Source organism: Castor canadensis, chromosome 19 (assembly GCF_047511655.1).
Source record: "Castor canadensis chromosome 19, mCasCan1.hap1v2, whole genome shotgun sequence".
NCBI lineage: Eukaryota > Metazoa > Chordata > Mammalia > Rodentia > Castoridae > Castor > Castor canadensis.
The window spans coordinates 8212396-8351605 of record NC_133404.1 but is presented as its reverse complement, the minus strand read 5'-3'; the positions used below and the strand labels follow the sequence as shown (position 1 = coordinate 8351605).

The 139210-nt window shown below is 48.8% G+C and overlaps 4 protein-coding genes across 11 annotated transcripts; 2 read left to right on the top strand and 2 right to left on the bottom strand.

Moving 5' to 3' along the window:
* The first annotated feature begins 323 nt into the window (after nucleotides 1-323).
* Nucleotides 324-12082, top strand: Sh2d7 (SH2 domain containing 7). Its single transcript, XM_020157565.2, has 6 exons — nucleotides 324-535; nucleotides 1858-1947; nucleotides 4966-5131; nucleotides 5395-5607; nucleotides 8993-9673; nucleotides 11015-12082. The coding sequence occupies exons 1-6, from the start codon at nucleotides 360-362 to the stop codon at nucleotides 11063-11065; spliced, it is 1377 nt and encodes a 458-aa protein (XP_020013154.2). The 5' UTR covers nucleotides 324-359; the 3' UTR covers nucleotides 11066-12082.
* A 617-nt stretch (nucleotides 12083-12699) lies between these two features.
* Cib2 (calcium and integrin binding family member 2) lies at nucleotides 12700-34550 on the bottom strand. 2 transcript variants are annotated; one of them, XM_020157567.2, is made up of 6 exons: nucleotides 34373-34532; nucleotides 28096-28130; nucleotides 17523-17634; nucleotides 15994-16141; nucleotides 13555-13750; nucleotides 12700-13327 (listed from the first exon to the last, which is right to left on the bottom strand). In XM_020157567.2, the coding sequence occupies exons 1-6, from the start codon at nucleotides 34421-34423 to the stop codon at nucleotides 13306-13308; spliced, it is 564 nt and encodes a 187-aa protein (XP_020013156.1). In that variant the 5' UTR covers nucleotides 34424-34532; the 3' UTR covers nucleotides 12700-13305. The 2 variants fall into 2 exon arrangements, with proteins under 2 accessions (XP_020013156.1, XP_020013155.2); XM_020157566.2 differs by lacking the exon at nucleotides 28096-28130 and having other exon boundaries at nucleotides 34373-34550.
* Nucleotides 34551-52389: 17839 nt separating this feature from the next.
* On the top strand, nucleotides 52390-69635 carry Idh3a (isocitrate dehydrogenase (NAD(+)) 3 catalytic subunit alpha). 2 transcript variants are annotated; one of them, XM_020157571.2, is made up of 11 exons: nucleotides 52390-52516; nucleotides 56272-56310; nucleotides 58732-58815; nucleotides 61184-61298; nucleotides 62635-62822; nucleotides 63295-63428; nucleotides 64208-64310; nucleotides 64415-64479; nucleotides 65717-65801; nucleotides 66494-66646; nucleotides 68204-69635. In XM_020157571.2, exons 1-11 carry the CDS (start codon nucleotides 52490-52492, stop codon nucleotides 68285-68287), a joined length of 1077 nt encoding a protein of 358 aa, XP_020013160.1. In that variant the 5' UTR covers nucleotides 52390-52489; the 3' UTR covers nucleotides 68288-69635. The 2 variants fall into 2 exon arrangements, with proteins under 2 accessions (XP_020013160.1, XP_020013159.1); XM_020157570.2 differs by having other exon boundaries at nucleotides 56272-56334.
* A 247-nt stretch (nucleotides 69636-69882) lies between these two features.
* Nucleotides 69883-120524, bottom strand: Acsbg1 (acyl-CoA synthetase bubblegum family member 1). 6 transcript variants are annotated; one of them, XM_074061881.1, is made up of 16 exons: nucleotides 109165-109287; nucleotides 108396-108513; nucleotides 105073-105171; nucleotides 104096-104196; nucleotides 89582-89802; nucleotides 89079-89167; nucleotides 88826-88946; nucleotides 81640-81720; nucleotides 81402-81551; nucleotides 80895-81071; nucleotides 79976-80157; nucleotides 78822-79052; nucleotides 77750-77967; nucleotides 74097-74236; nucleotides 73383-73629; nucleotides 69883-70504 (listed from the first exon to the last, which is right to left on the bottom strand). In XM_074061881.1, exons 2-16 carry the CDS (start codon nucleotides 108443-108445, stop codon nucleotides 70419-70421), a joined length of 2193 nt encoding a protein of 730 aa, XP_073917982.1. In that variant the 5' UTR covers nucleotides 108446-108513; nucleotides 109165-109287; the 3' UTR covers nucleotides 69883-70418. The 6 variants fall into 6 exon arrangements, with proteins under 6 accessions (XP_073917982.1, XP_073917984.1, XP_073917980.1 ...); XM_074061883.1 differs by having other exon boundaries at nucleotides 105073-105159; XM_074061879.1 differs by lacking the exons at nucleotides 108396-108513; nucleotides 109165-109287 and adding an exon at nucleotides 120283-120524.
* Between the last annotated feature and the right edge of the window lie 18686 nt (nucleotides 120525-139210).

Sequence of the window (139210 nt, the reverse complement as noted above, 5' to 3'; positions counted from 1 at the left end):
GCAGAATTTAAATCCACTGCTTTGCTAAGGGGGACAGTGCTATGGACTTTAGCCAGGGTCTGGACTGTAGCTGTGACAAAGACCAGAAATTTTGGGGAAAGAGACCAAACCTAGTGAGACAACTCATCTCTGGCAAGCGAACCAGGGTCCAGACCCCTCTCAGCTTGGTGCTGTGCCCTTGCCTATCAGCCAGCCCAGCATCACAGAGGAGAAACATCCAGCTGGCCCAGAGGTGACAATAGGGTTCCTGTGTGCTGCAGGCATCAGGAGGGTGTGGCACAAGCAAATGAGCTTGGGTACACACAGATATAGAGGCCCGTGGACGGCTGGGCTCTGCGTCCACATCAGTCCTCACCAGGATGGAAGGTAGCCTGGAGCAGCTTGGCCTGGGAAGTGAGCCAGGGTGGGCAGGAGATAGCCAGGCCTTGGCTGAGCTCCAGGAGCTGGCCCTGAAGTGGTTCATGGAGACACAGGCCCCCTCCATCCTGCAGAATGGTGCTCTGCCCCCCTGGTTTCATGGATTCATCACCCGCAAGTAAGACTGCCCCTGTCCATGTGGCTAGCCCAGCCCATAGCCCCCCTGGGGCTGAGAATGTGGCCTGAGGATGCTGGTATGACTAGCTCTGCCCTAGAAGACCCTGGGGAGGGGGAGAGGAGGGCAGGTTGAGGAGTGCTGCACCTCTTGGGGTGGCTTCTCTGGGTGGGTGGGGAGGGTACTAGCCACTGGGGTCTAGGGTGGCTGGGGCCGCCAGACTGTAGAAAGGACAGAAAGACATGTTCAGATCAGCTCTGAAGTTCTTGGTGGATAACTAGTGGTTCCCATCATTTACCACCCCAATTATAATGCTAACTAACTAAGCCAGGAGAACTGTCACTACCTAGACTGTGCCAGGCAACCTTAGATGAACAGTTACCCTTAGAATAAAGACCAACACTTGCAATTTGGCTTTCTGGTTGGGCTGGATTGCCAAACTGCCAAAACTCTAGCTGAAAGAATGAAAAATCCAGCTAGACACCAGGCCCCCAGCCCAGTACCTAGCACAGAGCCAGGGTCAGCCTTACGGACATTGACCTGTGCAACTCTCCAGAGTCCTGTGCTCAGGAGGGACCCACACCTAGCTTAATGCTGTGCTGTCACTGTCTTGAAATTGCTAATGATTTTTGAACAAGAGGACCATGTATTCATTTGACACCAGACAGCAAATTACATAGCTTATCCTGAATGCAGCGGGCAATTAAGTATTTGGTGAGTAAGTGGGTGAGGGAATATCTTGGTCTATGTACTGCCAAGTCAGAAGACAGCTGGAATTTTCCACCACATCATGTCTCCAAAATATTTGGCACCACATAGAAATATCTATAGCTGCCCAGGGGTAATGGAATCATAAAGTGTGTCTGGGTGTGGGGGTGGGTGGGGTCCCTGTAAGTTGCCTTGAGGTAGCAGCATTGCCTCCCTGAAGATTCTCTTGTGTAGTGTACATTCTACACACCTGTACATGGTGGTCCTGAGGGAGGGGGCCCCCATCCTAAAAGTTGCCGGTTGCACAGTGTCATTCTTGCTCCATAGTCATCTGGGTGGAGAGTCCATGGCTAGTACACATGCTGATGAGGCTTTGGTGAGGAACAGAGAGGCGTTTGTGGCCTCAGGACCCCAACCGACTCCCAGACTGAGTCCAAACAGACCACAGACACCCTTGAGATGCCATGGACCCCAAATTCTGAGCGAGTCCTCTGTCAAGGGTTGAAAGTCTGTCTGGGTTGAATGTCAGGTCATGCATGGCCTGAGGGATTCTAAGGCAGGCCTAGCTCAGTGCTATTAAAGCACAGACCACAGCTAATGGCATGTGTTCTGCCCAGGCAGACGGAGCAGCTACTCAGGGACAGAGCTCTTGGTTCCTTCCTCATCCGCCTCAGTGACCGGGCCGCTGGCTACATCTTATCCTACAGGTAAGAGGGAAAGTTCTTTGCAAGGATAGGCAGCCTAAGGTTCCCCTGACCCAAGCACCAAGGTCCAGCAGTTGCACTGCCTGGCTTTCTCTGGGCCATGACACCCTCAGTCACATCCTTCTCCCCAACCCCCTGGTGCTCAGCACATCTTTCCAGAGCAGTACTGGCCACATTCCAGGGATGGTGAGTGGGCCAGGGGACAACGTTCTGTCTATGACAACTGGGGCAGGCTTCCCAAGGTGAACTTTGAGCCCAGCGTAGAAGGAAGAGCACTTTGCTATGGGGAAATGAGGGTGTGGCTGGGGTGTAAGAGGGCATTTCCAGGAGGTAGACCTCATGCAGAAGTACAGGTGTTGGGGGAGGCACAGTTCATTGGGCACTGCAAGATGAAGGCTCCTCTGGAGTTGTGCCTGGAGAAAAGGGAAGGGCAGGTGGGGACAGTTCAGATACTAAAACTGCAGACCATGAAGGGTGATCTGTGCAGACATCCATTTTGCCAAGGTCCTGCAGGTGCATGCGGAGTGGGAGCTGGAAGACAGTCTAGTGGTGTGTGGATGGTGGGGACTGTTTGAGGTGGGGACCGTGTGAGGTGGGGACAGCAGAACTGACGTGAGGTGCTGAGGTCTGCCTAGGGTAGGGCAGTGGGAACAGACAGGAGGAGACAAGGGGCCGGGATGAAGTCAGGTGATGATGTTGGATCCTGGCTGGACAGTGGGCTGAATTGAGGGAGGCAGAGGGAGGGAGAAGTCTCCCCTCTGCAGGGAGGGAGGCCAGGGATCCAGGGTAAACTCTGAAGGTTTCAGATTCTGAATCAAAATTGTCACATGCACAGACTTGACCACTTCCAATCCTAACCTTTGTTTCTCTGTGCCTCCACTGACTCATTTGTAAAATGGGTGCATTTTGTACCTACTTTCTCAGATTGTTGAAAGTGTTCAATGAGATGATACATCTAAAGGTGCTTGGCACAGTGCGTGGAGCAGGATAAGCACTAAATAAATGTTAGTCAATTTTTTGTGGTGTAGGGTTTAAACTCAGGGTCTTGCACTTGGGAGACAGGTGCTGTACCACTCAAGCCACACCCCCAACCCTTTTTAGTTTGTTTTCAGATAGTCTCCTACTCTTTTCCAGGCTAGCCTCAGACCTTGCTCCTCCTACTTCTGCCTCCTGAGTAGCTGGGATTCTAAGTGTTTGCCACCACACTCAGACATGGTTAGTTATTTTTAAAGTAGTTGTTTTTGTTCTGTGTAACAAAGCCACATGTTAGGCACTTTAAAATATGTCTGCATTTTTCAGGTGTCTTTTTTGCATCAGTTTTTTTTATACCCCATGAAATTATAAAAGATATTGAAATGGGGCTGCTCAAATAGGCAAATGGAACAAAGTCCAGAAACACTCCAACATGTTTGACTGCTTGATTTACAACAGAAGGACTATGGCAAATCCTGTCTTTTCCATAATTGGTGCAGGAAGCAGTGGGGAAGAAAAATTCATGTATAAAAATTAATTAATTCTAAATGAATAAAGAGCCAAAAGAGAAAAGCAAAATAATGAAAGAAAATGCATTGGCAAAGATTTCTTAAACAGAACGCCAAAAACACTTACCAGAAAAGACCAGTAAGTGAGAAAAGAAAGAAGTGAATTCTACATGGACATGAAATAATCTGAAAACTATAATGTTGAGTGAAAGGAGCTAGAGACAAAAGAGAAATTTTGCAAAATTTCATTGATACGAAGTTCCATAAAGGGTGAGGCTAATTTATGGTGGGGGGTTGGAAGGGTGGCTGCCTGTGGGGTATTGTCTAGGAGGGGGCATGAGGCAGCCTTCTGGGCTGGATAGGCTTTTATCTTGGTCTGCGTGGCATTAATGGACATGATCCTATGTGGAGATAGACTGGCTGCACACTTACGGTGTGTGCACTTCACTGGGTGTAAGTCGTTCTTCCCTAAGAAAGGAAAATGAAGAGGGAAGGACTTTATAGGCTGAAGGGGGATGGGAACTGGAAGGTGAGGATTAGGGTGAGGCTGTCCTAAAGGTGCAGAGTTAGATCTTGGCTTTATTTAAAACTTTGATATTTTCTTCTTTGTGGATTTTTTGCATTCATTTCAATCGTCTAACATACTGCATTATGGACTGGAGGTGTGGCTGGCTCAGGTAGCAGAGTGCCTGCTTTGCAAGAGCAAAGTCCTGAGTTCAAACCCTAGTCCCACCAAAAAACAAACAAACAAAACAGGATAAAACACTGCATTATGGCTGGACACTGGTGGCTCAGACCTGTAATCCTGGCTACTCAAGAGGCAGAGATCAGGAGGATCACAGTTCAAAGGCAGCCTGGGCAAATAATTCATGAGACCCTATCTTGGGGAAAAAAAAAAAAAAAAAAAAGCCATCACACAAAAAAAGGGCTGCTGGAATGGTTCAAGGTGTAGGCCCTGAGTTCAAATCCCAGCACAGCCAAAAAAAACAAAAAACCTAGCCAGGCACTTGGCTCACACCTGTAATCCTAGCTACTAAGGAGGCAGAAATCAGGAGGATAGCAGTTCAAAGCCATCCGGGGCAAAAAGTTCTCGAGACCCTATCTCAAAAAAACCCATCACACAAAAAAACACTGGTCGAGTGGCTTGAGTGGTAGAGCACCTGTCTAGCAAGTATGAGGCCCAGAGTTCAAATCCCAGTACCATAAAAAAAAAACTTCAATAAAATAATGCATTATTAATTCTCTTTATGATGGAGGTTTTTGACACCCCTTTAAATTTTGCATTTAAGGTGAGTGCCTCACTTGCCTTATGCTAGTTTGCACTGTTCCCTTCCCCCTGCAACTCTACCATAGAAGATTTAGGTCTTTCCCAGGCCCCCACGGCCCATGGTTTGAAAATATCTCCCCAGCTCCCTGAGGAACATGTGGCTCCAGGTTGGGCAGTGTGAATCAAATAGACCTGGACCCCTGCCTGCATCTGGGCACAGAACATGGCTCCCAGGCCACTGTGGGGTCCAGACCACTGGTATTTGTGTTTCAGGGGCAGTGATCGCTGCCGCCATTTTGTCATCAACCAGCTCCGAAACAAGCGCTACCTGGTGTCAGGAGACACCCTCAGCCACAGCACCCTGGATGAGCTTGTGCGCCATTACCAGGAGGTGCAGTTCGAACCCTTTGGGGAGACCCTCGCTGCTGCTTGCCCCCGGGTAGGCACCCATCTTCTCAGAGTCAGGGTGGCGGGGCAGGGTGCCCAGGCCTGGGACAGTCATCAGATGGACAACACTCCTTTCCTCACCTTCTCTGTTTACTGCCATCCAGGGACACTCAGTGTGGGGTCATAAGACAGCATCTTACCAGGTCAGGAATCTGGTGAGAGTGTTTCTGTCCCTCACCAGTGGTCCCTGGAAGGCAGCTGGAAGTGGGTAGCAAGTGCGTGACCACATGCCTGCTCTGTCCCCACTATCCCCAGCTAGAGGACAATGATCTGTATGATGCCATCACTCTGGGTCTCCAACCGACCAACCAGGTCCTGGATGATCCACCCACCATGACATGCCCTGCAGGGGTCCTTGACAAGGCTGCCAACCCCCGCTCCCCTGGTAAGCCCCAGGTCTCCTTCCTGCACACCAAGAAGAGCCTGGATTCGAGTCCTCGGACCCTCTCCCAGGAGGAAAGCATGGAGGTGAGGATTCTGGGCTGTGTAGTTTGAGGACTGTTAGACCAGGGATGTAGGTGCCATGCCACAGCTGGGTCCCTTCAGCTGCAGAGGGTGAGCACCAGGTCCAGAGAGATGCAGTGTGGAGTGGATTATGAGAAACCTATGAGAACTGGACATAAGCACAGCTGTGCCCAATGTTCTGTAGGCTGAGATCAGCACAGAATAAGGTGAAAATAAGACGCAGAGCAGCTGCTTTTCCTAAAATGTTTCTGCAGGCTGAAATTGACACAGTCCCACTGCAGAAGAGGAAAATGCAGAACAGCTGCTTCTCCTAAGTTGTGTATGTTCAAAGAAGCAGGAACATGGGTTCCTCCTGTTACAGTGTCACGCCACACGCAGCTCCCTGAGAACTGCTGCTCCACCTTGTTTACCCCTGGGCATAAAAGACTCCCTGAAGGAGGACACCAGGCTTTTGCTTTTGGTTTTTGGCTTTTTGGATGTGGGAGGCTTTTGGAAGGGAGGATTGCTGGAGGGAGATTGCTGAAGGAGGAAAATGAATGGCTGAAGGGAAAAGAATTGCTGAAGGAGAATTGCTAAAGGGGAATTGCTAAAGCCAAAGAGAGAACATGGGACAGTGCAAGTCTGCACCAAGAGCTTTATACATAGGCTTTAGAAAAGCTAAGCTAGAGAAAAGCTAAGAGAACATGGGACAGTGCAAGTTGGGGGCAGTCTTTAAGAGACATTATGCTAAAGAACAGCTAAAAGAAAACATGGGACAGAGCGAGTCTAAGGAAAAAGACTTTACAGAACAGAAAAGAAGACTTCATTTATTTTATTTATTTTAAATTTTTAAAAATTTTTTAAAAATTTTTATTGTTTTATTATTCATATGTGCATAAAATGCTTGGGTCATTTCTCTCCCCTGACCCACCCCCGTACCAGCCACTCCGTCCCCTCCCCCTCCCCCCACCCCCTCCATACCCGGCAGAAACTATTTTGCCCTTATTTCTAATTTTGTTGTAGAGAGAGTATAAGCAGTAATAGGAAGGAACAAGGGTTTTTGCTGGTTGAGATAAGGATAGCTATACAGGGCATTGACTCACATTGATTTCCTATGCGTGTGTGTTACCTTCTAGGTTAATTCTTTTTGATCTCACCTTTTCTCTAGTTCCTGTTCCCCTTTTCCTATTGGCCTCAGTTGCTTTAAGGTATCTGCTTTAGTTTCTCTGCATTGAGGGCAACAAATGCTATCTAGTTTTTTGGGTGTCTTACCTATCCTCACCCCTCCCTTGTGTGCTCTCGCTTTTATCATGTGCTCATAGTCCAATCCCCTTGTTGTGTTTGCCCTTGATCTAATGTCCACATATGAGGGAGAACATATGATTTTTGGTTTTTTGGGCCAGGCTAACCTCACTCAGAATGATGTTCTCCAATTCCATCCATTTACCAGCGAATGATAACATTTCGTTCTTCTTCATGGCTGCATAAAATTCCATTGTGCATAAATACCACATTTTCTTGATCCATTCGTCAGTGGTGGGGCATCTTGGCTGTTTCCGTAACTGGGCTAATGTGAATAGTGCCGCAATAAACATGGGTGTGCAGGTGCCTCTGGAGTAACAGTCCTTTGGGTATATCCCCAAGAGTGGTATTGCTGGATCAAATGGCAGATCTATGTCTAGATTTTTAAGTAGCCTCCAAATTTTTTTCCAGAGTGGTTGCACTAGTTTACATTCCCACCAGCAGTGTAAGAGGGCTCCTTTTTCCCCCCCGCATCCTCGCCAACACCTCTTGTTGGTGGTGTTGCTGATGATGGCTATTCTAACAGGGGTGAGGTGGAATCTTAGCGTGGTTTTAATTTGCATTTCCTTTATTGCTAGAGATGGTGAGCATTTAGAAAAGAAGACTTTAGAAGTGAGGTTTTAAGGAAAGACTTTAGAAGCAAGGTTTTAAAGAACTGTAAAGGAGTAAGGCCTTAAAGAATAAAAATAGAGAAAAGCAGCAGAATAAATGAAGGGAATAACAGGGAAAAGAAGCAGTGAGGGTTGTGAGTCTCCACCCGAGTGCCCAACACACCTGGCCCCAACTTTCTATCTTGTGTCCTTTCTGCATCTCCCTTCACCGCCCAGTTAGCCCCAGTTAGGTTCAGTAGTAACGAGGGAGTGAGAAAAGCTCGCTTCAGTGCAGGCCCACGTGGAATCACCCAGTGGTTCACACATGCCCTTGATCAGCTGGATTTGTTTCTAAGCCCGGACTTAGCCATTTTCTTACTGTGTGACACTGGGCAAGTCACATAATCTCTCTGGGCCTGGTTACCAACCCAAAGGTTCTTGAGAGAACACTTATGGGATACCTGAAACTTCCTAAGCAAACTGTAGAGTGAGGTGCCTGTGAATCGCTCCTTCATTCTTCTCCATAGCACTCCAGGGAAGGGACTGAGATTTTCCTTAGTATGTGTATCAAACCAAATCTAAACTCTTCCCCAAGATCTACAAGAGCCTTACCAGACGCCCTGTCACTGTTTCCCCATCCTCACAGGAGACTCATTGGCTTTCTAGATCTTCCTTAAACCCACCAAATTTGTTTCTACCTCTGGGCCTTTGCACTTGTTGAATCCTCTGCCTTGAATGTCCTTCCTCCCAGATAGCCTAACGGCTCACACTCACTGTGTTCCATCCTCTCCTTAAAGGTCCCCTCCTAAATTATAGAAAATATAGGGGATATAAAAAAAAATCCCCTTTCCCACCTGTCATTTTCTCTACACCACTGCCTGCTCTGCTCTTCGCAGCACTGATCGTGACCCAACACGACATCCACCTGAGATAAACTTGGGTATCAGAGTAATATCTCAAATGTCACCACACTACCTAACAGAGCCCTCCCTGCCATTTTGCCCATCTCCAGATTAGAATGGAAACTCCCAAGGGTTGGTCTGGCTCACCACTGAGTCCTCGGCACTCATGACTGTCTGGCACGTGGTTGCTTACTAGATCTTCATTGAAAGAATCCATGAGTGATGGATGTGGGGGTGGGCCACTCTGAAGGGGGACGAAGCAGTGAGTGGGTGGGTTCAGAGAGCTCTGAGGGGGCCAATGGACCACACTTCAGGTAGGAGAAGCTTAGCATGGCTCTGCTCTTGGGTGGGGCCTGAGCTGGTAGCTCAAGGGCCTAAATGTCAAGGTGAAGACTGCACTCAGGAGAGGGAGGGGGCAGGGGGCAAGGGGCAGAGATGGCCCGAACAATGTATGAGTAAGTAAGAGCTGGTGGGGACCCTGAATGTCATGTGCCAACCCTTGCATGGACCAGTCAGGTAAACTGAGGCCTTAGCCTATCATGGAGAGTTCATTTGACCTGAGTACATCTGAGCCATGGGGTGTCCTTTAAGAAGTCCTTTGTCCCTCTCTTCCAGGACCCCACCAAGGTGCCCCCACTCCCTGAGAGGAGTCCCTCTCTCCTGGACGAGCCTCTTGCGGGACCCAATGACATTATCTATGCAGACCTGAGGAAGGTGAACCGAGGATGGCTAGGTCTGGGTCCTGAAGTGACCGGCAGGCATGGACCAGTTCCAGTTGGCAGCCAGGCCTGCTCCCCAGGCAGGGAGGTCCCGAAGAAACTCTCAGATGGAGACCAGAGCAGGTCCGATGGCCTAAATCCTGTCCTCTCTGGGGTAAACTCAGACCAGGGCCATACAGCACCTTCTACTTCCCCAGGGATCTTTGTGCCCTCTAGTTCTGAGGCCCCGGGATCCCGGGCTGCTACCTGGAGGCAGGAGTTTCTGAAGAGCTACGAGGCTCAGTCCTGCCCTGAGGGCAACTCTGCAGATATCTATGAGCTGGTCAAGACAGCAGGCTTCTTGCAGACCAGGGATGCACCAGGCCAAAGAGGCAGTACCTACGAGCAGATCCCAGCCTTCTGGGGTGGCCCAGCCAGGTCCCCAAACCCTGGAACAGGTGCCATGTATAGCAAGTTGTCAGGGCCCACAGACTGTGGCTATGAGAGGATCTTTGGGACCCCAGGGCATCTGGAGCCTGGGAACACCTATGAGCAAATCCCAGCAGCCAAGAGCAAAGAGACTGGACGGACACACAAGGTGAGTGCTATGTGAAGGTGGGTGGCTGCCAGTCCTTAGGGAGCAACTGGTGAGAGAAGGGGATTGTTGGCCCCCATGCATGGGCAGAGTAGGTTACCATGACTATCTAGAAGTATCCAGAACTTTCTATCCTTGACATCTGCCTGGTGGTGGTGGTGGGAGAAGTAGGTGCTAGACTGGGGTATAAAATGGGAGTCTCCATCTTTCTTAAGAGCTTTCTCTGCAGCACACAGGGCGCCTGCCCCTGTCTCAGCCACAGGGGTCTTGGAGCCTCTGAGAGGTAGGGAACACCCCTCAACCCTAATCATGGCTGAGCTACTCCCTAGCCTATGTCTTCGGGTAAGACAACTCCCCTGGCAACTAGGGAAGATAAAATATGGGAAATCCAGTTAAGTTTGAATTTCCAATAAACAATTTTTTTTTTCAGTCTGTCTCAAATACTACAGTGATTCCTTATTTCTCTGGAATTCAAATTTGCCTGGGCATCCCGTATTCTTAGCTGGCAATCCTACCCTGGTCCTCCATTTCCATTTCACATTTGTAAAATGGACTGGTCCTCTGGCTATGTCCCACAGCAGCTGCTGGGAAGACAGTGACATCCCCTTATGATTAGGACACAGCCTGGAGAAGGCTCCCCGTGAACAAGGCTGTGATTTCTGATAAGGAAGCAGCAGCAGGGATTAGGAAAGATGGGTGTGAGGCTGGTCTAGAATTCCCACAGAACCCCTCAAGTCCTTACTGCACTCTGCCTATATCTGAGACAAGGGGAGGAATTCCCTCTCTGTGGGCACAGTCTCAGGTCTCGGATAAATGAAGCCCCCTTCTGCCTACAATGACACCCACAGCTGAGAGCTGCGAGCCCCCAAAAACCCCTCCAGCTCCCCACTCAGGTCAGAGTTGTGCCTACCCACTCCCACAGCAGCCTCTGAGGTGCTGCCACTCCCAGGACCACAGACCTGGGCAGACAGTCCTTTAAGGCCCTCAGAAGCCACATCCCATGTTTGTTCTTTCCCTGGATCTGTTCCCGCACATCCTCTCCAAGCCTGGTAGCCCTGGGTACAACTCCTCACCATATTGGAGAACCCTGGACGTAAGGGAAGACCAGGACACTGGGAGGTTAGCATTATTTCCTACCTTCTCCCCCTCCCCCCCTCCCAGCCAGAAGAGGGCAAATCCTTCATCTTAAACTGGAGGGCCGAAGGTGGTTTCAGGCATTCGGGGAGACTAGCAGGAGGGACGTCAATATTCCAGTTTGGCCTCATTTTGTGGGCTTGGGCCCCATTTTGGGCCTATCCTTCCCTGTTGGGATCCCAGGCCCCAGCGTCTTCTCACTCCTTGCAGCCTGACAAGCTCCGGAGGCTCTTCTTCACGGACAAGAAGAATAAATCCTGAGGAAGCCTGGCTTCTGGAGGTTTCCTGGTATCCAGGCTACGCCAGGATTATTGTGATGCCCTCGGTTCGCCTGAAGGTGCTCCTCAGATTCCCAGACCCAACCAGTCGCTATGGAACCAGGCTCCAGAGTTACAAGCCTAGGTGCCTGCCTCTGGAGGAGGAGGGACCTTCCAGCCACCTGTGCTCCTGGCTGTGTCCTGCTTTCTCAGTGCCTCCTTTCCATGCAGAAGAGAAAATAAGCTGCAGAGAGTGGGGACTGCCCAGAAGCAGGGGTCAGATGAGCATGCAGAGGCCTTGGTTGGCTGACTGACCCTGCCTCCCACCATGGAATACTTGCTAAGCATATAGCAGCCCTAGGCCAGGACATTTTCCTGGCTGAGTGACATCACATAATTACTCTTGAGAACAAAATCTGGTTTTGTCCTGTGGTCCTACCAGCAGAAAGGAGGGGAGGGCCAGGAGCCACAGTCTGGTCCTGTCCCATGGAATTGTTGGCAAAATCCTGGCAGCAGAGACCATGGCTCTGACCGTACAGCAGACCATGCTTCCAGGAACTTCCCCTCAGCTCTTCTCTGAGCCCTGCCCTCATCCCAGCCTCGCGGGGCAAGCTGGGCAGATCCTAAGGGATGCCTAGCTGAACCCTTTTGTGCTCCAGGTGAAGAAACTGTGGCCAACCTATCTGGGGCCCCACAGCTGGACAGGCCTGGGCAGAGCCCCTCAGTAAGGCAGGCTCCAACTGGGATGTACTGCTGGGCAGCATCTGGAGTCAGCTAGTGGGCAAGTCATCCTCTCCTCTCCTCTGCCTCCAGCCAGTCCTGACCCTTAAGAGTGGCTCTCAAACCCTGTCCCCAAGGAGTTCCCAGGGCCTTGCCCAGACACCAGCTCTAGATGAACAGCACTCAGGCCTCTTGCTTCAGCCACCTCTCAGGTTGGGCTGGCTCAACCAGAGATCTTTCTTGTCTTATCCCATGTCATCCCCCCCTCCCAGATAGCCCCCCCTCCATAAGGGTAAGCAAATGACCTACAGTCCCCTCTCTGCACTGTCACCAGACACAGGCTGCAGGGACAGAACTTGTCATCTCTAGACAGAAGACCACAGCAACCCCTGCTCTGCCCACCCCAGGCCCTGAGCAGACTTGGTTCAGGGCACATTGGTGGGGAAAATCTACCTTTCAGAACCACTTTGCTATGTTGCTTCTCCCTCTGAAAAATGAAGTTCTAGGAATCCCTACCTCCTGAGGGGGTGAAGGGAAGGAGGGTAAAGGAACCAGCCTAGGGCCTGATGCACGGTTAGCACTCCATGAGTATTAACCAGAAAAAAAGGAGGGTGTGGTGGCACATGCGTGTAATCCCAGTACCCAGGAGGTGGAGGTGGGAGGATCCCAAGTTCAAGGCCACATAGTGAGTTCAAAGATAGCCTGAGCTACATAGTGAGTCACTATCTCAAAAAAAAAAAAAAAAAGAATTACTACGAGAGAAATGGAAACACCTCTCACCCAAAGTCCTTTGAAGACCAAATTAGTGCCTGATGTGGAAAGGAGTACTTTACCTGTGAGGTGACATACCCAGTGTGGGGTTTCAAGGATGAAGAGTAAAAGCATCACTAAATGTCTCCTAGGCTGGCAGACACAGAGTGTGGGACACAGGAGTGTTTTACTACGAGGAGTTCACAAATCTGTGGTCAGAACACACCAGTGAGGGTTCCACGTCACTGGGGAGGGTGGGTGGGGTGGTGCTCATGACTCAGGGACAGAGATAGAGACAGAGCCCTTTGGACACACTGCCCACACAGCTTCACATTGGGAAGGGTGGCAGGAGAGGAACAGGCAGGGATGGGGTGCAGCCCAGCCTTGGGTTTTGGAAAAAGATTGCATAGCTCGTTAAAACCCCAACCTCTCTTTTTGTTCGTTGCCCTGGGAGAGTGGGGTGTCAGTCAGCACGGGACAAGTCAGACCCATCAGCTCCTGTTAGGTTTCCTGCCTTCCCTCCCAGGGGACACTTCTGGATGGGGAGAGGACTGGGCATGAGGTGGCCAGATCATAGGGTGCCCTGGGAAGGGTCCTGCTCCTCACATCGCCTCCCCTGGCTAAGGGTTATTTTTTTGCTGAAAGGGCAACAGGGAGTGTCTGTGAGTATAAACGCAGACTCTGAAGCTCCTTCCTGGGGCACTTGGAGTCACACCTGCATAGACAGCAGGCTGGAAGGTGGGCTTTCGGGCCCCTGAAGCCTCGGTGGCATCCTCAGATCCGGATGTGGAAAGTGCTGGAAAGAGAAAGGCAAGAGAGGGTGAGAAGTCATGGGCTGAGCAGAGGCCTCTCAGGGCAGCTTCACGGTGGGGGAGCCTGGGCCTTGAAGATGGATCTCCTGCTTCCTGGCCTGCACACATCACTGCCCACGGAGGTCCCACGAGCCCAGGCTGCCCTAGGATGGCCCCATGCTCCCACCTGCCCTGCCCTGCCCTCTCAAGCCTAGCCCTTGAGTGGTGGTACCTGAGGAAGTCAGGGGCCTTGGCGATCATGTCCTCAAAGTCAGCAAAACCCAGCTTGCCATCACCATCCAGGTCAGCTTCCTCAATGACTTTGTCACACACCAGCACCACCTCGTCCTCATCCAGCTCTGACTTGGTGAGGCGGGCCAATGTCAGCTCTAGATCCTCCTTGCAGATGAAGTTATCAGTGTTGAAGTCTGCGGGGTGGGGAGAAGGGGTTTGGGAAAGTTCCAGCCAGGGCCCCCAGGAGCCCTGAGGAACCCTGCCCCTGTTTTACCCTTCTTCCCAGCTGGCCACGCTGATCTCTCTACAGCCTCTGGAGTCCCCAGAGCATCTCTGTCTACACTCTAGGGAGACTGGATCCCTGTCCCCAGCGGATGGGGACTCAGGGACCTCACCCACAAGGCACATCTTAAATACCCATAGTCAATAAGCATTCAGAGTACCCACAAAACCTCCACAGTGACTGTATGTACCACAGCCTGAGTGGATCCCAAATCTAAGGATCCCTGGGAACTTTGGTCTCCAGCCAAATGGCCTTTTTGGCTTCACCCTACAGTGGACTGCTAGAGCTAAGAAAACCAAAGCCCCAAAAGGCCAAGGGATTACATCAAATCAGACCTCCCTGCAGAGATGGAGCGGGGATTCTCACTGGGCTTATTATGGCTCTAAGACCTGCATTTTCTAAGTGGCACCATGCTGCCTTAAGTCAAACACAAGCATGTTGTATATGATAAACACATACACCTTCATCTGCAATTAAAAAACAAAAAGTCAAGCCAGGAGTTGTAGAAACCCCTTAGAGAGATGCCATGTGCACACAGAGCAGGGAACATGGCTTGATTCTGGGCAAAAGGCACTGGCTGCACAGTACAGTGGTTTGGAGGACAGAGCCATGAGCAGGCTGTCATGAACTCTACTACCCTTCTCACCATTTCAGTCCAACTGCAGGATCTTTGCACATTGTTTACACCTGTTCACCTCTCAAGTTTCCGCAGAATTATCACCTCCCCACCCCACAGAAGGGGACTTCTTAGATACCGCCCACTAGGATAACTGACACACTCTTTCTTACTTATTTTTTAAACCATGCCCGCTAAGTAGGTACAATGAGAATTCTACTCTACAGACAGAGAAGCAGAGTTGGAAAGGACAAGGACCTAGGGCCCAAGCCCTTGAGGGTACCCTGCACCATCCACCTCTGTGCTGGCCTGTGAAGGCCTCCAGGGTAGGCATGAGGTGGGATTCAGCTTTGCCTTGATGGGCATGCAGGAGGTTCTCTGGAAAGACTCCCCCTGGCTGACTAGCTGGCTGGCTGGATTCCTTTGCCCATTCAAAATGAGGAAACCAGGCCTCCATGTGTTCTGCACTTCCCCATCTGGGGCAGACAACAGCCCTTCCCAACACTGTGGAGTCAGAGACCAAGGGATGATGGGTGGAATTCCAGAAGCTGTTGACATGCACAGCTTGTGGTGGGTGGGCAGGCAGGTCTTTCTGATAGTCAAACACATTGTGGTGCAGGGATGTATCTAAACCAAAGTTCTTTGAAATAAATGTGACAATAACAAAATGAAGATATCCCTTGGTGGGTCCCATTGTCTTGGGATCCCCTTGTCTTGAGGACAAGGTTTGTCATTGACTCTTCTGGTCCAGGACAGGTCCCAGCCCCTTCTTGGGTCTTGAGGTCCCCATCTGAGGACCACCTGAGGATTTGACACCAGGTCCCCAAGGACTGTCAAGGTCACTGCTGGCAGGCAGGCAGGCAGGCACTGTGGATGAGCTGTGTAGCTTCCTCCCTTTGGGTGTAGGAGACTCGTGAGTGCTCAGTGCCCTCTGGTGGTCAGTGGGATGGGAACCTCAAGGGCTGGGCAGAGGATATAAGGAGCCCTACCTCTGGCACACGGGGGAGACCTTTGGGGGCCTCCCTTGCTATCAGTCCTCTTCTCTGACCCCCAGATTCAGTCTGGCTACTCATGTTCTTTCTAGAATACAGCTTTTCACCCTCCATGGCAGGATCTGGTATTGAGTACTAGGCCCAAACTTCTCCACCGGGTCTTCAAAGCCTGGTCCCAACTTACCCCTCCAGAGTCACACCATGTTCCTAAACCCTCCCACCTCATAGAGTCCTGCATCTTCTGCTTCCCAGAGTCCTCACCGGCTGTCTCCTCTGCCAGCATGCCCACCCCCACATCTTCAGGTGACAGACCTCCTCTGGTCCCCCCACCCAAGGTAAATGAGTCTGTCTCACCTTTGCTTTCAGGACCCCTGGGGCTCTCTTAAGTATGATTTGTCCCCCATGGGCGGCCTGCCCACCAATCAGGCACTTTTCAGAGAGCAGGTCAGTCCTCAGCATCCCCAGTAACGGGATGGCCCCAAATGGGCCGCCCTCATGGTCTGTCCTCTGCACCATGGTTCTGCCCGGCTTCCAGACCCTCCCTACCGTAGATCTTGAAGGCATAGCTCGCCTTGAGCTCTCGGGGAGCTGACTCGCAGAGCACGGAGAACATGTCCACAAAGTCGTTGAAGGTGAGGTTGCCCTCACCGTCCTCAGAGAAGGCCTCCACGATCCTCTCCTTGAAGGGGTTCTCCTGGAGAAGACAGACATGGCCATCACCCATCACTGGAGCAGGAAGCAGGAGGACCCAGAACCAGTCTGCTGCCAGCCTCTGCACATAGCCTTAGCTGAGTGACCAGACTTCTCTGAGCCTCTCTTTCCCCACCTGCAAAGTGGGGATAACAGGTTTAACCGGTTAGAGGATTCAACATGCTAAAGCATGCAAGGTGTTGGTCACAACAAGCAGTCCTCCTATCATCCCCAGAGTCACAGCACAGCCTTAGTGAGTATAGCAAGCTCTGTAGGAGCTCCTGTTGCCCAGAGGAGGGCACAGAGGCTCCTGCCTCCATGGGCAGGACTCTGCCCCTGGCAAGAAAAGATGACAGCCCTGGGCAGTCCTCAGCTCAGGCTGTGTCAGGCTAGTCAGAAGTAGGGCCTCAAAGGGTCAATAACTGAGGACGAGCAGCAAGGGTCAGAGCTGGTCCAATGCCAGGCCTGCAGTCACTCAGCTCTTCTGAGTTCTCTCAGACCACCGCAGAGACTACCTGCCCCAGGGGAATGCACACTGACTCCTTCCTGTGAAGGATGCCCCTTGGGACACCACACTCCTGGGCTCCTTCCATCCCACCTGGATAGCCCAGGCCAGCCCCAGAAGCTGGGGGCCAAAACCCATGGGTCCTGCCTCACCTTCCATGACCCTCTAAGCCTGATATCCTGTCCCCCTAGGGGAGGCTAGGTACATGCCCAGAGGCAAGTTTGGGTCATTCTCTTAGGACTGAGGTAACCAGGGCTCAGGCCAAAGGGATGCAGTGTAGCATCCTTTAAACCGCACATCCCAAGCCTGGTGAAGGGCCATTTGCAATGTCGTATGGCTATGTGAAGTTGTGCTCAAATACCTCCTTAATGTCAAAGTGCATTTCCCACATCCTGGGTGAGGAACTCACGAAATATCCAAAAGTTCAGGTGGTCAGAGGACCTGCACAGCAGCCTCAGCAAAGAGAGGGCTGAGCCTACCCCAGATGAACACAACCAGAATGGACATTCAGGCTCATGTACGTTCAAGTCTGAGAAGTGTCACTGTGGATGACCATGCTGATCTCAGCGAGAAGCCAAAGCCAGACAAGGGGCAGAAAGCAGCAGACACAGGTCTGTCACATGCAACAGGCTGTGCTATGTCACACAGCACAGGGCAGGCAGATGGGCAGCCACCAATCCACAGTACCCCTACTGAGCCCTGCCACGTTGCTCATTTATTTGTAGAGTGCCGATGCAGAAACAGGCACAGAGAGGTCCAGTGGTCTGCTCAGAGCCACACAGCCATAGCTGAACCCAGGGTTCAGGCCAGACCTGGTGCCTCTGCTGCCCATCCTAAGGTGCAGATTCCCCAGCCCCTCTGCAGAGGGCACCTCACATACCCGGAGTTCTGGCATTTGGATGATGAGACTCATAGGCACGTGGACAGTGGGGCTCTTCCTGTAGTCCATGGGGACGAGGTTGGGGGCCAGCTCGTAGAATCGTGCGTGGAGTCTTGGAGGGAAGTAGAGGAAACACACTGGAGGGTGACCACCCCTGAGCCCCCAGTGGCCCAATGCACGGACCTCAGTAAACCAACCTCAGCCAGGACCAAGTGAGGGACCAAAAGGCCATCTGCTCTGTCCGCTGGCGGAGGGGCTTGGAGGACCCTCGTGCTATAGATTGGATTGTGTCCAGGCTGTACCACTTCCCACCACACATGCACACACACCACCACCACCACCACCACCACCACCACCCTCCCCCAGCCCTGGGGCCTGCAACCAGGTGCTCTCCCACCTTTGACTCTCTCAAGCATCTTCTATGTCCCAAGCATCTGACACTTGTCACCCTATTTAACCTCTTCCCTATTACTGCATAGACACAGGCATCATGACCCCAGTTTACAGCTCAGCAAACTGAGGGCTGAATGTTTTCTCTATGGCCACATGACTAGAACAAATGTATCAAGGGCCATGGTTGGAACCCAGGACTGGAAGTCCAGAGCACACCCACTTCTCTGCTCTATGCTGCCACTCCTGGAGGTCCATCAAAGCCCTGGCCCAGTTTCTCCCTGAGGAGTGAGCGAGCGAAGAGCTCTCAGCAGCCCTGACATCTTCAGGGAGCCCCTGTAAATGGACCACCCTCTAGCTGGGGGCCCTGGTCCGGCCCTCCTGGTTGTTGGTTCAGGTCCCCAGCTCTTGCATCCCCCTCCTGCTCTGTACTCAGGAGGCCATGTCCCCCTGGAGCACAAGCCCACTCAACATGCCATACAGACATCAATGTGTGAGGCACCTCAATACCGTCTCACTTAGAAGCCCCCTCCCCCATCCTCCAGTCCTCCCTGCCCTGTGTCCAGGTCCTTAACATTCAGGAGAATAGCCCTCCATTCCATCCCCAGACAGGCACAGACTGCATTCTGACAAAAGTGTGTCCATGAAGTAAGGGCTGGTGGGGGAGAGGGGACATGCAGATAAGAGGCACTGACTAGGGGCTGAAGTAGGTGACCTGCTCCCAGGCTGCTGGGGTTTGGCTCAAGTATGACTCCCTGGATCTCCTGGGCCTCAGCCTCCCTGCAACCTCAAAGCCAGATCAACCCAGGTCTTCTGTAAATGGCCAGCCCCCCACACCCCTAGGCTCTCCTTCAGCCAGCACTTCAGCACAGCCACCCACCCCTCACTAGGTTCCTGCCCAACTTTTTTTCTTTTTTAGCAGTACTGAGGTTTGAACTCAGGGCCTACACCTTGAGCCACTCCACCAGCCCTTTTTTTTTTTTTTGCAGTGTGGTTTCTCAAGATAGGGTCTCATGAACCATTTGTCCAGGCTGGCTTTGAACCATAATCCTCATGATCTCTGGCTCCTGAGTAGCTAGGATTACAAGCTTGAGCAACTGATGCCCAGCCCACCCAACTTTTGATGTCTACAGAACACTGAACCACTTGCTCAGCTCACACGTAATGACACCAGCCATTTATGGAGTGCTCACTCTGTGCCAGGCCCTGGGCTAATGCTCTATGTGCACTACTGCTCAAACTTTAATCCCCAAAGCACCCTGAGGTAGACACCAGCCTCCACTTTTCAGGTGGAGAAATTGAGGCTCAAGGGTTAATGCCTGTTCCCCATTTACATAGCCAATGAGCAGCAAGGATAAAACTTGAACCTATGACGTCCACTACTTCCCGCAAGTCAAGGTGCCAAGGAGGGCACTTTACTTCCTGCCTCAGAGCCTGGCCTGGGCAAACAAAAAGTAAAACGCCAGAAGCTCACTTTCCAGGCCCTGTAAAGGGGCCTGAAGTCACAAGGAAGCTCCATGCCTTGGAGACAGAGCTGGAGGCAGGAAAATACCAAATCCTACCCTTTGGGTGGAAGGGGGGTCATTACATACCAGGGTGGGCTGGCACCAGTGGCTCATGTCTGTAATCCTAGCTGCTGGGAGTCTGAGATTGGGAAGATCGCAGTTTGAGGCCAGCCCGGGCAAATAGTTACAGAGAGCTCATCTCCAAAATAACCAGAGCAAATGGACTGTTGGTGTGGCTCAAGCAGCAGTTGCAAGCACAAAGCCCTGAGTTCAAAACCCATTCCCACCAAAAACAAAACAAAACAAAACAAAAAGCAAGGAGGCGGGATCCAGCCCGGACTCTCCACAGGAGGGCGCTAGAGGACTTCCCGTGCTGTTTCCTGGATTGAGGAACGTCTTGCCTCTTTCTGTCCCCAAACCCGTGACCAAATTTATTTTGCAATTCATCCACTCAACAGATCCTTTCTCTCGAAAATGATACTGGCAAAAGTGATTCTAGAAGTTTTTTTTCTTTTTTTTGCTGTACTGGGCCTTGAATTCAGGGCCTTCATCTTGAGCCACTCCACCATCCCTTTTTTGTCAAGGGTTGTTTTGTTTTTTGGGTTTTTTTTCTGAGATAGGGTCTTGAGAACTATTTTCCCAGGCTGGCTTTGAACTGTGATCCTCCCGATCTCTGCCTGAGTAGCTGGGATTACAGGCGTGAGTCACAGGCACATGGCTGGATTTTTTTTTTTTTTTAAGGGGCAATCAGAGGAGAACTTGAAACCCCACATCACTAGGGGAGGAAAACTGCCAAAACACTGTATCTCTGTCACCTCTCCCCACCCCCAATAAATGGCACTGAATCAAGAAGATTCAGATATGTGTTCTAGCATAACACCTAGGACCAGAAATAACACGGTGCTACTTGAACGGCTCCAGGGCATGGGGCCGAAGGTGGAAGCCTCCCAGGTTAGTTTAGAAAGTGAGTAGGAACCCTTCCCAGCACTCAGGTGGCAGAGTAGGAAAGGCACAAGTTTGAGGCCAGCCTGGGCTACATAGTGAGGCCCTATCTCAAAAAACAAAACAAGCAAGAAAAGTTAATCTTCATACTAACCCAACACCCAACATAGATTAATCCAACAGGATGAAGCAGCACTTGCACACACAGGTGCAAAAGTCTTATAAAATAACATTCTGGGAAATCAAGTCCAACAGGACTTAGAAGAATAATACATAAAGATCAAGAAAGAATTTATTTCAGAGTGCAAGAATAAGTTCAATGTCTGGAAATCTGTAAGTCATATTAATACATGACTGTATGCACACAGGAACCTTAACAACAATGGTTCCTTTGAGGTGGGAAAGAAGGGTGTAAGAGGAGGGCTGACTTTCACTTATTACTTTATCTTCTTTAGAATTTTTTTTCTATGTTGGCAGTACTGGAGTTCGAACTCAAGGCCTCATGCTTGCTAAGCAGGCTGTCTAATACATGAGCCACTCTGCCAGTCCTTTATTACCTTGGGTATTTTCGAGATAGGGTCTCTCAAACTATTTGCCAGGGGCTGGCCTCAAACCATGACCCTCCTGATCTCTGGCTCCCAAGTAGCTGGGATTACAGGTGTGAGCCACCAGTGCCTAGCTTCTTTTGAATTTTTTGGAAAAAAAAAATTGGTGCTGGGATGCACACTGGGTCAGCTCTCCTTACTTAGGGTAGAAACTGGGCCAGGTCCCCTTGCTCATGCCAGCCCATGGGGCCGCTGAATTTTCAGACTCTTGGCTTATTCACTAAATGATTTGGGTCAGAAGAAACATAATAGCAATGTGGGAAAATTTTTTAAAAAAAAGTCTTAAAAATGTCCCTAGCTTTGATCATTAGATGCTTTAGAAATTTACTGAAGAAACAGCTCCAGGCATGTGCAGTCACGCCACGGAACTGCAGAGATTTTACCAAGGTACTAATTCAACTGTGAAAACTTGAAACATTAGCATCCAGCTGAATCAATTAAGGGACACCCAGTAAATGCCACTAATTAAAATATTACAGAAGCGTATCTAATGATACTGAAAGCTGGCTGGGAGTAGCTCAGGGGTACAGAGCATGCTTTAGCTCTCAAAGGGGCCCTAGGTTTGCCAGCACTGGGGCTCACGCCTATAATCCCAGCTACTCAGGAGGCAGAGATTAGGAGGATCGTGCTTCAAGGCCAGCCCAGAGACCTATCTTGAAAAAACCATCAGTAAAAAGGGCTGGTGGAGTGGCTCAAGGTATAGACTCTGAGTTCAAACCCAGTTCCACAAAAAAAAAAAAAAAAAAAAAAATGGCCCTGGGTTTAATCCCTAGTACAAAACAAAATCATTTACACAAGATAAAGTGAACAAAGAGAATATACAGTATGGTCCTTTTAATAATTTTTAAGAGCACCATATACATTATATACCTAAAAAATAAAGGTGGGAGGGCTATTTACTAAAATGCTAGTAGTGATGACCTTCGGTGGTGGGAGTAGGGTTAAGACTTTTTTTCTCACATACTGTTTTAATTTTTAATAACTGTGATAAGATAACAAAATTTGCCATCTTACCCACTAAAAATTATTTTTAGCTGGGTGTGGTGGTGCATGCCAGTAATCCCAGCACGACTGCCAGTTTGAGGCCAGCCTGGACTACATAGTGAGACCCAGCCTCAAAAAAAAACTGTTTCTGCGGTATTGGAAATTGAACTCAGGACCATGTGCTTACTAGGCAGGTTCTCTACTGCTTGAGCACACCCCCAAGCCCTCCCCAAATCATTTTTAAGTGTAATCAAATGCACTTACCGTGAAATTTGCCATTTCACCCATTTTTAAATACACTTTGGTGACATTAAGCACATTTGTACCGTCATGCAGCTGTCACCACCTCCAGAGCTGTCTTCAGCTGGCAAAACTCTACTCACAGAGCAGTAAATCCCCTGCCCATTTCCCTCTCTTCCCAGCCCCTGAAACTACCATGTAAATACCTGTCCTGTGAATCTGACCACTCTAGGGTCTCACAAACTCGGAGTCATACGGCACATGTCCTGTGCCTGGCATACTTCACTCAGCACAATGTCATCACAGCCCCCTCTGCTTCAGCATGCATCAGTATTGCCTGCTTTTTTAAGGCTGCATAATATTCCACTCTATGTATATTTGCACGCTGCTTATCCAGTCATCTGCTGGTGGACACATGGGTTCCTCAGCCTTTTGGATATTGAGAATAATGCTCTATGAGAATGAGTGTACAACTATTTCTTCAAGACACTACGGAGTGCTGGACAAGTGCCCCACCAACCAGCCCAGATTATGATTTTTTGGCACAATTAAAAAAAATTTTTTTGGCAGTACTGGGGCTTGAACTCAGGGCTTACACCTTGAGCGACTCTACCAGCCCTTTTTGCTGATAGGTTTTTTCGAGATAGGATTTCTCAAACTATTTCCTTAGGGTTAACTTCAAACGCGATCCTCCTGATCTCTGTCTCCTGAGTGGCTTGGATTACAGGCGTGAGCCACCAGCCCTAGCTTCTGACACAATTTTTTGCGTAAGTTATTACTAAAGAAGGCTGAGGATGTGGTCAGTTGGCCTAGCACGTGTGAAGCCCTGGATTCCATTCCCAGCACTGGAAAAAAAAATTGCTGATTCTTTTGTCTTGTTTTGCACATGTAAGAAAGTTTTCTTTTTCTTTGAGGCTATCTATAGCTTACAGCAATCCAGTAAAGAATACCTTTAAGAAAAATTAAAACATTTAATTTTCTCCCTGTGCAATCAAAGATGTAAAACTATGGGCACATGTGCCTTGCTTATGAAAATGTACTTAATTCCTTAGGTTCAATATGAATGTGTTCTTCTCGGGCTGGGGGTACAGCTCGGTGGGAGAGAGCATGCTTAGCTGTCAGGGGGGCCATGGGCTCCAGCCCTGGAACCACATAAAAAGAATTTGTTCTTCTAGGCTGGGCACCAGTGGCTCACACTTGTAATCCTAGCTACTCAGGAGGCAGAGATGGGGAGGATCAAGGTTTGAAGTCAACCCCGGGCGAACAGTTCACAAGACCACATCTTCAAAATAACCAGAGCAAAATGGACTGGAGGTGTGGCTCAAGTGGTAGAGAACCTGCTTTGCAAGCATGAAGCCCTGAGTTCAAAATCCAATGCCATCAAAAAAAAAAAAAGAATCTAACAAGATCTGAGTGAAACGAGTGCTTATATTACCAAGGCTTTGACTGGAATGTCATGTTTTCAAATACAACCTAACACTAGGGAGGTAAGAAGTCCTCCTTAGAAAAGGTAGCCTGGCACCTTGTCTATCTGATTTCCTTTTGGGTTTCTAAGCCTTGTAGTTAGTAAAGAAGTCGTTTTTTGGCAGATCCACAAACCCTGGGATACTTTGGGACCCTCAGGAAGAGGTTCACCTGGGCACTCCTGGTGAAGCTGAATGGTAAGTCCTTGGCTTGGCTGCCTAGCCTCAAGAGTTTTTAAAGGTTTCATCTGAACTTTCTTGTAAAAATTTCAGCAAATTCAAACTCCAGTCCAACCAAGAAAAAGACAATTTTCAGCAAAAAACAAAAAACAAAAAAAGCCTATGGGGCTTAAGTAGTAGAGTGCTTGCTTAGCAAGCTGGAGGTGGGAGTTCAGTCCCCACTGGGGAAGGAGCCTAAGGACGGACTAGGGTGTGACTCAGTGAAGAGTGCTGGTCTGGCACGCAGGAGTCCCTAGCTTTGATTTCTAGTATTGCCACCCCACCCCCAAAAAAAAGTATATACCAAGAAATAGATGGTAATTCTATTTTTAATTCTGTGAAGATTCACCATTCACTATACTGTTTTCCATAGCTTTCTGGTGGTTTCTTTTTCCTTTTCTCTTTTTTTTTTTTGAAATAGGGTCTTGTCATGTAGCCTAGTCTCACCTCTAACTCATGATCCTTCTGCCTCAGCCTTCTGAGTGCTGGGATTACAGGCGAGCACCACCATGCCTGGCTTCATAGCTTTCTCACCTGTTTTTACAATTTGCCTAAGGTGAAACAATTTTAAGCATATTATAAAACAACACAATCTGACTTTTTGATAACCAGATACAAAAGAAAAATACTGGTATAATATGTACCAAATGACTAATAGTCATTATTTCCGGGGTTAGAAGTATAAGGTAAATTCTTTTTGTTTTCTGTTGACTGGTTTTACTTTCTCAACTTTTCAGTAATATGTATGATATGTGTATTAAAAAGTTAAAAATAATTTGCAGAGCGCCAGTGGCTCATGCCTGTAATCCTAGCTACTCAGGAGGCAGAAATCAGGATCATGGTTTGAAGCTAGCCTGGGCAAACAGTCCCTGAGACCCTATTTCAAAAATACCCAACACCAAACAGGGCTGGTAGAGTGGCTCAAGTGGTAGAGCACCTGCCTAGCAAATGTGAGGCCCTGAGTTCAAACCCCAGTATCACCAAAAAAAAAAAAAAAAAAAAGTAATTAAACTAGGTTACAAAGACTGAGAAAATAAATAACAAAGTAACAATTAGAAAAACACCCTGGGCTATTAACTGAGTGAGCCTGTCTCTGTATCCAGGAGGACAAGGGCTGCTGTTCCACTTATTTCCGAGCACAGTGAGATGGGGGTGGAGGGAGTGCTAAGCTCTTACCTACAAAAAGAAGGGGTAGGGTGGGTGGCCAGATGCGGTGGACTGTCTACTCAGGCTCGGTGTGGGGGTTGGAAAAGCTGTGCCCAGGGAGCAATTGGATCTCCGGGGGAGGGGCAAAGTGGGGGAGGAAAGAACTGGCTTATGGTTTTCTGTGACTCAGATCACTGACACCCTGCGGGCCCGGTGCCTACCCCTCCCCCGCAAGCCGCTCAAGTTTCCGCCTTGCCATCTGGTCAGTACTCAGGGTGCAGCTTACCACGGAACACAGCGGGTGGGCAGGGAAGGGGGGTGCACAACAAGGCCTTGCGAGGAGGGAAGGCCTGTGGAGGCAGGGCCTGGCCACCATGGCCCTGCTACTGACCTGCTATGCATTGCTGTGCAGGTGTTTGCTCCTTGCCTTTTCTGGGCTCTGGCCCCCCCAGTTCTATCCTGGACCTGAGATGGGAACAGTGGAGAGGGCTTGCCTGGAGGGGGCTGGAGGTCAGGCACCCTGGCCTCTGCTGGAGCCCAGAGAGAGGCAGCTAGAGAAAAGTGAAGAGGCACTAGGCGCTGGTGGCTCACACCTGTAATCCTAGCTACTCAGGAGGCAGAGATCAGGAGGATCGCGGTTCAAAGCCAGCCTGGGCAAATAGTTCTTGAGCCCCTATCTTAAAAAAAAATCACAAAAAAAAGGCTGGTGGAGTGGCTCAAGGTGTAGGCCCTGAGTTCAAGCCTGAGTCCTGAGAAGAGAAGAGAAGAGAAGAGAAGAGTGAAGTGAAGGGGCTGAAACTGGAAAGGAGCTGTGTGGCCATGCCTGCCTTCTTTGTCTCACAGCCTTTCCTTGAGGGCTGACAGATAGGAAACAAAACCCCATGCAGCCCTTCACTGTGTGTGAATGCACTGTCACCCTGGTCCTCCAGTCACAGGAGCCTGTGTGGAAACAGCCACAGCAAACACTACCATCTTCATGATGTACAGGTGGCACTTGGGACATGGAAGGTGCCAGCCAGTGGGGACCAGACCCCAGGGCTCCTGCTCTCAGAAGGCTTCATCCCCCCATCACCACTTTGTAGAAAATGCTCCAATTCTAGTCCCTTGGGTCCCCAGTGAGCACTAACCAAGAGGCAGTTTCTGAATACCAATGAGAAAACAGGCAGGGGGCTCAGGAAAGGACATCCAGATGCCTGGAGGGGTCCTTCACCCATTTTGGCACCTGAGGCTTGGCTTTCACGCCAGTGTTAAGCTACAAAGGCTGGGGTGCTGAAGGATGCAGAGCTGGGCATACCAGAAAGGCAGGACCTCTCCCCAAGTGCTCTCACTTGCCCGGAGTCCCTGTCAACAGGCTAGGAACATACGCAAAGGCCTGTCATATTGGCTTCAACTCCTGGCTGGCCTTGAACCACTTCTCCCCCCTTTTCCCCCAAGGGCAACCTTGCTGCTCTCAGTAAGACCAGTGGAGACGAGATCAAGGGATGCAGGCTTATGTCCTTGTCGCCACTGCTCCCCATCCTTCACCCGCACTCCTAAAGCATTCACCACTGCTAACAGGTGCCATGCCAGGTGCTAGGCACAGGCAGGGAGGCCTAAATTCTGCCTGAAAGTCCCACAGGAGCTGGTACCTGAGTTCATGAACCCAGAGAGCCCCAGTTAGCTGTAAGAAAACTGGGTAGCAGAGAATTGGGGGCTCCCAAATGAGGTGCCGGGAGTTCGTGCTGGAAAGAGGGGTGGCAATGCCAAGGGTACGGGAGGTGAGAAAGGGCACCACAAGCAGTGGGACAGCCAGCTCAAAGACTTGGGAGTAAGGGGCTCTGGAGGTCAGAATGGAAATGGTGGTAGGCCTCTAAGGACAATCAGCCTGGCTTGCCATCAAAGCAGGGTTTAGAGTGACAGAGCTCCCTGCAACAGAAGATGAGTGTGTCGAGGCTGAAAAGGGGAGTTATACCAAGAACCCTGAAAAGTCAGAAGTGCCACCAGGATGCCAGGGGTGATGGCCGTGTGGTTTTATTTTGAAAGCCATCCCCTCCCAGTGGGGAACCTCACCCCCACCTCACTCAGGCCAATCCTAGTGGTCAGCCACCATGCCTGGAGTCACTGCCCCTCCACGGAAGTACCGTGAAGAGTCTACATTTGCTGAGGCCAGCCCTGGGGGCTCTGCCCCTTGCCCTGCCTCTCTGAAGGGTAGAATTGGGCTGCCCCCTGCTGAGCCAGGGGACAGGTTGGAATGGCAGGAAGGACAGAGAGGAACATGGCCAGCCTGAGCAAAGCGGTGAGGGCAGTGACAGACTGCAACACAGCTCTCTCGGGAGGCTGCGCCAGGCTCCAGCCCCAGCCTGACCATCTATCTCCAGGGAAAGTGATCCTCAGACTTAGCTGGCTTTTAGTGCCACCTGATACCCAGGACAGAGGGGCCCAGCCAGAGCTGTGGGACAGGTTTCCTGGCATTCTGTGATCCCTGTGAACTGCCTGATCCTGGGGTTCTGAGATTGCTAACTCTTTTTATCTCTCCTGTCCTCCCTCAAGGACAAGGGCTGCCCAGGGAAAGAAGGAGACTTCTAACAGACAACTCAGGAGTGGTGGGCATGTACCTTCCTGACTTTTGAAGAACCCAGGAGCAGGAGGGCATCAGAACCAAAGCCAGAGGGCCATTAGGGTCTCCTAGCCTGACAGGGGCTCCCTGTGGTTCCAGAGGTCCCAAGACACAAGGCAACAGCAAGGGACCTAGAGTCACAGGCTGAGTCTCCAGACCCTGGCTGTGTGACCTGGGCCAAGTTGCTGAATGCTATCTGTAAAGGAAGATGTCAAGATCCTCTTGTGACAAGATCACAGTGAGGAATAAATGAAAACGGTCTCAAACACACCACCTCAGAGTCCAGCCCATAGTAAATTGGTGCTCCAGTCCTTCTAGGAACAGCTGGGCACAAGGGGCAGGGGAAAGTTTTCAAGTCTATATAGTAGCCCCGGGGTGCAGCTGAGGCCTGAACTTGGCTCCCACAGCCAGCCTACACAGGGTCCCGAGCCCCATCCCTATCACAGCCCAACCCCAAAGAGGTGTACAAGGAGCCACACTTACTTGAGAATGTCCTTCTTATTGAAGAAGGTGCAGTCCTGTGAAGGGAAGACATACACAAGATGGGCCAAGCAGCCCCGGGTTCCTTCCCTCCACACAGGCCCCACAACCACGGGCCCACCCGACAGTACTGGTTTCTCTGGGAGCAGGAGAGTCCTGCTACACCTCCCCTCCCTGCTGACAGGAGATGGCCAATTCCAGTGGGTCCAGAAAATGCCTCCAGAGCTGGGGTAGGGGATCAAGGGCTGTGTGGCACACTTCAGTGGGTGGGGTGGGGTCCAGTAAGCAGGAAGGAGAAAAACAGGTAAACATGGTAATTTAAGGGCCAGTGGGATACGCCGCAGGGAAGCAGGGTGATTGGGAGGGGATAATTCCAGAGATCATTCGGAGTCATCCAGTTACACCACGAGGATGGGGCCTCATGTGGGTGTGCAGTGTACGGTGTGTGTCCTTTGTGACAATGGGTGCAACCCTGAGAGGTCCAGGCTTACAAGCAGAAGAGGTACCATCTTCAAGTCATAGGAATAGGTGAGGTCACACAACAAGCCCATACATGGGCAGTGGAGGGATAGAGGGACCATGGTGTGGGGAGGAGATAGGGAGGACAAGGTTGGATAGGGAGTGACAGATTGGTAGCATCTAGGAGCGGAGAGTGGGAGGCTGCTGAGGACCCCCCAGGTGGGCTTACTCAGGATGGGGGGGTGGCCCTCAGCTCCCATAGCCATCCAGACTATAAACTCTTCTCAGGAGGCCTGTCTAGATGAGCCACCTGTGTTCATGGTGTGACCTAAGCAGGATGACTGGAATCTTCTATAATGGTCACTTCGTCAGGCCTGGGTAAGAAGCAAGGAAGTGAAAAGGAGCTAGCACTTTCTAAAATGCCCAGCTGTGAGGGGATTTTCTGTTAATGCCTGCTGTTGGGCTCCTCCGCCTTTGCCCACTGCTGCAGTACGAGGAAGGTCTAAGTTCTCTGCAGAGCCCAGAGCCTGTGGATGGGCCTCCTGGGGCCATAAGACAAACAGAGCTGCTCTGCACGGAGAATAGTGAAGACCAGGCCTGCAGACAGCCAAGCGGGCCCTGGAAGACCTGAAGCAGCTAGACACCAGGGCAACTGGATTGTGCGTTGAGGTGGGCCAAAGAGGATGCCCACAGGGTACACACGACAGCCAGGGATTCCCGGGGTGCCTATCAAGGCTGAGGAGTTGGTGAAAATTTCGATTCTGTGTAGCCCATCAAGTCTGTCCACCTGCCACTTCTTGGGAGCTAGAATAAGGAACTCTGTGCTGCCTTGGCTTTCTTGGAGACTTCTAGGGGCTTCTCCTGGGGGGCTCAGCTTTGCTTTTGGCAATGGCTCCTCTGTAGGAGCCAGAAAAGACTCAGGCTCAGCAGCCCCGCCCCTCACCCAGCACAAACAGAAAACTGTCTGTCTAGCAGGCCTACGATTCAGGCAGGCTGGGGACCGCGTGGGCTGAATTCTCAGCCAACACCAGATCAGGACAGCAAAGGCAGCCTGGTTGAGTCTTCTAGGTAGTGTCTTCTTTCCACTGCAGGACTGGGTCTGGAGTCTGAAAGTGTCCAGGGAGCAGGGTCAGATCTCTGCCAACAAGCCTGGAGAAGGCTGTTAGCAGAACTGGAATGGGGAGAGGTCCTGAATCCTCCACTCTGGGCTAGAAAATAAGAATCCAGCAAGGGTCCTGCTGGCAAAAGATCCAAAAGCGTCCCATGCAACCCTGGTCCCTTATCACAATTACATACATAAATGTCCTTGAGGTGTCATATCTGGAGCAGCAGCACTGGGAACTTGGTTGAAATGCAGACTCTCAGGCCCTGCTCCAGGCACCTGAATCAGAAACTGTGAGTGGGGCCCAGGAACTGGCATTTTAAAAGTCTTCCCAGTGATGCTGATAAATGCTGGTGTGAGGACTTCTGCTCTAGAGCAGAATTGGGAGCTGTTTAACACACCCGTGTCTCCTGCCACCCCTTAGCAGACCCCAGGAAATCACACAGGAATTCCTGATGGTTCATCCAGGTGTAGGTGATCCTCAAATCCCCTCAAGTGATTTTTGAAGTGCAGTGCAGGCTGAGAGTCACCTGACAGCAAGCACGTGGTAATCCATGTACCTGCCATGGGGGCTCTGAATGACTGACTGCATCTTCATTCGTCACTAGCCTTTTTCTTTTTTTTTTTTTTTTTAGGGGGGGGGAGAAAGGGTTGGTGGCACTGGGATTTGAACTCAGGGCCTTACGATTGCTAGGCAGGCACTCTTATTGCTTGAGCCACTCCACCAGCCCTATCTTCCTATTTTATAGATTAAAAAACTGATGCTGGAGGGTTAACTCAGGAGAGGTGAGGCCTCAGGACTTTGGAAGCAGGAAACAGGATAAGCTGGGTCAAAAAAGAAGCCCAGAGGTCATTCCAGTTAAGACTTGGTTCTGGCTCAGCGCTGGTGGCTCACGCCTATAATCCGAGCTACTCAAGAGGCAGAGATCAGGAGGATCAAGGTTGGAAGCCGGCCTAGGCAAATAGATCGTGAGACACTATCTTGGAAAAACTCATCACAAAAACAGAGTCGGTGGAGTGGTTTGAGGTGAAGCCCCGAGTTCAAACCCCAGTACTGCAGAAAAAAAAAGAAAAAAAAAAGACTTGGTTCTGTCTTCAAGGTTGTCCAATCCTTTCCCTCTCCAAAGCTCAACTCAAGGGCTCTGTGTGGTGGGCAGACTTCCTGCCTCTCACCTCCTACATGCCTGGCCTGTCTGTGGCAGTTGTCAGGGGCCGAGCCACAGCGGAGAGACAGGAGGCTCTCCCTCCAATTCCAGCTCTGCCAGCCCCAGCCAGGGCATAACCTTGCCAACCACCGTAGGGCCCAAGGTCAGGTTCAGGAGAAATCTCAGTTGATCCCCAGGACAGCCCATGATGTAAACACAGCTGGGTTAGTAGGAATTCCTGTTTTAGAAGTGGGAACCCTGAGGCCCAGAAGAGGACAGTGACTTGCAAGCGGCCCACAGCATCAAATGCCCAGAATCTTATAACTTGAGAATGTTTGTGTAGAAAGGCTGGCAAAGTGGCTTAAGTGGGAAAGCACCTGCACAGCAAGCATGAGGCCCTGAGTTCAAACCTCAGTACTGCCAAGAAAAAAAAAAACAACCTAGCCAGGCACCAGTGGCTCATACCTGTAATCCTAGCTACTCAGGAGGCAGAGGTCAGGAGGATCATGGTTCAAAGTCAGTCTAGGCAAATAGTTCGAAAGCCCCTTCTCAAAAAACCCATCAGGAATAAAGGGCTGGTGGAGTGGCTCAAGGTGTAATAGACCCTGAGTTCAAACCCCAGTACCCCAGAAAAACAAAACGAAACAAAAAAACTATAAAGAGAATCTTTGTGTGGAATTCTTTGCTTCCAGAACTTGCATTGTGTGTTGTTCATTCATTCAGTGGAACGTCCTCAAGGGCCTCTTCTGTGCCTGGGCAGGGGTCTCACAGGAAACAAGAGGGAGGATAAACAGTGATAAGGATCCATAGAAACCATTCTGTGCCACAAAAAGGGCCACAGGTGTGTTTGTGTCATAGCACCCTAAGTACTCCCAGATGAATGGCCTGAGGGAGACCAGACAATCCTCCCCAGAGATGAGGCCTGACCTGGACAGACAAGTGGCCAGATGGGCTAGTGAAGAGGTGAGGGAGGGTGCCAGGAGAACAAGAGGTGAGGGATGCTTGGCTGGAAGCCTTCAGAGTGCCTGGAACTCAGAGTAAGAAGTGAGGCTGGAGGCCCAATGAGCCCAGACCAGCCAGGATGACCTCTGCTCTGTACTTTGCTAGGACATGGTAGAATTACTGGGAGAGAAGAGGGCTGTGTTTTAGAAAGATTCTCCTGTCCGTTGTCCCCACATTGCTGCTTTAGGCATCCAAGTCCATGTCCTCAGCGTTTCCCACAGCAATAGGGAACTGGCTGGTACACTGCAACTCTTTGTATGTGAATTATTTTCATAGAAAAAAATTGTTTACAATGGTGGTGTACATTGTGTTTGCTGAAAGGAAGAGGAAGGAAGGAGAGACAAGAGCGAGAAGGGGAGGGAGAGGGAGAATGGAAGGGGTAAAAAGAAGGAAAAGAGAGAGAGAGAGAGAGAGAGAACCGGGAGAGCATAAGCTTGTGAGGGCCAGAGGGGGCAGAAAGGAAGGTAAGGAAGGGGCAGTTTGACCTCTGTTCCCAGGGGACTGAGGAGGCCTGGCCAAAGCCCTGGCCTTGGGGATGAAGGAGGCTGAGTCACTGAAAAGGTGTGCTGAGCACAGCAGAGTTGGATTGGCTGGAGGAGGTGGTGGGTTCTTGGGGAGGCAGGGAGGCCTGTTTAGGGTTCGAGGGGTCTGAGAAAGGGGTGTACAATGTAGAGGAGTGATCTGGACAGAAGGTACATTTGGGGATCAGTGGCACCTGGGAACCAGGGAGGGGGCACCCTGCCTTGGAATGGGAACAACATCAGGCTGGAAACCCCAGGAAATCCAGGAGCACTTGGGAAAGAGGTAGCTATAACTCAGGTCACCCCATCGAGCCCTGGCTGGCCATGCTAGAGAACCAGAGGGAAAATGTGAGGTTCTCAGGTTTCATGGTTCTCATTTCTCCCACTCTGCCTAGCAGGGTCTAGCCAGGCCCTGGCAAAGCATCAGAGGCCAACATGGGCACTGGCTCCAACCAGTAACCCAATGCCAGGCTGGTCTGAGTGGAAACCTAGGTTCCCCACCCCTACCAGGCCACTCTTCCCTTCTGGGTATGGGCCACTATCCAAGCTGTCTTCTCTACCTGAATGCCTCCTTCTAGGCAGTGCTAAGCAAAATCCCATCCATCCTCCAACGGCCTGCTTCATCGTTTTTGAAACCTCCCATCAAAGCAAAAGTCCCCTTCCTGCTGGCCTCTCTCTGAGCCTTAGTGCCCTTCCCTAGAACAAGCTCCCTCACAGGCCTCATCACCCAGGCCACACTGGAGGTGAGAGTCTGTCTCCCCAAACTTTGAGTCCCTTCAGGATAAAAAGCACACGTGGCTCAACCCACCTCATTTCAGAGCAAGGGAACAAAGCTTGGAGCAGGATTCAAATTCCTGGCTAAGCCCAAATGTCCAAGGAACTGAATGCTCCTGGTCTCTGTTCATTCTCCTAAAAAATGGGGCTAGCAATCCACCTCATTGAGATGGTCAAGTGGAATAACTGACACAGAGAGGGCCCTGACTACAATGTCTGGTACACAGGAGATGCTCCTTAAATGTGGTTCCCCTCTTCCTTCCCAGAGCCTCATAGGAGCTGGGAAATCTGTGTGATTGACAACTTGGGCTTCCAGGAGGAGGAGGGTCCTTTTTAATCCCGTGCCCACAGCAGAGGACCCACACTTCAAGCCCCCTTTCCTTCATACCAACACAAGTATTCATGAAGGTGACAGGTGTCTAGTGTGTTCCTTTCTCCTAGGAACGCAGATTTGACAACACAATCCTGTTCCCTCTGCCTGGGGGAGGGGTGGTGGCATTAGAGTTGGGTCTTGAAGGATGGGGAGAGATCACCTGGGTGGGGGAGCATCCCAGGGAGGGAGAGAGAGAGGAAAGAGCTGGCCATTGGGGGATAGGATGGGGGTAGGTGGCTGTAGGACAAGGGGCAGACAAGGGACCTAGGGAGACTGGGGGCTGCAGAGGTGACCTGTGCAGTTGGAAAGAGCTCTGGGTCAGCCAGGCAGTTGGATTTCTGTCCTGCAACCACAGAAAAGTTTTTACATGGGTGGGAGGGCACTGGGACCCACGAACTGGCTTTGCAACCTAAAAGGGACTGAGGGGTGGCTGCTGGGGGCACGGAGGGAGTTGGGAGAAGGGGCCGTGTAAGAATGGCACCGGGCTTACCTTCTTGCTCCAGTTACTTCATGTTGGGGCTAGAGGGAGAGACCCCAACAGATAAGCAGACACCCAAACTTAAGACAGTATTTGGAGGCTGATGCATCCCCACTCCCAGCCCTTCCTGGGATGGGGGCTGAGGTTTGTTCCAGGTGGGCTGGAGGGTGGGGAGGGGCGGGCAGCAAGAAGGCTGGATGGGGGAAGAGAGGAAGATGGGGCAGGGAGGTGCGCCGGGCAGAATCTTTCACTGGAAGGCTCTCATTCCCCAGATGTGGAAACTGAGGCTGGGCGAGGGAAAAAGTAAGTCACCGGCCCAAGGTCACGATGCGCGCCAAAGGCAGGGGCAGGGTTTGAACCCGGGCAAGCTAGCTTTCACGAGGCCTCGGAAAAGGACGAAGGGCGGCCGTGGCGCGCCGGGCTCACCTGGTAGTTGTCCAGCTGCTCCTCGGTGAAGATGGTCTGCTTGTTCCCCATGGTGACCGCAGCGCGGTGGCTCGCCCGCCGGGGCGCCGCCTCCCATCAGCGGCACGGGAGCCCGGAGCCCCGCGCCCCGCGCCCGCGGCCCTCGCCAGCCCCGCGGCGGGCAGCGTCCCCGGAGGCCGCCCCGCCCCGCCCCACCTCGCCGCTGGCACGGAGGGGGCGGAGCCAGGACGGGACCCGCGCGGCTGCGGCTCCGCCCCCAGTTGGAGAAGCGGGGTTCGGGCGGGGGGCGCCGGCTCCGCCATCTGCGCGCGACCAGCCAGAGGGCAGAGCGGCCGCGAGAGCCAGCACTTCCGGCCCGATGGGTCCGGGTTGCGCAGGGTGAGGGTGCAGCGGAGCCAAGTGGCACGATCTTGCCACCCGTGACGCGGGGCGGGGACCTGGCTGGGCCTTGCACTTGACCTTTGGCGAGCCGCTCCTTCCCCTGGGCCGCGGCCCTCGGCAGCGGAGGGGATCTTCGGTGGAGCTGACCTCTAAAGCCCTCTCCAGCCAGGCCCCGGGAAGCCCATCCTGCCTTTGACCATAGTTTGGGTAGGGCATCTCAGGTCCTCTGGTTCCTCAGGGAGGGAGACAGGATTTGCTTGGCCTTCTCTGACACTTGAGAGGATTTCAAGAATTTATTGTGTCCAGAGAAGTGTGACAAAGGCCAGGACGTTTTCTCGGGGGAGGGGGGAGGTGTTAAACAAATACTATTGTGAGGGATACAAAGTTTTTAATTCTGCTCTCTTAGGGCCTCAGGCTGGGCCTGAGAATTTATTTGACATACAACAGATTGGTGGCAGAAAAACATACAGATTTGTTTAATGTAAGATTTCCAGGACACAGCTGGACGCCCACAGCACCTGCTGTAATCCTAGCTAGGCTGAGATAGGGAGGATGGTGGTTCAAGGATAGCCCGGGTGAAATAGTTTGTGAGACCCCCATCTCCAAACTAACCAAAGCAAAATGGACTGGAGGTGTGGCTTAAGCAGTACAGTGCCTGCTTTGCAAGTGTGAACCCCTGAGTTCAAACCCCAGTGGTGCCTCCAAAAAAAAAAAAAAAAAGGATTGCTTTAAAAGATGTGGTTTGTGGTTGATAAAATTGAAGGTAGATAGGTTTGATAGAAGCAAGGTACCTGGTAAGCGCTTTCTTTTATACAATATGCATTACATCAAGACCTTTAACACATAGTGGTCAATAAAAACCTTTGACAGTTCTGTTCATATTTGGTACCATTCAGAAAAAAGATCAAAATATAATTTGGGGGTAGTCCTGTTATTTCAAATCTGGTCTGCATCTATTTGTTTTGACTAAATAAGCATTAGTATACTGCCTAGCAAGTGTGAAGCCTTGAGTTAAAACCCTAGGACTACCCCCAAAAAATCCAAACAAGCATTATTATATATATGTGTATATGAGATGCACTTTGCACATCAGGTAAGCAGTCTTCTTGTGGTTGTTAACACTTTTTCCTAAACTTGTGAGTTACTCTTGGCTTAGGAGAACACTTAACCAACCTGGTGTCCTCCAAAGTAAAACTCTTAGTAATGATAGCCTTTTTCAGGCTGATATTTGTGTGTGCCTGATTGTATCATGACCATCATATTTGAATGAACATAATTAGACATGCCTAAATGCAACACACCCAGGCAGTACCACTCTGATAATTGGAAGGATTGGATATTAGTCACCTGGGGAATACATCTGTAAACTAGTACAAATTTAAATAGGGGCTTACTTATATCATTTAATATTTTATAAATGGACAAAGGTAACCTATTATCAATAAATTATGGGATGGAAATTTGAATGAATTTTAAAGACACAATGAAAACTTGATTGATCTTCATGGCACTGTTGAAACAAAAATTTTGCAGGGCTGTCTTAATGTTTTTGTTTAATTCATGTTTTGAAAGAGTCAAAATTGTGAACTGGAGGCATGGCTCAAGTGGTAGAGTACCTGCTTTGCAAGCATGAATCCCTGAGTTCAAACTCCAGTCCCACAAAAAAAAAAAGTTAAAATTGGAACCCACTACTCCTACTTCTGTGGCAGGAAGGCAAGGAGGGGGAAGAGAGTTTAATGAGTGCTACAAGAAAACCAGACTTGGGGAATGTTCCTTGGAGACCAGACTAAAACAGCCAATGAAATAACATGTGATTATGTTGGGACAAGCTGTTCCACCCTCCACCCCCACTTCTGTAACCTGCTCTAAATGGTATATAAGGAAAGCCCCCTTTGTTCTCGGTGCTCAGCCTTTGGACATGAGTCCGCTGAGTTGGTGCCAGCTTGCTTAATAACCTCGTTTCCTGAAAGCTTTGGTGTCCCAACACTGCAAGACTCATGAAACTTTCCTTCTGTATGTTCAACAACCAAGATTTGGAGACCAAAGTCAAGAAAGAAGAGGACTAAGAAGATAGCCAAGCTGGGCTCCAGTGGCTCACACCTGTAATCCTAGCTACTCAGGAGGCAGAAATCAGGAGGATCACGTTTGAAGCCAGCCCGGGTAAATAGTTTGTGAGGTCATACCTTGAAAAAAAAGTCATCACAAAAAAGGACTGGTAGAGTGGCTCAAGGTGTAGGCACTGAGTTCAAGCCCCAGTACCCAAAAAAAGAAGATAGCCAATATTTTGGCCATTGCCCTCCAAGGTCAGCAAGAACCCAGGAGGTAATAGGACTCCTCTAAAAGGGCCCTGCAGCTTGATCAGAGACTTCAAGGACTCCAGTGGTCAGACGCTAACCAGTCCATTCTGCAGAGAGCAGGGCCATTAAAAGACAGGAAGAATACCCCAGTGTTTCCAAGGGAAACCACATGGTCAGTGAGACTTTGACCCATCCAAGCAGATGGCACAATTAGTAGAGGGGAAAAGGACCAAAGAACCTCAACTGACCTTAAGAGTAGATGGGAAAGAGGTTAAACTATGGCCATCTACTCTGTCTTGAGCACCCAGCAGGAATATACAGCAAAAAGTAATCATTAATAATACTAAGGATTTTTTGTTGCTGTTTTTTATTTATTTATTGGTGGGGCTTGAACTCAGGGCCTTATACTTGCTAGGCAGGCACTACCACTTGAGCCACTTGCCAGTCCTGTTTTGTGTTGGGTATTTTCAAGATAGGGTCTCATGAACGATTTGCCCAGACTGGCTTCCGTGATCCTCCTGATCTCTGCCTCCTGAGTATCTAAGATTACAGGAGAAAGCCACTGGTGCCTGGCAATAATACTGAGTGCTTATATTCTCCTCTACTTCTGGGAACAAGCATCTGACTCCTTTTACTTACATACTTCAGGTGCCCTTGATGGAATATATGCATGAACCCAGAAATAGCCAGCCAGATGACATAGCACCCCAAATCCCTCAAGAATGAGGACTGGACAAAAGCAAGAGGGCAGGTGTAGCAGGGATTTATTTGAAACTGTTCCTTGCTCCTCCTCCTTTTCATTTGCCTCTGCCCCTTGCCCCCTAATCCTTTTTTTGCTGAAGAGAGGTCCTTCTTTAGGTTTCAGTTACCTCCAGAGGAACACACTCTGTGCTCCTTTTCAGATCCTGCCTGGACTTACACATACCTCTTCATGTCAAGACTTTCTATTCCCAGAATCCTCAGCTCTGCCCTACTCAGCAGGGAGCAATCAGAACAGGGGCTCTGTCAGCCCCACATGCCACAGAAATGGAATGAAGGATTGATGGTGGGGAAGGAAGCAGTGCAAGTGGAAACCATATCTATACTGTAAATGTGAAAGTACAGAAAAATGTCCAGTACAAAAAACTCAATAAAAGCTGAGGATATGGCTTAGTGCTAGAGTGCCTGCTGAGCATGCTTGGGGCCAGGAGTTCAATCCTCAGCACCACCAAAAATACCCCAAAACTTATTAAGTTGGTTATTTTGGAAGAGGAGAGTTGGGATTGATATAGGGTAGTCAGGTAGAAAGGGACTAACCCAAGGGAGCCAGGGAACAAGTGCAGCCACATAGCCAAGTACATTTTGTCAAACATTCTACTCCACCATTGTCCTAGAGTAACGGTTGACTATGATGGTGGAAGCTACTTCTTAGTACAGTGGCCATCAGCCCTCACCAACAATCTCATCAGAGACTTTCCCAACTCTAGAGGCCAGCCAGAGAGCTCATTAAAGTTGTGTTTTATGCATGCTCCTCCCCTCAAATTCCTATATTGGCTCTCAGGACACCTTATTAGGTTAACCACTCCCTGCTCCCTAGATCTTAGAAAAGCCCTCCCATTTCTTGGAAAGCTCCACAATTATGTGCCTATCCTTAGCATAATCATTAAGCCCTGTTTATAAAATTACCTAAAACTGAGGGCTCCATGCATTTGATTGTTTGGTCAAGCAGCCTGCCCTCAGTTTCCTTAGGACGTAGACTATTACTTTATAGTCAATTCTGCTTTAATAAAATCATGTTTTGCCTGACACTGGTGGCTCATGCCTGTAATCCTAGGAGGCAGAGATAAGGAGGATCGAGGTTCGAAGCCAGCTCAGGCAAATAGTTTGTGAGTCTCTATCTCGAAAATAACCAACACAAAGCCTGGCGGCATGGCTCAAGTGGTAGAGCATCTGCCTAGCAAGTGTGAGGCCCTGAGTTCAAACCCCAGTACTGACAAAAAAAAAAAAGTGAGTGCTTTGGGAGTGTGCACTCCAGAGTTTCTGATTTAGTATGTCTGGAGTGGTTGAGAATATGGGGATCCAAAGAATTCCAGTTGTTTGCTCTGGCCACTGGTCCTGGACCACACATTGGGAAGAGCCACTGTTTGGGCTGAAGGTTGTGGGTGGTCATGGGATCACCCCTACAAGATGATGACAGACCCAACTGACAATGGGGTTTTTAAATCAAAATTGCCATCGTGTCTGAGAAACACCTTCTCTAAAAGCCAAAATGAATGTAAAGGTTGCTTAAGCTTTGTAGGTTTGTCCTAGGATGGAATTGTTTGAGCGGTGGGAGAAGCATTTCTCCCCGTAGGGGACACAGGAAATGTTAGATTCCAATCTGTGAGGCTGTTGCAATGGGTGTGAAAGATTTCACAGAAAAATAGGAGTTGAGGCAGAAGTCAGTTTTACTCACTTTCCAAGGTTAGGACTGGGGTTTATAAGCATAGAGGGAATGTTCTGCTCACATCTCGTTTGTTGGTTCAGCTAGCTGTTCCAGGAAGCAGTTGGGGAGGTCAGTTTCTCAATGTTTTGCTAAGGTGGTTGTTAGCTTGTACAATGATTTCTGTGTCATAATATGGTCAGAAAATGCTGTCAACAAGATGCAAGTGGGGTTCCACTTGAGTTTCAGAAGAACAGTTTCTGCAAAACAAAGTAAAACAGCTTTCCTGCCAGACAAGATGGAGTCCTTTCCAAAATGGAGTCGGTTAAGTTCTAAGTTTGGCAGATGATCTCTGGTACTTTTAGTTTCCTTTTATACCTGAGGTTACTGGTGGGGGTTTTCCAACATTATTTTGCCAGCCTCCAGTAACTACAACAGCAGTCAGCTAAAAGGCCACTCTGTTGAAATCCCATGTGTCACTGGAGACAATCAACTGCTATGAGATGGCAGGAAGCAATTCCGAAGCCCAGGGGACCATTGATCAGACTTGCCAAGTCCCCTCATCATCTTAGGTTTATTGTAGACACATGCAGTAGGGATCTCAGCTGTGTAAAAGGCAGGGTCTGTCCCTGGAAATTCAGGCAAGGTGAAATTGTCGAGACAGGCACCTTCACAAGAGTGTCTTCCTATACTTCCCCTATTCCCATGTTACAGCTGGGACATCTGAAGCCCTTCCAAACCACAATCATTGTTGCCAAAGTTTTCTTTCTTCCCACTGGACAGTCTGCATGCTGTGCTCAGATCCTGTTTGGGGACATTCTTGTATAATTGCTAACAATTACACAAGTGCTCATTTGCATACCAGGTGTTCCAGGAAGACCTCCACAAAGAAGACCCTTTTCAGTCCTTGGAGGCCCTCCTCTCACAGGAGAAGAAAATTCCCATTTTCTTTCTTTCTTTCTTTCTTTCTTTTTTTTTTTTTTTTTGTGGTACTGGGGACTAAGCTTGGGGCCTTTTGCTAGGCAAGCCATACCCCAGTCCTTTGGCTTTTAGCTAATTTTTCAGCTAGAATCTCAAGCTAACTTTGCCCAGGCTGGCCTAAACCTGAAATTCTTCTACCTCTGCCTCTGGAGTTGCTGGGTCCACAGACATGTGCTACCACACATTTGCTTTTGCTTTGTTTGTGGGACTGGGGTTTGAACTCAGGGATTCATGCTTGCAAAGCAGATGCTCTACCACTTGAGCCAGGCCTTTAGTCCATTTTAGGCTGGTTATTTTGGAGTTGGGAATCTCATGAACTATGTACCTGGCCTGGCCTCAAGTCTTAATCCTCCCAATCTCAACTCCCCAAATAGCTAGAATTAATTTAATTTTAATTAAAAGGGATTTTTAGTCTGTAATCCCAGCTCCTCATAGGCAGAGACAGGAGGATCACAGTTTAAGACTAGCCCAAGCGAAAATCAGAGAGATCCCATCTCAAAAACAAACTGGAAGCTGGGAGCTGGGCACCCGTGGCTCACTCCTGTAATCCTAGCTACTGAGAAAGCAGAGAACAGAAGGATCACAGTTCGATGCTAACCCAGGCAAAAAGTTCTTGAGACCCTATCTTGAAAGAACTCTTCACCAAAAAAAAAAAGCTGGGAGTCGGTTGCCAGGCACTTGTAAATCTTAATTACTTGGTGGTAATGGGGGAAGGGGATGAGATCCCACAACTGGGTTCCTTTGCTGCAGAGTCCAGTGATCCCAGTAATGAGTAGTCAAGGGGTTTCCCTCTTCAAAACTTGCACAGAGGGACTTGAGGCAATGCAGGCAGAGAATCCTGCATCATCACTTGTTAGCAAGTCCCCAAAAGTCATATACCTGCTCTGCAAAGGCCTGGCTCCTGTCCCTATGGGTGTCCATGAAAATAGAACTGAAGCCACATATATATAATGTTAAACTCTCTAGTAGCCACATTTTAAAATGTAAGGAAACAAGATGACATTGATTTTAGTGATGCTTATATTTAACCAGATAAAGCTGAAATGTTGTCATCACAACAGGACTAAGTTTTTGGAATCCAGTGTATACATTTTTTTCCTTTTCTGCAGTCTGGGGTTTGAACTCAGGGCCTTCACCTTGAGTCATTCCACCAGCCGTTTTTGATATGGGTATTTTCAAGATAGGGTCTCTTGAACTGTTTGCCCAGGCTGGCTTCAAACCTCAATCCTCCTGATCTCTGACTCCTGAGTAGCTAGGATTACAGGTGTGATTATAGGCACCCAGATCCAGTGTACATTTTACACTAAGCACAATTTTCATCAGTCTTAAGTGCTCAGTAACCACATGTGGTTAGTAGCCTTGAGGAAGATGGGGCCTGAAATACTGTTTGATGACTGCATGGATGACTCCTTTTCAGAGGCAGTCCCATTCATTGGTCACTGCCCTGGGGACGAGGAGGATTTTCATAAACAAATTTATTTGTGGTCTTGTATATAAGTGAAAACCTGAACTTTGGGTTTCCATTTCCAATCTCAACTTGTTCCTTGTGACCTTGGGCAAGTCATTGTTCCTTTCTCTCTGAGCAACAACTTCTTCAGCTGTGAAATAATCTTTTTTTTTTGGCAGTATTGGGTTTTGAATTCAGGCTTTGAGCTTGCTAGGCAATCTCTTGTAGCTGGGATTTAAGATGTAAACTTAAAGCTCAGTTCAGGAGTTTGAACTCAGGGCCTCGCACTTGCCAGGCAGGAGCTCTACCACGTCAGCCACTCCATAAGCCCCCTTTTGTGTTGGGTATTTTTGAGATGGGGTCGTGATAACTTTTGACTGGGCTGGCCTTGAACCTTGATCCTCCTGATCTCTGCCTTCCAATAACTGTGATTATAGGCCTGAGCCACCAGGCCTGGCCTTTAAAATCATCTTTAAAGTTCCTCCTAAGATTTTAGTATCAGATAGAAAGGTAGGAGTCTCCATGGGGTACTGTGGAACCCCAAATTCCTTAGATTGCCCCACTTTTTTTTTTTTTTTTTTGAGATAGGGTCTTGCTATGTAGCCCAGGCTAGCCTTGAACTCTTGGTCCTCCTTCCTGAGCCTCCCAATGCTGGGATCACAAGTGTGCACCACCACAACAAGCTTAGATACCCATCTTTTTAAAGAGGAGGTTGCAGTTACCACCTCTGAGAGTTGCTGTTAATTACCTAGAAGACTCTGGGAGAACCTCAGTAAGCTGGAGTATTTGTGGCTGTAGAGAGGCCCTGGGTCATGACTCAGACAAAAGAACCTATTTGGGCTGAGTGTGGAGGTTCATGCTTGTAATCCCAGCACTTGGGAGGAAGAGGCAGGAGAATTGCAAGTTTGAGGCCAGCCTGGGGCTATGTAGAGAGTTCAAGCCTAGCCTCAACTAGATAGTGAGACCCTATCTCAAAGAAAGAAACAAACAACAACAATCACAACAACAACAAAAGCTAACGGGGATGCCTCGCAAGTGTGAGGCACTGAGTTCAAGCCCCAGTACAGCCACAAAAAAATAATAATGAAAAAACCTCACTGGGCGCCGGTGGCTCATGCCTATATTCCTAGCTTCTGAAGAGGATCACAGTTCACAGTTTGAAGCCAGCCCAGGCAAATAGTTCACAAGACCCTATCTTGAAAAAAACCCATCACAAAAAAAGGTTGGCGGAGTGGCTCAAAGTGAAGTTCACATCAATGCCTGTCTTTCAGAGCTTCCCCTGGGTGACTACTGTTGACATAAAATAAATCTGCTTTAAAGGGAATAAGAAAATAGTTTCTTCTGAGCCAAATAGGAGTGACCATGGCCCAGGGAACACAGACTCAAGTTACCCTAAGTGACATATTCCACCATGGGAGAGGTTATGTGAATTTTTATAGTCACAGAACAAGAGAAATCATAAATCAATGCACTTACCAATTACACTGATGGAAACCAAGGTGCAGAAATCTCTGGTTTCAGACGGCTTGTTTAGTTTTGTTTGAAGTACTGGGGTTTGAACTCAGGGCTTTGCACATGCGAGGCAGACATTCTACAGCTTGAGCCATGCCTCCAACCCAAGATATTTTAGCATTCATAGCTTTAGGGTTGGAGAAGACTAGAAAGTCCTGATAAGCTTAGCGATATATTCTAAGAAATTTATCTAATAGTCATGAGAAAGTTACATCAGATACAAACGTAAATGGCTATTGAAGGGCCCGAGATAAACTTGGCCTCTATATGCAGTGTTCCACCTTTCCACAGTCAGAGGTTCTATTTAGCCAAGGTCAAGCACTCTTTGATACAGCTTCTTCAGCGAACTTAGGTTCACGTTGTGGGTTCTTCAAAGGCAGCCCCTGAATTATCTGTGTTTGGAGGACTGCTTGCAAATCTCTGTAGCCAGGATGCTGATCTAATTCATTTCCTTATATCTTTCAGGAGAAGGAAGGATGCAGTGGGTCTGACACTGTATCAGGTTCTACTTGCTCAAGTATTTTATTTTATATTTATTTATATTATTTTTGCATTTGGCAGGCTTGGGGTTTGAAGTCAGGGCTCCACACTTACAAAGTAAACATTCTACCACTTGAGCCACACCTCCAGTCCTATATTTATTTTTTTGGTGGAACTGGGTTTTGAACTCAGTGCTTTGAGCTTGCAACGCAGGTACTATACCACTTGAGCCACACCTCCAGTCCATTTTGCTCTAGTTATTTTGGAGATGGGGGAATCTCATAAACTACTTGCCCAGGGTGGCCTCGAACCTCAATTCTCCCCATCTCAGCCTCCCAAGTAGCTAGGATTACTGGCATGAGCCACCGGCACCTGGCTCTTGTAATGTAATGTGTCCCTTACATTAATCACAATCTTCAGAACCCTCTGTGGATTTAATAACTCCATTTATAGGTAAGGAAAGGAAAGTTCAAGTTTATACATGTAGAGAACGGCTGAGAATCAGGACCTGGGTTAGCCTGGGGATCGTTCACTATTGTTCAGATACCTTAACTGAGAATATACATCATCCCTGTGACAGTGGGAAGAGTTCTTCTGTCCACCCCAGTGACTGACAGAGTAGGCTTTCAAGTATTCACTCCATTACCCTTGAAGCTCGAGGCTCAGCTAGTCTAGGAAGAATGATGGGCTGGGAGCCATTATCTGCTTTATGGGGAGCTTTATCACTGTTTATATAGTCCTTTACACTTGACCTGTGGACTTGGGCAGACAGAGCAAAGCCAGGCCTGCAGCATAAGCAAACGGGAGAGATAGTACAGGTCAATTCCATTCAATTGCATCTCCAGGCCTTGTTTCTGGGCAGCTCCAGACATAATGTCCCAAAAAGGCCCTGAGATCTTTCATGAAGTAAAATAATGCACTTATAAATAAAGCAGGAGGTGTGTCAGATGACGGCCCATTGCCTTCCCTGGACAGAGTCCCAGCTGCTTACTGTGATAGATGTACTAGGGGCTGGACTGCTTCTTTCTCCTACCTCTGCCCACTTGGCACTTTGCCCTCCAGTCTTTTATTTTCCCAGATACCACCTGACTGTCTTTCACCTCTGTATCTTTGCTCATGCTGTCCTCCAGCCTACCCCCACAACCCTCTTCCTTGCTTTCTTTGTGTTTGGAAATTGGCCAGACAAGTTTTGTCTGCTTGTAACCAATATCTGAGCTTTTTTTTTTTTTTAAACTCAGGGCCTCACACTTGCTAGGAAGGCACTCTAAACTTCAGCCATTCCACCAGCCCTATTTTGTGATGGGTTTTTTTGAGATAGGGTCTTACAAATTATTTGCTCAGGCTGACTTGGAAATGTGATCCTCCTGATCTCTGCCTCCAAAGTAGCTAGGATTACAGGCATGAGCCACCAGTACCTGGCAATCTTTGGTCTTTAAGCCCCTTGACATTCTGTCTCCTTTCCCCTAGCTCAGAGGAGCTCCAAGCTTGGCTCACCCATAGCCCCTGGAGTCCACATTGAGGTATACATTGCAGAGACTGTGGACCTCTGAACTATGACCAGCTCTTATGGAGGGGGTACTGCTGCCCTGGGCATGCTTTCAGCTAGATGGGATGATTTATGAGGGCCATAACAGGAAGGTGCAACTTCTGTCCAGTGGACAGAAGCTGGTGTTGCTGGGGTCCTGCAACACAGGGACAGTTCTGCCAGGTGGACAATGTCTAATGTCCTGCAGGACTTAGAGAAGTCCAACCAGGACTCCAAACAGGTCATGAACCTGTTTGTAATGATCTGAACTTAGAACCCCAATCTGTTTTACAAATAAATTCAGGAATTTTTTTTGCATGTTTTTAACATATGCTGACTTTTTCCAGGAATGGAAATACTGTGTAAATGAAAGGAAGACTATACTTTGTGTAAAACTTTTAACAAGAGTTGACACTGTTTTGAATGGTTGAGAAAGAAGAAACTAACCCACATACCTGCTAGAATATCCAATTGGTTGAGAATTTTGGGAAACCCACAGTCCCACAGTACAAATCCCCATACAACAGACCTGCATTCATTTGTATTTCCTTTTTTTTTTTTTTTTTTTAATTTTGGTGGCATTGGGGTTTGAACTCAGGGCCTCACGCTTACCAGGCAGGTGCTCTTACCACTTGAGCCACTCTACCAGTTCATTTGTATTTTCAAATGTCACTATCATGATGATCACTTTTTAAAGTTCATATATATATATATATATATATATATTTATTTATTTTTGCAGTAATTGGGTTTGAACTCAGGGCCTACACCTTGAACCACAAGCCTGTTTTTGTGATGCGTTTTTTGAGATAGGGTCTCTCTAATTATTTGCCTGGGGCTGGTTTTGAACCATGATCCTCCTGATCTCTGCCTCCTGAGTAGCTAGGAGCTAGGATTATAGGTGTGGGCTACCAGCACACTTTCTTTAAGGTGAACTCATGGCAGTAGAATAACTGGGCACAGATTTTCCCTGGGCCCAGGTCCTTCCTTCATGTTTAGTCCTGTGGGTGGCCTCCTGCTTTCTAACAGAGTTGTGACAAGGGGACAAATTGGGTTGAGCACTTATCTCAGGCATCTTTTCACTTCTTTAGGGAAGGGTACAATTCCAGGCTTTAATTCCACGTAGGGAGGACCAGCTGTGGGTGTGCTTCAGGTAATACACCATCAGAAGGGCAAGGATTTTTTTGGAACACATAATTTTGATTGCAATAGCAACATTTCAGGAAATGAAAAGGAAAGCACATGTCTTTACAGAATTTTTTGTAATAGCCAAAATGTGGAAACAGGCCTGGAGATGTAGCTCAGTGACAGAATGCTTGATGAGCATATATAAGGCTCTCGGTTTGGCAAAAAATAAATAAATAAATAATAATAATAATAAAGAAATGTAGAAATAACTCACATGACTATGGACTGATAAGCTGATAAATAAAATTTCGATACATCTGAGCCGGGCGTCAGTGGCTCACTCCTGTAATCCTAGCTACTCAGGAGGCAAAGATCGATCGAGAGGATGATGGTTCAAAGTCAGCCCAGGCAAATAGTTTGCTAGACCCTATCTCCAAAATACCCAATACAAAAAAAAAGGACTGGTGGAGTGGCTCAAGTGGTAGAGCGCCTGTGTAGCAAGCATGAGGCCCTGAGTTCAAACCCCAGCACTGCCACAAAAAAAAAAAAAAAGCAAAAGTGATACATCTGTACAGTAGAGTATAACTTGGCAATGAGGAATGAAGTACCAACAAGTGCTATGTCATGGATAAGTCTTGCCAAAGGCTAAGTGAAAGATGCCAGTCACAAAGACGACAGGGTGTATGGTTCCATATATATGAAAAGCCCAGAATAGGCAAATACATGGAGACAGAAAGTAGATTGGTGGTTACTAAGACAGGGTGGAGTGGCTGAAGGAGCAAGCCATATGAAAGAGCTTTCTAGGCACTGGGGACAGCAAGTGCAAGGGTGCTTTGAGGATATGTGACCTAATAAAAACACAGAGAGGGGACAGGTGTGCCTCAAGGCAGGAGGGGTGGGGACGCGTGTGTGTGTGTGTGTGTGTGTGTGTGTGTGTGTGTGTGTGTGTAGATAAGGTCAGAGAGGAGGTAGCAGGACCTGATCATTTAGGGCTTTCTGAGCCACTGTCAAGAGAGACAGAAGATCACTGTCAGTTTTGGGGTCTATCCACCTCATGTCTTAACAGAGTCCCTAGCAGGGGACAGACTTTTAAGAAGGCAGGGTAGAAGAAAGGGGACCAATTTGGAACCTACATTTCAGGCAAAAGATGACTGATTTGGACCAAGGTGGCAGCAGTGGTGATAGGGAGAAGTGTCTTATTCTGTCTCCATTTGGAACACAGAGCTGACCTTCCCAGCTGTCACTCTGAGCAGCTAGGAGAGTGGAGTTGGATTTGATTGAGTGGGGGAAGACTGTGGGAGGAATCCTTGCTCACACCTAGAAAGAAGGTATAGTAGAGCACAGCTAGCATGCTAAATTTAGATTTTTTTCCTGAACATTAAACCATCAATGTTTACCCAGACGCTAAGGATTCTTCATAATGATCACTTACGAGGGCTATGTAGTCTACTTAATTTATTTAACCTAAATTACATATTTCCTCTGTAAGTCATTTAGACTGTTTAATTTTCAAAATTGTAGATAATCCTATAATGAATATGTTTGTGTGGATGGCCTTTTCTTTCTGGAGTTTTGTCAAGACACGAATTCTCAGGAATGGGTTTACTGAGTGAAAGAGTAAAACCACTATTAACTCTTAAGACACATTAGTGAATGGTTTTCCAAAAAGATTGTGGCAATTTTTAAGGACAGCCAAAACTTAGGGTGTTGTACTTTCATCATAAAGTATGATGTGACATTAGAGGGCTTTTTTGGATTGAACCCAGGGTGTTGTATATGCTAGGTAAGTGTTCTACCACTGAGTTACATCCCAGCCCCTAAAAATATGCTACTTTGACTTTAAAAAAACATTTTTCCTATAGTGAAGTGCCCCTGGATGGGCAATGCTGTGGGCTTATGGTCTAGTTCCCTCCCAGCAGCCTAGTTTTCCTATATATGTTTGAATATGTATAGTCCAAACATGTCTTGCTGACAGTGTGTCAGCATTACACAGTGTAAAGAATGAGGACAAAGGAAATTGTCCAGAGGATAGTGGCTTGCATCTGGAGGGCGTGTGTGAGGAATAGTGACTGGGGCTTCTAGAGCCTGTAGCTGACTCACTCTGGGTGAGGCGCTTCTGTCTGCCCCATGGTCCTCCACCTGCTTTAGAGGCAGGGAGCACCCTTGTTTTGGGAGTTGGACTGAGAGTTTCTGCAGTCCCTTTCAGTCCTGAGAACCTGAGGTTCTGAGGAGTCTACACTTTCCTGCCTCTAAGGCTTTGTGGTCACCAGTTTCTTCTCATGACCTCATCTGTGATTGCTGACATTTTACGTCTTGAAGGACTGAGTCGAACGAACGTCTTGACGCTCCTTCTCTTGTCACCTGTCACCAACTGAGACTTCTGTATTTATTCCTCACGAGACCTGGAGGGCAGGGTTGGGTCTTTGAACCCACAGTGCACTTGGTGGGGACTCAGGTTGGGAATCCTTTGGTGAATTAGAAGGGCCTTGGAGGGAGGAGGTTTAGCAACCTAAGTAGCCCACACTCATCATGGCTTACTAGCTGTGCCTCAGTTTCACTAGAGGGTTGTTGTGAAGATTTAATGGACATTGGATAAAGTCATTCAGTTTATTTTATAATCATTGAGCAACAAGTATCTTGGTGTACTAGTTTCTGTTCCAGAAGCAAAGACATAAGAGATGGTCTCTGGGATTGACAGTACACATCAGGAAGGAATATGAAAGATTCTCAGAAAAGATGGGAGCCAAGTGCTCTGGACTCTGAGTGGCAGAGGGGACACATGGTTGGGTCTTGGAGGTTTACCAAAGGACCGACAACTGAGTTGAAGCCAGGTTGGAATGGGACAGAGAGCATGAGGGCAGAGAAAATGGCACCAGCCTAAGTGCAAAGCGGGTGAAACATGGGGAAGCATTTGGGGACGAGCCAAGAGTCTTACTTGGCTGGTGCTCCAAGTCTTTGGGGATAGAGGGAATGATGGGAAATAGTCTGAAAAAAGACAGTGGTCATAAGAGAAAGCAAGGAAGAGTCAGAAGGCTTTAGAGGACAAGGTGTGCTCTGCTCAGAGCTGTGGCTAATGGGGCCAGCTGAGAGAAAGGACTAGAAGAGGCAGGTCACTGGTGAAAAAGCTGTTTTCATGCTTTGGGCATAAGACTGACAAGAACTGAGATAATGACCACCAAGCACAAGATAGTTAGACCCAGAGGTGCCAGTGGGGATGAGAGATGGTAGCTGTGGGAGAACACTTCAGGGCCTGGTACAGGGACAAGGCCTGAGGGGAACGGAGTGATAAAAGCCCTCCTTCCTGACAAGGCCATGGATTTAGCTGCAGTTTTGTTTGTTTTTAAAATTTCTCTCTCTCTCTTTTTTAGTGGTACTGGAGTTTGAACTCAGGGCTTCACACTTGCTAGGCAGGTACTCTACTACTCGAGCCACTCTGCCAGCCATTTTTTTATCGTTATTATTATTCTCTTGAAAGTCTTTTGCATCACTCCTCTACCACACTCATCACCTTTCTCGGTGGGTGGTAGGTAGTTCCTATTTGTATAAAACTGTTTCCAGGGTAAGGTGGACAGAGACCCGGTCTAAGTCACTCTACATCCCTTGACTCATAGCTAGGGGTCCTGTGATGGGGAGAGAATGAAGGGAAGGTGAGTGTGGACATTATTTCCTCAAAGAAGCCTTCTCTGGCCCCATGTTAGGTTGACTCAGGTCACCTGATTTTGCCTAGCCAAGATTCTTTTGAAATAAGGACTGATTGGGGAGCAGAAAAGAGCCAAAAGGGAGAACTTAAACAAGAAGAAATGTGAAAAAAACAGGAACTTATATATTATAAATCATATAGTATCTAGACGTGGATCAATAATCATCAAACTGGGCTTTGTGTTGAAAGAAAAATAGCTTCAACTGTACACATGATGTCTGACCTTCTAACCTGTACCCTGACACCACAAAGAAATGAAATATTCATTGTCAAGTCACCCTAGGAAAAAATAACCTATGTAACCTTGTATCACATCCCTCAGATTTCACATCCCACCAAGAAAAGCTTGTAAAGCATGACTTTTCCAGAAGACTGCACATCTGTTGAATGTGAAATTTGCTCTGTAATAAAACTTCCTCCCAGTTCCTTACTTTGTCTTTTCTCTTGAAACTGGAGTTTTGGACCCCAGGCCCTAACTCCTTCCTGGGCTTCCACATGTCAGGTTCATCCACTCACTCCCTATATGCCAAATAAGGAGATATGGTGAAGGCAGAGAAAGGAGTTTTATTACACAGCTCAGGACATGCTGTGGGAAGAGGCAGAGTAAGCACTCAGCTCATCTTCAGCCATCTTTGGAGTGCAGACATGAGCTATAGGTTTAAGTAGACAAAAGAACTGGGGGCAGGGGACAAAGGTATTTATAGTTAAACAGTCCCAGTGCAGGTGTGGCCTGGTTGGTCATTATCTCAGTCCTTGTTCTGGGAGAGGTTCTAGGAGTTATAATACAGAGTCATTGTCGCCTGGAAGGTAGTCTATCCTGAGAAGGCTCTGCTGTTAAGGGTAGTTTTTGTCCCCTGTCTTTCCTGGAACACAAGGTGATCGAAAAGTGACTGCAAAGAGAATGCCTTAGAGCAAAGACACATATAAAATGAAGGAGAGATGCCATGCTTTTCTCCTGCTGTTAGTTAATTGTGGGCTTGAGTAAGGAGTCGGTGTTTTTAGCAAAAGCAATTTAAGCACCTCTGACACTCTGACGGTGACAAGAACCTGGAAACACTGGGCAAAGGTTTCTGTCTGGTCTCTATGCCTCTGAGACCACTCAGCCTTCACCACTGGCAGCTTTCACTTTTTCTTCTGGATGCTTATCATGGTTTAATTACATATTTGTGAGGTACTTGATCAATGCCTGTCTTTCCTACCTGACTATATGCTCCAGCACTTGGAACAGTGAGTGGCATTTAGTTAATACTCAAAAATATTGTAGCACTAGAAAGATAAAACAATAGCACTGGGGTAAGGCTCAGGGACTGATGGCAAATGGGAATGAGGAACATTCCTTATGTCAAAAACTGGATTGTAAACTGGGTGAGGTGGTACATGCCTGCAATCCCTGCCAGTCAGAAGGCAGAGATCAGGAGGTTCGTGGTTCAAAGCCAGCTGGAGCAAATAGTTTTGGAGATCCTATCTCGAAAAAAACCCATCACAAAAAAGGGGTGGTGGAGTGGCTAGAGGTGTAGGCCCTGAGTTCAAGCCCCAGTACCCCCCCCCACAAAAACAAAAACAAAAAAACCAACAACAAAAAATCTGGATTGTGAGCTGGGCACTGGTGGCTCATGTAATCCTAGCTACTTGGGAGGCTCAGATCTGGGTGATCGCAGTTCGAGGCCAGACCCCATCTCCAAAATATCCAGAGCAAACTGAACTGGCGGTGTGGCTCAAAAGCCAGAAGCCCAGAGTTCAAACCCCAGCCCCATCACAAACACAAAAAGAAATTGGATTGTGGTGATGGGTGTGCAACTGTTTACATTAACTGTAAATCATCGAACTGTACGCTTACAGTGAATACATTTTATGACATGTAATCGCACCGCAATAAAGCTATTAAAAGTAAAAATCAATATCTGGGGGAAAGTTAGTATCTGTATCAGTGCGCGGGACTGTCAACTCCGTGAGAGGCGCCATTTCCTCCAAATCTGATTGGCGCCTAGTAAACTCGCAACCCAAGTCTCACCTACACAGTTAATGAATGAATGAAGCGGAAGCTTCCGGGAGATGCGGCACTGGACGCTTCCGGGTCGCCGCAATGCGCCCGGCTCGGCGCGTCATCGCGAGACAAGCCCGGTGATTGGCCGAGCGGGAGCGGCGCTGACATCCGGAGGCGGGTCTAGGAGGGCGGAGCCTCAGGGGGCGGGGCCACGCGGGGCGGGCTCCGGATGCCGGCTGCGCGAGCGCCTTGCTGTCGCCGAGGTGAGAGAAGCGGACGCGATGGCCGGCTCCGCGTGGATCTCCAAGGTGAGCGCTGGCAGGCCAGCGTGCGCGAGCGGGCATCGAGGGCAGGCCAGCAAGCTGGCCGCATGCTGGGCAGGGGCGGGAGGGCGGGCCCTGAAGGGGAGGCGGCGCATGGCCCGTGGGGACAGGCTGAGAATGTGTCGCGGTCTCGCGGACTCCGCGCTCCGAGGCCCGCACGCAGCGTATGAGCAGCCCTGCCCCGGTTCAGCGATCCTGAGGCTGCTACCACGTCAAGGTCAAGGCGGGGGGCGCCGGTCCTATTTCGGATGTCACCCCCAGCCTGTGCCAGGGCCCGAGCCAGGCCTAGCGCCGATCCGGGGAAGGTCACGCAGCCGCCGCGCGGGCTCCGCCGGGTCCAGCCGCTCCCGAGGCTGCGGGTCTTTGAACAGCTCCCCTCCCTAGCAGGGCCTCTGGCCCGGTACCCCGGGCGCGAGCCGTGTGAACTCTTCCCAGGTGAGGGAATCCCGCCGGGCTTGCCCTCTTGGAGCTCTTCCCAGAGTGACCTCGGCTGCTCTTGGAGCTGTTTCTGCTATAGAGGACACGGGGCATCTTACCCCTTGCAATGACCGTCTTAACGCTCATTGCACCTCCTCTTACCTTTAATTGGTGGGAATCCTGCGACCTGCAGTGAGAGCTAGCTCTTTTTGGCAGCTCAGAGGCCAGACCCGGAAAGGACCGCAGGTTATGCATGTAATTCCGAGGATCTAACCTGTCTCTGAAGACAAACTTGCTCAAGGTCACCCAGGAGGTCAGTGTCAGAGCTGGGAGAGAAACTGCAAATCCTGACTCTCAATTCCATTCTGCCTGCTTTGTGGCCAAAGTGATGTAGCAATTACAGGTTCAGTCCAGAGGAAAATAGGCCGTAAATCTCCTGTTGCTATTAATGGTTCAGTAGAAGTCTACCATAAAATCTGTCTAAAATTTGATACTACTTTTTTTTTTTCTTCAGTTCAGAGATGCACTGTTACTCAAAAGATCTCTATACTGCAATTAAGGGATCTTAGGTTTAAATCTTGGCAATGCCATTGATTGGCTGTGTGACCCTGAGCAAATTAACATCTTTGAGCCTTTTATATGCCCACCTGCAAAATAGCTATACTGTGTCATGAAATTGTTTGCCGCTTAAATAAAACAATGTAAATGAAAGTATCTAGAACATGTAGAAGAAATGCACAAGATTTAATCTGAAGCTTTCTTGGCTATCAGTATGTTTGTTTTGGCAATTATCAAGCAGTGGTTCTTGGGCATCAATTATTGTGGTGTCTTTTTATTTTTTGGTGATGCTGGGGCTTGAATTCAGTACTTCCCACTTGGTAAGCAGGTGCTCTATCACTTGAACCACTCCGCTAGCCCTTTTTTGTGTTGAGTACTTTCCAGATAGGGTCTCTCAAACTATTTGTCCAGCTGTCCTCAAGTCTTAATCTTCCTTGATCTCTGCCTCTCCAGTAGCTAGGATGACAGGTGTAAGCCACTGGTGCCTGACTAATTAATTGCTGCATTTTTTGCTGAGTAATTAGACTGCTATGTTACTGTCTTCAGACTCACATTTGTTTGGGATGGCAACTGTTATGTCACATTTGCCTCTAAAAGTAAAGTAACCTGTGTCACTGTTAAAACAAGTCAATTCATTAGGTTTACACTTATCTGTGATTCATCATTGGTAGGTACATTAAACCTTCAGAATGAGGAACTGAAGCTAATAAAGAATGTGCTTGGAGATTTGTTTTTTGCCCTTGGTGTGATCGGCAAGCAAAAGCCCTCCTAGTGGGAGTTCAGAAAGTGTCAGCCTGTGCAGTCAGAAGATGAGGTTCTCCTGATACTCCCTGTGACTCCCTGTGGGACCTGTGGCAGAATGATCTGACCTCTGCGATAGTTTTTTTCCCTTTAGGGATTGGTGCTGAGCAGATGCCAGTTTCTTTTTCTTTGAGACAGTCTCACTCTGTAGCCCAAGCAGGACTTGAAATCAGGATCCTCCTGCTTCAGCCTCTGGAGTACTGGGATTACAGGCCTGTGTCACCACACTGATCTGGGATGACAGTTTGAATCAGAGCACTTCCTCTTCTTTGGGAAAAAAAAAAAAGGCATCTGCAGCTTAAAAAGCATTTCACATAGGGAAAATAGAGGGTTTCTAAAGATTTTTATGGCTCTAAAATACTATAATGAGCCAGTTTCCCATTAGCAAGCATTTATTGAGTGGTGCTACCCTACTTCCAACACCATATTATATGTTTTTACAAAAATTAAATGACTTATTTTTTTGGCGGTACCTGGGTTTGAACTTAGGGCCTCACTTATATGTTTTTAAGTTGGAATATGAAGGTAAAAAGGAAATGAGCAGCTATGGATTAATGATGGCTCCGGGCCTAAGCTAGAAGTACAGTATCCAGTGAGTCTGGTCTTAGTTTTCTCATCTGAAAACGTCTCTCCCCTTTGGTTTTTATACCCAATTTCTTCCTTCTATCTTTCCTTCCTTCCTTCCTTCCTTCCTTGTCCTTCTCCTTCTCCTTTCTTCTTCTTCTTCTCGTGGCAGTAGACTTTGAATTTAGGGTCTCGCACTTGCTAGACAAGCATCTACCATTTGAGCTACACTTCCAGCCCTTTTTTGCTTTAGTAATTTTTTAGGGTCTTGCATTTCTTCCCAAGACTAGCCTCAGATTGTGATCCTCCTATCTATGCCCCCCATGTAGCTGTGACTATAGGTATGCACCACTACATTTGGCTTATTGGTTGACATGGGGGCTTTGAACCACAGTCCTTCTGCTTTCTGCCTCCTAGGTAGCTGGGATTATACTACTCCTAGTCCAATTTCTTTTATATTTATTATAATGTAGTATGACTTTGTACCATTTCTCAAGAACTGAGTTATTAAAGTTGAAATAACCTTTTAAAATTCGTATTTGTAGTATATAATAGTGTTAATTGGAAAATAAATGTGCCAATTGTAATATCTCACAGTTATGGGATTACTGGATGACTTTTCTTACATCTCTAGCCCCAGAAAATTAATGCTAATGAGCACATTGCCTTATAACCAGAAGAAATAGTTTATTTAAAGCTTTATCCTACATGGCATGGGCATCAAATGGTACTAAGTAAATGTCCGTAGATTATATTATAAAGTGTAATTTTCAGTGCTCATAAGAGAGGAGTGGATGTAACATATGACTGAAAGAGCACTGGCCCACAAGTGCTCTTGGGCCATAGAGCGTGGTTTCTATTTTGCTAGTCTTTGTGTGACCTTACACAAATCCCTATTCTTTGGGTCCATTGCCTCCACCTGTAAACAAGTGACTTGTGCTCTGGATTTCCTAAGAACCCTGCTGGCTCTAAACTAGTGCTAATTTTCTTAGAAGACCTATCTCATGCCCCCCCCGCCCCATATTGACCTGGTAGTTAGGAATGTTGACATCAAACCATCTAGCTCATCAGAGGAAAACTAGTGTTTGAGCTAAAGGATAGTTTCATTCTATCTTCAACACCTTTTGACAACTTAAGTTCATGAAATTGACTTTGAAAAAGTACAGGACTTAAATTTTTAGATCACAGGTTAAAAACATCAAATATTTAGATTTTCAAATCTGAGCGAGTTAACTACATTGAGCTAAAATGTGAAAAAAGTCATCTTTCATCTTTCGAAGTTCCCAGATAACACTGTGCAAGTTTGCAGCCTTGCCAGCTGTTGGAAATGATTTCACTTCCACTGTTTATTAATGGGGTTTAATTCTTTGCATGACTTTTCTCTGTTGACATTAATGTAGGTCTCTCGGCTGCTGGGGGCAGTCCACAACTCAAAACAGGTGACCAGAGGTTTTGCTGATGGTGTGAGTATGACTGTCTTTTATTTTTTCCTTTTAGAAGTTTCTCAAGAAAGATGCTCTAATACATTTATAAAGAGGCATTTAATTTCTGTTTTTTAAAACCAGGGGAAATTGGCCATACTTCTAATGTATGTGAGAATTATTGACTAACAAATACACAAATCTATTAGGTCATGTGCACATTTAAGAGAATTATATTTTAGCTGGCTGTATAAGCCTGTCACATTAATATCTTGAAGGAGCCTTGATAAAAATATAGAGAAATTACCCCTGAGCCTGTTTCTCTATTTCACAATCCCTTTTCGATAAGATGGTTGTTTTCACCCCAGCTCCAGTGGCTCACTTGAGCAATCCTAGCTACTTGTGAGGCTGAGATCAGCAGGATCTTGGTTTGAAGCCAGTCCTGGGCAAATAGTTCATGAGACCCCCCCACCCCCATCTCCAAAATAACCAGAGTAAAATGGGCTGGAGGTGTGGCTCAGAGCACCTGCTTTGCAAGTGCAAAGCCCTGAGTTCAAACCCCAGTCCCACCAAAAAAAAAAAAGAAAAAAAAAGGTTGTTTTTAAACAATAGTACAAGTTGAGAGAAAATTGTTGAGAAGCTTCAAAACCTGCTTTGCATTTTTATTTTGTGACCGTCCCTAAAAACAGTAGATTGGTTACCAGTTAGGCATTCCTCAAACATTGTAAGCCGTCTGGGCTTATACTTTCCTTATACAGTCTTAATAGACTATCATAGTGGATTTTCTACTGCTCATTAAATCTGCTGCTTTTAGAATTCCCAGCATGGAGCTCTGTGCTTTAAAAGCTGATCCTACATTTTTGGGACATTCTAAGACTGTGGACCAGTAGTTTCCTATTCATTTTTATTTTATCCCCTTTTTTGCAGAATCTATTTTGGATTTCATAATTCCTGTACCCACATAGAACATTTTATGCATGATGAATTTATTTATCCCTCTATTTGCCTTCTGAAGTAAGAAGAAAAAAAAATAGACTTTTCAGTGTGATGGCCTGAGAACATTTATTACATGTTGGGTGAACAGGAAGGAGAAGCCAAAGGGTTCTTTTGGCCCTGCTTATGCAAAAAAAAAAAATGCAGGATAAGGCTTGCACTGGAAGCTCAGGGATGCTAAGCTAGCATTTCAAATACATTCTGACAGTGGGTGGATAAGATGATCAGAGCTCTCAGCTTTTAGTTCATTTTCAGGCTATCTACTTTTTAAAAATTAGCCTGACAGAAGAGAGATATTAATTTCAAAAAATATTTCTTCAACTGTACAGAAAAATTGAGAAATAAATTAATCTGCCTGTCTAGGAGGTATCATTGTAAAGGCTGAAAACCAGGGAAAGTTGAATTAGTGTTTTTTGGTTTTTTTTTTTTTTAGCTCAAGCAACTGGTGCCGAAAAGGGGCAGGTAGAATAAAGTCCCCCAAAATACAATGTATGGAGAAAGAGGATCTGAACATTATCTTAACTAATTTAAATCCTCTGACTTCTCCTGTTACATATTTTCATTCCTCTGTTTGAAATGCTGGCTTCATTTTGTCTGAAGTCTTTAGAACAAACAATTGGTGCTACATCAGAAACACACTTACTGTCATCCTAACTGTAACTGGTCTTTGCAAGTCTGACCCATGTGCTATTCTTACTGGCTACAATTCGCATTGCTGAGCTTATTTTAGGTTACATTTATCATTAAAGAGCCAATTTTACAGAGGAACTAAGAAAACTGGAGGCAGTATGTTGATAAGAAGTCTGATTTTCTCTGAGTGTCAAAACAGACCTCCAGCATTCTGAAAATGTGTCTGAAAGAGCTTTGCAAACCTGAAGAAGTTGCAGGAGGAACTTTTTAGATCACATGGACAGGAAAACTCTTGCCTTCACAAGGAGCTTTCTGAATTTCAATGTGAGAACATGGTTGAAATGTTTTTGCTGTCTTTGGTTTTACAGACTTGAATCAATTGGTCTCTTCATAGCTTGTCTGAAGGGAAGGGATTTTTCTCAGAAGAAATAAAATATTAATTTCAGAAAAGGTTTCTTCAACTGTACAGAAAAATTGAGAATAATTAATCTGCCTGTCTAGGAGATATCATTGTAAAGCTGAAAGAAATGTCAACTGGGAAGTCTGCTCAGTGGTTTATTTTTGTTTTATCTAAAGAGCATCACTTGAGTTATTTTTTAAACTTCTGAATTCAGGTAAAGAGTAAGATTGTGGAGTCTTTTGTGTGTTGATTTCTGCTCTTCTTCGATGGACTTGGGGAGGGGGTGGAATTGTCTATTTTCTTAACAGCATATGGGTCTTTCTGAGATGCTTGTATGAAGTGGATTTCTCTGTCAATGATGACCTTTCTTAAACCTTCCAAAACAAATTCTTAGTGTTTTTTTCTGGTGATTTTAGGTTCAGACAATAACTTTAATTCCAGGAGATGGAATTGGCCCAGAAATCTCAGCTTCAGTTGTGAAGATTTTTGATGCTGCCAAAGTAAGTGAATATAACAGATCCATTTAATAGTAACTCACAGAAAAGTCTTCCTAGCCCATTGGAGTCTGGAGCTCAGGATGAACTGCACAAAGTTTCTGTGAAGTTGGTATGGTTGAGTGTTTTGTTTTTTTTTTAAGACAGAATCTTGCTATATAGCCTTGGCCAGCTTCAAACTCACTATATAGTGCAGGCTGACCTTGAACTTGTGATCCTCCTACCTCTGCTTCTCAGGTGTATCGCTGTGCCCAGCCAGATCTAATTATTATTATTATTATTAATTTTTGATACTGGGGTTTGAACTCAGGGCCTTCACTTTGAGCACCTGCATATTCCTACAACTTCTCAGAGTCCTGTGGGCAGTGACTGAGGAGACAAGCCATGCAGGAAACACTCCTCAAAGGGGGAAAAAATATATATGTATGTGTGTATGTATGTGTGTATGAAATTCTGAAGGGATCTTTTTTTGGTGGTGCTGGAAATTGAACCTGGGGCCTCCCACATGGTAAGCATGTGCTCAAACACTGAGTTGTAACCCCATCCCCTTAAAAGAATCTTCTTAGAGTTTTTTTGTTTGGTTTGGTTTTTTTTGGAGGTACTGGAGTTATGAACTCAGGGTCTCACGCTTTTCTAGGCAGGTGCTCTACCACTTGAGCCACTCTGCGAGCCCTAAAAGAATCTTTTTTAAAAAAAGTTTTCTGATGATATTGTCACTAAGAATGGGCCATTATTGCTTCTAACAGCCCAGTTGTCAATTCAGGTAGATATTTAAAAGTACTTTTGTTTGGGGGATTTAGGGAGCTTGAACTTTGACCTTTTGCTTTATTGCTATTTATAGCTGCTAGGCCAAGTAATATGTAAGATTGAATAAGTGGCTGTTAAGATACCAATAGCTGTAAGTTGAGGAACAAAATGTATTTACATTATATGAACACTGTTCTCCAAAAAAAGTTTTTTTTTTGGTGGTTCCCTTGAACTCAGGGCCTCACACTTGCTAGGCAGGCACTCGACTACTTCAGCCACTCCACCAGCCCTATTTTTTGTTGGGTATTTTCAAGACAGGGTCTTTTAAACTGTTTGTCCAGGCTGGCTTTGAACCTCAATCCTCCTGATCTTGAGACGACCCTCCTAAGTAGCTAGGATTACAGGCATGAGCCACCATGCCTGGCCCTATGTGAATTTGTGATTGAAACTCCTACAAAGAAGGTGATGCTTACAAAGTGGCAGGTTCTCCAAACAAAATGCAATGCGACAGCTCCCTTACCTGTAAGCACCTTTAGAACAAGAACCATGTCTTAACCCTATGCTTCTGTCCCTAGGATGTGCTCAGTCAATGTTGGCTGGCAAATGTGTGCGCACACATATGAAGGATGTAGGTGGAAAGAAAGGGGATACTAGTTTATACTTTAAACTTATACCTTCGTAGGGTTTATGTATATAGGTAGGTAGATTTTTTTTTTCTTTTACTAGTGTTCAAACTCAGGCCTCTCTACCACTTGAGCCACACCCCCCAGCCAAATAATTCTTATTTTTGAAAGTTCTTTTTCATTGAGGTAAAATTTTCATACTAGACAGTTTACTCACTAAAAGCACAGTTTAAGTCAGTGGTTTTTGGTATATTCACAGAGTTGTATAATCATCCATCCAGTCTAATTTCAGAACTTTTTTTGTGTGTGTGGGTGGTACTGGGATTTGAACTCAGGGCCTACACCTTGAGCCACTTCACTAGCCCTTTTTTGTGATGGTTTTTTTCAAGATAAGGTCTCATGAATTATTTGCCTGGACTGGCTTAGACCCTCAATCCTTCCGATCTCTGCCTCCTGAGTAGTTGGGATTACAGTTGTGAGTTGCTGACGCCTTGCTAATTTCAGAACATTTTTATCACCCAAAAACACATCCTACATCAAATTGTAGTCACTCCCCATTCCCTCTTCCATCCCCCGCCCCTGCTGTTTTCCTTCCCTAGCCCTTTGCCTATTCTGGATGTCTCACAAGTAGACTCAGAATGTATGGCCTTTTTACAAAAGTGCACGTCTTGCACTCAGCTTGGAGTTTTCAAGGTTATCGGTGTATCCGCTGTGAAGTGATCATGTGAACATGATTCTCCATTCTGTATCAAATTCTAGTTACAGCCATCTTAAGAGTTCTTGTAAAGAAAGTCCTTGGCAGGCGGCAGCTGGGAGTGATGCTGGGCCAGGGTAATGTGGACAACCCCTCTGGGCATGCTACGCAGTCATCCCCTGTGTGCCAGGAACTTTCTGGACCTTACTGTACTTGTTTTTACCAGTTGCATCCAGACTTGAGGAAATTGTTTATTGAGTGAGTAGAGTCTTGTTTAAGTCCAGTTCATGGTGCTCTGGTTGGCCTCTAGGTACCTATCCAGTGGGAGGAGCGGAATGTCACTGCCATTCAAGGACCAGGAGGAAAGTGGATGATCCCGCCAGAAGCCAAAGAGTCCATGGATAAGAACAAGATGGGCTTGAAAGGTAGCACTGAAGTGGAGGCGATTACTGAGTTCCACTCTAGGGATCACATTTTTTTTTTTCTTCCCGGTTCTGGGGACCAAACTCAGGGCTTTGCACTTGCTAGGCAAGCGCTCTTCCACTGAGCTAAGTCCCCAACCCCTAGGGATCACATTTTCAAAAGGCCATGTGTGTGAGCTAAATAGAGCTTGGAAGCCTATTAAAGTAAAGCCATCCTTTGATGGAGTGACCACTCATAGTTAGGTGCTTTGTTTTTTATTTATTTATTTTGGGACAGGGTCTTGCCTTGTAGCTCAGGCTGTCCTTGAACTCTTGATCTTTCTGCCTCAGCCTCCCAAGTGCTGGGATTATAGGCCTGCACTACTTTGCCTAGCTCAAGATGCTTTATTTTTATTTGGGCATTCTTTTTCAAATCCCAGTAAAACCATTAAAGCATTACTGGCAATACCAACTGACAGTATCTTTTTGACTTCCACTATATTTATATTTTATGTAGTTTTCACTTTTTTTTTTTTTTTGGAGTTCTGAGCCTCACGCTTGCTAGGCATGCACTCAAACCAACCCTGTTTTGTATTGGGTATTTTCAAGATTGGGTCTCCAGAACTCTTTGGACTGGCTTTAAACCGAGATTCCCGAATCTCTGTCTCCTGAATTGGTAAGGTTATAGGTGTGAGCATATAACTTTTCACTTTTTTTTTTTTGGTACTGGGGCTTGAACTCAGGGACTACATCTTAAGCCACTCCCCCAGCCCTTTTTTTGTGAAGTGTTTTTTTGAGATAGGGTCTCTCAAACTGTTTGCCCAGGCTTTGAACCATGATCCTCCTGATCTCTGCCTCCTGAATAGCTAGGATTACAGACGTGAGCCACCAGCACCTGGCCAGTTTTCACATTTTTAATTATTATTTTAATATATATTTAAGGTTGTGATTCAAAATTACTAACGTATGACATTAAAATTTGGCACAGGCTTTAAAACCATCAACAGATCCAAGTTCAAATCTCATTTCTGCCACTTAATGGCTGGGAAGCTTGGGCTAATTTCTTACTCTTTTGGGATTTTTTTTTTTTTCCTTCATTTTTAAATGACCCTCTGGGTTGATAGTGAAGATTAGATGACATGAAGCGTCTGATGCAGTGCTTGGTGCTCAGGAAGTTCTCAAGATGAGACACGAAGTTAATGTTCTAGAAGAATTCTGTGACTGTGCTTTCTTCCTTTTCCTGGATCTGAGGGAGGGTGAGTTTAGAGGCAGAACGCATTTTACAGGAACACAGGTGGGTTTGTAGTCACATGTGCATCCAGACTGTATCCCATTGTCACCTAGGCATTCTTTATTGCAGGACCTTTAAAGACCCCAATAGCAGCTGGTCACCCATCTATGAATTTATTACTGCGTAAAACCTTTGACCTTTATGCCAATGTCCGACCATGTGTCTCAATCGAAGGTTACAAAACCCCTTACACAGATGTAAATATTGTCACCATTCGAGAGAACACGGAAGGAGAATACAGTGGGATTGAGCACGTGGTACGTTCCCTTCAGATATTTCTTTATTCCTGGTTGGGTTGCTTTCTGTGCTCTTGGGACAGTTGTTCAAATTCTCAGTTGTACATGTCTCCCCAGGACAGATCAGTTTTACCTCAGGGAGCAGTTGTGGGTATTTGTGTTGGTGCTGGGTCTCTGCCAGCCATACTCAGTGGTTGCCACACCGGCATGGTGTGGGTTAGGGAACAGGCCTGCAGAATCTGCCCTCTGCAGTTTGAGTTTCCTACTGCATAGATACGCTCCTTGGGCAGTGACCACCTGTGTTCCTCAGGTTTGCTTATCCGTGTGGTGGGCCTTGACATTCCTACCTGGTAGGGCTGGGGCTAATGTTGACTCCGTGACACTGTGTGATGCTGGCCTTGCTGATACCAGGGTGTGGTCTACACACCGCCGGCTGACTGGTACCGAGGTGTGGCCACGCCCTGTCTAGTAAGGCGGGGCTTCCTTCTTTCAGATTGTTGAGGGGGTCGTGCAGAGCATTAAGCTCATCACTGAGGAGGCGAGCAAGCGCATTGCGGAGTTTGCCTTTGAGTACGCCAGGAACAACCGCCGCAGCAACGTCACCGCGGTGCACAAAGCCAATATCATGTGAGTCCTGTTTTTCTTGTCGTGGGGAAAGCGGTGACGGGGCATCTCTCGCTTCTCTCCGGCTTGCGCAGTGGTTCCTAGCATCCCTGGAAAAGAACCACAGGCCAGTCAGAAAGTCTGGCATATCTCCTGTTTGCTCCCTGGGTGAATGACGAGAGCAAGTGGGGAGAGGCAGGAATTCAGGTCCTGGAAGTGAAGGAGGCACTGAGGGTTATCAAGAAAGGAAGCTGGGGAGACGCTGAGTCTTGGGTGACATGGATAGTTGGCAGAAGTCATGTATTTATGTTTCACAGGTGCAAGAATCGGTGTTTCTGAAATGGCCATGTGTTCAGGGCCTTAAAATAGTCAACACTAATATCATCTGATGTGTTCCTCTAGCAGTTTAAATTTTCCTCATGCCCATTTTATTAAGGCTTTCTCTGTGAGTGTACAAAAAAACAGTTTTCCTAATCTAAGAAAAGTATTGAACATGCAAAATAATAAAACCACTGAATAATTAAGCTAACCTTCTAAAGTAGTTTTAATAAAATTAATGGATATTTCTTAGTTCTTGCTGCACAATACTATAAAATTCTAGTCTTTTCTGTTATGAGCAAACTATTTGTTAGTTTTACTCTTGTGCTTCCAGAAGGTTTTCCCCCCAAATTTTCAACTTGAATTTTGTTAGCTGTCTAAGAAAAAATTTTACTATAATTGAAATCAGATCTCTTGGCTTCTTGAACTTTTCTTTTCTTTCTGCAAGTCTCTGTTTTCAACAGTTTTCATTTGATTAAACACAGGCGAATGTCAGATGGTCTTTTTCTGCAAAAATGCAGGGAAGTTGCAGAAAACTGCAAAGATATTAAATTTAATGAGATGTACCTTGATACAGTATGTTTGAATGTAAGTATGTATTGATACTTATCTGTTATTTTTTGTGGTAAACACTGTGTGCCTGTTAGGTACTCAGTTTTTGATTGCTAAATGCAAAAATGTATTCCTTGTAGATGGTACAGGATCCATCCCAATTTGATGTTCTTGTTATGCCGAATTTGTATGGAGACATCCTTAGGTGAGTCTGGCTGCACCCTTACTTTTGGCCCCCAAATGACTTACAGCTTAAAGTTTTCAATCAAGTATTGTGAGCTATGGCGCTTGTCATAAGAGGTGAGCTCAGTGCTGACAATCAGGTGTTGGAATCAGTGATTGCATGATGGATGTGCTGTTCCCGTGAACCCTGGGCTATTGTGACCCAGTCGTTAGTTCATTCTTCCCATTTTTCAGATGTTTTATTTATTGTTTGGTTGATTTTGGTATGTTCAATGTAAGTAGGTGGCATTTCCACAATTTTTATGTATTTATTTGATACTGGGGTTTGAACTCAGGGCCTACACTTTGAGCCACTCCACCAGCCCTTTTTTTTGTGAAGGGTTTTTTTGAGATAGGGGCTTGCAATCTATTTGCCCGGGGCTGGGCTTCAACCTGTGACCATGTTCCTTCTGATCTCTGCCTCCTGAGTAGCTAGGATTATAGGCGTGAGCCACCAGCACCCAGCTTATTTATTTATTTATCTCTCTCTCTCTCTCTTTTTTTCCCCATTGTTGTGCTGGATGGGGTACATTGTGACATATACAAAAGTTCTTACAATATAAGAACTTACAATATCATAGTTGAATTCATCTCTTCCATAATTCTCCTTTATTCCCCCTCCCCATCACCATTTTATTTTGTGTCCTTTCTCTCACTCTTCCTCTTTTCCTCCCTTCCTTCTCTCTCTCTCCCCCTTTCATTTTTACCATACTTTATTTTTCTTTCCCTGTTTTCCTCCCTTTCCCTTCCTTCCTTCCACTAGCCAAATAGGTTGTTGGCCAGATGGTGATTTCCTAAGCCCACCATTTCTTTGCATTTATTAGTTGGCATTCTGCTTCAAGGACAAGCTCTCTTTCCCATTTATCGTCTTTGTGTTTATCTCCGTCAGGGTAGACTTTGCTTTTCTGTTTTATTTGGTTGCATGTCCATAACTAGCGTCACTTGTCTTAATATTCAGATTGTCCTAACTTGGCCAGGGTTGCTTCCTTCCCGTGGCTCCTGTGTCCTTTGTCTTGACCCTTCCTTCTTTGGGCCTTGCTTTGCTTTCTGGCACAGTAAGCTGCTCTAGGCTTGTCTGCATTTTCTGAACCTCAGCCCTGGAATCAGACAAGGAACCCTGGCTCCTTTTAGTGAAAAATGGTATTTAAATACTAAAATCTGAGTGCTAGGTGAAATGTCTTCTTTTTCAAAATATCCTTTGAAATGCTTTTTGTCCCCAGTGACCTGTGTGCGGGATTGATTGGAGGTCTTGGTGTGACCCCAAGCGGCAACATTGGGGCCAACGGGGTTGCCATCTTCGAGTCGGTAAGGAGCCTGACACCCAAAACAGAGTTCAGGTTGGAACAGCCAAACTCAGAAGGGCTTCTTGTTTTGTTTTGTTTTCCAGTACTGGGGCTTGAACTCAGGGCCTACACCTAAAGCCACTCCACCAGCTGGTTTTTGTGATAGGATTTTTTGAGATAGGGTCTCAAGAATTATTTGCTCAGGCTGATTTTAAACCATGATCCTCCTGATCTCTGCCTCCTGAGTAGCTAAGATTACAGGTGTGAGCCGCTGGCGCCTGGCTCAGAAGGGCTATTTGTTACACAGGTTTTAACTCTGGAGTTTTTGCAAATTGTCAAAGAAAGTGACACTTTATTTTTATATGGCCTTGGCTTAATTATTCATTTCTTTCCAGATAACTAATTTATTTTGGGATAGGGTTCACTATGTATGCTTTGTTTCACCAAGACCTTATTTTTTTTTTTTCTAAATTTATGTCAGATAATTGCACACAGTAGGTTTTAGTAAATGCTTTTTATTTGTGAGGAAGGAGGATTGAGACCCCAGTGTCGTCAGACGAGGGCTACTTGTTCTTTTCTTTCTTTCAGTGATACCAGGGAGGAACCCAGGACCTTGTCTTTGCTGAGCACACGCTCTACCACTGGGTTACAGCCCGGGGTGAGGGCCGCAGGTTCTGTCTCCCAGCTGCTGATGCTGCTTTCCCCAACACATAGGTTCATGGGACGGCCCCAGACATCGCCGGCAAGGACATGGCAAACCCCACAGCCCTTCTGCTCAGCGCTGTCATGATGCTGCGCCACATGAAGCTTTTTGACCATGCTGCAAAAATTGAGGCTGCATGCTTTGCCACAATCAAGGATGGAAAGGTACCGCAGTCTTGACCTGCATGTGCTGTGTAAAACGTGCCTTTTCTATGTGTTTTATCTGCATGAAGGGAACAGGTAATATTTTCAGGAGAACTGAAGGATTTGGTGTTGAACAAGGCTTCTTTTTTGTGTGTGTGTGGTACTGGCACTTGAACTCAGGGCCTACACCTTGAGCTATTCCACCAGCCCTTTCTTGTGATGGTTTTTTTGAGATAGGGTCTTGAGAACGATTTGCCTGGGCTGGCTTCAAACCGTGATCCTCCTGATCTCTGGCTCCTCAGTAGTTAGTTTACAGGTGTGAGCCACCAGTGTGCCCGGCTGAACAGGGATTATTAATGTGAGCTCCCTGAACTTCAGGGAGTGCACACACGTATACATTTCTGGGGTGAGGATCCAAATATTTTATCTGAAAAGATAAGAAGTGCTGGTGGACACCAGTGCTCAGTGGAAAGAGCAGTGGTCACCAGAGGCAACCACAGGCCCAAGTGTGATCTTGGCCAAGTCCTTTTCTTAGCAAAATGTCTTCAAAGCTGGCTTCTTCATTTCCCACCCCCACCCCTACTCCTGTAGTACTGGGGCTTGAACTTAGGGCCTCACACTTGCTACTGCTTCCAGCCCTGTTTTTTATGTTGGGTATTTTTGAGATAGGGTCTTCACGAACTGTTTTCCCGGGGCTGGCTTTGAACCTCAATCCTCCTGATCTCTACCTCCTGAATAGCTAGGGTTATAGGTGTGAGCCACCAGGGCCCAGCTGGCCCTTTTGTTTTGAAAAATGTTACACTTGAGATTACTTCTTAAGGCTAAAATATAAGAAATGCAAGCTTGGATTTTACAGCCTGACAGTCACTTTATTGGGCATATGGTCTTGTTTGTTATTTATTCTGAGCTACTTTTTGGGAAGTTATGTTCTAGAGCCTGGCAGAAAGACAAGTTATACAGTAGGCCCTCTTAATTGTGTAGGATGTACATGCAAAAGAGAATTAAAGATTGAGTCTGTGTGCTATAAAGAGGAGTGAGCTGGTAGAAAACAGTTTGGTTTGTAGGGAAACTTTTTCTCCTAAAGAAGGAAACTTAAGATTTAGTCGTTTAAGTATTTTTTGGCATTTGCTTCCAAGCCTCCAAAAATAGATCCGAATGTCTTTAAGCTTTTTTTTTTTTCTTTTGTAAGTTTTTTAAGCTTTACAAATTCCCCATGGGCTTTATGAAACCTCATCTGTAATTGCTTTCCTTTAAATATATATAATCAACCAATATATTCTTAGAGTTATCGTATGAGCAAAGGGAAATTTTTGGAAAACCTCCCAGCTCCCCTGTGTAGTGGGAATGCCTTATTCTTTGCGGATTGTTTTTGTACACATTATCTCATGGAATTTCACAGTTTTCTCCAGGTGGGTGGTGTGTGGTGAGACTTTGCTTTGAAATGATGAATTAAATGAAAGTTGGAGGAGGCAGGGACTTTGCTGACTTGACATCTCACTGAGGGCTTTAAGTAAAAATTTCCTTGCTTTAATTTAGTGTGTGGCTACATTTTTGGTTTTGTTTTTTTCCTTTTCTCAGAGCTTAACAAAAGATTTGGGAGGCAATGCAAAATGCTCAGAATTCACAGAAGAAATCTGTCGCCGAGTAAAAGATTTAGATTAAAGCTTGTGCTGATGGTAGTTGCTGCAGTCACTCCTGATGGCTCTTTAGACCATCCCCATAACGTCTGCATCTGGCTCGCTTGTTTCTTGACAGTACGTTTTTAGATCTGCCTTTTCTTAACAAAATCCATGCAGGTCATGTCCCTAGGCCTGCTCTCAAAGGACTTTTTCCAAGTGCTTGTTTTATTTATTAAATGTCTATTTGGTAAACATTTTTTTTGTAAACTGTAAGAGGACTGTATCATTTGCTGTCGTTAACCATTTTACACTTCAGTTAAAGTAGTTTTTCCTCAGCTGTAAATATGATACAGAATTAATAAGAAAAAACATCTAACTTTTTAAACACATTCCCTGTTTTCTTTGGTTTATGAAAAATATGGGAATAAAACAGAATATTGACATAATAGCACAAAATGACATTCTTATAAAATCAAATGGGCACAAGAAAAATTTCCTGGAAAAGTTCACATCAAAAATAGCAGAAATTATGTATTTCTTAGTGATATGGAAAATAAAGACATATCCGTCCTTTCCATGAAGTATTATGAATAAAAACTTCAGATCCAAGAAATATGTAATGAGCAATGTAATTTTTGTTAATAAGATATAGGTGATATATTGGGTATGAAGTCCCAAACACATTGTATTCAATTATTTTGTTAGCTGGAGATTTACTATTCTTTGCAAGAGCTCTTAATGAAGTAAAGGGTGGTAATCCTTTCTCACTGGACACCCTGAGAGCATCACAGTTGCCAAACCTCGAGCACCTGCTTCCACCCTGGGTCGAGCTGTGGAGATGCTGGGCTCCAGCAGGTGTGCAGGTGCGGAGGGCCTAGTCACTGTGTTTTGGCTGCAGTTGAGGAACCCAGGACCTGGCTGTTGATTTTATATCTCAGTGGCCTCCCCTTCCCCTTCCCCCAAGCACCAGATCGCTGCCCAGTGCCCCAGTCTTGCCAGCAGAAGATGCCATGCAGGGGCTGGAGCTGACTGGGCCTGAGCCACCTCACAGAATGAGGCCACCTGAGGGTCCATCAGATGTGACCTTCCTTCTCCACCCCCTCCCCTCTGCTGCAGCAAGAGCAGTTACCCTTTGGCCCCACACCAGAGGCACCTCTTGTCCTCCCTTGGCCCTTGTGTAAATTTTCAAACCTGTGGCTTTATATAATGAAGCCAGGTCACAAGGGGATTTCTTAACATATATTCCTGTCTGGGTCATTTTTTTTAAGCTTGTAACCAGACTCTGAATCATACGTATTTTACTTGGTTTAAGCTGCTGCTTCCTGTCTTACTGGATTGTGCTGATTATCAGTGGCTTTTGGGTTCACAGTAATAAAGAATTTAAAAAAAGACTGATGTATGCCTTCTCTGCCTATTTCCTAGCCCGGTGCCTTAAGGTATTTTGGCTCAGCTTGTTGCTAAGAATGGCTGGTTTTACTAGAATGTTCCACTTGAGCCTGTCCTGAACCTTTGTTTATTCCAGGGCACCAGTGGTGAACTAATAGTTACTTGTACCTCTTTATACAGTCCTGTGAGTTAAATACTAAGTCCTCTGTACTGCCTGTTGAGTTGACAAAAAAAAAATCAGGTACTTGACAGTTTTGTTAAAAGGTTTAATCAAATTACACATTAAATACAGCCCCATGGGAGGCAGCGGTTTTATTAAGCATCAGATCAGCTGGCGTGTGCAAGGTGGAGGAATAGGTAGCAGTCGGCAGTGTCTGAGCAGATCCCAGTGTAAATCAGGCCATCAGGTGAGCTGGGACTTTCTGTCACTGCAGCAGCACACACTAGCAGGAATCATCATCCCCCTCCCTCTCCTCCAACAGCCTGCCACTAGTTGACCTGTTACGTGAGCTAGCAGCTTGTTAAATCTACCTGGATCTAAGGCCAAAAATGATTGACCTCTCAGTTCTGGAAGATCTCATTTGACACACGAACCCAAAGTGATACTTAAATAGAATTTTAACTACCCACAGGGGAAGCTTCTCAGATGCCAGTATTGGGCCCCCACCTGGGGATAGAACGGACTTGCCAGAAATCCCATGCCCAGGCTGGAGAGAACCCAGAGCTCAGGAGGGTGCTTGAAAGGCTGCCAGCTATCTATTCAGTACAAACCACAGGACAGCCCCTCACTACTTTTTTTGCTCTTGGTAAAAGGAATCAATGATATCTTTGTATTTCTCCAGAACTGTGAGTCGTTTCAGTTTCATGGTCGGACCTAAAAGAGACATTGGAAGAAACAATTGAGGCCCAGGCTTGGAGAACTGTGAAAAGGTGTGAGGTAAAGACAGAATTGGTGAGACCCAGAAGTCAGGAAGTAAGCCAGGCAAGCAGGTCAAGCCACGTGGCCAGTCTCCCAAGGCAGTGGCTCTTCTCTTGGCATTACACCACTCAAGCAATCCCCTCCCAGTGTACCAGGGTTGGACTGTGTGAACGACCAATAGAAAACAGAGGAAGTGATGGGCTGTCACTTCTGAGACTAGAGATGACTGTAGTTTTAGGGCTGGGGGTGTGGCTGAAGTGGTAAAGCATTTGCCTAGCAAGCACAAGGCCCTAAGTTCAAACCCCATTACTACCAAAAAGAAAAATGACTACATTTTTTTTCAAATACATAGTATGGTGTGTTCACCTTGCCCTTGACCTGTCCCCATTCCTGATTATCAATTTGTTTGTGACTCTGTCCCTTCAAAGAACACACTCACGTCTTGGTATCCATGGGGGATTGGTTTCAGGACCTCCTTCAGATCCTAAGTCTGAAAATGCTCAAGTCCTTTCATAAAATGGTATAGAATTTGCATATAACCTGTGTACATCCTTCTGGATTGCTTATTATACCAAATACAATATAAATGCTAGGCAAATCGGTGTTGTACTGTATTGTTTAGGGAATAATGATCAGAAAATGCCTGTACTAATGCTTTTTTTTTTTTCTTGGTGGGCTTGGGGATTGAACTCAGGGCTTCATACTTCCAAAGCAGGTGCTCTACCACTTGAGCCACACCTCCAGTCCGTCCATTTTGCTTTGGTTATTTTGGAGATGGGGGTCTTGTGAACTATTCAAACTGCAGTCCTCCCAATGTCAGCCTCCCAAGTAACTAGGATTGGAGGCATGAGCCACTAGTGCCCAGCACTGATAAGATTTAAAAAAATTTTTTTTTGATTCAAGGTTAGGTGGATCTGATGCAGAATCTGGATATAGAGGATCAACTGAAAACAATACTGGCAATCAAAAAATAAATTAAAAAGTCTACAGTTTCTGTCTTAGGCTTTCTCTTGGCTCATTTGTTTGGGGGCAAGCCAGCTGCCATGTTGTGAGGACACGCACGCAGCGTGTGGAGAAGTCCAGTGGCCAAGAACTGAGGTCTCTGTCCCCTCACTGAGGGACCAAGTGTGCCATCAACCACATGAGTGGGTAAGAAAATACACCCTCTGGTTCCACATGGCCCCCTTCTGGTCCACCCCGACTAGCCTCACAAGAGACCCCAGCAAGCTCCGCCCAGCCTGATTCCTGATGCACCAAAATGAAGGTAATAAATGTTTATTGTTTTAAACAGCTCTATTTTGGGGGCTAGTTGTTACACAGCAATAGTTATCAACAGCATGCTTCAGTGACAAGTCATACAATGTTTGACTTTGATGTATTGTGATGGGGTGGGGGATCGGGTGGGGAGAAAGCCCAGCCAGGAACTCCTGCCAGGGTCTTAGTGAGACTTAATTCCCAAATCACTTTTCTTGGCCTTAAATTCCCCCATCTAAAGCCAGGTTGAAGGACTTAAGCTTCTGTGTAGCTCAAAGTTTTTTTGTGTCCCTAACTTAACCCCTGACTCTACAAATGCAAACTTCAAAATCAGAATCATTTATAAACTGCTTTAGAGGGGACTTCTTCCATCAGCTGATCTTGCACTCAGTTTGTTTACACCAGTCCACCACATATGCTAAACATCCCAATGCAGTTCAGCCAGCATAACCATAGATAGCGCGACTGTGTTCAGCCCCACTGTGTGTCTCACTGGAGGAGCCATTTCCACCTGTCCTGGGCCATGAGCACCTGCTCTGGCCAGCTGAGGTGCACCATAGACCCTTCCCGGCCCTGGACTGTGGTCCAGGTAGTTCCATCTTCTCACCAACCAGAATAGATGGCTTTATAGACTGGTGGATGCCTGAGAACCAGCAACAGTGACTAGCCCACACGCCAGGTCTGCCTTGGTGTTTGCCTGATGGATCCATTGTGATGGGAGAGGGAAAATTGTCCCACAGTCGAGGCAAAGCTAAATGTTAGATGTTCATGTTAATAACTTCTGGCACGTGTCTTATACAGTCATCCCTCAGTATCTAGGGGGAACAGTTCTGGGACCCCCTCGCTACATCCATAATACTCAAGTCCCTTAAATAAAATGGTATAGAATTTGCATATAACTTACACACAAACTCCTGTATACTTGCAGTCGTCTGTACATGACTTAGAATACCTAAGACACCGTGAATTCTAGATGAAGTGTTGTTGTAGTGTTCTTGGTTTGTTTTTGTTTTTTGTTTTTTTTAGTTTTGTGGTATATTTTTTTAGGGAATAACGATGAGAAAAAACAAACAAACCTGTACATGTTCAGGACAGATGTAGTTTTTTTCCTTTTCTGCAGTGCTATGGTTTGAACTCAGGGCCTACTCCTTGAGCCACTCTACCAACTCTTTTTTGTGAAGTTTTTTTTTTTTCAAGATAGGATCTTGTGAATTATTTGCCTACGCTGGCTTTGAACCGTGATCCTCCTGATTGCTGCCTGGATTACAGGCATGAGCCACCAGCACCCGGCCAGATGAAATTTCTTTCCCAAAGTATCTTTGATCCTAGGTAGTGGAATCCATGATGTAAAACTCATGGATATGGAGGACTGACTTACATTCTGCAGGCTTTACACAACTAAACCCGCGCTCAAGCAATTGATGCCCTCCACAGGAAGGAGAAGGATGCCACCCAAAGCCCTGTCCCAGACCTTCTGCTGGCCATAGCTGCCTCCTAATGGGCTCCTCCCTGCCACTGCCATTGCCACGGCCTCTGCCTTCCCATGTACCCCCCAGGAACAGTGACAAGAAAAACCTACCCAGCTCTCCACCCGAAATGGAGAAGTCCCGTTCGAGAATGGCCCACTTCTGGATGTGGTATGGGCGGGCCACTGCGTTTGTGTTGACCCTCTGGATACCCTCTTCAATGGCCTGGTACACAGCCTCGTCCCTCTGTCCCACGATCTCTGACACGGTGCTGGCTCGGCTGCCTACTCTCTGGCAGAACTCCACAGCCTGCTCTGTCAGATTGTCGGTTGGCTCGGAGGTGTCTTGGTCCAGGGTGCACTGAAATGCCAAAGGATAGATGAGGACGCAAGCCTGGTCTTGGCAGAGATCACTGATGGCAAGGGTGTGAACCACTGTGGCTCAGTTTCAGAAAGATGGTTCTAGAATGAGTAGGATGCCATTGTGTTGAGCCCTGCGGTGTGGCGGAAGGAGCACTGGCCTGTCAGAAGTCAGTGACATTATCATCTATAAAACAGGCCACGCTCCTGCCTGGCTGCCACCCTGGGAGCCTGAGTCCATGATGTGGAGAATTTTGGGAGGGGTGGGGGAAGCACCTGGAAAGGATTGTCCCAGCCACCTGCTGGGGACAGGAATTTCTCTGTGCTAAGCTGCTCTCACAGGGCAGGCAGCACTGACCGAGTGAGTCCAGAACAAAGCATGAGCCCTAGATGTGCCCTGGTCTGCACGTGGCTTCTGTTAGGCCCAACACAGACCACTGCCTTGCCACACCCCCCGCCCCCACGCACCTTCAGGGTGAGCAGCATGGACAGGAACTTTCTCTGGTCCCCGATCAGCATGGCATTGCTGATGATGGGCAGCTCCATTTTCACAGCCTCTTCGATGGGCAAAGGGGGAATGTTCTCCCCACCGGCGGTGATGATTAATTCTGGGAAGGAAAAGCCAAGGCCCTGGCATGGACTGTAGTCCAGGTGTCTTGGCTGAACTACAGCCCCACCTTGGCCACACCTGGGAGGTCTGAACAGAGGGCAGTTATGCTGGAGATAGCCCTCTCTGGAGCCAGAAAGCAGGACCAGGGTCCCCAAAACACTTCACATGCTATGGGGACAGTGGCTGGCAGCCCCCAGAGGACAATGGCTCACCCAGAGCTCCTACTTCTCAATTTATCCTCTGCGACTCTGCCTGCATAGACATCTCATTTCCAACCCCCTTCTGCCAGCCCCTGGTCCCCGAGCCTCCTACCCTGCCTCTGAGTAGCCTGTGTCATCTCTCCTCCTGTCCTCACTCACACAGCACTCACCATGTGCCAGACCCCGACTGAGTGCTTTACACACAGTAATTCATTAAATTCTCACAATAAGCCTATAGAGAGATGCTTTCTTATCACTTTACAGATGAGGAAACTGAGGCATAGAGGTTCAGTAACTTGTCCAAGGTCATGTAGTGGTGAGTAGCAGAGCTCAGATTTAACTCCATTCTGGTTCCAGAGTCTGTGTTCCTGCATCCCCCAACCCCCGCCATGGGGTCCCTCACTGTGCTGGAATGCCCTCTGTCTTCCTTCCCACTTGTCTGTCACACTGCCTCTCCTAGGTCCAGCTCAGTGACCTCCTTCAAGGATCCTTCTCCAACTGTCCCTGTCCACACTTGCTTCTCCCTTCTTTGCACTGTCCTCACAGCATCCTTCTATCCACCCACTGTTCATGCTTTCTTTCAAATACTTGTTGAGTGTCTCTGTGTGCAAGGCCAAGGTCAAGTCACTCGATACATGATAGTCTGTTCTCTGATTGATGGCTTACCTCCACACTAGATGACAATAGACTCAACAAAATACAGTTCCCTGAGATTTCAGTAGATGCAGCTTACTGCTTTTAGTGAGATTGCACCTGTCCCCCTAGTCCTACCTAACGCAACAAAGGTCACAGACTACATTCCAACAGGTCCTGGGCTGACATTAGGCACAGAATAGAACAAGATAGTCTTTGGCTGCAAGAAGCTCACAATGCAGTGGGAGAGTGAGACATGGGATGTCTGGGGGCCAAGAGGGCCATGGTTGGGGGGTGGGGACCAGGAGGCACCAGGCTCAGGCGGAAGCTAAGTACAGAGAGTGGTTTGGTAGGCAGAGGGCAGGGTGTGAGCAGAAGCATGCAGCCTTTAGAGAGCTGAGGTGGGAAGTGAGGCAAAGGCTGGAGAGGGCACAGGGTAGATTGTGAGGCCTCCAGGCTGTTGGCCCATGAGTAAGCAGGTGGAAAGCACTGAATCGTTTGGGTCAAAGTTTGAGGATGCCCTGATGACTGGGGTGAAGGGTGTTGTTCAGGGGATGGTCTGGCTAGAGAGGAAAACATGAGAAGAGTCCAAAGGAATAGGGGCTGTCTGAGATGGCAGAAGTGGGGTGAAGAACGGACAGACTGGATTTCATTTTTTGGTGGTATTGGGGTTTGAACTCAGGCCTTCAAGTTTGTGAGGGACATTCAACCACTTGAGCCAGGACTCTAGCCCAAGACAGACTCTGGAAATATGGAAAGATGAGTCTAGCCTCCCTCACATACACCTCCTTATGGCTACCTCATGTCTGCCCTTTTCTGTTATCATTGTCCTTTTATGACTTTTAGTAAGTGATAAAAAACCCTTTAAACACTAAATATGGAAGGGAATTTGCTTAATTTGATAAAGAATATCTACAAAAAATTCATAGCAAACATACTTAATGATAAAATGTTGAGACATTTCCTCCTGATACGGAAAAAAGCAAAGATGATCACTGTCACCACTCTTTTTCTGTGGTGATGGGATTGAATCCAGGGCCTCACACATGCTAGGTGAGTGCTCTACCACTAAGCCACACCTTCAGCCTGCCACTTCTAGCCCACAGTGTTGGGGGTGGTCCTAATCTGTGCAATAAGACAAGAAAAAAATTTATAAGGAATGGGAAAAAAGAAGACTTATTATATGAAGATGATATGGTTGGGTTCATAGGAAATTCTGGAACTCTTATGTAGCTCGGTGATAGAGCACTTTGCTTGCCTAACATGGACAAAACCCTGGGTTTGATCACCAGCACTGAAAAAAAGAAAGAGAGAGAGAGAGAGAGAAGAAGGAAGGGAGGAGAGAAAACTACTATGTCAGTTCTTGGAGGCCATTTACCACAAGGCCAAAATACAAAAAGCAATTACATTCCTGACACCAGCAATAAACAAATAGAAATGCAAATAACACTATTCACAATAGCATAAAAATAAAATTCTTAGGAGTAAATATAAGAAAGGTGCAAAAATCACCACACTGAAAACTATTGAGACTGTTGAAATTTCAAAAGACCAAAATAAATGAAGGGATGGATGTACCATGTCAATGGATTGGAACACTCAATGTCAAACATATGCAACCTCACCAAATTAATATATAGATTCAAGTCAAATGAAAATTTCAGCTAAAACTCATGGAAATGGAAATGCCAAGGTCATCTTGGAGAGGCAGACATAGCCGCAGAAATTCACGACCAGTCATATCATAAAGATCCTGAGGGTGAGACACTGGAGGGCATCGGTGTAGGATAGGCAAATAGACCAAGGGGACAGAATAGAGTCCAAAACTAGGCCTCCCATAGACAGTCCTTTGATAGATGAACAAGGGGCCACTGCAGGACAATGTTTCGAGAAAGGATGATTTTTTTCTAGAAGTGACAGTTGTACATGTGGTCCAGTTGTATATGCATTTAGAGAAAAAGTACCTGGACCCTTACCTCTCACCATTAATATTTTTAAAAGCTGGGCCAACTCTGGTTGAATTTGGTTTTCCTGGCTGCTAACCCTCCCCGTGCAGGAATGCAGGTCCCTTGGCTTGCAGTTACAAGGGAGAACACTAGGTGGCGCGCGCGATCCCAACCTCCAAGAGTTGGAACCTGGGCTAGCACACCTGCGTTTTCCATCCACGGAGCTTCAGTTTCCTGTGTGAAATGAGGACGCCAGATTCCCACATGGATGGGAATTGCATGTGCTGCGGGAATTACACCCACTCGGGCAAAGTAAGCAAAACGTCTTTCCAGGATGAGTCCCAGTTTCTCTATAGGAAATTTCTTTGAAGTCTTATATTTTAAAATGTGTATCCAATTTGCGTTCTACTCTATTATATCCGTGTTTGCATATAAAAATTCCTAAAATTTATGTCCTCGAATCTTCTGGAAAGTCTTGCCTTGTTTCTGTAGGGAATGTGAATCCCACCATTTGTTAGCCGGATGACCTTGGAGGAATTATTTAACCTCTCTGGACATCCCCAATTAGCTGGGGCAGTAATGGTACCTGCCTCACAGGTGAATAGGGTAAGATGATGGTGATAAAGGTGTGTGGCACTGGTTAGGGCTCAGAGCCAAATGAATAGTAGTGAAAGCAGAATTCCTTACTGCAGCCTTCAATGGCTGCCCACTTCCCAGCCTTCAAGTGCTCACCTTTGAGGCGCCCAGTGATGTAGAGGAAGCCGTCAGCATCCAGGCGGCCGGTGTCACCTGTGTGTAGCCAGCCTTCGGAGTCAATGGCCTCGCACGTCTTGTCCTCCATGTTCAGGTAGCCCATGAAGATAGTTCGGCCCCAGAGACAGATCTCGCCAACACCTTCTGCATCCTCATTCACCAGCTTCACCCGGCAGCCTGGCACCACCTTGCCTGAGCTGGTGATGGAAGAAGGGTCCCAGAGAAACCTGGATCAGCCCCAACTGGGGAGCCTTGGGGTCCCCAAACTCTTGGTATTCACTGATGGTCAGGTGTCCCCTCCCAAGATTTTGTATTTTAATGCAGGACTTATTGCTGAAAGGTGGGGCCAATTAAAGGGTTTTCACTGGAAAGGAGGGAGGGAGGGCAGAAGGAAGAAAGGAAAATGCTGATGGCAGAACTTCCAGTATAGGCTGACAGGGAGCAAGGCATCCAAGCACAAATGATAACCCTTTAAATCACTCCCTAGCTGGGCACTGGTGGCTCACACCTGTAATCCTAGCTACTCAGGAGGCAGAGATTAAGAAGATCACAGTTCAAAGCCAGTCCCAGGTAAATAGTTTGCAAGACCTTATTTCAAAAAAAACCCATCACAAAACAAAAAGAGGGGGACTAAGAGTGGCTCAAGAAGTAGAGCAAGCGTGAGGGTCTAAGTTCAAACTCCAGCATCACCAAAAAAAAAAAAAAAAAATCACTGCTAATGCTGAGTGCCCTCCCACCCCAACCAGAGCCTGGCCATCGATTCTCCCAGGACATCAGCTAGGAGAAATGGAAGAAGGGAACTCGCCTGGACTGCTAAGGCTGCTTTCAGCCACAGACACACATGCCAAGATGGCAGAGACTGCCCCTCTGGAGCAAGGAGGACAAGTAAGGGACCTGGCTGAGGATCACCGTGTGGGCACTTGGGGCCCACTGCCCAGGGCCAGGTCTGCAGTGTGGAGAGTGAAGTGGGTCCCCAGGACAGTCAGTAGTTACAGGTGCCAAGGGGTGTCCGCAAGGGTGGGTGGGGATGTGTGTCACCCTCGGGCCTCACCTGTAGAGCCGGTAGTTGTAGGGGCTGGACATGAAGTGGGGGCCTGTGGTCTCGCTGAGGCCATAGCCCGCGTACAAGCGGATATTGAGGCCCAGGAAGAAGCGCTGGGTCTCTGCGGTCATGGGCGCCGCTCCGTAGAAGTTCTTCTGACACTTGGCAAAGCCCAGAACCTGGCGGACCTTGGCAAGGACCAGGTAATCTGCCAGCCTGGCTGTGAAGGGCTTCAGGTTGCTGGTGGGAGAGGGAGAGTGGTCCATGGAAGAAAAGACACACCCACCCACACACAAGAGTGGGTAGTCCCCGGGCACACACTAGCACTGCCATTTGGATCGTCTGTCTGATGGTTGTGCCAATGCTGGACCCTTTGTTAAATATTCTGGTTATGGTCCTTGCCCATGAACGTGAATGCAAATGTATGCGTGCATATGGCTGTAAGCAAATGTGTCTTAATCTAGAAAGACAGCTGTGCACAAATGTACAGGTAACGACACAGGTGTATGCACACTGCACACACCTATGTGGAGAGCTGAAGTGTATATTCACGGACATAATCCCACGTGAAGCCCACAACTGACCAGCTCGTGCACATTCACTTTTCATGTGCACAGATGGAGCCGTGGGTGAGGAGACGTGTTTCGTGAAACACCATCCCATTTTTGGATGGAAAATGGATGGCAAACACCATCCATTGTGTGTACACAATGATAACAGCCAGATTACTCCTCCATCACTGTGTGGAAATTTACACAGCAATCAAAAGGGGTGGGGAAGAGATCTGAGTGGTCCTATGGGATTCTGGGTGGGAAGGAAGGCTGGGAGGGCAGGAGATGCGGGAGACTGTGGGCTGCTCCCCGGGATGTGAATTCTTCGTCAGCACTGATCCATGACCAGCTGGGTGCTGGTGACTCACACCTGTAATCCTAGTTCAGAGATCAGGAGGATCGGGATTCAAAGCCAGCCCCAGGCAAAGAGATCAAGAGACCCTACCTCAAAAAAACCCATCATAAAAAGGGCTGCTGGAGTGGCTCAAGGTGTAGACCCTGAGTGTTCAAGCCCAAGGACCACCAAAAAAAAAAAAAACCAGAGAGAGAGAGAGAGAGATCCATGACCAGCCCTGCTGTCTCTGCAGACTTCCCACCCCCTGCCTTCTGTACCTGCTAGGACAGCTGAGGTTCTGCTCCAAGGTCACAGACATGGCCCACAGCAGCACCTTGCGTCGGATAAAGCCGGACTGAGCAGCTACCTCCTGGATCCTCTCCATGATCTTCTCCCACACGCGTGGCACCCCCATGTGGGATGTGGGCTCCACCTCCCTCAGGGTGTTCACCAGGCTTCCCTGCTCACGACCAGGAAGAGACAGGCCTGGCTCAGGGCCAGCTGGGTCCAGGAGGCCCCTCCACCTGGGTCAGGAGTGCACACATCTCACAGCATGCCTGCTGCACACAGCTGCTCACATGGGTGCACACATGACTACGGCCACCTCGTGGCACAGGCTGTTTGCCATGGTTTAACAGCTGGCACCTCACTCTTTGCAAACAGAATCTTACTGTTCTGTTTAATCTTACTCTTTAATCTTCTAACTCAAACATTGTAGTAACCCTATTTCCTTAAGCAGTGTTTGCTTTAGGAACAGACATGTGACACTGTTTGGGCCAATGAGATACAGTGTTTGGGAAGCTTGCCAGGGGGCTTCTGGGAAATTTTCCTCCCAGTTCAAAGTAAGGATCTAAGGATAGGTGTAGTTTATGAGACGGATGCAGGGGATGCTGCAGCTGCCTATGACCATCTGTGGTTGTATTCTGAGGAGGTCCATCCTTGAGAGTGCTGTGGACCCAGCCACCCACTGACACAACATTAAGTCATGTCCCTATGAGTTTGGTCATTTGGGTCAGACCATGCAAAGGCAGCTAAAAGAATTCTAACTGGAAGCCACCACACCCACAGGATCTGCCCACAGACACCAGTACACACCACACCCACGGATACACGTGCAGGACCCACAGACAGGAGTGTACACCATGGTGCACCCTTGCTAGCCCACTGGACACCCACGCAGTAGGGATGCAGACTGACCTTCAGGGCATCAGACTCAGCAAAGCAGACCTGCGCCCCCCACTGGATGCCCGTCCACAAGTCATAGATCTGGGCGGCGATGTGGCTGAGTGGTAGGTAGCTGACTACCACCTCTTGCTGAACTTCTGCTGGCTGGATGTCGCCAGCCTGGCTGCCGTACCGTGCTGTCCATGTGATCTGGAGGGCAAGAAAATGGACCCCAGCAGGGTCTACAGCCGCCCCTGGCAGTGCTCACACTGTGGCCACTCTGAGGGCTTGGGGCTACTTGTTTGAGGACTCCCAGAATGGGTGCCCTCCCAGGCATTTCTGAAGGCTCTGGAAACCCCTGGAATAGGGGCTTCTTTTCCTCCCTTTTGCTGGGCTCTCTCGACTCCAGACTGGTGGGCTGTCCTCTTATCTCAGCATTCTGAGCTGAGGGGCCAAAGGAGCTTCCCCAGGAGCTATCGAGGCAGGACCTGGTCCAGATCCACCCCCAGACCACCCCACCCATCTGGGCGTCTGTCCTACATTGTCTTGACTCAGCATCACACCCTTGGGGTTCCCAGTGGTCCCCGACGTGTAGACCAGCACGCAGCACTGGTTGGGCTGCTGGGCATTGATGATGGCATCCAGGACCTCTTCGGGCACTTCCTGTCCCAGCTCCATGAACTCCTCCATCTGCAGCCAGGTAGACAGAGCAGCCCTTCTGGGTCAGTTGGTGAACCCAGCCAGGTCCTGCCCATCACCCAGGGCCCACTACTCATACCGTGTATACATTGGCCATCTTCTTAGGAGGAGGTTCTTGGTATATCACTACTGCCTTTAGATGTGGTAAATTCTTCCAGATCTGTGTTGACCAGAAAAGAAATCGAGTTTCAGCAAGAAAAAGGTCACATCCTGAAATGACCTCATGTGCCAGTGTTAGTCTGCTTGGCAGGCACTGTGTGGAAAAGGTCTCTGGGTCCCCTATCTCTGACCTTTGACCCCAGCAGGACATTTGCCACTCTTTTCCCATAGTTTGACATCATGGGAACTTGGAAGCAGTGAAGGTGGGGATGGGTAGGGGGTAGGAGAAACCACCAAACAACTGGGGGGCCTGTCTGAATAATGATCCAGCCTTACAACAGAGCACTAGGTTACTATAGATGAGAGAGGGACAGAGGGAGAGAATTCTAAGTACCAGCATAGAGCAGTTTCTAGGATATATTACTGGTGAAAAGCAGAATGCATACAATATGTATATAGCATGCTATCTTTGTATAAGAAAATGTGAACCTTCATGAAGACGTGTATATGTATGCAAGCAAGTGTATGCTTCTGTTTGCCAAAAGGAACCTTGGAAATAAAAACCAAAAACTAATTACAGGACTAGCAGAATGACTCAAGTGAAAAAGTGCCTGCCTAGCAAGCATGAAGCCTCAAGTTCAACCTCCCAGTACCACCAAAAATCAAAAACTAATTACAGGAAGGGAGAATGAGAGCAGGGGTAAAGAGAGAGCAGAGGAAGCAAAAGTCTTTGAGTGGATCTTATAGAACTTTGACTTTCGAATCATGTAACTGTTATAATCCTTTGGAAAATAAATTTATGTGAAAAGGGAAAAGTTGATTTTCTAAAACTTTAGAACAAGCTGGAAGAAATGAAGAAATGGAGACTCCAGGCCAAGTTGGTAATGTGAACACACACACACACCCCATTACCTCACGGGGTTTTACAACACTGCATTATGATTCTTCTTTCTCTGGGAAAGGGTAAAAAGAAATTCCAAATTTAATTTTCATTCAGTCTTATTGTTGGTAATAATATTGATACTGTTATTTTGGAATTATGTGACATCTATTTTAATTTTAGGCTAATGGTATTAGGAAGTAAGATTTTAAAGTAAGATAAGAGAAATGCAAGAGTAAAATCAAAGAAAGTAAGTTTACCCCCCCCACACCACATAATGTTTGAATTAGAAATATCATTGCAAACTCTTGATTTAAAAAATAAATAAATATACTATGTATAAACATAAAAATCTACTGATTTCAGATATTAAATGACAGAGAGCTCAAGGTTCCCCAAGGCAAGGGAAATGGGTGAGATGAGTGAGAGGGGAGAACTTTGTAGAGAAGTAATACCAAACGCTAAGGAGGCTCCAGTACCTCCCGTACAATGCCTTAGTATCCCCATGCAATCTACCTGCATTCTCCTGTGGGCTTTTATATCATTTCTAGGTCACTTACGATTCCTAATACACTGTAGATGCTATATAAATTGCCATCATACTCTATCATTTAGGGGACACTGACAAGAAAAGCCTGTACATGTTCACTATAGGTGCAATTTCCACCTCCCCCACCAAAATTTTCCATCTGAGGTTGGTTGATTTGCTGATGTAAGGAGGACTGACTGCATATAGGTTCCTCCCTTAACATGTGAAGTTAAATAAGATCTGAGAGTACGCTGTGATAAATTAAAGACACATGTTGTAAAGTCTAGAGCAAATGCTGCTAGAATAATGGAGTATAGGTAATAAGCTAGTGGAGATGGAATGACATACCAAAACAAAACAAAAGCTCAACCCAAGAGAATCTGTTATGAGGAATAAGGAGAAAAGGAGTGAAGAACAGAGGGGACAAATAGGAGCAAATACTCAAATGGCAGATTGATGACAATTGTGTTAGACTGGATAAAAAAGGATGCTGTCTGCAAGAAAGTCACTTTAAAATTAAAAACATGTTGGTGAGTGGCTCAAGTGGCAGAGTGCCTGCCTAGCAAGTGTGAGACCCTGAGTTCAAGCCCCAGTACCACCAAAAGAAAAAAAAATTAAAGACCCAGATAGGTTAAAAGTAAAAGAAATTAAAAAGAAAAATACATGCAAACATTAATCATAAGCAATCTGGAGTCCATGCCTTTTGAAGTACTAGGGTTTGAAATCAGGGCCTACACCTTGAGTCACTCCATCAGCTCTGTTTTATGGTGGGTTTTTTTTTTTTTTTTTTTTGAGATAGGGTCTCATGAATGACTTTCCCAGGTTGGCATCAGACTGAAATCCTCCTGATCTCTGCTTCCTGAGTAGCTAGGATTACAGGTGTGAGACACTGATGCTCAGCACTGGAGTTTTGAGGTAAAGTAGCTTTGGAAAAAGAACTATTATGAAGGTAAGGAGGTATAATTTTAATGATAAAAGTTTAATTTATTCAAGACATAATATATATACATATATACACACATACATACATACACACATATATGTATATTTATACATATATATATATACACACACACGCATATATACAAAACAGAGTTCCCAAATACCTGAAGCAAAAACTGAAAGGAAAAACAGACAAATCTGCAATAATAATTGGACATTTTAACACAGCCTGGATCTGGTTTCTGGGGGCACACATGTGAAGGGGACTGAGCCCAGGTCCCACACATGCCAAGCATTTGCTCTAATCCTGAGATACATCCCAGCCCCTTCCTTGTGTTTGTAGACAGAAAATCCATAGTGATACAGAGGACTTAACTAGCATATAAACACCACTTCTCAATTTGGCATAACCAATGTTTATAGAACATTCTACCACAGAAAATACATTCAAATATTCATGGAACATTTGCTCAAATCCATGGATGTTCTGCCTACCCCACCTGCTCTGTGCAGACAGGCTGTTTGTTTCAGGCACTAAGGACCTCAGGAGAGGAGAGTAAGGTTTTCTTTTAGAGAAGCTGATGAGTTAATGAATTAACATTTTCTACCCTAATGGAATAATTAATTCAGGCAAGAGAACCAATAGATGCTGAAACCATTGCAGAAAGGTTGCTGGGGAATGTCACAATGAAAGAGCAGGTGGTCACCACCTGTCCAGATGACTCTCAGCATAGTAAAATGTGGCAGACCTGACATCATGTGCCCTTAAGGCGGTGCACTGTGAAACACACAGCGCCACCCATGGGTGTCCCTGCCAGAAAAGGTCTCATCTGCAGCGCCCAGCTTTCAGGAAACACCAAGGCTCGCTGAATGGAGTAAAATGCCAGCGGGAGGAAGCGGTGAGACATCCAGAACGTGAGGCCTTGTGTAAGACACGCAACCTAGTTTCTGCAGCATGTTTGGGGCCCAGGCTTCCACCCTCCAGCAGGCGTCAGATCCACCCAAGGTTCCTGCTGAGTGGTGGGGCTCCACACCCTATGTTTCTCATTCAGTAGGACTGGGGTGGGGCCTAACATGTTGCACTTCTCGCAAATTCCCAGGCGATGCTAATTTGGGAACTATAAAGGGAAACAAAAGGCAAGGCTTTGCTCTAAATTTGAAGATACTTAGGCTTCACCACCACATGCAACCTGATTTATTGTCTGATTCAAAGAAATTAATTGTACAAAGATATTTGGGAGGGCTGGTGGAGAGCACCCACCTTGCAAATGTGAGTTGAAACCCCAGTACCACCACCACAAAAAAAAAACCAAAAAAAAACATTGTGGGATCCAGGTGTGGTGGTACATGCCTGTAATCCCAGCAATTTGGGAAGCTGAGGCAGGAGGATCTAGAGTTACAGGTGGGCTTGAAAAGATATTGTGGGTAGGCAGAAAATAGAATGGTGCTTGTCAAGGGCTGGGAAGAGGGAAATGGGGGAAGTTTTTAAATTATTTATTTTTTATTTATTTTTATTCTCATTCAGGTAATCTTTATTTAGTTTTTACTTAAACATTTTTGTTTTGTTTTCTTGCAGTGCTGGGGATCAAGCTAAGCAAGCATTCTACCACTGAGCTATATCCCCAGTCCCTTAAGTTTTTTTTTTCAGTACTGGGACTTGAACTCAGGGACTTGCACTTACTAGGCAGGGCTCTATCACTTGAGCCACACCTCCAGCAAAAAATGTTGATTGACATATAATAATTGTACAACATGTTGTTTTGAAACATGTATACATGGTGTAATGAGCACATCAGGGTAATTTAGCATATTCATCACCTCAAACACTTATCATTTCTTTGTGGTGAGAACATTCAAGGTCCCATCTTCTAGCAATTTGGAAAAGGAATTACTGTTTAGTGTGTACAGAGTTTCAGTTTTGCAAGATAGGAGTTCAGGAAATGGATGGTGGTGATGCTTTTATAACATTGTGAATGAGCTTAGTGATGGTTACACTTAAGCTGGGCACTGGTGGCTCACACCTGTAATCCTAGCTACTCAGGAAGCAGAGACCAAGACAATAGTGGTTTGAAGTCAGCCCAGGCAAATAGTTCACGAAACCCTATCTCGAAAAACCCATCACACACAAAAAAAGGACTGGTGGAGTGATTCAAGGTAAAGGCCCTGAGTTCAAGCCCCAGTACTAAAAAAAAAAAAAAAAAAAGAAAGATTCTAAGATTGTGAGGCAGGTGTGGTGATGCACACCCATAAGCCTAGCTACCTGGGAGGCCAGAGGTAGAAAGACAATGTCAGAGGCCAGTCCTGGAACAAAAAGCTCGAGGCCCTATCTGAAAAACAAATGAAAGCAAAAAGGGCTGGGAATGTAGCTCAAGTGGTAGAGTGCAAGTGTAAAGCCCTAAAGTTTAAATCCCAGTACCACCAAAAAAAAAAAAAAAAAAGAGTTCACGTTTTTAGAAATGCATATTGAAGTATTCAGGGAATGAAATGACATAATGTCAGAGATGAGTGAAAGAAGCAAGTGCAATGAGAATTATTGGATCCAATGATAGATCCAATAATTTATGAGAGTCTCATCTATTTTTGTTTGTTTCAAAACTTTCATATTACAAATATTATTTTAAATAACCACCGAATGTGGTCATTTCCTACCTCTGGGCCTCTGTTCCTCCAGCTGCAAGGTGGGGAGAATCAATAGATCAGTGACCTAGCAGGAATGGCCTGTTGTCTCTCTGAGGGGCAGAGAAGGATGCAGTGTGTGTGCGGGGGTGATTAAGCTCTCCAGATCTTCCCCACCCCAGGTCCAGATATGAGAGGGGGTGTTGAAGAATGTGAGGCTCCCTAGGGAAGGCTGAAGAGAGGGCTTAGCATGGGGTACAGACAGCTCAAGTATCTGCTAGTTTGGCTCTTAGGCAAATCTTAAGCCATTAAGACCCCAGGCCGAAGGTGGGTGGCCTGGGAACCTGGCTCAGCTCAGGACTGGGCTGTGACCAGCTGGGCTAAGAAGGGGCCCAATGACCCATATGCCTCCAAGGCCACCAGGATCTCTGAAGCTTCCAAACATGAGGACATCTGGGCCACAATAAGTCTTAGTGTAGTAACGGGCTTCCTTGCTGACCACCACCAAGAGCCTGGGGGGAGGGAGAAGGAGGGCTGAGACAGCTCAACCCAGAGAGATTCATTTGCAGCACACAATCCACACTCATCTGTCTTCTCCCAATCTTAAGCATGTATCCAGGCCAGTCAGAATGGAGACGTTCAAGAATGCAAGATCCTGAAAGCACCAGGGCTTAAAAGTAGAGGAGACAGAAAGGGGTCCCATACAGAGGCAAGGGTAGTCTCCCGTTGGCAAAGTGAACCATTCATAACTTTTCCGAGTGAAATGAGAGTAGGTCCTAAGTATCTAGGACATCCTAAAATGGCAGAAAAGAGGGTGCGCTCAGAGCAAACCCTCGGAGAGCTCCAAAACTGGTCCAGATGGGTACAAGATTGCAAATGTTGGGCCCCTTATTCCAGCCTTCTTGAGAATTTCAAGATGGAGACAGAAGAGCCTTAAGGCAAACTCAAAGTCCTGTGCGATGAGGAAGACAGCCCTGCTTTTGAGGAATAGACTGACGTTGCTGATCCCTGTCCCTGCCCAGACTCTGGTAGGTCCGGGGCCTCCCTCAGTTTCCTTCTTTCAGACTTCTGGGCTCCAGGGCCTGTAAGGATCTGGTCCCAAGCTACAGATTGCCTCCTAGTCCCTCCCAGGGAGGAGCAGGTGTGCTCTGACTAGGTTGTCATGTTAGGGTGTTTGGGAGCAGGCCTGGACTCTGAAGTCTTCCCAGAGCACGATCTCATTTTGTCACCAACTGCTCACAGCCTCACTGGAGGAAGCTGTTCTAAACCTCACACTGTTTGGGGAGGCCTTCTAGGAGATCCTGCACTGAGGTCAGAGCCACAGTCTCAGCCTGCCCAGGGGAGGATTTCTGGCCTCTCTGGAGACCCAGATTCCATGATCCTGGAAGGCTGACCATTTGACCTTTGGGTTCAAATGGGAAACAAAGGCCCACGGGACATCTCCAGATCCAAGCCAATCCAACAAGCCCATCTGAGAGGCCCCCTCAGGGAAGCAGGGAGGTCTGGAAGGCCTCATAGACTACTGGGTACAGCTAAGGCACAGAGGTGTCACCCGGCTGCCACAATCCAATGTGATATAGGTAGGGACAAAATTAGTCAGGGGCAGGTCTTAGGTGGGATCAGGAGGGATCATGGGAGTCCCAGGAAGAACCCATCGGGCTCAAGAGGTACTTGTGGGTTTTTTTGTTTTGTTTTGTTTTGTTTTTGTGTTTGGTGGTGCTGGGGTTTGAACTCAGGGCCTCCCATTTGCTCGAGACACTCCACCAGCCCTCAAGAAGTACTTTTAAACTCCTGCCACAGCACTGTCTTTGGGAGACTCCGTGGCACATGCTCTGACTTGGCTCCACCCCCATGACAGCCTCACCCCATTCCCCACTTGGAGTTGAATGCTAAAGACATCAGAGCCCCAAGCCATCCATGCAGCCTTTCCACCAGAGACCCACAGTTCTTGCTCTCTTTAGGGGAGACTCTATTCTGAAGGGAAAGCCATGGGAGGCAGTCCTATCACCTCTTTCTTGGATGCCCTGGTCCCTTCAGTTTTCTGGGATTGATTTCCTGATCTGTAGAATGGGTAGGTAACTGTTGCCCTGCCTTGCTCAATGTGTGTGTGTGTGGGGGGGCGGGGTGCTGTGAAGGGTGAGGGGGACTCTTGGGGAGGTGGGAAATGTCCTTTCTAGGCTGACCCTGTGTCCTCCATACCTTCAGGATCTTTTCCAGCTGCTTCTGCGTGTCAACCACGATGACGTTGGCGCGGCAGTCATGGGCAATGTACTGGCAGGCCTCAGGGGAGCTTGTCGTGTAGATGCCGGTGACAATGCCACTGTAGGAGACCCAGAGGTGTTCATACCTGGGCAGGTGCAGACGAGGCGACCCCTCCCCCTCCCTCATCCTCATAGGTCCCAGCCCCAAAGAGCTCCTGTGGCTTGAAACCCACCCCTCCCTGGTTACTCACCCTGCAAACACTGTGCCCACTGCCGAGAAGAACCATTCGGGGGAGTTGAAGCCCAGGATGGCCACGCTGTGTGCTCGCTCCAGACCGAGCTGCAGACAACAGGCAGACAACTACTCAGCCAGGCAGGCAGGCTTCTCCCTCCCTTGCCAGCCACCATGCAGACCACCGAGGGGACCCCGCAGGTCAGTCTCAGGGCTGGGTCAGCCAGAGGACTGACCACTCTACAGCCCTTGTCTCCCTCTTCCAGGGCCTTCACAGGGACCCCAGCCCCCAGTCCCGCACACTAGGCTTCCCAGCCATCTCTCTGGATAACAGCTGAAAAGTTCAAGTGCCTGGCGCGTGGTAGAGTTCAGGAGACATAAACTCCTTTGCGCAGGGTCCAGCACGTAGTATTAGCTCAATAAATGGGAGATGGGTGTGGGACTTCCATGGGGAGGTGGCCTTCGAGGGCCCAAGCTGGACGCAGGTCTGGGGAGAGGAAAGGGTGCCTTGAGGACCCTCACCTTCAGGAACCCCTTGGCGGCCCTGCGGGCAATCTGGTAGTACTGGCAATAGGAGATGTGCTCCCACTTATCCTGGCGCTTGAAGCCTAGAGCACCGAGGTCTCCGTACTTATCCAGGGCCTCATAGAACATCCGATGCACAGTGTAGGGAAGCTGTGGGCAGCTGGGGTCCATGCGCAGGCGGACCCGTCCATCGGCCTGGGTTGTCCATAGGGCCTCCTCTGCAGGGGGAGACCACAGCTTGGTCATGACCTCCTGGGTTCTCCCAAGGAGACCCATCCCCGCCTGGCAGAACCTCCACCCCTGCTGCTGCTGACAACACCTTGGGCATCGGGCAGGCAAGCCAGGGCTGGGGCAGGCTGGGAGGCTGCCTGGAGGAAGAGATCTGGCTCGGCCTTGAAGGATGATCAGTGCTTAGGGATGCAACAAGAAAGAGGAGAGGAAATAGCTGGAGGAGAGCTGAAAGCCCTGGAAGATGCAGAGGCTTCCAGACCTTTCCCTGCTTTTATCCCAGCAGGAATTTGTCTCCCCAGGTTGGGCTGTTTGGGAGTGGAGCTTTCATTGCCTCAGAAGAGTAAGATTCACAGGTGTGGTGGCTCACGCCTGTAATCCCAGCTACTCAAGGTTTGAAGCCAGCCCAGGCAAAAAGTTAGCAAGACCCCCATCTCAACCAATAAAGCTGGATGTGGTGGTGCTCGCTTGTCATCTCAACTACACAGGAGGCGTAAATGGGAGGATCAGTGGTCCAGGCTGGCCTGAGCAAAAACACAAGACCATTTGAAAAATAATTAAAGCCAAAAGAGCTGTAGCATGACTGGAGAGGTAGAGCGCCTGCCTAGCAACCTCAAGGTCCTGAGTTCAAACCCCAGTACTGGTAGGGAAAAAAAGAGTAGAATTGCCAGGTCTCAGGGATCCCCTGCCTTCTGGGAATGGATGGGGACAGATCCAGTTGGGACAGAAGACCAAGAATCAACGGGAGAGAGCGCCCTAAGGATCTGGAGGGGACTGAAAACCAGCAGGCCCGGATCTCCAGCCACAAAAACTCCACTGCCAGAACCAACAGCAGCGCCTGCTCACTCTCTCTCCCCTGCTCTCTCAGTGCCTGAGCACCTCAGACAGACTCAATCCTTTCCCAGGGTCATGAGTCAAAGAAGTGGCCGAGTCAGGACTTGTACTCAGGAGTGCCTGATGCCCACACTTTGGACACCGTCTGAGCACCAGGAAGCAGCCTTTGAGGGTCAGGAGGCGTACCCTGTGTGCGGTGCGTGGGGACAGAGACTGATCACTTAGGTGGTGAGATTTCGGGTAAGCACTGACACCCCTGAATTTGTTTCTTTACTGGGAATGTGCGGATTTGTCCTCAGGGTGGATGTGAGGATTGAAAGAAATGGTGTGTATAGACTTGGTGCTCAATAAATGCACACTTTCCTTTTTCCTGTTTCCTAGTTTTTCCATTTGTTTGAAAAGGATGTTTGGATGGGATCCTGATGGGCCTCCTTTCCCTGAGGCAAGAGGAGTAATGGATTCTAAGATGACTCTGTGGGGGGGGGGTTGGGAGAGAAAGGTGGGGTGTTCTGGACAGCTGGGCTGCACTGCCACCTGCTGGCCAGACCTGTTGTCCATCTTGGAGGGGACACAACAGGGCGCCTGACACACTGATTTAGACACGTGGACTGGATGCTCTTGCCCCTCCTCTTGACAGTCTCTCTCTCTCTCTTTTTTATTTTGTCAATACTGGGGTTTGAACCACTTTAGTCAATCCTCCAGCTCTTTTTTTATGATTATTATTATTTTTTTTTTGAGATAGGATCTCTTGAACTCTTTGCAGGGGCTGGCTTTGAACTGTGATCCTCCTGATCTCTACTCCCAAGTAGCTAGGATTACAGGTGTGAGCCACCAGCCTCTTTGACACTCTGAGGTTGACATTCTGAGATGAAGTTCCTAGGACAGGAGATAAGATTCCTCTTCCTGGGGACAGCCAAGAGTGGGGGGAGGGGACTACATGTCCCCCAATCTGGAGAAGGGAATGCATGAGACAAGGACACAGCAGCCTGTGGGAAATGCAGGGTGGATGGAGCAGGGTGACAGAGAGAAGGTCCCTCATCTGCTGACCCCTGTTGGCAGGAACTGGGTCCATGCTGCCCTCCATCCTTTCACCCTTTCAGGGACAGAAGTCCCTGTGCCAGCCAGTGCTGGAACCAAATGCCCTTGGGTAGAGCTGTGAGCCAGGGGTGTGGCACCCAAGGTGCACCCCCAAGTTCCCCACAGACTTCTCTAAGCCTTTCCCTCATCTTACAGCCCCAGCCTGGCAGGCTTCATGATCAGAGTCTCCAGGAGGACAGAAAGACAAGCAAGGTGGAGCCAAGGAAAACTGGGTTCCAAACCTCGACTCCACCACTCGCTGGGTGTGCCTTGCAAGCCATTGTCCTCTTGGCGGCACGTCAACCATCTGAAAGTGCAAGGAGTCGGCAAGGATGTCAAGTTGGACCCTCACAGTGGGAACGATCAGTGGTTTCACCTCATTGGAGAACAACTTAGCAGTTAAAGGTAAGCCTACCATTCCACCCAGCAATGCCACAGCCAGGACCCGCCCAAGAGAAACGAAAACACCTGTCCTCTGGGACTTATATGCAGATGTTTACAGCAGCCTTATATAGAGTAGTCCGAGAGTGGAAACAAACCAAATGTCCATAGACTGTTGAATGAAAACCAGAAAGTCCTTTATCCACAATGGAATAAAATTCGCTGTAAAAAGAAACAAAGTACCGCACTGTGGATAGCGTGGATACAGCTCAAAACAAGGAGACAGTGACAGAAGCCAAACACAAATGACCAAGTGTATCAAATGATTCCCTTATACAAAGTATCCAGAAAAGACTGGTTCCCTGGTGGGGAATGGGAATGACCACAAAACAATTCCAAGTGCCTTTTCCCTGGGTGATGAACACATTCTAAAATTTGATTATGGTGATGATTAGGCAATTCTGTAAATATGCTTAAAAATCTTTGAGTTGCATGTTTTAAAATGTGGAAATTAGATCAGGTACTGGTAGCTCACGCCTATAATCCTAGCTACTCAGGAGGCAGAGATGAGGAGGATCACAGTTCGAAGGCAACCCGGGCAAATAGTTCACAAGATCCTATCTTGAAAATGCCCATCACGAAAAAGAGCTGGTGGAGTGGCTTAAGGTGTAGATCTGAGTTCAAACCCCAGTACAGCAAAAAAAAAAAAAAAAAAGTAGAAATTAGATGGCATATAAGTTACCCCTCAATAAAGCTTCTTTAAAAAGAAGGGAGGGAGAGCGTTGATCGTGTTGATCCCCTCCATTGATAACAGGGCTCTGGGGACGGCACGCACAGGACCTGGCATCCAGGTGCTGTCCTGTGGTTAGTTCTCTCCTCTCCCTATTGTTACATGGACCACAATGGCTGGCATCCTCCCGAGATCACTTCTAGAGGCTCATGCTGCACTGTGCTCACCTGTTCCCCAAGGTTGTCAAGCCAAGCAGAGGTAAGATTCTATCTAGTGATTCATTGTAAAGATTCTGAAGCCAGGGGTTTTTAACTCAGAACATTCACAACTTATTTTGGGCGGGAGAGAGGGGGACTGGGGTTTGAACTCGGGGCCTCATGCTTGAGAGGCAGACGCTCTACCACTGGAGCCACTCCTATAACCTCTCTTTTAAGAATGACAATATGGTAAGGGAGAGCAATGGAAGGGGTTGAATGGACCAAAGTAAAGTAGACTCAGAGCAGGCAGACATTGAAAAACCCCTTTGAACATCAACTCAAATATTAATAGTGAAAACCAGGACTGTAAAATAGGTACAGTGTGTGCGGGGGTACTTGTGGGATTGGGAAGGATGAAAGGAGATTAAGGTGAGGGAATATGGTTGATGGACTCCATATACTTATACAAAATAGAACAACGAAACCTCTGGCAATTGCTCCAAGTGGGGAAGGGAGGGGGTGGAGGGGGAGAGCCGGTGGGGAAGATCTAACCAGTGTGCAATCTAAGTCTATTTGGAATTGTCATACAACAAATATATCCCAATAAAAAAGAACGAATAAAGAAATTACAAACAAAGAAATATGAACATTTTGGAATTCTATGGTGTAAAGTGACAGACCCTCCTCATACAAACATCCAGACAGGAGTTAGGTTTTATTTGGTTACTGTTGCTGGTGTTTGTTTCTTGCTAGCTCGTAGTGCTGGGAGTAGGGTGCTGAGTATGCTAGGCATTCTGCCTCAGAGCTGCACCCCAGCCCTGCAAAATAAAAGGGTGGGGGGTCTATTATTAGCGCATTAATCATTTGATACTGATGTATCGGCATCTTGATAAGTAATGAGTAATAAGTAAGAAAGGAATGAATTTGCAAGTGAAACCCAGAGGGCAGTCTTCATTTCCACCAAAAAACAAGGCCCCTCTCATCTTCCTTGAGACACCTGGCCCCTGGCTTGCATCTTTTGTTTGTCTTTGATGGAATCCTCGAACAGTGTCATGTATCTCTAGTGTAAGAAAAGCTACAGAGTTGGAGAGATCCATTGTTCAATTGATGACCATAGTTAATAACATCTTTTTTTTTCAGCACTGGGATTTGAACTCAGGGGCCCAGGCTTGCCAAGCAGGCACTCCACCACTTGAGCTACTCCACCAGTCCTTTTTATAACATGTCATCTCGAGAACTGTTGGTCCGTGGCTGGCTTCAAACCTAGAACCTCCTGATCTCCACCTCCTGAGTAGCTAGAGGCATGAGCCACCCGTGTCAGGGACATTTTATATTCTTGAAAATGACTAGGAGCAGATTCTGTGTTCTCATCATAAAAAATTAGTCTACGAAGCAGTGTGTATGTCATCTCAGTTTAGCCATCCCCCAATGTACGCAAGTTTCAAAACATTTCTTCTACCATAGATAGTTACGATTTTTATTTGTCAATATAAAAAGAAAAAAAAATTGGGGAGGTACTGGGTTTTGAACTCAGGGCCTCCCACTTGCTAGACAAGTGCTCTACCACTTGAGCCAAGCCTCAAAAGCTACAGTATGGGAAGGATGATAATTTTACCAACTCAGCTCAGGGAGGGGGCAGGGATCGGGGGAGGTGAGAGACCCTGTTTCTCAGCTGTACGACTTGATGGCCAGTAGGAGCAGAGAACCAAGAGTTACCAGAAGATCTGCTTACATTTTAAAAAATAGCCAGGTGCCACGATGGCTCATGTTTGTAATCCCACCTAATTGTGAGGCAGAGTCTGAGAGGATCATGGTTCGAGGCCAGCCAGACAAAAAGTTAAGAGACTTAGAGCCCATCTCAGTAATTAGATGGGCATGGTAGGACATATCTGTCATCTCGGCCTTGAGGGAAGCACAAACAGGAGGACTGCTGTCCAGGCTGTCCTGGGCAGAAAGCACGACCCTACCCCAAAATAATTAAAGCAAAAAGGACTGGGGCAGTGGTTCAAGTAATAGAGTGCTTGCCTAGCAATCACAAAGCCCTAAGTCCAGTACCACCAAAAAAATTAATAGTTTTTATTTGAATATTTAGATATTTAAAAAATTATGTGTTGCTGGGCACCAGTGGCTCATGTCTGTAATCCCAGCTACTCAAGAGGCAGAGGTCAGAAGGACTGTGATTTGAAGCCAGTCAGGACAAATAGTTTGCAAGACCCAATCTTGAAAATACCCAACACAAAAAGTGCTGGTGGAGTGGCTCAAGTGGTTGAGTGCCTGCTTAGCACGTGTGAGGCCCTGTGTTCAAATCCCTGTACAACCAAAAAAAGAAAAATTATGTGGAACAAATCAAACACAGCCACTAGCCAAATGGTCCATCTTTGGTGACATATGTGACCGTTCCCAGCTTTCAGCCCTTGTTCTAGGCTTTTCAGAAGCTGGATTTCTAGAAGTAGGATTACTGGATCAGAAGAGATAAGTATTTTAAAAATTGCTCTTGGTACTGGGAATTGAACACAGGGCCTTGTGCATGCCAAGTTTGGGCTCCTATGTTGACCTATTGCTCCAGTCATATTTAAAATGTTGACAGCTCAAGTGACAGAGCACCTGCCTAGCAAGCTCAAGGCCCTGAGTTCAAGCCCCGGGACCACCCATGAAAAAGTTTAAATGGATATTTCAAGGCAGAGGTCGTCATTTAATCTCACCCCTTTCATTAACCATATGGCCCTGATTTAGCTCCTGGTGCCTGTGTTTTAGCATGGAATCACTTCACCTTTGTCTTGGAAGGAGGAAAGAAGGAATGAGAAGAAAGAGAAGGAGTTGGTGTTGGTCTTCAACCTCAGCCTCCTCTTAGCCCTGCTATGTCATAATGGAAACCAGAGCTCTGGTCCCTGGAGGACTCTGCCAGGCTCCCTGGCCTGGCCTTCAGCTGAGCTGAAGGACCTGTCTGAGCCCCTAGACCAGCCAGAAGAGAGCTGGTGGAGGGGCCTGCCCCTCCCCTCGCCGAGGCCGAGCATCCTTCCCATGAAGGCGTTTCTATGGACACGGCTCCTTCTACCTAGCCCCTGCATGTGCCAGATGGTCTGTGTGCTACCTTGTATACCCACGACAGTCCGTCTGTCACCTCCTAACTAAGACAGGCTAAGTGCTGGCAGGGCTGTGTGACTGACAGAAGTGTGCCCCAGAGCCACATCCGCCCTGCTGTCTTCATACACTGTGGCTCGTGGATGGCCCTGAGGTACCCCGACTCCCACATCTCCTTGGGGCGGGGACCATCATACATCCTGCCCATGTCCTGCATGGGGCCCAGCTGGGTGACTTTGGGCAGCCAAGGCCTCCAACCACTGGCCTTTTTCACGTTCCTCAGATTCCACAAACAACCTTTTGAAACCCGGATCCAACTGTTCAAAGGCCTTCAAGAGGCTGAGGCAGGAAGATCACGAGTTCCAGGCCAGCCTGGGCTGTTTGAGATCCTGTCTCAAAATAAATTGACAACAAAAAGCTTCCCTTGGCTCTCAGTGGCCACAGGGTGAGATCCACACCATGGCTTGCTCCAAAGGGGTTCACCTAGCTTTGCTAGACTTAACACCCCCTTCCTCGTAGCTAACCCGGCTACACCCAGGTAGCTCCTTCCTTCCTCAGTGCCTTACCATGCACTGTGACGCTGGCTGGAATGCCCTTTCTGTCATCACACAGCCACACTCAGTCTTGATGTCTTTTTTTTTTGTGGTACCCTCACACAGACACACTCTACAGCACTGCAAGGCCTCCAAGCCACCTCCTCACTGAAGATGACCAAGGGCTGAGTCATGGGTGGGTTTGGTCTCAGAGGTTGGTGACCTCGTCTCTGGGTCCTGACTACCAGCAGCAGCCTGGCTCAGAGCAGAGGCCAGTGGGTACCAGGGAAGAACAACTTGGTCTCCTTTCCATCCCTATCACAGGAGAGCTGGATTGAGTGACTATGTGTCAGTGGGACCCAGGCTCATCTTTCTTCACCTTACCACCCTTGCCCCTGACAATGGCCTGATGACAAGACAGGCTATGTGGCTGCCCAAGTGCAGAGAGAGAGAGATGGGCCCACAAAGCAGGACATGCCAGGATGAACCCCCACTTCTTATTCCATTTCTCTATGGTTGAAGTCTACAGAGTCTTCTCAGCCTCTGGTACCAGCTTTTGACTTGATAGTCAAAAGAAGGGAAGATAGGAGGCTGGATTGGTGGTAGACCATTGGCCTAGTAGATGTGAGGTCCTGGGTTCAATCCCCAGCAACACACACACACACACACACACAGGGAAGAAAGATGATTCTTCTACCCTGGGGTACCTCGTCCTCACCCCCTCGTGTCCATGGATTACCCCCGTGAGCCTCTGCCTCTTCCCACCTCCATCTCTGTGGGAGAAGCGGAACTCGGCATATTGAGTTAGCAGACCTGGACTCAGCTTTTAGCTGTCAGCGAGGTGTGCCAGTTGCAGGGCAGAGCAATCAATCACATGGGGCTGGCAGGGTGGCGCAAGTGTAGAGTGCCTGCCTGAACCTTGGACAGTGGTCCTGCCACCCTGACCACATGTATGTGACCAGAGCTTCAAGCCCTGGCCACAGGCCTGTGAGGTTGCTGCCAGGGACCCAGTCCAGCAGGAATGTTCCACGGAGGCTCCATGGAGGGGAGACTGAGCCTTTCCTTTGCAGAGTCTGGATGTGACTTGCAGAGATCAAGCTGACATAATGAGGTGTAGAAGCCGGGAGAGAGTCAGAGTAGAGAGGGGTGGAGAGAAGCAAGGTGACAGCAGCCGGGAAGAGAGCTGAGCTGGGTCCATGGACCCAAGCAGGTCCGCTTCTTCCCAGTCCATGATGCCTTCTTTCTAAGTCTCTTTTCTTCCCTACCTTCACGATAACTCCTGTCTCCCATCTGAACCCACCTGCCAACCTCCCTACCTCCCTGGGATTGCTCCTGAAAGCAAAGACACAGTCAGGCAAGCAGATGGGAAGGGGATGGTGCAAGAAATAATGCATCTCCAAAGGCATGGAAAGAGTGTCCTTGGAGCCAGCCAGGGTGCTTTTGAGAGGTTACACAAGGTAAGCAATCAGAGCCAAACACAGCAAGAATGTGGAGGGGCTGTTCACAGCTGTGTTCACAGCCCCAGTGTGCCATGGGGGACTGGTGAAATTCGTTGTGGTAGGGCTGTATCAGGGACTCCCATGCAGCCATTATAATAAGACATTAAAAGAATACTTAATGACATGAGTGAATGTTCACAGTATAGCACCAAGTGAAAAAAGGAGCAAATAAAAGTGTGCATAAAATGTGTCGATAAAATGTGTAGACAAAAGTGAAAGAACCTGTATCAACAATGCTTTGTTGAAATTTCCACACATTGCAGTGCCCAAGACAGCACTCTCCAACCTTTTTATACTGTTTTTTTTGTTTTGTTTTGTTTTTGGTTGTTGTTTTGTTTTTTGGTGGTACTGGGGTTTGAACTCAGGGTCTCACACTTGCTAGAGAGGCACTCTACCATTTGAGTCACTCCACCAGCTCTCTATCCTTTCTAAGTTAGATTCTGAGATTCTGGTGCAAGTGTTGGACTTGCAATAGGTGTTTGCCGAAAAAGAATACATAAAATGAAGCGTGGTGTCTCTTGCCCCCATGGGGAATAAGGCTGAGATCTCAGCCCAATGGCTCATCCTTGAGAAGGGGGACAGAGAGTATTTATGCGAGAAAGAGAAGGGAGGGAAGGGGGCAGAGAAGAAGGGGGGAGGAGGAGAAGGAGGAGGGGGAGAGGAGAAGGAGAAGAAGAAGAAAAAAAGGGGGAGAGAGAGGATAGACAAAAAGAGAGGAGAGACGGAGAAAGAGAGGAGAGATGGGAGAGAGAAAGAGAGAGAAAGATTTTTTCAGGAAAGGTGTGGATGAATAAAGTCACAGCAAGTCAGAAGCAGGAGCAGGGTTGGGACTCCATATTAGTTTGTGCTGGTATCTGCCTGTGTCCAGGGGCTGGGGTGCAGCTTAGGGGCCCATGGGCTATGGTGGGCTGCTCAGAACCAAGCAGGAGAGAAGTATCAGGAGCCAGCCCAGGTGTGTCACGGGCACCTCTCAGCCTACCTGTCTATTAGGGTACAGAGACTAAGGAAAGCAGGCTTGGCTGCCAGGCCTTAAAGCAGTCTCCATACCCCGCTCAAAGTTGAACAGCCATGTCTGAACTAAGATCAGCACTACAACAACAGCCAAGACCATAGCCAGGACCAGCAGAGGTCTCCATCACCCAGAGTTGACTCCAAAGGGAACCCACAATCAAATCAGCAGTGCAGCCGGAAGCCCAGCTGACTGGCAACCTGTGCCAACCTGTGCCAACCTTTGCCAACATCCCCAGTCCAGATCCCAGTTCCTGACTTGCCAAGAGCCAGGCGGCTGAGCTCAGGGGTGGGCTCTCCCCAGCCCAGCTCCCACTTTCTGCCAACCCCCTCTTCCTCCTACTCCCTCTCAGGTTACCACTCATCTTGGCCTGACCCTGGCCCAGGGCTTATCAATCCTCCCATTGTGTTGGGGGTGACTGGGCAGACTGGGAGCTCTGTTCGCTGGGGTTCTGGAATTAAAGTGTCTGAACAGCATAGGAAGTCAGTAAATTTGCTGGGAAGAAGAAAAGCACCACTGCAGTGGGGTGGGGTTGGGGTTGGGGCTGGGAGTGTTTCCTGTAGTCTGTGGGAATGGCAGCCCTAGGAGAGAAGCGTGTTGTGTGGATGGGGGAATACACTGGAACTTTTGAGTCTGGGACAGATCTCTCTCCAAGAGAAAGACCAGAGCTCCTCCCACCATGGCTAGTTTGGATTCAGCCCTAGGACCCCTGTCCCTGCACTGAGAGCCTCTGGTGCCTGGTCAGTCCCATGTGGGGTACTCTTGGGGATACAGAAGAGGAAGAGGTGGGTCAGGGAAGTGGTTCAAGTGGTAGAGCACTTGCCTAGCACGTGTGAGGCCCTGGGTTTAATGTCAAAGAATTAAAAAGGCAGAAGAGGGCTTTGGCCTCAGGGTATGAAAAGAGATAAGGCCAAGGCCAGGACCTTGGCAGAGAAGTCCAGAACACCATGACCAGGGATGGTGATTTTGTTCCTCTGCCTGGGAGGAGAGGCCCCCTGCAGCTGCCAGCCCACTCTAGCCTTCTTGCCAGAGGACCAAAAGGTCTGGGTTTGGGCCAAGATAGCCCTGGGCCTCAGTTTCCCCATCTGAATTACAATGAGTGTGGACAATGTGACCTCTAAGAGCCGCTGCTGGTCACTGTCCTAGCTCTTGTAGCCAGACCCCAAGATTCCATCTATCCAGACCACACCTGTCCATGTGATCAGGAGATGCACAGCACAGGAGACCTTGGGGTGTCCACCTGCTGGAGAGGCGAGAGGCCAAGCAAGAGATGTGCCCCCACAGCTGGCCTGCACAGGAGGGTCCTGTGAGAGGACAGTGGGAGTGGGCAATGTCAAGCAGCACCTGAAGAATGTCCAGCAGGCACTGGGTGGGCACCTTGACCCCTGTGAAGAGGTTTCTCCAAGGACTCCAGCTGGCAGGGCCAGGGTTACTGCCCGTTCCCATTTTACAAGTGAGGAAGCACCTACTCACTTTATCTGACCTCCGGTAAGCCCTTCCTACTCTCCCTAGCCCCACCCCACAGCAGCTGAAGTGACAGCAGGTCCCCTGCCTCTTCCCAGGGCCCTTCCTGGTCCCCAAGTTCATTCTGTGAACTCTGAGGACAAGGATTAGTATCCTGCTCCCTTCTGGCTCCCCAACTTGTAGCTCCAGCCAGAAAACCCACTTACACCCTTGGGACATTGGGAAGGACATAGAATCCCATGGGCCCCCAAGGGCCTCCCTGGGCTGGAGACAAGCTAGGCTGAGGGCCTCCCTTCTCAGTCTTCAGTTCTATGCTCTCCAGTGGCTGTGGGAGTTTACCAGGGAGAATGGGGGTAGAGAGGTGGCCCTGGTCAGCACCTCCACCAGCTTTGTTCCTGGCAGCTACTTTCCCTGGGTTTCAGCTGGGATTCATGCTCAACCTAGACAGAGCTAGAAAGAAATATGTCTCAGGGCCAAGCACAAAACTGCCTTTGTGTGAAGGTCAGATTCCAGCACCTCTGAGGCCTGGCTTGGTGGGGCTGCTCCCTTGGGAGGACAGCCTGAGACCAGAGTGTGGGACCCTAAATATTCTGGGGAACTCAAGTAGACCAGGGAACCTCTGAGAGTTCCAGGGTGAATTCTGACATCTCAGAGGGGCTTCCAGCTCTGCAGCTAGGCAGAAAGGAGGCCAGGGCTGTCCACACTGTATCAATGAAATCTAGGTCCCAAAGGGACAGAATGTCCAGTTAAGAGTTCTACCTCTAGTAAGCTGTGTGATTCAAGGAAAAGCACTGCTGGGCATGGTTGTGCCTGCCTATAATCCCAGCACTCAGGAAGCAGGGGAGGAGTATCATGAGTTCGAGGCCAGCCTGGACTACATAGCGCTACCCAGTCTCAAACAAACAAAATGAGTTCTCTTCTTTGAGCTCTGTTTTCTTTCTCACATGGAAATGATAAATATGCATTCCTTACTGTTGCTATGGAGAAGATAAAATGAAAGAATACCAGAAAATTCTTTAGCACAGGGCCCAGCCCATGGCAACTGTTCAATGAAAGTTTGCTTTACTTAGGAAGAGGCTGCTGGGGCGGTGGAGGGGGGCAAGGTCAGAAGGGCTTTTTCCCCTCTCCTAATCCCACCAACGCCCCTCCACAAGTCTGTCATTAGTTGTCTTTTCTCAATATTGCAAAAGCGTTTTGTCAAAGGACAGTTGTGAGACCTGTCCCAACCTGTGATTCCACCCACGCCCTTGAGATAAAGGATTTGAACCTGAGCCCAAGGCCTGGCAACCTTGGGCACCAGCCAGTCTATATCTGCTTTTTTTTTTTTTTTTGGTGGTACTGGGATTTGAACTCAGGGCCTCACGTTTGCTAGGCAGGTGCTCTACCACTTGAGCCACTCCACCAGCCCACCACGTTGCCTCTGGATCTCTAGGCAGCTCCACCCCCGAGCCTCCCCTGCCTGAATGGGGGTCCTGCAGAGTGTGAGCCTGCTCAGCCATGCCCAGGGAAGCACCTGGGGTTCCTTGGGGACCTCTGCTCTGGGTATCTGCTGACAGTCATCGTGCCAAGAGGTCCTTCCCAGACTGTCCCTTCCTCTTATCACCACCCCAGAGGGAGCACAAGGACCTGAGGACAGCTACTCGCCATCCTCATGAGGCACCCAGTTCCCACAGAGCAGAGCCCTCTCTGGCCTTCCATTAACTCCTGTGTCCCCTGCACCAGCTCCAGTCCCTCCAGCAGCAAACCTGCTTGGGATTCTTTACCCCACCTCCTCCCCACTGTGGGACTGGAGGGCAGCACTGAGGATTAAGCACCTGGGACTTCCAGGCTTCAGTCTTCATTGCCACCTTGGCTCCCTTCCAGTCCCTTACATCAGTGCCACCATATATGCCTAGGACATCCCTGAGCCCAGGGCGTTGCTGGGCCCAGGCCCTCTGATTCTCACAATGGCTCTTCAAGTGTACCGGGTTATAGGGAATTTGAGGTGAGGGAGCAAGTTGAGGGGTGTGCTTTAGGTACCCAGCAGGTCAGTGGGGGGGTGCCCCAGTTCCTGGGAAGATGACGAGGCAGGCTACCTGAGCCTTGCTGGCTCTGCTCCTGGCTTTCTCAAACCATTCTAAGAAACCAGGGGTCCTCTCTGTGACCCAGCTCCTTCTTCTTTACCTCTGAGCAGGGTTGTGATAGCTAGCATCCACCCCTGTAAAGCCACCCCAGCCCTCAGGCCAGACCCCTGTCTAGGCACCCGAGACACAGCCTTGTCTGATGGCAGCAGCAGACTACCTGGTGAGAGGACTGGCATTTGGTCTCCAAAGAGTCAAACAGCTTGAAGAACATAATTGCTCAGAACCATGGCCAAGGTCCTTTATGCCTCAGTTTCCCCACTGAACAGGGGTATAGCGACTGCTGCCCTACCTCCTCTCTCTCACCCAAGACAATGCTTGTGACAAAGCAGAGAAGTCCTGGCCCTGTCCTAGCCCCAGGAAAGCCCCACAAAAAGGAACCCCAATGAAAGAGAACTCAGAAAAGGCCTGGTGCCCCTCCTCCACTGCCCCCTAGTCCTGGTCTCATCACCCTGTGGTTTAGAGACACCCAGAAATGGGCCCGCTTGCCCAGCTGGTCTCACTTCACCCACTATCACCCACAGCCCGGAACCCACAGGCACACCCTAGCAGAAGGCCATCCACAGAACAGACGGTCAGTTCAAACACGACCACCCACAGCAGTCCAGCAAGCCACCAACCAGCAAATCCTCAAACATCCAGGAGCAGGGTGTCCTGCCCTGGTTCTTGACCCTGCTCTGGGGAGGAGCCTGCAGCTGGGATGTCACAGCTGGGAAGACCAACAACGCCATGCTCCCCCTGAGAGGTTACCCAGTCCAGGGACAGTTAGGTCCCAAGGACAGCACAGACGGCAGTGACCCTCAGCTGGGCACCTCCTGCTTCTTTCTTTAAAATAAGGAATGTTCTTGTTGTTACAATATTGTTGTGGAGCTGATAAAATTAAACAAAAGCTGTATTATTGCTATTATCATTCCGATAACTTTTCTGGGTGACAGCTCTGCCTTCCTTGAGGCACCTTTATCTGAGGGGGAGGTCACCAGAAGAGCATGTGATTTTCTTCCCTGCACCCATCTGCCTGTCCTTGTCCCCAGTTAACCAGGCCAAAAGTTGCACGTCAAGTCTCTGCTCATCTGGGCCTCCTGTCTCTCAGCAACCAGACCTGACAACCATACAGGCCTGGTGGGAGGAAGGCCCAGCACCTCCCCATTCCTAGCCTCCTCCCTGAAGGATTTTGCCTATGCCTATGTCACACCCGACCAAGATGGCAGCTGGGGTGACCATGAGCAAAGAGCTTGTGGGATCCCTGGGATGTGACTGTAGCAAGATTTGTACCCACTTTCCCCAGAGTTCTGAGCGTGGCTCCCACAGCCCCTTCCAACAACCCCAGCACTGCTCCAGCCTCCGCCCCAGCCTCTCACCTGGATAATCCAACCCGGCATCCTTAGCCTTCTTTGGGGCTGAGAGCTCGAGACCGTGGCTTAGGGACTCTTTGGAGAGTGTCTGCCCAGTAGTCAGGGAGCTGGTGGGGGATGGGAGGAAACATTGGTTAGATACATGGTGCCTGGCCTGGACTCCAGGACCCTGGCCCAGCACACACCTCAGCACCCCAGGTGACACTGGCATCTCTATCTCCTGCAGACTCCCAAGGGCATCCACAGGGGACCCCAAGGGGGGAAGGCAGGGGCCAAGACCTCAGTTTTTGCAGGAAGTAACTTCCCTACCCGCTGCCCTAGCATCCTCTGCAGGCTCTAAGGGCTCCCTGGAAAAGAAATGAGGTGCTGCTGTGCTCTGACTTGCTGTGTGAATCTGAGCAAGTTCCTCGTCTCTCTAATTCTCAGTGTCCCCATCTGGACAAGGAAGGGTTAGGATCTGGCATTACAGGACCCTGACCCCCATTCCAGTAGAGTATAGGTTTTGTGGTTGGAAGTCACCATAGCAACAGCAGAGCTGCTATAGGATGGCAAGGGAGGGAGGAGTGGGGCTCAGTACCTTCTACCTTCACCCTGGCCCAAATCCCTCTCGCCTCCCAGTCTGGGGAACCTGGGTTTTATCCAGAGTCTCTATTCTCAGGCAGCCCAGCCCAGGGCTGCTGGACTTCCACCATCATCCCAGCCTCACGTGCCCTCAGCACCATCTCAACCTCCTGGGTTGATGAGCAGGTAATTCCAACACACACCTTCGGACTGCAGAGGCTGCAGGGTTGCCCAACTCCAGGGGCCCAGTACACAGTCATCAGCAATGTAAACAGAGCCCACTGGAATTGTGCAGTGGACAACCTGTGTGGCTGGTCATGGCAGCCCTGAGGGGGTAACCCTGGCTCCAGGGAGCCCCATTTGTCTGTCAGGGTGGGGTTAACCCCATCCCTGCCCAGTTCCCAGGAAGCTGGGCCAATTACCTGCTTCGTACATTCGGCCTTACTCCTTGCTGGTACTGCAAGTTCAAGCTAAGTTTTCCAACACACCCAGGCCCACCGGGCAGGCATCTGTTTAAGAACCTGAGTTAGGTTTTAGAGCAAAAGACAGCAAGAGGTTATGAAGGGAGGCCAGGGGTAGGGGACGAGAGGGAAGGGGAGGAGGGGAGGGCTGAGCTGGCTCCCTTCTTGGGAATGATGTAAGCAAGGTCATGGCTGAGGGACTGGAACAGACCTCCTGTTGCTATGGCAACTTGCTCCAGGCAGGAGGACAGGGTGACAAAGGATGCTCTGGGTGAGCCTGCTGGGCTGGAGAGGGAAGTGGAGTTCTCAGCTCCCCTCCCCCCATGAAGCTGGCTGGCTCTGGAGCATTGGGTAGTCAGGTAGAAGATGCCCCCCCACTTGGGGACAAAAAATGATTGTCATGTTACCAAACAGCCCCTGAACTCTAGGTGAATGAAGGGACAGTACAAAAGTAGGCTCTGGGTCCCACACCTTGATATCCTTATTCTGTCTCAGCCTGTGGCCTCAAAAGATAGGGCAGGCCCCAGGGTGAATGAACCCTGTGCTCAGAGCAGATAGGCCTCTGAAATCCCAGGTTGGAGAACCACTCTTAAATTAACCCGGCTGTAATCTCCAGCATCTTAACTGTGCCTCACAAACAGGTCTTTTTCTGAGTCCTCACCATTAAAGTTGCAGATAGCATTCCCCCCACCTAATTAAATTTGTGTGAACTGGTTTTGGTTTTAAAACAGGTGCAAGGAGTAAATGAAAAGACAGCCACCCGGAGGAAGCTGAGTGACAAGCTACTTAGCCTGACTAGAGGCTTATTTACAGGGGAAGAGGCCTGCTAGGACCCCCCCTGTGGGGCCACATCACAGGAGAAATCTCTTTCTGTTCTTTTTTTTTTTTTTTTTTGCTGGGACTGGGGTTTGAACTCAGGACTTCCTGCTTACGAAGCAGGTGCTCTACTGCTTAAATCACATCTCCAGTTCATTTTGCACTGGTTATTTTGGAGATGGGGGTCTCATGAAATATTTGTCCAGACTGGCCTCGAACCTCCCAATCTCAGCCTTCCAAGTAGCTAGGATTACAGGCGTAAGCCACCCGCCCTGGCTCTCTTTCTGTTCTTATTCATCAACCCCGTTCTGTCTTCTCTCCCTCCAGGGAGAGGGTTCACCCTGGTTCACCTCCAGGACTTGTGTGACAGGGACACATCACTTACTCTTCCAGTTGGCCTACGAAGGGTGTTAATTCAACCCTATGTCCTGTACTTAAAGAATTTGGAGTATGTGATTAAGAGGAAGCGCAAACCTAATTTTCCACCCAAATCAGGTTTGCTCTTTCCCTTTGAAATTGAGCCCTTTATGGCGAATTAGCATGCACTAAGTCTCCTTCTACCCTTTTCCTGCTCACTTGGGGTTCCAGCCAGTGACAGATTTCTTCGCCTGGCTTGTCACACAGAAGTGGGCCAAACTGCCTTGTAGCTAGCACCATCCACGCCTTGGCTGTCTCACACATTGGCTTCCTTGCTGGCAAAGGCTGTTCTTTCAGTTTTTTATCCTCTCCTACATCCGCAGTAGTCACTCTTGTCACTGTCAGCATGCTGGTTTCTAGTCACTCCTCTCCTTCCCACTCTTGCCGTTTCATTTTGTAGAATAGGAAACAAGACCACCACGCTTGTTAGAAGGGGAGGTTAAATCAGAGGAGATGTTCTGAAATGGGACCGTTCATGTTTTCTCAAAACCTTTCTCTGTTTTGACCTCTCAAAAGCATTTGGTGGGGGCGGGCAAATTGGCACACACCTTTAATCCCAGCACTTGGGAGGCTGAAGCAGGAGGATAGAGAATTCCAGGCCAGCCTAGGCTACACAGTGAGACTCTGTCTCAAAAAAAAAAAAAGTTTTTGAGGACAATGGGTAGTGGTAGAGTGTGCTTGCCTAGAGCACACAGGGCTCTGGCTCACCCCCAGCTTCTGCTTCTCTGCCATTTCCAGAAGGACAGGTAACAGGTAAATGACCCAGCTGTCTGGTTGCCTGAGGAAGGTGACTAACATTTTATTCCTGTCGTTCTGGAAAATTACACTCCTGTTGGAAGGTAAAGCTCCTGAAGTGGCCAATGTCCTTGGCCCAGAGGAGGAAGTTCACCTCTAGTAATAAAGAGACAACAAGGGCAGGAGGTGTGGCTCAAGTGGTAGAGCCGCCCTGGGTTCAATCCCCAGGTCCGCAAAATGAAAATGACAATAATGGTGGGAGAGGGGCCTTGGGGAGGCTGACTTGCTGTCTGTGTTTTGGATTCTTAGGAGGAAAGGGAGAAAGCAGCAACTTTCACCTTGATGAGGACAAAGACCTCCCAAAAGCACTGTCACTATAAACACCTCTCTTGTTTGTTTCTTTCACAGAAACAAACAAACCTAACTTCTTTGGCGCCTCCCTGGTGAGCAAGAAAGCAAAGCATGTTGGAGTAATTGCGTTTGCCATCTGTGATTGATGTGGGGAAAGGGCAATGTGGGAGGACCTGAGCTCTGCCTTCTCCCCAACCATCTCTCCAGATCTCCTTATGCCTTCTCGCCAACAGAGCCAACGGGAACAACTCGAACTCGGGTCCAAAGCCTCTCTGGCCTCCTTCAACCTCCTCCACCAGGAAACCCTCCTAGATTTCCCCAACACCTCTCAGGCAGCTTTGGACTCTGAAAGCCACACATGGCTTGGAACATTCCTGGAGAGCAGGGATTACCCCTGATTCAGCTCTGTCCTCCGGTCATGAGCACTCACTCACTGTTGGAGCTTAGTAAATGTTGTTTGGACCTTTGCCTCCAATTGTCATTCTGTGTGTAACGCACAAACCCCACATGGATGAGGATTATCACCTGGATGTTCCTGCTACCCCTTCTTCCCATTCAACCCTCAGCAGGGGTATTCAGCAGGTGCTTAATGAATGTTTTCTTCAAACAGCCTATCAATGAAGTTCACAAAGTCCATCTGCCTGCCAGGATTCAACTCACTTTACTAGCTGTGTGACCGAGGTCAGTCACTGCACATCTCTGAGCTGTGACATCTACCTGCATCCTAGGCTGCCGTGAGGAGAGGGAGGTTTAGGAAGAGTGTTTTGTGCAAACTCAGCTCTCATGGTTATCACAGGTGGGCTCTCGTGGATCTTTTGAGGAGTAATAAGACTCTGGTGAGATTGGGAGTCAGTGGGGTGAAAAAAAAAAAACCCAAACCCAAGTCAGGGGGCCAGGTGCTGTGCTGAGTACTCCCCCAGGAGACGGGGCAGGTAGCAGGAGAAAGGCAGGACCCTTGTTCTTACACTGTCCTCAGGATGGAGCTGGCTGCCCTGAGCAGAAGCACCTCTGGCATGGTCCCTGTGGGGCGACTGCACTTGGAGAGCCAGAGGGCGTGTCACAGTGTCCCGCAGGGGGACCACCCTGCAACAGAGACACACCGTGAGTCACCCGAGCCAGGGGCCCCTGCCGTCCTTTCTGGGCGTGACTCCCTGTTCCCGGGCCAGGCACCTGACTGCAATTTACTGTCCCTTGGATCAAATCAAACAGCGCACGCTTTGCGGGAGGTGGGGCTGCCTTGGGGCTCTGGTCTCTCTATCCCCACAGTCAATCGCTCGCCGGGACCAGCAAATAAGTCACATTTCTAGGACTCCTGCTTTGCAAAGACCCATGATCCCTGTACCGGTAACCTCCCTGGTGTACTTGACCTTTTCACCTCTCTCTCCTTAAGGCCAAGGGGAGAACCTGGCTCCCAGAAGCCAGAGAAGGATCTCACTGGAAGATGGTGCCTAGGTAGCTCCCCTTATCCTAAAAAACCCCAAATAGAAAGCAGTGGCTCCTCCAGATCCCCCAGTCCTGGCCCCCCAGGCCAGCTCCCAGCCCCTAACAATAGCAGCAGGCCCTCCCTGGCCTCCCCACTATCTTGCAAGGTGGACCCCAAGCTCTGCCCTTGATTACTTTAGGTCTGCCCAAAGATCAAGCTCTGCTGCTCTCCCCTGTCCTGGCTCCTTGCCCACAGACCCCAAGGAGCGCCCAAGGCAGAGGTGGGTCCACCACCCAGTGCACCCTGCTCACCTTCCTCCTCCTTGCAGCTGGCAGGCGAAGGGCTCAGCACCCCCCTTGTTCCTGCAGCTAAGGCATGGTGAACTGGGAGCCGCCTGCCGCAGTGCCCAGGTTCTGGGTGATGAGGCACTGGGCTGGGCATGAGTGAGTGGGGACCCGCCCCAGCTTGCCCTGGGGCTGCCGGTGAGGTGTGGCTCCAGACACCTCTGACCCACATGGCACAGGTCCCAGCTGCCCACCTGGGTGACTCTTACATAACAGGGGCGGGAAGCAGGACAGGGACCTGCAGGTGCAGGCAGGAGAGGCAATTTGTTGGCTGGTATCCTCAACAGAGCCTCGGGAGGATTTGTTCCTGCTGCTGGGCGCTCCACCTGTGAGCCAGCCCTGGGCCCCTGGGGCTGGGCCGGAAGTGTGACTTGTTTGGGGTGTGTGTGGGTGTGTGTTGGTGCCATTTTAATTTTTCCTTACTAAGAACACATACCATGTCAACTGTGTTAGTAACTTGTCTTCAGGGTCTTGTAATGTAGGTTTTATTATTCGACCTATTTTCCAGATGAAGCAATGGAGGTTCAGAGAGCTCTAGACTTGCCAGCAGGAGGCAGGGCTGGCGTTTTATTTTATTTATTTTTTTGCAGTACTGGGGTTTGAACTTAGAGCCCAGGTAGTAATTCTACCACGGGAGTCACACAACCTCAACCCTTTTTGCTTTAGTTATATTTTAGAAATGGCCCCAACCTTTTTGCCTGGACCAGCCTGGGACCACTCTCCTCCTACCTCTGCCCCCTAGTGAACCACCACACCCAGCTTCCTTGGTGAGATGGGGTCTTGGTAACTCTTTGCCAGGGCCAGCCTCAAATCTCAATCCTTCTGATCTCTACCCCCAGAGTAGCTGGGATCACAGGTGTGTACCACCACAACCTACCCAAAGCATTTTAAACCTAAGCCTCCACATCTGGGTCTGAAGCCACGATACCAGGCACACTAGGCTTACCCATTATTTGCATTATAAAACACAGTGAACCGCTCTATCCTGACCCAGGCTCTGAAGAGCCTCTATCCATGGTAACCAAGGTTCCTGTGCCTTGCCCTTGGCCCCTCTAGCATCCTCCATTCCCTGTGGAGCCCTTTCCCCCTCATCCTGTGTCTCTCCTCCCCCACTCACACCAGGGTTCCCTGGGGGCCATCCCCAGGGCTTAGCTCCTGGACCCCTTGAGGAGATCACCAATCTTGTAATCTTTAATTATCACCTGCAAACTACAATCCAAATCCCAAATTACCTCTAGGGCTGAGTAGGGGTTGGATGAGGTGAGAACAGGACAGCCCAGCCAGTGGGTGTGTGTGGGAGGGAAGGGGGCGATATTTCAACCCCATTTCAAGGCTAAGGAGCAGGGGGCAGAGGCAGCAAGGGGTCAGCGGCTTGTTCGAAGGCTCTTGCCTGGCCAGATGGTCAATGACTACCCGATCGCTGATAGGTCAATGCCAGCACCCCAACTTGGAGAATTCTGCCCAATTCCAGTCCATAAAGGCCTCTTTCCCCAGTGGTCCCTGCCCCCTGCTGCCTCAGATGCCCTAGCCACAGCCCTCCAAAGCACTGGTCCTGAGCCCTTTGGGAAACTCCTAACAGCCCCTCGCCCATCTGCACCCAGAGGCTCTCTTGCTTCAGGTTCTCTGGGGCCTCAGAAGACCAAGCTGTATTAACAACACCAACCCTGCACAAAAGAAATCCAGACCTCTCCCCTGACCCAGACAGCTAAGATGCAACTGACTCCCAGCTCCTGGCGCGGGCTGAGCAGGGTGGTGAGAATGTGATTTGGCTCTTGAGGTAGGGACAGGCAGGAGAATGTCCCTACTTCAAGGTTAGCATGGGCCCATACCAAGATGCTCAGCGCCCTGGGTGTCTGGATGGCCCCTCTGAGTGTAGTTTCCAAATTGAAGAGGTTTTGGGGGGCTCAAAAACATGGAACCCCCTTTCCATGCCTTGGCAAAACCCACAGTGAGCCTGCCCCACACAGTCCTACTACTTCAGTGCCACCCACTCCTCTGAGAAGCCCCCCAGGAGGGACCCCAGCTGTCATGCCTCTTTCTGGAGTTGCCTGGCTGGTTCCCTTCCAAGGCACCTGGCATTTAGGGGCTGGCAGTTGCTTTTTAAAATGTAATTAATTATCTGCTAGGAAATAAATATTGATTAAGTTCTATTCCCAGAGTGGAAGTGATGTCCCCTGGTGGCTGACACCTTGGAGCATCCTACCATGGGTTTTGAACTAGCACCTCCCACATGCCATGGGGGTGGAGTGGAGGGGGGTGGGGGGAGCCAACTGGATGTGGCTTGGAGATGATGGTCACTGAGGGGTCCCCAGTCCCAGGCTTGGGGAAGGTGCAGTGAAGGTAAGGAGAGGAAGCAGGTAAGAGGCAAGGGACTGATTATTTCTTATGAGGTAATGAGGCAGTGAGGAGGCTGGCACAGGTGACAGACCCAGACCATCCAGTCTTGTCTTCCCAGCTCAAAGGGGGCCAAGCAGAGATCTGCTGGGTGTGTGGCCTCATCAGAAAGGATGAGGGTGGGGGTGGCTCATGCCTCTAATCCTAGCTAAGCAGGAGGCAGAGACCAGGAGAATCGAGGTTCGAAGCTAGCCCTGTGCAAATAGTTTGCAAGACCCTATCTCAAAGAAACCCATCACAAAAAAAAGGGCTGACAGACCAGCAGTAAAAGCACCTGCCTAGCAAGTGAGAGACACTAAGCCCAAACCCCAGTGCCTCCAAGATTAAAAAAAAAGATGAGGGTGGCTGTGCATGGTGGTTCATGCCTGCAATCCCAGCACTTGGGAGGCTGAGGCAGTAAGATTGAGAGTTTGAGGTCAGCCTGGGTTACACAGTAGGAACCTATCAAAAAAAAAAAGGAGAGAGAAGGGCGGGAGGGAGGGAGGGGGGAAGAAGGTAGTCTAAGTCGTATCTCCCAGGCCTATTCCCAGAAGGGACATTTTGCAGCAGGTGCCAGGGCCCTTGCCCCACGGAGGTAGCAGGAGTGTTTCCTGAGAAGCCTCACCCAGGAAGACTCATTCCCCAGCCTCCACCTTGGCGGGTGGGGCCTCCTGACAGCTCACTTGCACCCCAGCTGGCAGTGCCAACCCTCCTGGCAGTGAGCAACCCTCCCCAGCTGAATCCCACTGCTCCTGCAAGGAAAGAAATCGTCAGTCATCAGGTTCCTTTGCAGCACCCCAAAGGAGTGGGCAAGTCTGGTCAGACCCATGACCAAGTTCTCTGGGACACCAAAAGCTCTGAGTTTTAGCCCAGGCTTTGCCTGGGTCATGCGATGATTGATGACTGCTGTACCAATTAGCACAAGGCTATAAGGTTGCAGCCGGGCGCCGGTGGCTCACGCCTGTAATCCCAGCTACTCAGCAGGCAGAGGACAGCAGGATCGCAGTTCGAAGTTAGCTTGGGCAAATAGTTTGCGAGACCCTGTCTCAAAAATACCCAACACAAAAAAAGTGCTGGTGGAGTGGCTCAAGGTGTAGACCCTGATTTCAAACCTCAGTACGTAAAAGTAAGGGCCTTAAGGCTGGGTACTGCCAGGATGCCAGGCCTGAGGTGGGGAAAGTCAGTCAGAAATAACAACGGTGCTAGCCAGGAACTCACAGGTACTGGGTTAAGTGCTCCATGCACCTTGGTGCATGTGTGGATACATCCATCCTCACAACAGCCCAAGGAAGTTCTGTCACCGTCCTCACTGTGTAGATGAGGAAACTGACGTACGGATTGATGACTGACTTGCCCAAGATCTTCTGCAGAGCACAGTCAGATACGAACTTGGGTGGCTGGGCTCCAGGGCATGTGCCCTAACCAGCCCCCTATTCCGAGCCTCAGATCCATTGGGTGATTGGGGTGGGGCAGGACAGGGACGAGGATGAGGGAGGTGTAGATAGGGAAGTGTGTCAGGGTCCTCTAAAGCCCTGCTTCCAACCGTACATTACACCCTTCCCCAGTCAGCGTTTTGAAAAATGTCACACACATTAAATCCAGGACTGGGGATTGAACTCAGGGCCTTGTGCTTGCTGGGCGGGTCCTCTATCATCGGTCAATATTCCCAGCCCTTTTTGCTTTCATCTATTTTTCAGGTAAGATATCATACTTTTGCCTAGGTGGATCTCTAACCTGGATTCTCCTCCCTCTGCCTCCTGCATGACTGGGATTACAGACGTGAACCACTGTACCTAGCTGCCCAACCACCACACCTATTTAATTATTATTATTATTTTGGTGGCACTGGGGCTTGAACTCAGGGCCTCCCACTTGCTAACAGGCACTTTTTCACTTTTGAGCCACTCCACCAGCCCTTTTTTGTGTCGGGTATTTTCGAGATAGGGTTTCACAAACTATTTGCCCGGACTGGCCTTGAACTGTGATCCTCCTGATCTCTGCCTCCAGAGTTAAGCTATTTTCTTAAGTGGCATTGAGGATGCAGACAGATAACTGTCAACTGGTGGGTTTGATCATCACAGGAAAGGCAATCTGAGGCTTAGAGCTGACATAATTCCAGCCCCAAGAAAGACCTAGAAAGTGACTGTCTGTCATCGCTTGCCATTTTTATTTGGGGTACCATATGTATGACTGGGGACTCTCCTAGTCCTACTAGGGCCTCACTTATCCCATCTCAACAATGCGGCCGGGATGTGTGAGATGACCTCTAAGTCCTAGCTTCTTCTAGGGGGATGCAAGGAAGTCAGGGTGCTGCCTGCTCTTGAGGCTCCACATGACCCTCACGGTGTGGGGTGCAGGGGGCAGGGCCAGGCTTCATGTTGTGCCCGGCCGGGTGCTGGGACTGGTCCTGCTTGGAAGGAACCCAGGCTCTAAGGTGGAGGGTGAACCAGAGAGAGTCACCCCAGGCCCTGGGCCCATGGCAGGGCCTCCGACAGCTGGAATCTAATTTCTCTCTTGAGATCTTAATATCAGACCCCAAACTCTAAAGTTGATACAAGAAAGAGTAGGAAATACTCTGGAGTTAGTAGGTATAGGTAAGAACTTTCTCAATGAAACCCCAGCAGCACAGCAACTAAGAGATAGCATAGATAAATGGGACCTCATAAAACTAAAAAGCTTCTGTTCATCAAAAGAAATGGTCTCTAAACTGAAGAGAACACCCACAGAGTGGGAGAAAATATTTGCCAATTATACATCAGACAAAGGACTGATAACCAGAATATACAGGGAACTTAAAAAACTAAATTCTCCCAAAACTAATGAACCAATAAAGAAATGGGCATGTGAACTAAACAGAACTTTCTCAAAAGAAGAAATTCAAATGGCCAGAAAACACATGAAAAAATGCTCACCATCTCTAGCAATAAAGGAAATGCAAATTAAAACCACACTAAGATTCCACCTCACCCCTGTTAGAATAGCCATCATCAGCAACACCACCAACAACAGGTGTTGGCGAGGATGCGGGGAAAAAGGAACCCTCTTACCCTGTTGGTGGGAATGTAGACTAGTACAACCACTCTGGAAAAAAATTTGGAGGCTACTTAAAAAGCTGGACATCGATCTACCATTTGATCCAGCAATACCACTCTTGGGGATATACCCAAAAGACTGTTACCCCAGAGGCACCTGCACACCCATGTTTATTGCGGCACTATTCACAATAGCCAAGTTATGGAAACAGCCAAGATGCCCCACCACTGACGAATGGATTACGAAAATGTGGTATCTATACACAATGGAATTTTATGCAGCCATGAAGAAGAACGAAATGTTATCATTCGCTGGTAAATGGATGGAATTGGAGAACATCATCCTGAGTGAGGTTAGCCTGGCCCAAAAGACCAAAAATCGTATGTTCTCCCTCATATGTGGACATTAGATCAAGGGCAAACACAACAAGGGGACTGGACTATGAGCACATGATAAAAGCGAGAGCACACAAGGGAGGGGTGAGGATAGGTAAGACACCTAAAAAACTAGCTAGCATTTGTTGCCCTTAATGCAGAGAAACTAAAGCAGATACCTTAAAAGCAACTGAGGCCAATAGGAGAAGGGGACTAGGAACTAGAGAACAGGTGAGATCAAAAAGAATTAACCTAGAAGGTAACACCCACGCACAGGAAATCAATGTGAGTCAATGCCCTGTATAGCTATCCTTATCTCAACCAGCAAAACCCCTTGGTCCTTCCTATTATTGCTTATACTCTCTCTACAACAAAATTAGAGATAAGGGCAAAATAGTTTCTGCTGGGTATTGAGGGGGGGGAGCGGGAGGGGTGGAGTGGGTGGTAAGGGAGGGGGTGGGGGCAGGGGGGAGAAATGAACCAAGCCTTGTATGCACATATGAATAATAAAAGAAAAATGAAAAAAAAAAATTTCTCTCTTGAAAACCTGAGGCTTCACTCTTACTATTCCAGGCACCGTTCCAGTCGCTCTACAGGCATTGACTTGCTCAGGCATTTGAACAACCCACGAAGGAGTCACTGAATTATGATTTATGAATTCTGTTTTATGAGGAAAAGGAAGAATTAGACATGAAATAATCACCAAAGCTGTTGCAGCTTGGGGGCAGGCAGGGTTAAATCTGAGCAGTCCCAGACCAGACTTTTTTTTTTTTTTGGAGGTACTGGAATTTGAACTCAGGGCCTCACAATTGCTAGGCAGGTGCTCTACCACTTGAACCACTCCACCAGCCCAAGATGAGCTTGGTTTCAGATTGAAAACTGAAAAAAAATAGGACTGGTGGAGTGACTGAAGTGGTAGAGCACCTACCTCACAAATACAAACCCCAGTGCTGCCAAAAAAAAAGTGGAAAAAAAAGTGCGAGTGAATTTGCAAACAAAATAGAAATTATTTGATCCAAGGATTAGAGAGAAAAAGATTTTTTAATTGGACGGAGCAACACAATGTTGAAAAAAATTGAAGAAGAGCTAAATAAATGGAACGACAGCTCAGGAAAAACAAATTTAACATGACCTGGCGGTACACGCCTGTAATCCCAGCACTCAGGAGACTGAGGCAGGAGCATAGCGGTTCGAAGCCAGCCAGGGAAAGTAGTTCACAAGACCGCACCTCACAAAAAAGGGCTGGTGGAGTGGCTCAAGGTGTAGGCCCTGGGACCAGGCCGGGTTTGTACCGAGGGACTCTGGCTCCCTCCCTCCCTCCACCCCCAGCCCTTTCCTTTGTGCCTGAGTTCTGGACACCAGAACCTGGACTTCCTGTGCCTCTGATGGTCCTAGAGCTACCCTGTTCTCACTGGTCTCTAACCTTCTTGAATCCACAAGCTCCTTCCTACCTCAGGGCCTTTGCACAGGCCTCTCCCTACTTAGCTCTTCTCCTAACCAACTCCTGCTTATCTTTCAGGCCTCAGTTTATTATTATTTTTGGGGGTACTGGTGTTTGGGTTTACTAGGTAGATGCTCTACCACTTGAACCATGTCCCCAGCCTTTTTTGCTTTAGTTATTTTCTCCCCCATTTGGCTGAAGGACAAGCCTTGGACCACGATTATCCTTCTTACGCCTCTCATGTAGCTGGGATTATAACATAAGTCACCATGCCAGGTTGTTTATTGAAATGGGATCTCTTTAATTTTTTTTTTTTTTTTGCCTGGAGATGAATGTAGTCTTATGGATCCAAAGAGAGGAAAGAGAGTAGCCACGCAGCTCCATCCTGGGTGGTGGGAGGGAGAGGACTTTAGAACTGGAAGGCCTGAGGATTCTGTCTCTCGAAGGCCACCTGTGTCCTCTGCGAACACTGCCATTCTGGTGGCTCCTCTTCGAATGATCAGGGAGCTTGGAAAGCTCTGGCTGCACTATCCCCATCCTGGCCCTTAGGGGGCTCCTCCTTGCACCCCATGTTTGACCTGGGGTGAGTGGGGTCAGCTCAGAGCCTGATGTCCTTCCCTGAGCTAGGTAAGACCCTGGGGTGCCCATCTCCTGGCATCCTGCTTCCTGTCCACCCCACCTCCACTGCCAGATCCACCTCCCCAAAGCAGGTTCCCAGCTTCTGATGCCCCCACCCTCAAGGCCCCCCTCCACCTCCTGCTCCAGCCCAGGGGTCCCTAAGATGGCAGTGACAGCCTCTTTCTAGACCCGGGAGCAAGCTGGCCCGCCCTGTCCCATCTGCAGCCACTCCACGAACATGGGGCCCACCTGCCACCTCGGGGACCCACAGCTTTTCAGTCCCCTTCTCGGAGTGATAGAGGTGCTAATCCGATTAAGGTAAAATATATTAGTGTGTGAAATACCACGGTGAAAGCTCTTTGAAAATCAAGTGCACACTTTGAAAACCTAAAGGACAGAAAGTAAAAACAGGTCCTGTGGGGGCTGGGTACTGGTGGGAGGGGGCAGGGGGAGGGGTGAATATGGTCAATGTACTTAAGAAGTATTTGTGTGAAAATAAAATAATGGAATCTGAAATTGTTTTAAGAAGGGGGTGAGACATGATAAAGCGAGAGCACACAAGGGAGGGGTGAGGATAGGTAAGACACCTAAAAAACTAGCTAGCATTTGTTGCCCTCAACGCAGAGAAACTAAAGCAGATACCTTAAAAGTAACTGAGGCCAATAGGAGAAGGGGACCAGGAACTAGAGAAAAGGTTAGATCAAAAAGAATTAACCTAGAAGGTAACACCCACGCACAGGAAATCAATGTGAGTCAACGCCCTGTATAGCTATCCTTATCTCAACCAGCAAAACCCCTTGTTCCTTCCTATTATTGCTTATACTCTCTCTACAACAAAATTAGAAATAAGGGCAAAATAGTTTCTGCTGGGTATTGAGGGGGGGGAGAGGGAGGGCCGGAGTGGGTGGTGGGGGAGGGGGTGGGGGCAGGGGGCAGAAATGACCCAAGCCTTGTATGCACATATGAACAATAAAACAATAAAAATTTAATAAACAAAAAAAAAAAGAAGGGGTGAGGGATGAAGAAGAATGATGCAGGGCGTGAACCTAACGGAGGTACACTGTAAGCACAGGTGGAAGTGTCACATGAAACCTCCGTGTGACATAGTTAGAAAAAATACATAACACATGCTGACGCAGTTAGAAAAAAAATGTTAGGGCTCTCCAAAGACTTTCGTCCATAACTTTCCTCCCTCAGGCTCAGAGGGCTCTCAGGCGCCCCCCAGGCCCTGGACTGTCCCACAAGCAGGATGGGGAGCATGGTCTCCACCTCAGCTTCAAAGGCCACAGAACACAAAGAGCCCGAGCTGTCCACAGGGCCCCAGTTCTGGCCCAATGGCTTCTGCCTTTCCTAGCCCTGTCCTGGCCGCCTCCTTCCAGACGCCCACTCCTGTCCTTGACCCCACCCAGCACCCAGCATGAGGGACCAGCTGCCCCTGTGCAGCATGGGAAAGGAGGGGACAGATGTCCTTAGGCTCGCTTTTCCCCAGGAGCAGAGGGCAGGCCCGAGACACAGCCTTGCTGCCAGTGTTGGCCTGGAGGACAAGGAACAGAGGGGCACCGAAAAGCAGTTACAGCCATGGTCCCTGACTTCTGAAAATGTGTAACAAGGGTTCAACCATTCCTCATAGCTGCTTTGCAGGGCTGCCAGAGCAAGTTTACCTGCCCTGTTGACAGATGGGGAAACTGAGGCTCAGAGAGGACATCTTGCCCAGCATCACATCAGGAGCTGAGCTAGACTGGGACCCAGGCACACACGGGCCTTGCGGCCTCTGCTGACATTACTGCGGGGGTCGCCATGCCGTGGAGAGCAGCTTGGAGCTTTGGAGAACTTTCACACACAGCTCATGTCATTCACTCCACTCTCCCACAGGGCCGAGGGAGGCCGGGCCGCCTATGTCCATTTGCACAGAGGTGAGACTGAGGCTCAGAGAGGTTACATGACTTGCCCAAAGCCACTCAGGAAGAAGGACCTCCAGCCCTGGGTTCTCCTCTTCCTCCACTAGGGTCCCTGAACCTAGTCACCCTTCCACCATGGGGTCCTTCCCTGCACAGGCTGGGGCTTGGCCCAGGTTTGGTCACCTCCCCCAGTGGGATGTGCAAAGCAGGCCCAGGCCTCCTCCAGGGTGGAGAGGCCCCTGCCCGGCACCCAGAACCTCCTGCTGCTCTCCTTGCCATGGGCCTGAGACTGACTCCCTACCAACCCGTCCATGAAAGTCCAGAGACAATGATGGGTCCTAGTGAGGAGGTCGGGTCAGCTTCCCCCAGGGGCTCTGGCCTCTCTGTGTCCAGGATGGCCTCTTAGAGGCCTCGTGGGTGAGGTGCCCTTGCTTCTGGAAGGACAGGCGTATGCTTTGGCTCAGTGGGGTTCTCCAGAGGCCAGGGCAGGGCCAGGCCACCTGCACTTTGTGGGGCCTCTGTGTCTCTGAGGCGCCCTAACTCTCTTTCCAGCCTACCTTCCCTTCTCATAACCCCGTGGGATAACAGTGGTGGTGTTAGTCCAGCTCAAACAATGCCAGTTTCTCCCCGTTGACACAGGGCTCAGCCACTGGCCCTTATCCTGGCCTCCCCATCTAGCCTCCGGCCTTCCAGAGCTCGCTCACCCTGCTGGCTGGTTGGGGAGCACTGGGCCAGGACTGGGTCTCTCATCTTCTCAGGATTCCCTACTCCCAGTGGGGACCTGGGCCAGAGTGGATATTGGTGGGTGGGTGCCTGATAAAACTTATCTGCCTTTTTGATATCACGGACTAGTAGATTATACACAGTGGAAGGACTTTAGGAAAACTTCAGCCATTGTGCTCATGGGAAGTTGCAGCCCAGAGAGGGCTAGGAACTTGCCAAGGTCACACAGCAACCTGGAATGGAAACCACTGGCTGTTCCCTAAACTTGTCAATATTGACCCCACATGCCAGAGTCCCCTCAGGAAACAAGAAACATTTTTATAGACTGAAAAATTCTTTCTTCATGCAACTGCAGCCCCCAGCTCACACCCTGGGATGTGACTCATTGCTCAGTTGAGCCTCTCTTGGCCGCCAGGGGAGAAGACGCACTGACCACACTCCAAATGACCTGTCATTACCCTCTTAGAGATCCTCTAGACCCTTCCCTTCCTTTCCGAGGTGAAGAACGGAAACTCAGAGAGAGAGAGAGAGAGAGAGAGAAGTAGCTTGCTCAGGCTCACACACAGCACAGCAGAGTCTAGAACTTGACCCCAGGTTCAGCGTCCAGAGACCTGACTCGACTTACCTGGTTTCCAAGTTGTCCTGGGTGGTCCCCATGCTTGTGTCCTGAGGGGCCTCTCTGCTGTCCGGAATGCTGGGGTCCCTGGGGGGCGCGTAGCCAGCTCCAGAATGCTGCAGGCATCCACGGCAGAGAGCTGGGTCTCCCACGGCCAGAGGTTGCCCTTGAGTGGGCAGTGGGGGCGGGCCCGGGGCGGGGGCGGGTGGCGCCTGGAGTGACCCAAAGGGCCCCATTTCCTCCAAAAACTCCTGAGCAGGGGAGTTGCTCCGGACTAAAACTTTCCTTTTCTTGGTGGTTTTGTTTCACTCAGGCTGAGACGAATTTCAATGAAGTCAGCTTTCTTTCTGATGCAAATTGGCTTCCAGTTCTCCCAGGAGGTCTGGCCCGTGGGCTCAGGGCTGCTGGTCCCTAGAAAGCCTCCCCACGGCTTTAAAGGGCCACTTTGGAGCCCAAGGGACTTTCAGCACAAATCTAGACCCGGACTCTGAAGCGGATGCCGACCCCAGAGACTCCTGCAGCCTCAACTTGCTGTCAGCTGAATTTGACCTTGGGAGGATTCCACCTGCTGGGCCCACCAGTCCTGACCCTGTGCTGGAGACCCATACGTTCTGCTCTGAAGGAGCTGAGTCTGAGGACAGGAAAGTGACATTTGCAACACTAGGGACTGTTATATAGCTCATAGAGCTATTTGTCCTGAAGCAGACATGATAGAGGGGACCCAGGAATGGGACCATCCAGTACAAACACAAGCATGGATCTGCCCCGTTAGCTGGAGGAAGGAAAAGAGCTGATGGCTGGTTTTCAGGCAGCACTACGTACGGCAGAGCTTTCTCTGAACACCAGAAATCTGCTAAGAGAAACAATGTGGTCTGCTCCTGGTGGCGGCCATAACAAAATGCAGTGGACTGAATAGCTCACAGCAACCGAAATGTATTTTCCCACGGTTCTGGAGGCTGAGGTCTGTAGGTGTGCACAGGGCCACCTCCTCTGAGGGCAGGAGGGAGGCTATTCCTGGCCTCTCTCCTAGCCTTGGGTGGTCACTGGCAATCCTTGGTCTCTCTTGGCTTGCAGACATGTCACTCCAGCTTGTCACCTTCACCTTCCCATGGCTGTCTTTCCCTCTGTGTGTCTATGTCCCTGTTTTCTTTTCATACAAGGACACCGGTCATTAAACTAGGACCCATATATAATCCCATGCATCTTAACGATACCTGCAAAAACCCTATTTCTAAGTAAGGTCACATTCTGAGGCTGTGGGTAGATGTACATTTGGGAGATGTACAAATTGTGTACAGGAGGTATTGGTGACGATTGCCATGAGGTGTTCCCAAGAGGGTCAGTAAGTCCAGCCAAGCTCCAGGTGGTTCTGTCCTAAGTGGGGCAGGCAGATCACTGAGAAAAAGCTGGGCTGTCCCCAAACAACTCAGGACATGGGCTGCCTCCCAGGAATGCAGCCTCCTCAATTCTGCATTGCAGGGAGGTCTGGGGTCAAGCTTTGAGACCTTGGGCAGATTTCTGCTTCGCTTGGCCTCAGCTTCATCTGTTTGGATCTCAAGATGATGACCTGGAGGATGGCTGAAGTGACATCCAGCTCCAAATGGGCAGGAGGAGGTGATGGGGAGAGCTTTGCCCAAGGAGCCCATTGGCTGTGCCAAGGGGCAGGCACTGTGATAAATCAGGGAGCCCCACTGAGGGGAGCTGAGCCAGGGGAACAAGGACGGGAATGGTTTGGCACTAAGTTTGAAGCCTTGGCCAAGAGGAAAGCCAGGGAGGGTTTGGAGAGATAAGTGATGAGGAGGAACAAATTCTTCTTCAGAAGCTCCCGTCCCCTCGCCCCCTCCCTGCCCTTCCCCCACTTCTGGGAAGAGCAAGGGAAGCCAGGCCTGGTTGTATCTGGGCTCCTTTGCACAGATCTTCCAAGTCAGTGTGTTCTGAGGGTAGTGGGGACCCCAGGGTCGCCCAAGAAAGTGATAAGGCCCTATAGTGCCCAGTGAAGGTCACAGAGGACATTTGGCTGAAGGACACCAGGGGCAAGAAGGCTGGGGCAACCCTCCTTCCCTGCAGCAGGCAGGGAACGCCAAGTCTCAGAGCCTGTGAAGAGAGAGTCAGTGGACTGGAAAGAGGCTGATGGGAACACAGATCCTCAGTAGTCACCTGGGGAATCTGATCAAAGGGTTCACCTTGATAGATCAGTGCTGGGACACCATGCTGAAAAGGAAAAGTAGCTTTACCTGAGTCTTAAAATGGTTCTCTAAGCCAAGTGTGGAGGGGACTGAGGAGAATGGTGAGTTGGAGGCCAGCCTGGGCTACATAGTGCAACAATGTCTCAAAACAACAACAAACAAACAAAAAAGTTATCTAACTTCCTCCTGACAAGTAAATATAGCTAATATGTCAGTTATTTTCTGTTTGCCCCAGTCCATTGCCCCTCTCCCCTGGCTCTGTGCTAACCCCAGTGAGCCTCAGGCTCCTGGCCTCTGGCCTCTGGGTGAGTAAGGCCAAAGCAGGTGGCCGCAGGACAGCAGAGGGTGGCTAGAGAGAGGTTCTGGGATTTCTATTCCTCTCACTGTCTCCCTGCTAGCCTTGGCTGTCGTTGTCCTTACAGCCTCAGCTGTTGGAGGGCAGCCCCTCCCGTCCTACCCTGGCTTCCAGTAGGACAGAGTTGCCCCCACCAGAAGCTCCACAGGGGTCTGGAAGTGACAGTGAGGAGCCAAAGGAACCTGAGCTCAACTCCTGCCTCTTCTGCTTCTGAGCTGTGTGACCTCGGGCAAGGCATACTACCTCTCGGAGCCCAAGCTTTCTCTTGTCATCAGAAGGGTGCGTTAGTGATAACCGTTCCTTGGCTTTGTCAGGAAGAATGATCTAGAAGACTGGGAAGGGGCCAGCACGGAGCTGTCCTGGCACTGTCCCATCGTGCTCACCTGGTTTTCTGCTGAAGTCTCTGTCTCCTTTCTTTTTCGTTGGCACTCCAGGGGTCCAGGGATCCCCTCTGGTCCACACCAAGGCAGAAACAGTGATGCCCAGAATGGCCGGCCTAGCATGGCCTAGCACGTGGGTATGTGGGGGCCCTGAAGATTGGGGAAGATGGGGCTTAGGAAAGGAGAGGGAAGGTGGGGGGGACTTGACCCATAAGGAGTGGGGGGAGAAGAAGGAGTTCTCAGAATGACAGGGGAGAGGCCTGCAAGGGACTCAGAGGACAGGGTGGGTGAGGTGGAGGCCCTGCCTGCCCCCAGCTGTGGATGAGTGGCCTTCATAAGTCCTGGGCCTGTGTGAGCCGGTCCCAATAGCCGGACCCCTGGCAGGCAGAGACAGACCTGTTAGAATCCACATCTGACAGCACCCTTCTCTTCTGCCAGAAGCTTCCAGAAGCTTCCCTACTCAAAATAAAAGCTGGAGTCCTTACTTGGACCACAGCCCTCTGTGTTCTGTTCTGAGGGCTTCTTGAACACATGGCAAAGCTGCGACAGTCAACCTGACACCTGAGACAGCTGTCTTCAGTGACAAGCATGGATATGCTGGACCAACAGGTGCCTCGAGTCCTAAAAGGAAGGAGAGGGGTGGCGTGGGATTCCAGCACCACTCAGCACAGCTACCCAAGGATCAAAGGAGGTCGGGGCTAGACGCATGCCTGCACTGTCCCCTCTTCTCAGCCTGGAGGCATTGTGGCAGCTCACATCGTCTGCAGGGGGTGCGTCCAGAACAATGAGGAATTTTGAAAGTTAAAGACCAAATTCACATAACTGTATTATGATGCTGATATAATTGTTCTGTTTTATTATCACTTGTTTTTAATCTCTTACTGTGCCTTATTTTATTTATTTATTTATCGGCGGCACGGGATTTGAACTCAGGGCCTCACACTTACTAGGCAGGTGTTCTACCACTTGAGCCACTTCACCAGTCCTCTTTTTGTGCTGGGTATTTTGGAGGGGCTGGTACTGGGGCTTGAACTCAGGGCCTACACCTTGAGTCACTCCACCAGCCCTTTTTTGTGATAGATTTTTTTGAGATAGGGTCTCCAGAACTATTTGCCCAGGCTGGCTTCGAACCAAGATCCTCCTGATCTCTGCCTCCTGAGTAGCTAGGATTGTTGGCAGTGGGGTGGAGTCTGTGATCAGAAGACTTCCAAATTCTTTGTGTCCCAGGGGAAGAATGCATGGCAGGACACGGGGGTGTAAATGGAGTTTATTAAAAGTTAGGGAAGGGAATTACAAAAGGGGGCATGGTGGGATCTGGAGGCAGAGAGAGAGCTTCCCTTCTCGAGGTGCTTTTAAAACCTGCACTAACCTATGGGAAGGGCAGAACCTGGTGATTCCCATCCAGTAATCCATGAGTGGGGAGGGGCACGAGCAGTCCCCAAGCCATGGCTAATCTACGATGTGATATTTTTCTATGAGTCCTGAACTTTCCCTAACTCTAGCCTGCCTCAGGATTACAGGTGTGAGCCACCCACACCTGGATTGCTTTTTTCTGACATAAACTTCGTCCACAGACATGTGCACGTAGGAAAAACCTGGTGTCTAGGGTTTGGTGCTGTCAGCAGTTTCAGACATTCATTGGAGTCTTGGAGCAGACTCTGTTCTCCAAAACAGTGCATGGGGTAGAATAACTGCTCAACAAATACTCGTCAAAAGAAGAACCTGTGCAGTTAGGAGCCAGTGGCTCACGTCTGTAATCAGGAGGACCACGGTTTGAGGCCAGCCAGGGCAAATAGTTCTTGAGACCTCCCCCAACCTCCATCTCCAAAATAAACGGAGCAAAATGGACTGGAGGTGTGGCTCAAACGGTAGAGCGCCTGCTTTACAAGTGCGAAGCCCTGAGTTCAAATCCCAGTGCCATCAAAAAAAGAAATAAAGAAGGACCCGCAACCTGTGAGTGTGAAAGTGGTGAGCTGTGGAGCCCTACCCACGGTGGCACAATCAGTGGCTAGGAGTAGTTCTGGGTGTCTCAGCAGAAAGGGGGACCCCATGGAATGGGTGGGATGACAGACGATGCCTCAAGCTGAGGATATGGCATTTGATGAACAAGGGAAAAAATGATAAGAAACGCCAAGGAAAAATTGCAAAAATAAGCCAGGGTACAAAAATGACTGTGGCACGATGGTAACCCACCGACTGGGGTCAGATAACAGAGGCCACCATCCTCCTGTCAGGCACACTGAAGGCAGCGCACTGCTGGGCTGGGCCTGCGGTGCTCGGTCACAGGAGGGAAGTGCACTGGTTTTCAACTTGGAGAATCAAGATCACCATCTTCCCACCAGTTTCTAAGCCACATCTGTGTTCCAGCAGTGGACACCATCTAATATTTTTCTTGTTGAAATTTAAAAACAGACTCTAGCTTTATCCTAAGCAATTGTATCTGTGCAATCACCAACTGAAGATGCACTCGGTTTGCAGAGCAATGCCAGAAACCAAGAGTTAGTTACCAAACACTGGAAGGAGGCAGGGATCCCCTGTCATCAAAGACAACTGTCATGTGGGCAGTGAATAAACATCCAGAAAATAAGCAAACGTCTCGGAGCCCCACGGGTTCAAACAGAATGGGGTTTTGTTGGCTTTATTTTTTTGGTGGGAATGGAATTTGAACTCAGGGCTTCACACTTGGGCACTCTACCGCTTGAGCCATACCTCTTGTGCATTTTGCTCTGGTTATTTTTGGAGATGGGGATCTCCTGAACTATTTTCCTGGGCTGGCCTCAAACTGGAATCCTCCCGATCTCAGCCTCCCCAGTAGTTAGGATCACGGGCATCAGCCACAGTGCCCACCGTGGGAAGGAGGAGCATTGCTGTGTGTTTCTGGCAGCAGCAGTCTGGGCTGCTTTTTTGTTATCACGAGTGCGTATTGCTAGGATACATATAATATATAAAATTTTCCTCCTTATTATGCGTTCAAATCCTGTCCTGCGCCTCGCAGGGCCCCGCGGTTCAGAGGAGCAGGAGCGCCACCGGCCTCTCTGCTGCCCCCTGGCGGCCGCGGCGCTCCGCAGAGCCCGCCGCCCCCGGGACGCCCGCGCGGGCTCCGCGGTCCTGGGCTGCGTTCGTGTCCTGTAGCCCCAGGGACGTGAAATGGGGAGAGGGGTCGGATCCAGCCCGGGCCTCCAGCCCTAGATGAGCCGCGCCTCTCTGAGCCTCAGTTTCCCCATTTGTTAAAGGGGAGATGGTCCTGATGGTCCCTGAGACCAGCTTCCTCAGAAAGGAGAGGAAAACGGCTCACGCGATACTCACATGGTTCAAAACTAAACACGGGTGGGGACCACCCCACGGGGACCGCCCCTCCCCGAGCGGCCCCATCCCTCCAGCCCGCCGCCCCGCCCGCCCGCCTGCCCGATCCCCATCTCCCGCTCTGCCCTGGCGCCCTCTGGTGGAGGGCTGGGGGATGGCAGGAGGCCACGCGAAGTCCCCTCCCTGGTCTAGGCTCCTATGGCAGTGGCTAAGAGCTGTCCTCTTGGGCAAGGAGATGCACTGGCTGCTTCTCTCCCTCTTCCCCTCACTCCTCCCCCTCCCCCTCCCCTCACTCTGCACCCCAGAACTGTAGACCCTACAAAGCCTCAGGACCTAAGCTTTGCCTTGGTGCTGTTTTCTGGGGGGGCTGAGCTAAGCTAGCTGCTCATAAAACAGCATTATTAAAATTCTTGACTTACAGGATCCAGTGACTTTGCTACACAGAAAGCATCCAGGTTGGTGTGGCCAGGTATAGTTCTGCAAACCTGTAGTCCCAGGTGTTTGAGAGGCTGAAGTGGGAGGCTTGAGTCCAGGACTTCAGCCCAGCCTGGGCAACATAGACAGACCCCCCATCTCAAAATAATAAAAAATAGACCAGGTGCAGTGGCTCAAGTGTTTAATTCTAGCTACTGGGGAGGTGCAGATTCTTGGCCAGCCCAGACAAGAAGTTCAGAGACCCCATCTCAACTAATGGCTGGATACAGTGGTAAGGTCCCAGCTTTGAAGAGCACAGACTGGAGGATGGAGGTCCCGGCCTGGATAGGGCCTAAAGCAAGATCCTATCTCGAAAATATCCAACTCAAAAAGGGCTGGGGAGGCGTGGCTCAAGTGGTAGAGGACCTTTTTAGCAAGTGCAAGGTCCTGAGTTCAAACCCCAGTACCGCCACAAATGTGAAGTTAGTTCTTGGTGTCTTGAGCACCCTGGGGTGCAGGAAAGCTCTGACTCCAACTCCTCAAGAGCAGCCTGGTGGTTTGGAGAACTCTGTAGGACTTTTCAGTGACAGAGCCTTGGGACTGGGTGCTTCTTCCTGGGCTGGCTGCCCCTGAAGTTGGGGGAGTGTCCCAAGGCTGGGGAAGGGTCACCAACGGAATCAGCAGATCTAGGATCCAGCCTGAGTGACCCTGTGAGAGGCCCCATGTCTCAGAAACTCAGTTTCCTCCTGGTCAAGAGGCTGTAATGATCAAATGGAAACCGGGTGAGCACTTAACCCCATTGGGGTGGGAGGGTTTCAGACCTGGAAAGACTTACAGACAATTCTTCCAGTCTCCTGCCTTCATCTTACAGACGAGGCACAGGGACAGGAAGAAACTTGCCAGGGTGAGGGAAAGGGCTTGTGGAGGACAGGGTCAGGCGATGCATGGGAGAGGGACATACAAGTCTGAGCCAAGCTGGCCTGGACAGACCTCCCTCCACTGCAGACCTCAGCACCCCGTAATGGGGAGTCTGCCCTAAGTCTGGGGACCTCTTCAGTCCCTGCCAAGGCTGGCAGATGTGGCTGGGAATGGTGGCCAAAGCCCAAAAGTCTTGGCAAGTGGCCATGGGAGTCAGGGGCCAGGGCACAGCAGGCACACCTGGGGGCTGAGCACTCAAGCATGGGGAATTTGCTTCCCTGCTTAGCCCGGTGACCTAGTTAGTGACAATCTTAGACCAGGCTGTGGGGGGAGTTCGGGGGACAATGCCTTCAGTGCAGCCCGGCTGGGGTCCTCTCAGATTCTAGCTGACCCTTGCTTCTCAGGACCCCTGACCATGTCCAGAGAGGGAGAAAGGAAGTACTCAGGTAAGTTCACCCCAGGTGCATCAGGCTGCTTCCTGGAGATGGAGGTCACCTCAGGTCCTGTGTGCCAGAGCCATGCTGGACGTTGACAGTCGAGGCCTGGTGTGCATCTCTGACGGTCTTGCCAGGAGGCCTTTTAGTACAACCGATGGGGACCCTCCAAGGCAGGTGCAGGACCTCTGACCCAGGCCTCCCTGCCCAGGGCCAAGGCCTTCTGCTCTGTGGGGCGTAGATCAGAGCGCTCTGCAGACAGCAACAGATGAGTGTGTGCTGGTGGCATTGACCCAGGCCCAGTCCGGAGCCTTCCGTGCTCTCTGGGAGCCCAGTGGGACTCACAGTACAAGGACACAGCTGAACAGGTTGGCACTCTTTCCTGTCGTGTCATGCCGAGACTCTAAACGGTCATTTCTTTCTCTTCCCAAGCAGGACTGTGGTCACCCCACTAGACCACTCTCGCCTGGACTCTGTGGGGGTCTTTCTGAAGCAAAATCCAGACAGACTTTGCCCCCTCCCTAAGAAGGCAGAACAAAACCCTGTGTGGAGAAGAAGCCACCCATCCTAACTGGGTGGGGACAGGTGGGGTCAGCCTTTCCTGAGGACTCATCTCATCCCCTGTGACCTTTTCAGCACCACTTGTGCGGAAGGCTCGCCCTGCAGGGCTGTGGAAGATGACACAATGGGCGGAGGGTTGTGGGGAGCCCTCCATCTTTGGGGTGTGGGCCCAGGCAGAGAGGGTAGAGGCCCTGCTGCCTCCTCTCACTCCAGCTTCCCAAGTCTGCCTCCTCCGAGAAGTCTTTCCAGACACCCCTACAGTCTCTGACCCTCTCACGTAGTCCATGGAGACGTCTCCTGCCACTGTCAGCCAAATTGACCCTTCTGTTCAGCCGGGGACCGAGGGAGCCTGGTTTTCCTGCTGTCTGCACGGTCTGGTCCCACTCAATTGCAGCAGTGTGAATGGTTGTGACCATCTCTCCATCCTTCCATCCCTCCAGCACAAATTAAAGTGCACCTATGTTATACAGTGACCCTTTGTGACTCAGGGTCCACTTGTGATTGGTTACAACTTGGCTTGGAAGTGACCCTCTGACATGAACAGTAGAAACAGTACTGTCTTAAAATTAAGCTTTTATTATATACAAGGCTCTCTGTCAGCATTTTATGCACATTCGCTCATTAAGTCATCAACCAACCTTCTGAGCCTCACACCATCTACAAAGCACCATCACTACTGTGAGGCAGAGGAACACAGTAAGCACACAGAAGTTGACTTGCCTGCATTTGGTCACACAGGCAGCAGGCTTTGCACCCAAGCAGTATCGCCAGTTGTATGTGGGACTGGAGAGAGGACAGCCCTGTCACCTGGGGGTAAGGAATAGCTTCCTGGTGAAAGCAACTTTCCAGGGGGACCTTGGAGACACTGGGTTTGGAGCCATGAGAATTCTAAGAACCAGGTAGGAGAGTGTGAGGCATAGAGAGTGACCATGGAGAAAGCACGGAGGCCGGCAGAGGGTGGTGTGACATGGACCCACCAGAAAGACGTGCAAGTTCATATGCTTGAAGACCTTGACCAGGCTACAGTCTTGGGGCTGTGGTAGGCAGAACTATGACTCTCAAAGACGGCCATGGTCACGGGCTGGTGGAGCAGCTCAAGTGGCAGAGCACCCACCTAACAAGAGTAAGGCCCTGAGTTCAAACCTCAGTGCCTAATGCTCAAAATGTGTGACCCTATAAGCTTACAAGCAGTAAGAGTTGCATGGGAAACTGGGTTTTTGTTTTGTGTTTTTGGTGGCACTGGGGTTTGAACTCAGGGCCTCATGCTTGCTAGCCAGGTGCTCTACCCATTGGGTCACTTTACCAGCCCTTTTTTTGGTGATGGATTTTTTCAAGGTAGGGTCTTATGAACTATTTGCTCCGGGCTGGCTTTGAACCATGATCCTCCTGAGTAGCTAGGATTACCGGTGTGAGCCTGGCTGGAATCGAGGTTTTTTAAGCTTGGAGATGTATCCTTTATCGTCCAGAATGGAACCAACATAATCACGAGCGACCCTCCAAGACGGAGGCAGGAGCGGGAGGAGGTGACAGCAGGCTCAGTCAGATCTGAGATGCTAATACTGCTGACTTTGGAGGAAGGGGCCACAAGCCAAGGAATGCAGGTGGCTTCTAGGAGCTGGGAGAGGCGAGGAGATGGGTTATAATGCCCTCCCAAGGGGCACGGCCTGTGGACACTTTGTGACCCAGTGAGACTCACTTCGGTCTCTGACCTCCAGAACTGGGTGCAGTCAGTAGGTGTGGTCGTAGGTTCTCTCTTTTGTAGTGCTCTTTTGTTACAGCACCACAGGAAACTCATACAGGGCTCTTGTCTGCACCCCACATGGGCACTTGGTGGCTACAAGTGACACTCCAATTGGCATTTATTTTGGTGGCACTGGGGTTTGAACTCAGAACCTCCTACTGGCTAGGCAGGTGCTTTACCACTTGAGCCATGCCCGATCCTTTTTGCTTTAGTTATTTTTTGCATAGGATCTTGCATTTTTGCCCAGGGTTGGCCTCAGACTGAGGTCCTCATACTATGCCTCCCAAGTAGCTGGAATTACAGTCATATGTGATCACACTTGACTTACTTGTTTAGATGGGGTCTGGCACCATGCTAGGCCACAGGGAGATGCAGCCCCTGCACTGGGAGAAGCACAGTGTCATTGTGGGCACTCCAACTGCCATCTTGGACTAGAGGTGGGTGGAAGCACCTGGCAGCCTGACCAGACCCCATGCCCAACTGGCAGCTTCAGGCCTTTGTTTAGTTGAAAGCAGGCTCGTCTGAAGGCCTCGGAGGGAAGCTCTTTTGCATGGTCGTGTCAGGGATGACTGACAGTCACTCACTGTAGCACATTTGCACTATGGTGGCCCTCTGCCCTCTCCCAGCAGGGCAAGAAGGGATGGGGCCACTGGGGGTTTCCCAAAAGAGCAAATAGGGGTCTTCTCTGGTGGGAGGTGTCAGGGAGATAAAAGAGGACCACCGAAGCAATACCGCACCCACCCAGCCGAGAGAAGCCGAACAGGCACGCACCCAAAGACATTCGCCAGCATATTCGTGGCAATGCCACAATCACTCCGCACCAGAACAGAATGGAAGGCTAACGGGAGATATGCTCCAGTGACGGGACCCTAAACAGCAATGAGAATGAATGGATTATTGTTAACCCTGGAGACGTGGACCATTCTTTCCTTCTTGATGCTGAGCAAATGAAGCCAGCCACAAAAGCACACCTGTCACACAGCTCCACACAGTGTTCACAAAGAGACAAAACGAATGTGTATGCAGAAGTCAGGACAGGGGTCAGGTGCCGTGGCTCACGCCTGTAATCCCTGCTACTCAGGAGGCAGAGATCAGGAGGATCACGGTTCGAAGCCAGCCCGGGCAAATAGTTCGTGAGACCCTGTCTTGAAGAAACCCTTCAAAAAAGGGCTGGTGGAGTGGCTCAAAGTGTAGGCTCTGAGTTCGAGCCCTTCTGGGTTGGGGTTAAGTAGGACTGTTCCTTCTGTGAAAATAATTCATTGCACTGTACACTTCTGCATTTTCTGTGTGCATGCTATGTTATAATAAGCTTATTTTAAAAAAATTATTGACTCTTGGGGTGCTAGGGATCAAACCCAGGGTTTGCACATGCTAGGCAGTTGCTCTACCACCGAGCTACATTACCAGCCTGAAAAAAATAGTAATGGATAGGCTTTGTGGTACTTTCGTAGCCTTACTCTACCTGGGCTAAGAATGCTAGTGACACTGGCCAGCTCTGCTCTGATTGGGTCTTAGTTTCCTCCACACAAACACTAGAAGGGTGTGTAAACTGATTTATTCATTGCGGTTCTGGGGTTTGAACTCAGGGCCTTCACCTTGAGCCACTCCACCAGCCCTATTTTTGTGAAGGGTTTTTCCAGATAGGGTCTCGAAAACTTATTTGCCCTGGCTGGCTTTGAACCGCGATCCTCCTGAGTAGCTGGGATTACAGGCGGGAGCCACTGGCACCTGGCAAGGAGGTGTAAATTGTGAACCGAAGTTGTCTGAAGAAGCTGGATCTGGATTAAAGTTACTGCGAGCAGGTGGGCCTCGGCCGACAGGAATGCTACGGCTGAAGAGGCGGAATGTGGGTTGCAAGCCGGTTATCCTGGGCTCTCCAGCAGCCTTAACGTTGGTGTCTGGCCTGTCTCATGACCATTAGGTACAAGAGCACAGCTGTGTCCTCCAGCCCCAAAGCTACGCGTGCCACCACATCGGAAGGCAGATCTCCTCACCAGCTGTAGCCGCCTAGCCGGTTGCCACCAACAGAACTGCTGGGACATAGGACTTTCTCGTGTTCCGTGACTGACAGCTCATAACGTCTTTCAGGGTGGAATATGTCATTCACAGTCACTTAAATCCCTGTTCCTCAACTCATTCTTATTTGGCTCAGAATAAACTACTTTCTTCTTTCTCTTAAAGTGGAATCATTAGTTGCTGTTGACAATATCGATTTTATGATTTTTGCAGAAGCTCAGTAGAATGCTGGAACTGTAGCTAATCTTAGAAAGAGAGAGAGAGACTGAGAGACAGAGAGAGAAGGAGGAAGGAAGGAAAAAAGGAAGGACTTCCTCTCACCTCACCAGCTCTCTGCCAAGTACAGTGGTACACGCCTATAATCCCAGCTACTCGGAGGCAGAGATAGGGAGGATCAAAGCTGAAGGCCATCCCAGGCAAAAGTTAGCAAGACCCAATTTAACCAATAAGTCAGGTGTGGGGCATCTGGCTGTGCCCAGCTATATGTGAGGCATAGGTGGGAAGACTATGGTTTAATGTGGCCCTGGCAAAAACATGAGGCCCTTCCTGAACCCTAACTAACCAAAAAAGGACTGGGGGCGCGGTTTGAGTGGCAGTGCGCAGGAGGCCCTGAATTCAAAGCCCAGTACCAGAATCCCTGGGACCACTGGTTCCCTTATTGACTCAGTCTCTCCTCCTTCCTTCCTGGTTAAAAAAGAGGGGAGGGGCCAGGTGCCAGTGGCTCACGCCTGTAATCCCTGCTACTGAGGAGGCAGAGATCAGGAAGACCGAGGTTCAGACCAGCCCGGGCAAATAGTTCTCATGACCCTATCTGGAAAAATCCTTCACAAAAATAGGGCTGGTGGAGTGGCTCAAGATGAAAGCTGAGTTCAAACCCCAGAACTGCAAAAGAAAAAGGGGAGGTGGCGAGGAGCATGGCTCAAGTGGTAGAGTGCCTGCCTGGCAACTCAAGGTCCTGAGTTCAAACCCCATAACCTTCCCCCATAAAAGCCTCAGGTCAAGGGAAGGGGTGGGGGCAGGGGGGAGAAATGAACCAAGCCTTGTATGCACATATGAATAATAAAAGAAAAATGAAAAAAAAAATAAATAAAAACACAGAAACATGAAAAAAAAAAAAGCCTCAGGTCACTGTCTTAATTTGCATTTTTGATTTATAGTGAGGCTGAAGTTCTAAAATACGGTTACCAGACTTTTATTCCTTCGTCCAGAGCCTGCGGCTTCTCAGGCCGTTCCACAAACCACGCATCAGCTCAGCAGGAGGGAGAGACACGTGTCAACCACGGGGACAGAGGCCACACGGCTCTCAGACTTCCTCTCCCTTCACCAGTTCTCTCTTTTCCCTCCTTGCTTCTCATTCCTTTTTTTCTTTATTCATTTATTCATATGTGCATATATTGTTTGAGCCATTTCTCCCCCCTGCCCCCCAACTCTGCTCCCTCCCTGTCCTCACCCCCACCCCCTCACTTCCAGGCAGAACCTGTTCTGCCCTTTCCTCCAATTTTGTTGAAGAGAAGACATAACCAATATTAAGAAAGACACAGCGTTTTTGCTAGTTGACATAAGGACAGCTATACAGAGAGATTCCTAGCATTGCTTCCATGCACAAGTGTGTTACAGCCTGAATTGATTCATCTCTACCTGACCTCTTCACTACTTCCCGGTCACCTTCCCATAGTGGCCCCTGTCATTTTAAGGTTTCTGTATTAGCTCCTCTGCAGTGGGGACATCAAACACTTTCAAGTTTTGGGTTTCCTACCTTTCCCTATTCCTCCTGTGTGTGTTCTCCCCTTAGCGTGTGACCCAAGTCCAATCCCCTTGTTGTGTTTGCCCTAGATCTAATGTCCACATATGAGGGAGAACATATGATTTTTGGTCTTCTGAACCTGGCTAACCTCACTCAGAATGAAGTTCTCCAGTTCCATCCATTTACTTGTGAACGATAGTATTTCATTCTTCTTCATGACTGAGTAGTATTCCATTATGTATAGATACCACATTTTCTTAATCCATTTGTCAGTGCTGGGGCATCTTGGCTGTTTCCATAACTTGGCTATTGTGAATAGTGCCGCAATAAACATGGGTGTGCAGGTGCCTCTTGAGTGACCTGTGCTGCATTCCTTTGGGTATATCCCCAGGAGTGGGATTGCTGGATCAAATGGCAGATCTGTGTTTAGATTTTAAGACTTGTCATTCTTCCCTCACAGCACAGCCAGTTCCTTTTCGGTGTCATGCCAGGCAATTTGCCATAGGCTCCTAAGGCCTTGCCTGAGAATCTCCAATTCCCCTCTGCTTGTCAATGCATTTTCCAAAGAACACTTTAAAGCGGGGTACCTAGACGCTTTTTTAAGTGTTCTTCGCATAACAGGACCGCGTCCCAGTGGAACTGCAGTGTCACCCTGCTTCTGCACAACTTGTCTCCTGGCCTCCTGGAACACACACAGCACTGCACCATTCTAGCAATCGGAGCTGACTGGGGCCTGATGAGCTGGGTTTGGCGGCACTGGGGTTTGAACTCGGAACCTCACGCTTGCTGGGCAGGTGCTCAACCACTGAGCCACGCGGTCGGATGCAAGCTGGATTTGGATCGGGGGAAATGTGTGCAGTGGGGAAGGATCTGGATTCATGCTTCTCAGGAGTCCAGAACACCCCAGGCCTCAGCAGCGGGAAGGTCGGAGAGGGGACCGATGTGTCCAGGGGCCAGGACAACTCCCCCCAGCTTGCCACGCTGCATGCTTAACGACCCTCACTGCTGGGGAAAGATACACACATGCACACGTGCACACACACATACATGTGTGCACACACACACACTCATAACACACACATATACACACATAACACATGCATTCATACACACGCACACATACATGCACACAATCACATGCATGCGTGCATATACACACGCATGCATTGCACGCGCACACACACGCATACATGCATGCGTGCATATACACATACACACATGCATATACACACAAATATGCATGCATTCACATGCACACACACGCACACAACATCTAGAACGCAGACCGTCAAGATGTCCGTCCTCTGGAGAAGGGCGTGATTTCCCAGCCTTCCATCCTACTTGGCATTTCGTATTTGCAAACGTGCTTCTGTGCACAGGCTCACAGACAGCTCTTTGTGTGAATAACAACGGCCCCATTTACTGGGCCAAGCACCGCCTAATGGCTTTTGAGTGCACAACATTCATCGTGTATTCCTCATGACCCTATAAACTAAGTACTCTTCTTCAGAAGCAGCTGAGCAGAAAGGGGACATAATTTGCCCAAGGTCACATGGTTAGGCAGTACCAGAGTCAATATCCCACCCAAGGTACTGACCCAAGTTTATTTTCTGGAAGACAATTAAAAGCCAGGGAGACAGTAGAAGAGCGTGTGGCCCCAGCTCAGCTGCTGACGGTACAAGCCTGGGCAGCTCATCTTAAACGTGCTCCCTTCACGAGGGTTCCCCATCTTGACAAAGGGAATTGTTCAGGGCTATGTACATCCACACCTAGCAAATGGAACACGAGAACCACGTGTAAGACAGGTCCACTGTACCTCAATAAAACTGCTTAGAAAAGCACACAGCAGACCTGGCGGAGTGGCTCAAGTGGTAAAATGCCCCTAGCAAGTGTGAGGTTCTGAGTTCAAACCCCACTGCCACACCCACAAAAAAGATAGAAATTATATAATGGAATAAAATATTTGTAATAGTTCTACAGAGACTCTCCTTTACCCTCTGGGTACACTGTCCAAGCCTGATATATAAAACTCACGATCATTTTTTATCAAGGATTGCTTTGAGAATTGAGATTTTTGCTATGCCTCAGAAGAACAAAATGTCCCCAAATTAAAAGAGCCACGATGACTCAAGAAACACTTCATGATCTGGCAGTTCTGAAATAGAACACGAAGTGTGCAAAGATGCTGCTTATAGAATCACAGTGATTTTGCTAAAATAAAAGAAAGATCAATTTTATGGAAGAAATTCATAATTTCCTGTTTAAAGCCCTTTAGAAGCTTCTTTCAGTCATAAGGGTAAGCCCAAGGAGGACCCCAAGGTCCACACCACTGCTTCAACTCTGTGCTGGAAACCATGGTTCCTTTCTGGTCCTCTGAAGAGGCCAAGGTCTTTGCTGTGGGCCTTCACATGTGCAGTTGCCCAGGCCTGGACTCTCCTTTCCAGACTCCTTAGCTCCTAGGACTCACTCATCACGACCACCACCAACTCCAGGACACCTCTCTAGCCACCCAGAATGCAACAGAATTCTCTTCCTGTCCGCCATCCCAGCATGCAGCAGAAACTTGGCTTCCAACTTGGCCTTTCCCTGTGTGGTGAGAACAGGGCACAGGGCACACAGGGCTTCACAAACACGCTGAAAGGAGGATGTCTTCTGCCTGGACTCCGGGACTTCTTGGGATGTGTGCTCTGCTGAAATGACCTCAGGATTTTACCTGTAAAGTTCACATATGTGGGAGCAGGAAGGTGGCTCCCTGATGTCCTTAGTCCTTTCTCCCCAGTCAGAGGCTCCCAGCTCTGATGGGAGCAGCTTTGAGTGAAAGCCAACTCGCAACGAGGTGGCAGCCTCTCAGAGACCAACTAGGCCCTGCCCCCACAGAGCCACCACAAAGCCAGGGAACAATGTGTAACCGTGTCCATGTGAGATCTGAGACACGCCTGGAGTTTGGAGCATGACACAATCGGCCCACGCCAGGGGTCATCCAGGTGTTCAGGCACTGTGCACCTGTGAGCATCTCCAGGGCAGGTGTGGCCTTAATCTCACACTCTGCTGTTGGTGCCCAGCGCACAGCAAACCGTGTTGTGGGGACTCAGTAAACCCCGCTGGTGAGAACTTGCTCTCTGCACGTGGCAATCCTTTTGTGTGTTGCTTCTATTTGCTTTTACAGCTGTCCTGTGAAATAGGTATTATTACCCCATTTTTAATGTTTTTGGTACTGAGGTTTGAATTCAAGGCCTACACCGCTTTGAGCCACTCCACCAGCCCTTTTTTTCTGTGATGTTTATTTTTGAGATAGGGTTTCTCGAACTATTTCCCCGGGCTGGCTTTGAACCTTGATCCTCCTGATCTTTGACTCCTGAGTACCTAGGATTACAGGTGTGAGCCACTAGTGCCCGACTCTTAGACCAATTTTACAGAGCAGGGCATGGAGGCTCAGAGAGCAAGCAAGAAGACATTTGCCCAAGCACAAGTCCCTTGTGATATTCTGGATGACAACTGCTATTTTGGAGGCCAAAAAATGAATGTCCTTTCATTGGAGAAGCCCTGTGTCCTCTCTTCAAAGTACAAGCCCCACCATCCCTGGCTTCTCGGCCACCAATCTCGGTCCTCTCTGCTCCCTCTTGATGTTCTGAGCTCTCCAGTGGGTCAGAGGACCTTTTGGCTCCTCCCCACGCACATGAATCCCTTCTGCCTCTTTGATGCTTCTCCTCCTTTCATTCCCTACAGGCAGGTGCTCCCCAAGGCTTCTCCTGGTGCCTTCTTCCTCCTCCTAGGTCCTCTCTCTGGGCCAGCCTCTCAAACCTGCACATCCAGCTCACACACTCCAGAGGGACACTCCCAGTCCCTGGTGGCTGCTGCTGGTTCCTCCTCCTAGAATGTAGCTCCTGCTCTATGACCTTCCATAGCTCCCAGGGTCCCTCAGAGGGGAAGCAAACTCCCTCTCCATAACGTTCAGGGCTCCCTGTGCCTGTCCTCACTTCCCTTCCAGTGCAGAGCCTTCTGCTACCTGAGCACTGTGTTCTCTAATCCCTTCAGCATGGTCCCCTCCCTCCCGCCTCTGCTCAAAGTGCGTTCAAATGCTGGTGTCTAGCACATGCCCCTTACCATCTAGTCCTTCCTGACTCCCAACCCATCAGCTGTGGTTCTTCCCTTGCCAGGACTCCGTGAAGATCCAGGCCAGGATTCCCTGGGCAAAAGCTACTTCCATGCTGGCTTTAGCTCTACTACCTGGGTCACTGGGGGGGTTGGGGACAAGGTACATCTATGCGTTTAGTCTTAACCTCTTCATCTAAGAGTCTCTCCATCTGCAAAGCAAATGGTGGTATTAGAATGGCATTGTGCAAATTTCCATCATTCCAGTGCCACCAGTATTGTCATACGCTTATCTTTTCTTGTTGTTGTTGGTTTTTTTTGCTTTGCTTTTTTGGCGGCACTGGGGTTTGAACTCAGGGCCTCATGCTTGCTAGGCAGGTGCTCTTACCGCTTGAGTCACTCTGCCAGCCCTATTTTTTTGAAACAGGGTCTTGCTATGGAGCCGAGGACTGGCCTGGAACTCATGATTCTTCTGCTTCTGCTGAGATTACAGGCATGCACTACCATAACCAGTTACTTATCTCTAAAAAAATCTATATAGGAAAAGAAATTTTACCATGTTTACTGTAACTGGAAAACCAATGTTACTTGCAATAAAGATGACAGTTTTTAAAAAAGGTAACTGAAAATAAGCATATCACTGATAAAGAAATGTCTGCATAAAGCCTCAACTCCTCCCATGACAAAACTCTAGATCATCAAAAAGCGTTTGTCAAAGGTAAACAAAGCTGGACAGTAGCAGAAATGATAAGGGCAGGTTTTAACCAGGAGTGACTACCAAAACAGGGAAGAG

Excerpts from the sequence above, each read along its gene's own strand:
- Idh3a (XM_020157570.2), top strand. The coding sequence starts at position 52,490 with ATGGCCGGCTCCGCGTGGATCTCCAAG. Across the intron at positions 56,335-58,731 it reads CCAGAGGTTTTGCTGATGGT|GTTCAGACAATAACTTTAAT; the intron begins GTGAGTATGACT and ends TGGTGATTTTAG. Across the intron at positions 64,311-64,414 it reads TTGATACAGTATGTTTGAAT|ATGGTACAGGATCCATCCCA; the intron begins GTAAGTATGTAT and ends TATTCCTTGTAG.
- Sh2d7 (XM_020157565.2), top strand. The coding sequence starts at position 360 with ATGGAAGGTAGCCTGGAGCAGCTTGGCCTGGGAAGTGAGCCAGGGTGG. Across the intron at positions 536-1,857 it reads CATGGATTCATCACCCGCAA|GCAGACGGAGCAGCTACTCA; the intron begins GTAAGACTGCCC and ends TGTTCTGCCCAG. Across the intron at positions 9,674-11,014 it reads AGACTGGACGGACACACAAG|CCTGACAAGCTCCGGAGGCT; the intron begins GTGAGTGCTATG and ends CACTCCTTGCAG.
- Cib2 (XM_020157567.2), bottom strand. The coding sequence starts at position 34,423 with ATGGGGAACAAGCAGACCATCTTCACCGAGGAGCAGCTGGACAACTAC. Across the intron at positions 28,131-34,372 it reads AGCAGCTGGACAACTACCAG|GACTGCACCTTCTTCAATAA; the intron begins GTGAGCCCGGCG and ends TTCCCTTCACAG. Across the intron at positions 13,751-15,993 it reads CTATGCCTTCAAGATCTACG|ACTTCAACACTGATAACTTC; the intron begins GTAGGGAGGGTC and ends CCCACCCCGCAG.
- Acsbg1 (XM_074061878.1), bottom strand. The coding sequence starts at position 109,604 with ATGGCACCAACACACACCCACACACACCCCAAACAAGTCACACTTCCG. Across the intron at positions 89,803-104,095 it reads TGCCGGGTTGGATTATCCAG|AGGAGGCCCTATGGACAACC; the intron begins GTGAGAGGCTGG and ends CTCCCCCTGCAG. Across the intron at positions 73,630-74,096 it reads CCATGCTGCTCACCCTGAAG|TGCACCCTGGACCAAGACAC; the intron begins GTGCGTGGGGGC and ends TTGGCATTTCAG.